This window comes from Halictus rubicundus, chromosome 17 (assembly GCF_050948215.1).
Source record: "Halictus rubicundus isolate RS-2024b chromosome 17, iyHalRubi1_principal, whole genome shotgun sequence".
Taxonomy (NCBI): Eukaryota; Metazoa; Arthropoda; class Insecta; order Hymenoptera; family Halictidae; genus Halictus; species Halictus rubicundus.
This window is the reverse complement of record NC_135165.1, coordinates 2,331,820-2,475,998: the sequence shown is the minus strand read 5'-3', so window position 1 is coordinate 2,475,998 and position 144,179 is coordinate 2,331,820. Positions and strand designations below refer to the sequence as shown.

At 44.3% G+C, this 144,179-nt stretch overlaps 2 protein-coding genes across 2 annotated transcripts; one reads left to right on the top strand and one right to left on the bottom strand.

The window, feature by feature from the left end:
* Positions 1–38,123: 38,123 nt before the first annotated feature.
* On the bottom strand, positions 38,124–136,713 carry LOC143362657 (uncharacterized). The gene is made up of 4 exons (XM_076803013.1): positions 136,343–136,713; positions 70,884–70,921; positions 64,128–65,166; positions 38,124–38,133 (listed from the first exon to the last, which is right to left on the bottom strand). Exons 1-3 carry the CDS (start codon positions 136,431–136,433, stop codon positions 64,231–64,233), a joined length of 1,065 nt encoding a protein of 354 aa, XP_076659128.1. The 5' UTR covers positions 136,434–136,713; the 3' UTR covers positions 38,124–38,133; positions 64,128–64,230.
* Positions 42,912–61,417, top strand: LOC143362626 (ES1 protein homolog, mitochondrial). The gene is made up of 7 exons (XM_076802968.1): positions 42,912–42,944; positions 43,065–43,193; positions 44,963–45,079; positions 46,848–47,018; positions 60,371–60,660; positions 60,942–61,105; positions 61,206–61,417. The coding sequence occupies exons 1-7, from the start codon at positions 42,912–42,914 to the stop codon at positions 61,415–61,417; spliced, it is 1,116 nt and encodes a 371-aa protein (XP_076659083.1).
* Positions 136,714–144,179: the final 7,466 nt, after the last annotated feature.

Sequence of the window (144,179 nt, the reverse complement as noted above, 5' to 3'; positions counted from 1 at the left end):
CATGATCGGAGGAAGAGCGAACAAATAAATCTCATCGTGATCTTGACTTTTAGCATATTTTGCCAATTAAACTGCCCGGCGACGTTTTACGAGCGCCAGTCAGTTATTCCAACACTTCCCCCGCGTTCCCAACGGTGTCTTTGTTTCGTTCTACTCGAGGTGAATTTACCTCGTTCAAAATGCAAATCTCGGCATCGGTAACCGCCTTTAGAAACCGTACTGTTGTCCGCATTGAAATGATTCTGAGATGATCGAGATGTCTGCTTGATCGAGAGATCGACGGATCAACGTCGACGCTCCTGCACCAGGTCTGGTAAATCATCACTTCTGAACTGGTCATAGTAAAAATTAAAAAAAGAATCATACGTACAATTGAAGTATAACTATGCGTAGTACACATTTGCACTGATAAGGTGCTAATACGTACAATTTCAGTATAATTATGCATAGTACATATTTGCACTGATAAGGTGCTAATACGTCAATTGCAGTATAACTATGCATAGTACACATTTGCACTGATAAGGTGCTAATACGTACAATTGCAGTATAACTATGCATAGTACACATAAGGTCGCGATAAGGTCGTATTGCTTCCAATTATTGCTCACGCTTTAAGAATCTTCTGGCATTTCGGGTTTTCCCAGCGAGAGAAAAAATAACTCCCGTGTTTTCAATTTATCAAAAATTAAAAATTGTTACTATTTCGGGTTATTCTTTGTCTTTTCGGTTTGGTATTTTCAGTTTGTTCGGAACGGGGGATGAGGGGGATACAAAATTAAGGTCCCCTTGATCACAAGGAATGTTGAAGTGAGCTAGGTAAAATCGAGAAATTGTGCGAAAGATCGATAATTGATGTTCGGCAACTCGTGGAAAAAAGGCAAATGAAGGGGAAGAGGGAAGCGGGAAGCGCGTCTTCGGGAGTTGGGTCCAAGCCACCAGCGATCTGCTGGTTGGAGGACGAAGAGAAGCTTCTAGAACGTGGTTTAGGGTAGATAGGGGCGAAAGTCAGTGCACAGCCCCTGTGGGGGCCACTAGCTGGCTTCGTGCCTCCGTCACGACTTCAGGAACTCCTGCTGCCGACTCTGCTGAAAGCTGTACAACCTGAGTATCAAGGGGTGACAGGGGTGGGGGGAGGACTGGGGAACTGGTCACCTCCGCACCACGATGGAACAATTCGTTGTCACCGCGAAACTGAGATTTGTTTGCTGAAACTTTGCCCGAGGTTTCGAGGAAGTGTAATGGATCGATAACAAGGTTCATTTCGTCGACAATTGCATTCGAGTCCGACACCGTTCGTCATTTCTTCAGGATGGTCGCCACGAGCAGGCTTCCATTTATTAATAATTTCGAGGCCAGGAAGTACGCACTTGCAATTGCTTCTTGTCACTTTCTCTTCCTTCCTTGCACGCAATAGTTCCTACAATGCACCCTACGTTTATTAAATTACCATGTGAGTCACCATTACTCCCAAATTTTTAACCCTTAGCACTCGTGTGGTGACTCCGAAGCACCACCAGAAATTGTTGTGGCATTATTTCAAAGAAATTACAAAAAATATTACGAAATATTTGATACATTACAAAATTTGTATTCGATAGATTGCTAAACATTTAAACATTACATGTGGAAATCGGATCAGTTTCGTATGAATAAAATGAAAATATTCTAAGACGGAAGAGAAATTGAGTTTTAGAATGAAAATAGCGCCGAGTGCAAAGGGTTAATTTCACAAATTTTCCTCGAGCATCTAGCTTTCTATTACAGAATCGTAGACACTACTTATACTTTCTTATATTGTTCTTATCTATGTTCATCACAGAGTCTTTTTCGCTTCCCATCGCTGCACATTTCCTCTAAAATTATTTACCCGAAGAACAGAAGAGGGGACATTGAAGTACTGCAGAAATAAACATGTAGTTGCCTTGTTAAGGTAAGAAAATACACAGCAAATATCCTGTCGATAATAATCAACATTAGGTTGGTTAAGAAATATTCATTTTACAACTGCACTCATAAATTCTTCAGCAATACAAGCAGATGTTCTAAAATCTATGAAGAACGGTGTACATATATACTTTTGTGGGTAATATAATTTTTCGAAAAATTGAGGAATGTTATAAACGTGCGATGATGCCAGTTCGACATTGTAGATCAGGGGGGATGGATTATTTTTGAGCTTAGACCGGCGAACGAAGGGGTTGCTCTCACGGTTCGGTCGTGTTATTAGCTGCCGGTATGGGCATTAAACTTTATTAATATCCTTATCAAAAACAGCAACGCGGCTAACTACCGTAGTTGCAGTTCGCGGGATTCGGAAGTTCCTTCGCTCCTCTGTTCGAGGATAGTTGTCGGGGTTTCTCCCGTGGGCGCCGTGGCTAGCCGTTGGGTTTGCGAGCCCTGAAGGACTAGTCTGTATCTCTGGCAAACTATCGTTCAGAACGTGTACAAGGGGCAGGATAGCGGTCCACGTAGATAGTTGTGTCTTTCCACGTGCGGTTGTGCACACGTCGACACCGGAAACGAATTAAATTTCCCAAAATTGCACCTCGACGAACTTTCTGAAACCTCGAGAAAAGGATAATTTTTCAATCGGTGTACACAACAATATGGAGAAGCTGGGGACCGTGTTGAGCAAAAATGGCAATTTTCTGGAAATATTGGTGCAGCAATGCAGTCGTTCGGATCTAGGAGGGACGTGCCATAAAATGGTCGGCTACCACGTTCGCGCGGAGGTTGCCGCTTTTGGAAACTTACAGTCCCGATAGTTAAACGTTCGCGAACTTTGGCGGCTATCCTAATGACTCATTTCTAGTGAAAGGTTCGCTAGAAATGGTGTGTCCCCGAAATGGAAGGGAGGGACGTGTCCCGTAACCCACGCGAGCAAAGTTATGATGGTTTATGAATACCCCCGTAACGAATGCCACGCTAGCCCTACGAGCCCCGATGAATGCCGCGCCGTTATGCTATAATACGAAAGTATAACGCGTGATTTTCTATGCTGAAAATTGTTTTACGCCTATAAACACAACCTGCTGTGCAGTGACAGTTGGCGCATAAATGCTTAATCACTGTCGCCTTCACGGGGCCGTATATCGATCGTCCTCTTCTTCTTGAACGATGGCTCGCAGAAAGAGAGACGGATATCAGACAAAAAGATTATGTCAATAAAAATGTGAGAAGATTGCAAACGACTTCTGGTAAAATCTTCCCTTCCGGGGGAACAGTTGCTTTTTCCGGTGACACACGTCACAGTGAAATTATGCACTTATGCAGGTACGTATAATACGTTCTAACGTCGAATTCGCCAATTCAGGGTGTCATGACGTATCGTTGACATAACTGCGGGGGGCGCGATAGGTAGCAATTTGTAGAAGGAACCCCTGCGGAGAGCGGACGGCGTAGAATCGCATTTAGCTCGAGGCACAATATGCTACGGCACTTGATTAAAACACCGTACTGCATTCTCCGTCGCATAAAACACTCTTACACGACGATGCAAAGGGATTGCTCCGCCGAGGCTAATTTAGCTGACGAACCAAGGACGCTGTGTGCAACGAGTGCCATACTGCATCCTACGATTAGTATTTCTGCCACCGTTCCTCCGAACGTGCCGAATCGACTAAATACAGACACTTCAATTTTATAGAAACCTTTCGAATTAAATTAAACCTTGATTATTTTATCGAGAAAACCTGTTTCAGTAACGAATCTAAACGAACAAGCTCAGGCCGTTAATTTGTTTAATATTCAGGATCAGAGAGAGAGAGATTCGACGAGTTGTGTTTTATTGTTTGCAAATAGAAAACTGAAACAGTGATGCTCGGACTCATCGCGATACGTGGCATGATGCGGAGGCTCATTGTTAACAGTCGACGGGTGGAGGGCTCCGAGAAGATATACCGACAGATGGAGGTGTTAATAATTGATAGTCGTGCCCCCTCGCTGGTACTTGGGGGTGAGCTGCTAAGGGTTGATGGATATTTTTTTCAGGGTGAAGGAAGAATTGCGTACGATGCACTTAATTATTTTGACGAAGCCCCATTGTTGTTTCCTCGCACGCTTGCTGGGGTTCGCCGAGGAAATTTGATGCCCCGGAATCGTTTATGAAATTGTTGACTCCGCGACGGAATCGTACAGAAACATTTTCCTAAAAATGCTATAGTACCTCGGTGATAGTTCCAGGGACACGCACCGTTCTTCTCCGTGATATTCATTTAAATGAGACTAGACGTTTGCGAATATCACTCTTGAGGGTAGGTGCGCGATAGCTATTGGAGAGTTACGCTGCCAGCTCTGTGTCCAGCGGAGTTCTCTGCTCCCGAGGGCCACTGCCGGGAGTAAAACTCTGAACTCGATATGTAGCGTTAGTTATAGCTACTGCGACACAAAACAATGCTTCGTAGAGCATTTTTGCTGGTTCCCTATACAGGTATCGACTTTGTAACACTTATTTTGCCATCCGAGCGAAGTTACAGTTCCGCCGAACATATTATTTGTGAAATCCCTCTTGAACCTCCACCATTTTCTGGTCCATTTTTACCATTTTTATTGAACTCCTGATCGTTGCAATTAATGCAGAAAATTTGCATTTTGTATCAAGACGGATAGCCTGCCGGTGAGACAAGAAGCTGAGTTCCGGGGGTAATAATACGTTATTGATCGATTCCTTTTGATATTGAATTCTGTATGGCAAATGCACGATATGGTCTGATTTTTGGCCAACTAAGAGGAAGTCTTAGCCTAACTGATGAATCGATAACCTCGTGGACTGCAAGTTTGATAATCATTTCTGCTGACAGAAAATGTCGGATGAAAATGAAACAGCTGACGAGACAAGAATTATATTAGCAGCTCAAAGAGAAGTGCAGTGTTTGCTCGATATATGTCAAAAACACAGGTCTAGCCAGGGACATATATCGGCCAGGAGATTCTTTGATCCGAACGTAAAAGAGGACAGGTCTTTCGAGCTTCACGAGGTATACCTCTTTGAGTATAGTTCTGATAGTGGGGATAGTTCTCGGACTTTTATCGCCGAGGAATTTCCGACATATATAGAGTAAACACCGTAGTTCGCCAGGAGCGCAGCACGACAACGTAGAGAGATAAGTTCTCAACAATATGCTCGACCATAAGTTTACTGGAAAATCCCCGAAGCCGATGACACAAGGAGCTGAGGAGAGGGGCGGGGGTTGCATCGAACGATTGCTCGTTGATAATGAATTCCGTTTGGCGGTTGTACAGCGAGCGATTCATGAATATTGCACGTTAGAGTGCAGAGTATTATTCGGTTACGAGGCGTGATTAGCGTCTCCGTCAACTCGCATCAAACTTTCCCGATTAATCAAGCCCGACCTGGCCCTGCGGGTGCGCGTCGTGCGCACCGTTCCTCTCTCTCTCTCCGCCTTCCGGCTTCTGATACCTGCCCCTCTTTCCCTTTCCGGTCCGCGGGCCTTCCCTTTCGCGGTGGTGACGATGCGACCGTAATGTAAACTAATTAAACTGGAGGCCAAGCACTAATGTGTCCATTATGCCGTTCTGCCCTCGGCCGAGCTTCGCACACCGGACCCTCAAAACCCGCACCCTGCCGGCTTCGCTCCTTCGCTGTCTCTCGCGGTTCGTTCACTCTGTGACCCTGATTCGACCGCCGGCCACGCTGACTATCGATACTGTCTTAACCCTCTTCGCCGCCGTTCGCCTAAACCGGCCAATGGACCGGGTACAAGTACTTCAGGTTCGAATTTTCTTCCCCCGCTTCAATTTTTACATATTCTGTAGATTCTTAATGTTTTATTATTTTTATACTAATTTTTAAACCAGTTTATCCTAGCTCAGAGGTGGAGCTGTCAGTGGCAGATCAAAATCTGGGGTCATAGGGCCATACGGGGTCTGGGACGATAACAATAACCAATTGGACTACGGGACTACCAGATCGTATTTATTACTTGATACTTTCGGCGATCAAGAGACTGCGTAAAATATGCGAGGCAATCAAAACTCTGGAATAATTTCAAAAAATATTGTTACATCCTCTGTAACTCGCAGAAATTTCTATTCGACCCCTGTTCCTGGCAAGTGCCTAACGGCGAGTTTAACAGAATAATGAACACAGCCGTGGTCCCAGAAATGTAAATGATTGTTAACTGGATGTAAGAAAATTGAGACTTAGGGTTGCAGAAAATGGGGAATCGACGACGTTGACCCAGATTGCGCGAGACGACCGGCATCTAAGACGCGAAGGGTTGAGATTTGATGAATCGAAGACTGAAAGGGTACGGTTAGGAGGGTGCGCGCGGCTCGCGAACGAGACGGGTCGAGGCGCGGCATAGCTCATTTAATTACAAATTCCATTAAAATGAATGCCAGTTCAGAAACAAACTCCACATATCTGCATTAAGCCGCGGGACGACACGTCTTAATCAGGTTAATATAAATATGAAATATGCAGCGGGGTGTTAGTCCTCCCCCCCCCCCTCTCTCTCTCTCCGGTTGCTCGCGGGTGTAAAGGGTGGCATGGACGTATCCAGCATACGTGCTGCTACCACCTTACGACTCCTGGGGGGCGCCTTCATATTAACCCTTGCATATTAAGCACGCGATAAGCGGATTCTCAAATATTAACGTTGTCACCGGGTGCCCGACCAGGCGACAGCTTGCTCGGCCTGGTCCTTACCACTTGCTGTTTGCCCAAAGACGGATCCATCTCACTGCCGGGAATAATACACGAGAACGCGTACTGTTACGCATCAACCGGAAAATCCTGACGCCCCCCCGGAGGATTGCTATGCGTACACGCTCTTCTTCGGGCTGCCTGGACTCCAATGACATATCCCGTTCATGCCTCCATTCAGTCGAACTACTGTTTTCGAGATCCTCCGCGAAACAGAAACAAAGCTAGGTTAATACTAATTATCTTTAAGACGCACACTCGACAAAGATAGCAGACCAGAAAAGTTTCAGAACAGTCGCGCTAGCCAGACTTACCAAGAAGTCGTAAATCAATTTGTCCAGAGAGAATAATTGAGAAAATTGAGAACCTCCATACTGGAAAGTACAAGTATAATCCGAGTAATCTGTATAAAAATGTATAGATTATTTTTGTGACAAAAGCGACCAAAAAAAAAATACGAAAAGGTATTGGAACAATTTAAGGGCGACAAGTTTACCGAAAGGGGAAACGCATTTTCGGAACGTTTTTCAGGAGAATCCGGCGAGATAAAAAATGGCGGAATTGCGATAATCGTGGGCCGGATTCCCGAATTGACGGCTCCGAAGAAACGATTTCATCTGGCCGCGCTGCGAAACTAGTTTAAACGACATATTTGCCGACCTCGCGGCAAGTAAACTTTAATCAAGCTGTACCTTGGTCAGAGGTCGAAAAAAATTCCGCAGAGGAAGGGTGGTGTTCGGAAACGGAAGAGAGAGAGAGAGAGAGAGAGGGAGGGAGGAGAAAGAGAGACAGAGAGAACAGGGAAAAAAGGAAGGGAAGGTAAAGGACGTGCAAACATTTTGACGGCTCGATATTTTTCAATATAACCGCGGCGCCGTAACTCCGGTCACCAGGGGAAATCTGGCTAGGTTCCCGGAGACTGGACGATATTATAAATATTAGATCAATTAAGAATTAACACACGGTCAGTATCCAAGTATTCCCCTGTCTGTTCTTTCTCATTCACGGCGTTCGAGGCTCCGCAAGGGCTAACGACTTTATAAGTCGAGACCGACGATTCTTCCGTGTCTCTGTGTGCGCGTGTACGTGTGCACGCGTGTACGTGTGTCGGAGTCAAATATCGCGGCACGTACATACAGAAGCGAGAGATCGAGGAAACGAGAAAAAGAGGTGAAACGCGGAAGACCGAGAGACGACACGAGAGAAAGAGAGAGAGGGAATGCGAGAAACGAGAGAAGGAATACCCGTGCGTGGTCCCAGAGTCCCAGAGCCGATCCTGCCAAGTTATTTAAATTCAAATTCGAAATATCGTCGAGGGTTGCTAACATATTGTTTGTTTCGTTTGGGCCGTGGCGATAGTGAGAGAGGGTGAAGGCTATCTCGCGGTTGAAAACGTTCTCCTCCTCGATTCCTCTTCGTCAATTGCCGTGCAACTTCGAACCAGCGCAAAAATACCTCCGAGCACTGGATTCTAATTTTCCGATCCGACCACCACCGTCTGTCCTTCCTTCGATCATTCTCCATCGCTATAATTGCTATGGACACTGTGTACGCACAATCGACCAACCACGCTGCACCGTTCCATCGAGCGACCGTGTTTTTTATTTTTCTCCCATTTGTTCGGTTACTCGCCGAAAAACCGGACAAGAATTTCATTTTGCCAAACAGAAATTTACATCCTTCGTGATCCTGAATTTTGAACGTTCGCTGTGAACGATATTAAATTTATTGCTGTTGTATGCTGCGTTCGAGAAAGGCACGGAAAAATTGCTGTTTTTCCTTTAACACTGGGTTTACGGGACTCGTCGAAATGACGGGTTCTAATATTTTTAATTTACGATTATTGCGAAGATCTATCTACGTGGACTTACTCAACAAACTTATTTCCTTAAAACTTGGATAGACGCATTCTTCTTATTTTTATAAAGTAATGTAAAATACTCAATTTCAATGCTCCGTAAACCTACTGTTAATGTTATCAATATTAATATTGAAATGAGCGTGGCCAAAATTCGTCAAAAAGTAATTTCATATGCACCTACCTTAAATGTATGATTCAATTTAGAATTATGTTATTAAAATAGGGATTGCCACCCTTCCGACAATATTTTCTACAGCCGCAGAGAACTCTATAATCTACTAATTATTTTCTGTCTATTCCCGTTTTTCACAAATGACTTCACGCGTAATGAATTATGGGGGATAGTATTAAAATAATAATTGATTTAGTTTCGTTTCTATTTTTCAGAGTCTCCACACGATTGGGTTGGGCTGTAAAGAAGATTGGAAGATCAGTCGAGCGTTTTGAGCCGGTGTATCGAAAATCACTTGTCCTTATTACGTTTCACATTCGGCGAGGTTCTTCAACCCGGCCTGGAACTTATTTGCATACGTGAGTGAAGGCAATATGTACGCTACCGTAGTTCCAGCACGGCTCAGATGTCATGTTCACGTACGTAGTATTCCCTATCCCTTAACAATTTGCCGCTAACACGCCGAGGAAACTCACTTGCGACCATTCTGCGACCCGGCTCGGTCGTACGAGCCTCCTCTAAATTTCAAATGTTCCGTGGCTGTGCTCCGCAGCTCGCACACGTCTTCTGTAATCGAGTCGTCGAAATCACGGCGTATCAGTTATGCCAGCCGGTAATCGCTGTTTCACCGGGTCAAAAGTATTTTCAATAATTACGTCCCTTCCCGCAATTCACACCTGAACTTTCCATTCGAAAATCTTGAAACTCCTCGATTCAGGAAATTAATCTCCTTTTCACTCGATTCTCCGATTTTCAATCGTCTCGCCCTTTAAGAGATCCTAACAAAGTTGATTCTGCAATAAAATTAGCACGAAATTTAATTTTTGGAAGTAAAAATGTACGTAGTATGGCCACAGACTTTTTAGAAAAATCACTGGCCGGTAGATGGTGGACATATCGAAAGAATTTAACAACCAGGTTCACATTATTTAGCGTTTTCTTAATAATATATTCCCGAAGAAATAAGTTTGTCGAGCACAGTCACGCTACAGTCACGATAATAATAGAATTAAAATATTAGGGCCGGTATTGGTTTGCCGTGAACCTAGTGTTAAAGGTTAAGAGAAAAATTAACTTCAATTAAAAATCTTAAGAATCTTAAAAATCTTTTTGTTGAAATCTGTTGGTATTTCTTGAGGGGTAAATTTTCTAGAAATTCTCCTAAAAATTCCGGTTGAATTGACCGAGGAACGAATCGAGGGATTCGATAAGGGTCCACTCGAAGAAGAGAACAAACATAACCGGCATAATATGTTCGAGACGGTTGGACAAAGGAAGACGCGACCCGGCGTGGGTCTGGTGCAGGCGATGGAGGCCCGGTTGCTTTTTAAGCTTTCGTTGCCACTTGTGCGGGTCAGTCTGCAAAAAGACTTAATTAATGAGCTGCTTCTCCCCGAGGACGTCCACGGGACAGTACGGGGAAGGTGAGGTTGAGCGAGAAGCAGTGAGATGACGGAGTGCCCTCCGAGGAATGACCCTCGATGCAAACTCCACGTATGAATATGTCTCTGCTAATTCAAAGTTCGTTCTGGAGGCGGATGGTGCCTGTTTACGGGGAATATTAAAAACTTCAACGTCGTTTGTTTTCGCGTGACCGGTTACCGGGAAAGGGGTGCACACAATACCCGCGGAACCTCCTCGTTTGTTCCGCGAGGATCTCGGAAATATTTTATCATTTGCGGCGATAATGCGGTCGTTTGTTTCCGCGGCGAAAATTGTTCTCCGCCGAGAACTTTTCACTTAATTCTAAAATCGGAAATATTTTTAAAATTAGCGACACTTTCCTGGCGTGAACCTCGAGTGCTTAAAATTTTCGTAGATCTGAGTTTCAATAGTAACCGGGGTGCTCACAGCGTAAGAGAATTAGATATCGCGAGCGCGGTTTTAAATATTTGTCTTTATCGGCAGCGAGATAAATATTTCGGGCGTCGATTCCGTAATTTATTATCGGCGGTTGTTCGCGTTTATTACTGTCCGATAATTTTACGAGCTGCGTGGCCCGTTTCCCTTCCTTCGGAGTGGCGGGGCCCTATAAAAGTACCGTCGAGGCATGTACAATTCAGTTAGAGGACGCCGTGAGGGAAGTTTTACGTCATATCGTGCGCCGCCCTGCTTTTCCTTTCCATCGTTCCTCGCCCGTGCGATATTTTATTTAAGCGATAATTGAAAATTCTACGGAATACGACCAATGGATTTGTCACCAAGGAAGGTTTTACGCTTTCTTTGAATTTCCCATCGCGCGTTCCCACACCCCGAGCGGCGGGCGCGAGCGAGCGCGCGAGGGTATACGACTGACAACACGCGCCGATCTCCTTCTCCACGATCGCAGTCGTAACGTTAGAGGCCGAGGGAGGATCGCCGGGCACAGGCAGCAGTAGTATCACAGCTTTATTGACTATGTTACGACGATGTTTTAGTAATCGCATTGTCGCTGCTGAAAATCGCACGCGCCTCGTCCCGCCCGCCGTGATAACGCTGCTCTCGATCGTAAACCAATCATCAAACTTCACTGACTCGTTCCACTAGTTCGAAGTTGAAACCGAGAAGCCCCTGTTCGTAGAATTTGACAAATTAGACGATCCCTCCTTCGCGGATAATTTTGCTGAAGGGAAAATTTCTCTGTATTTTTCCTGCGGAAACGACTCGTTTCAGGAAATTTGCTACACTGAGGTTTCCGACGTAGCGTTATTTTACAGTTGTGGAAAACGTGTAGTTTGCGCAGTTTACCGGTGGCGCGAAAAAAAATATTCGCAGTTTTCTGTTTGACGCGGGATAGAAATTGAAGGAATCCGAAAAATAGGGCGGGACCGTCGACCGTGGAAAAGGTGTTCGGCGTTGCAGGCGACGCGATTGCCGCGTCAAAGAGATCGAAATTGAAAATTTGAATGACAACCGTGCACTCTCGCCCGGACGTGCGCGTCGCAGGGAGGTGCTCGCGTAGGTGAGACCTAGAAAAAGAGAGAGCGAGAGAGAGAGAGAGTGGGTACTACGCGCGGAATGAACAAAAAAGTCAGAAGGGATGGAAAAGGGATGCCGCGTTCTCAAAGGGGACATACCGTGGATGATATTTTATTCGTGGCCCTCCACACCCCCTCCGTCCGATACCCCCGACATCTTCCAGGTCTTCTCAGAGTCCCGTTGATGCCGTTCTCGCCGCACCACCGTAAGTAGCGCTGGCAAACGGGGCTCGAGGCCTGGTCTGATGGATTTCACGACTCCATGGGGTCCCCTCAATCTACACTCACCCCCGTCACCCCTGACCTCACTGTCGCTCCGACCTCTCTGTGCGTTTCTCTACACACGTTTTCACACGTACGCGCGGCTAGGTGGCCGCGCGTAAGTGCCACGCATCCCGGCGACAACACCCCGCGTCGAGAATCGACGACCGTCGGCCGCAGAACGTTTTGGTCTCTCGATTTCGAAGATGGACGTCGGCCATCGTGCGTGATCTGTCACCTGGACGCTCGCTTTAACGCCCCAACTGCCGCTTATCAACTCCAAAACGTTCCGCGAAATCAAACTGGAAAGTCGAATTATATCACAGGGGTTGCTACTTTCACCCCTTCACTCGCTCAACCGTATCGGCTCATCGGAGAGACATTATTCCGACGTGACTGACGAGTATCGATTGTTTAACACTTTGAACGCCAAGCTAGAAACCCCAAAAATTCCATAAAATCAAAGTACGTTATTTAACCCTTAAGTGCATAGGTAAACTAAATATTAGGAATATGAATGCATACATGGGGTCCATTGAGGACACCCCGCTTACCTAATTCCTTGCTAACTTTGATTACAGCAACAATTCATTTCTGTAAACACATTGAACATAACCTGAATATTGACAGAACCAAATAGTTGAACTCTCAGTTCGCAAATGGCGCGGCTAAAAATGTCAACACAAAATCCAACACTGGGGTCCTTTGCAGACCCCACTCGTGCATTTAAAAATTGCAAAAAATTAAATGTACGATACCGAGTAATCCTGCAACTTTCTTGCACGTTACAGATCCTAATTAAGTCTAGTACAATGAATGTATCAACGTAAAAATTCATTTGAAATGATGTGGCTGACGTGGCGTTCAACCTGTTAATATTCGTTCGTTGATACACGAATAGTCACACTGCCGAAGGAAATTTTCGGGAATTTTTCATGTACAGACGCAGTCGGTTTGTGTGTTTGTGGTTTAATAGTAACTAACGAAACGGGGAATCACGCGCAGGGGATAGAGGTTCCGGAGGGTCCTTCAGGAGCGCCAACGGACAATCCAAAATCCATAAACTCTCGTAGCCGGTGTGCACGGCGGAAAATATTTGGCGCGGGGCCCCGGCGCGAAGACGCGGACGAGGGAGAATAGGCGGTTCTTAAATCTGAAAAATTAAATTATATCGCCGTAAAGAACGATGCCCGGGGGTTTAGCGTCTCGCGGATGGGGCCGGGCCGGTGTAGAAGGCTCGGAGACCGTTGAATAAAAACAGCATTAGTCCGTACATAATGTATGGATGATGGCGACGTGTCTTCAGCTCTATCGTATACAAGAGATGCGCGGCGGAGGAGGCGGTGGAAGGATCCGCTCTCGGTAACAGCGGACGAGAGAGGACGAAGCGGGCGAAGGGAGAGGCTATACGAGAATGCTGGGAGTCGTAAAGCATGCTGCTCGCTCGCATCTCGACCGTTATAATAATTTAGTTCATAAAATTTCTGTCGAAACCCGACCGGAACGGCCTGCCATGGGATTTCGCGGACAGCTCGAACACAGGAGGTCACTTGCCCCCGGGCTACTTTGATTCGCAGAACAGCGTGGCTAACCTCGTTAGCCGCTTCTTCGCAAAACTGCATCCGCCAAAGGGACACCCTTCCGCGCCTCTCGAACCGAACAGACGAATTTGTTTAGAACCGCCGAGTAACAAATACGACCGATTTTCAGAGTTGTCAAAATAGGACTGTAGATCTATCACGGGTTGCTACATATTTTCTTCCTGATTTTACAAGTCAGTGGAGTATCGCCATTTTATCGTACAGCCGCACAGGGTGTAGGAATTGTTGAAATTTATTTCTGAAAAATTACGAATCCGTCGAGAGAAAAGTTTGGATGCGCCTTCAGATTACTTTCTCCGGGGTTATGTTAAATCGTAGGTTCTCAAGAATCCCAAAGGCTGACATTCCAAACCAAAAAATATGAAAGAATTTTTATTTCAATTTTACTGTAGCTCTTATTTGACGCGATCTTTTGTAAACACGGTGCAGATGTAACTGTTCTCGACAGAATGATGGACTGTTGAGCAATGGACGCAGTTTCTCTTTAAATTCGTTGGCTCTCGTCGAAGTCATTGGAGTCATCGAGATGGTCCAGCGAAGAATGGCCAGTCGTTCGGACCGCTCGGAGACCGATTTCCCATGCGTCGTATGGTAATTCGCGCAATTTCCTCGTTGGCCCTTGTCGGGCGCGGGTAAAGCAACATTTTCGTAATTAAAGTCGCGGCGTATCAAAAGAGACGAGAGGCGAAGAACCGGCAGAAGGAAGAGGACCTAGGCGGATCCATCATGGGCGGCGGTAACGAAGGAAGGCATCAACTGATGACACATTTTAATATCTTAAAACAAGCAGCTGGTGGAAGCCGAAGAATTTCTGTTGCTCGTCTCCTCGCCTCTCTGTCGCCACGAGCAACAAGAGACCCGGCGCGCGTCATGCATTATCCTTCTGGTTTTTCCAGCTTCCCGTCGAAAAACGGGAAGAAAGAGAAAAGACGGGCAACAGAGAGAGAGGAGAGAGAGAGAGAGGAGAGAGGGCCCTGTGTTAGGGCTTCGCGGGAGCGGAGAGAGAGGCGACGACGAGCGAAGTCCCCAGGTGCCGGCAGAGAGCGATGATTAAGCTCGCATTTTAATCAAAGAGCCCGAGTGAAAAGTCTTGTAGTATGGAGATGATAGGATTTCCTGCTTGATAAATCAAATCGGTATTTGCTCCGGTTCGCCACTAATAAATTCTTTTATCTCCGGCTCATCCCGCGAACGCGAACGCGCGCGCGCGCGCTCGGCGGCCCTTCTTCTCGCCGATTCCATATCTCGATCCAATCATCCCCGGATGCGTATTGTGATCTTTCCCGGCGACGTCTCACTTTGCCCCGGGCTCCCCGCTCTGCCCCCGGGGCATTCCTCTTGAACGTTCGCGAGAAACACGCGAATATTACTAATATCTCGTTGGGGCGCGCTGAACCGCGGTTCCGAAACGATTTTACGGTCTACAGGTGCAAATAAATCGGTAGACTGCGGATCTTTAGGCAAACTAAAAATTGTTATCATTAATTTGTGGAAACAGTAATCGCAAATTCTTTTCTTCTTTAACAATCTCAACCCCCCGTCTGCAACCGCATTTTTAACGATGCCTAGGTGGTTTTGTGTTGACGGCTAATTTGTTTACTGTTCCAGATTTTTGAAAGGTCTAAAAAAATTCTGGAACACGTACTGAGGTCCCTATTTTGATATAATCGTTGGTACGTCAAATTTTGAAAGCATTAATGGGGACAATTAAAATATTGAAAAGTGTGAAATTTCGATTCAGACGTAAACGACCCAGGTTGCAGACGAGGGGTTAATAAGTTTGTTGAATACTCCGGCTGTGTGATTGTGGGAACGGAAGTTGGTTTCCCAAGCGAGTTAGGGAAATGTGTGGATCGATGAGGTGGTGAGAGAAATATGTAAAGAGAGGTGGAACTACGGCAAAATAAATATATTGATAATGACAGGTAGGAAAGACTAGCAAATTGAAACGAGACGATGGAACTAAATTAAATTAATTAACGCTCGATGGACGGTGAAACTAAATTAGAATTCGAGGTTGGATCTTGAAAATCAGCTTCGCGCCTCCGAGTGATTAGACGTACTATCGAGTACACTTTCAGACGTCATATTACAGAACCTAACCAAATACGACACACCGAACATGTTAGCACAGAAATTTATTTTTAAAGAGATGCGGAAATTGAAATATTAAAGACCTAGTTCGAATAAGTTATTGATCTTGCTTTGGATGTTAAAAGTGGAGCACGTATAATCCTTGCGTGCACCGTGTCTAATTTTTTGATTACGTTCGGCATACGCTCGCAGGCAGTTGATCCAATTTCGCGAGCGTAAAAACTCGCGTGGCGCTCGTTAAATCATTTAGAGTATAGTTTACACCGCGTTAAAAGCCTCAGATGCCGTGATTGTTGGTATGTCGCTTCCGCAACGATTCCACACCCTTCTGCTTCCCCTTTCGAGGTTACACGCCGGGAAAGTTTTGACTGCGTTCGCTTGGAATAGAATTTTTACCTGAATCGAGGTAATTAAGCCTGTCGAGCAACCTTTACCGCCGGAAAACGACGTTCCACCGCTCCGATGCTACTCTATAATACTAAACAACGGGGAAGACGTTTCGGCATCAGACATCATTGACTTGCACTACTTGCGCATTAACCGGCTCGTATACCTCGACGCTTAACTACTGATTAAAAACGAATAAAATTGTACTTCGCCTAAAAAGAGAGCATGGTTAGACACTGACAAACTTTGTTAGACGCTGAAAATCTTGAGCACGAGTCTGACTCGTTGTACTACGAAAAGACGTTAATTGGTTTCCGGTAAAGCGTTAACAGTCGGAAGAAACGTGTGTCGAGCACCAGACAGGTGAAAATATTCGTTTCCACACGCTCGAAGGGAAGTTTGGGGGTGGGGGGGAGTGGAAGGGAGTGGCTGACGATCGACAATCGTCAGGTTTCCAATTTTCGATAAATCATTTCGAGTCGAGTGCGCGGAGCGTCAATAGATCCGCCGCGGTATCGGAGACGTAAGGCGTCGGCGAAAAGTTAGGGTGAAACCAGGGGCGGATACAGGCCGGGAGGGAGACGGGGTGGTTGCGGGGTTCGAGCGTGGAAGAAAGAGAGAAGAAAAGGGGTAGCTCCTCTCCGTTGAGAGAGAGAGGATGGTGGGGGGGGAGGGGTAGGGGGAAGGAGAAGTAGTAAGGGAAAGGGGATGGGGGGTGCAATTTCCGCGGCTCGTGATTGGGGCAGCCTCCTCGGGGAGCAAAAACTCCATCTACAAATGAACAGCCGTGACAAGAGCCATAATTTCTCGGGGCTGAGCTGCAGCCACCGTGGCTTCTACCAGCCCGCAACCTTCCTTTTCGCTTTTGATACGATCTTGTGTATGGAAGATGGCACGGCCGCGTCGAAGAATTCAGATGCCGAGGAACATGCTATCGGCGACGCTTTTCCCTGACACTTTCCGATCACCTCCTCGCCGTCGGAGGTCGCATCGGGTCAATTTTTCGGAGACTATCGAAATTCGGTAATTATCATTATGTACGCTGTTGCGAATTGTTGACCTCTTTTCTTGCAGAATAGTAAAAGATCGAGGTGCACGAAATGTCGCCTAAAATCTGAGGCCCACCGACATCTGAGAAATTTCTCCAAAAGGACATTCAAAGAATTGGCAACTCCGGTCGACGACCCTCGAAAAATAAGGGACGCCAGTTGACCTTTTTGGTCAACAATTTTCATCGTCGCCGTCCATTTACTTGGCCCCCTAACTCCGTGCGAACGATGATTCCTCCTACTACGTTTACTCAGGAATTTTCTATTTTGCATAAAGAAGGCCTCTCCTCGAGTACAGGAAGAGAATTTCTGCATTTCGTTGGATGACAACCCCCGGTGTTCCGCTTTAATTCGGAAGACCAGCTGTTTACCGGAAAAAAAACAGTGTCGGCGCGATCGGTCGGAAAATTTTTATTCGCTAGTCCGCGCTAAAAGGTTTTAATGATTTACGGAAAGTGTGATCAAACGAACGCGATCTGCCGCACGGAACCATCGAGAGCAGGTCGATCCCGTGGGACAGTGAATTTCGGAGGAAAACCGAAAGGTACGATAGCTCGCGTTACCACTATAGCAGCCGACTACGGCAATGTTACCGGTGGCGCGGGTCTAACCGACCTTTTTACCCTCCCTGGTTCCCTCCACGGACACAGTCACTGCCGCCAACTCTATTTATCAAATGTACGTTTAATTTTTTCGCGGGCACAATCATACATCATCCTCGAGGCGTGATCCGGTTAGGGTCCGGGCTTCCGTAGACGTGGCAGGATTACCAACCGAGAAATTCACCGGAAAATGGAACCCCCCATCCACCATCGTTTTCTTCCCGCGAGCAACTCAACGTGTTCAACGGCGGCGGCGGCGGTTGCACCATGGAATTGTTACTGATAGATTGACCGGAGCTCGACGAAAGTGTATACCCGGTTCGCGAGAAACCGTGGGCGGAAACAATCGGCCTCGAATCCCATCGACACGAGAGAGAGAGAGAGAGAGAGAGAGAGAGACGTGCTTCGTCGGTTGACGGCTGCATCGACACGTCGGAACCGACACGGGAAACCGTTTCCTATCGGAGTTCACACTTTACGTCAAGATATCGATGCTCCTTAAGCGGAGTCAGCTTTCCACCTTTCCCGAGAAACCACGTGAAAAATGAACGATCTCTGACGACTGCTCGATAGACAGGAAGTGCTTCGACGAGCACGATTTTCCTCTGAAAGTCCACTTCTGACGCCACCTTTACAGGCACGTAAAACGCAAATGTATTAACGAGTTCGTTAAAAGCACTTAGTCAAGTGTAAAGTGTCTCTGTAAACGTAAGTCATCTCCTTTGTGAAGTATGAAATGAATCTGGTGGAAGAACGCCATGGATTCTCCGAATATTGGCTTTAAATAACACTGAGAAAAGAAAACAATTTCACAATTAATTCGATCGACCGTAAGAAAAGTGCGGGGTTGTGGGCGACACTTATCCGTGGCGTACGTTTTTGGCCTCGGTTACTTGTGGACCTCTAAAGACGATTTTCTTTGGTATGTGCAGACAGTAACGGAGATGATCACATTGATCCATTGATTAAAAATCCTGTCGAATGTCGTCCAATTATAACTTCTCTTTACGTTCACCAAAAAAGAGAATAACGTTAGAACGGAAATTCAGAATAGTTTTCTAAAAAAGGAAATGGTCACGAACAGATGATTTCGTCGTTCGAGTATGGTCGTTCGCACCGCATTCGGGACAAGCTGACAGCGTTGTCGGGAGGAAGAATGACGGTAGAGTGTCGAGGTTCCGTTTGAAAGAGGTCGCGGGTAATTCAATTGAACTGATTAGAGGTTCGGATTGTTCGGTGACGGGAATCAAAGTGACAGTTGAGACTGAAACGATTGCAATTCGGTTCGGTTTCGTCGAGGAGGGTAGGACTGGCAAGTCCGAGTTTCATCCCCGAAGGAGCTGACCTCCATTACGCGAGGTTAATCGCTCTGCCTTCTCACTTCCGGCAGACTTTGATTAGTCCTGCGATTCTTTTGCCCGGGGACAGGTCCCTTATAGTAGTGCTGTTTCTCCGTTGTTCGTTGTTTCCTCGAAATCCACCGTCCAATTCCAACTTCCTGAAGACGTCGCTTGCGTTTTCGAAACGCTTTAACGTCGTTTCACAATAATATTCCCTCATTTTTATGAAACAAATTCCTCTTTATCATCGCCAGTTAATTTAGAATCGAACGTGAAGCACACATTGCATATCAAATTTTAAGATTCCCGTTGAAATTCGCATAAATAAAGTAAAGAAACGAAGCGAGAGTAATATTTCCAAGGACGATTTCTAATTTTTGTTTCGGAATTCCGTGAATCTGTTTGCAAATTTGGAACGCGTCTGCGAGGAAATTTGAATTTTGCAATTCGCGAGAAAGGGTTAAATTGTAAAAGTATTTCGAGGGATTTCCAGGGACGCGACAAGACATTTCGTTTTTCGACTGGATGTTCTTGTTTAGATGTTTTCCAAGCTGGGAGGAATATAGATCAAATCTACATGGAGAGGCATCTTCTTCGTGCATTCGACGTTTCAAAGCATATGCAGATGGATAGATGGAAACCTGTGACGTCCGTAGCGCCTCGTCTCCGAGTCTCCGGAGACGCCGTGCGTCGCGACCCTAAATAATGCACAAACATATTTTTCTATCGCGTACGAGCGGTGTCGTTGCCACCGCTGCGAACACGCGATTGTCACCGTTGCAATTTATTTTCGGCCCCGCGGAACGCCGCCGGTATTTTCGAAATGACACGGGAAACCCTTCGGACAATCCTACTCTTGGAGAACTATTTCGAAACATTTTTAATAATACTGAATTGTGCGAGTTCTTGCCGAGAGGACTGCGAATCTGTTTGCGGATGCTTAAAATACTTGAAATCGTTCGTCATCGTTTGTCCAACTTTCCATTTTGAAAGAAATTTAGCTCAGTTTAGCTCAAATTTGGCTCGATTTAGCTCCTGTTTTTATAAAGCTTTGTAAGGAATTAGATTGTTAGAAAGGAGAAATGGACTGCAGTTTTTTGAGATACTAAGGAACGTGTTTATCCAATAAAAATTAGTAACATCTTGATTTTACCAGGATTTTATCTGTCAGGTATTAATGAAGTTACCACGAATTAACGAGTTAATATCGCACGCTTTTCGCTTGCAAGTTGCGAGGATAAACACTGTTGAACGATGCTCGCATGAATATCGAAGTGAAATTCGAAGAGGAACGAGTATAAATCTGCAGATTTCTCTTTTAACAAAGTGACAATCAAAGTTTACTGCGCGTGTCGACAGACGCATCAAATCCGTCGACCCTCGCACACTTTCCAGCTGGGAAATTATGTGAAGTAGACAGTGTCAAGCAAAGTTCACGGTGAGGTGGTAATATCGAAGCGAAACTTTCTCTCGATGAGCCGTCTAGCATGTGGCACGAGGGTTGAAGCGGCGACGGGGAGGATCTCGGGCGCGCGGTTATAAGAAATAGCCATAAACAGCGAACAGCCTTTTTCTGGCGATATTAAAACAGTATGAAGATAAATATCGTCTGCTGGGGGGGCAGGCAAGTTGAAGAACATCCGGGCGAAAGGTGATGAATCGTGAAAGATGCACAGTTTCCAGTCGGCTTCGCGAGATCTTTATATTTTCATTGACCGCGCGCGTTTCAATCTAACACTCGCTCAAAAAACAACAACAATTCTCGCGAATCTTCTACCGAAACATTCACCAAATGTTCTTCTTCTGTTATCTTTAATTTCCCCGTAACAAACTTCCATCGTTCACTGTTACGATTAAAAAATCTTTGCTACAGCAATCGGAATTATTTCTAGAACAATTCGAAACAATGCGGTACTTCAAAGAACCGACTTTGGGTGCATCATTCTCCCCCCAAAAAAACGCGTATATAACGAATACGTGAAGAATGAAATGAAGTGCACAGTTTTCCTGAAACCTGGAAAAATGTCGAAGTCTGTCGCGAGTAATTCGATCGTGCACGATAGATTGAAATAATTTTATTCGCGATACGGGACAGGAGGAGCATCCGGCGTAGAAAATGAATCCAAAGGTGATCACAATTTGCAACGAGGCATCGTGAAGTCGACGGGGTGCGGTGGATGGCTGCGGCGGCGGCGGCGGCGCGGCGGACACAGGTACTGCGCCCGTGGATCGCGCAGGTGCGCAAGGGGGACGGAGCCGACCGGTGCACAATTAAGAGCGAGGTCTCGCGAAATTAAGAGTTAAGGTGCATAGGTGGCCTCCGCCGGTTAGGGGGCCTGGGGGTTGGTGGATTTCGCAGGGGCTGACGGCTACGAAGGCGGCACCGGACACGCCCCTGGTGGCCTTGCGCACAACCACCGTGCGCCTTTCCTTGCGATATTCCACCTATATAGCACGTCTGAAAACCTATATAGCCGAGCCCCGGCTGTCTCTTTATTCTTGCTCTCTCCACCCCTTTTGCACTCGCTGGGACGAGCTGACTATGCACGCATCGGCGCAAACAGCCGCGGACCCGTTGCACCGACCTCTCAGCGCAGAGCCCCAGGCTCTCTTACTCTTACTCGTACTCTTCGTCTGCTCGCGAGCCATGCAGGCTTCGTTTTCCTCCGGCTTGCCTTGCTTCTTCGCCTCGAAACTGGCTCTTCATGGCCGAAAGTCCGTTTCTCAAGCTCGATATTTTGGAAACGTACACTTTTCACACGGTAGTGATCATTCAGAGCCTCAAATTCCTGTTTCTGGTATCACTTTCTCGACTTTTTTGAGTTACCTTGCTCGCGAATCGTGCTGATCTCAAACTAGCTTCCTGAGGTCAATAGTTCACTTTGGGGGGTTCGATACTTTCATAACCTTCTCCTTTCACGCGGTGCTAATCATTCAGAGTCACAAATTCCCATTTCTGGTAGTCATACTGATCTGAAACTAGCTTCCCGAGGTCAATAGTTCACTTTGGGGCTCAATACTTTCACAACCTTCTCCTTTCACGCGGTGCTAATCATTCAGAGTCACAAATGTGCACTTCTGGTAGTCATACTGATCTGAAACTAGCTTCCCGAGGTCAATAGTTCACTTTGGGGCTCAATACTTTCACAACCTTCTCCTTTCACACGGTGCTAATCATTCAGAGCCCCAAATTCCCATTTCTGGTAATCATACTGATCTAAAACTAGCTTCCCGAGGTCAATAGTTCACTTTGGGGCTCAATACTTTCATAACCTTCTCCTTTCACGCGGTGCTAATCATTCAGAGTCACAAATTCCCATTTCTGGTAGTCATACTGATCTGAAACTGGCTTCCCGAGGTCAATAGTTCACTTTGGGGCTCAATACTTTCACAACCTTCTCCTTTCACGCGGTGCTAATCATTCAGAGTCACAAATTCCCATTCCTGGTAGTTATACCGATCTGAAACCAACTTTCTCAGGTCAACAGTTTCAAGTTGAATATTTTGGAAATCGTTCTTTTTCCTAGCTAATATCAGAATACTAATATCAAAATATATTTTAATAAATATATTTTATACCGCGTGCACTTGTTGTATGAAAATTCCGTCACGCGACCGGATTGGTCGGCCAATTTTTCGATTCCGCCGTCGATACGTGGTGTTATGATTCGGTATCGAAAGTGATCGCACGTGTCCACGCGGGACTAGTATACGGCCTCCCATACTTCTGGGACGAGTTCATGAGGGCAGGAGCCCAGAACGGTAATTACGCGAGTCGGAAAGTCGTCAGGCTCGGTCATAACTTCGTGGATCCCCAGGAGGACGCGGTCGCAATTTGTCGGTAGGCGCACGAGCAGGAGAAAAGGACCGGGCTCCGATTATTTGGGGTGCAGGATGCACGGTGCAAACAACGGCCGGGGGACGTTCAACAAATGATGCGCGTCTATTTGTGCATTCGTCTTCTCTCCGTCGATCCTGTATATTCCTACTTTGCAGAATCCGTGCACGGAACACGGCCGTATCTCGAACGCGGACCCCTCGTTCGCAGAACAATCCCTATAACGATCTGCAATACGTACTCGATGGGGGTGGCTTTCTCTCAACTCTTTTGCCCCGTAATATCCGGCGTAAGTCGCCGGAAAAATTTGCTCCTCGTGATGTCGCAATAACTTCTAGACTGATTGCTATGCTATATGAAGGTGGATTTTTGCGGAGAAATTATGTATGGATATTTTTATTAATAAGGCTTTGGTTACTGGAGGCTTTGGTTATTGGAGGCTTTGGTTACTGGAGGCTTTGGTTATTGGAGGCTTTGTTTACTGGAGGCTTTGGTTACTGGAGGCTTTGGTTACTGGAGGCTTTGGTTACTGGAGGCTTTGGTTACTGGAGGCTTTGGTTACTGGAGGCTTTGGTTATTGGAGGCTTTGATTATTGGAGGCTTTGGTTATTGGAGGCTTTAGTTACTGGAGGCTTTGGTTACTAGAGGCATTGGTTACTGGAGGCTTTGGTTACTGGAGGCTTTGATTACTGGAGGCTTTGGTTACTGGAGGCTTTTCAAAGACTTGTTATAGACAGCAGTCATTATCCTGTTAACTAGCTCTTTGTTTAAACTCGAATAAAAGAGTCAGTTCAATTTAATTTTCTGACAATTTCCTAAGCTGACTGAGAAAAATATACCAAAATTAAAAGTTTCGAACGGTGTTAAGCATCTATACGTATAAAAACCGTTAATATTCAGCACAAAATTGTGCCTAAAATAAATTTCTGAAAGTGTTGCCACCGAAATTCCTGGTTTCGCTGGGAAATCAGCATATAGCGCGCACGGCTTTTTCTCTTTCCGTGTTCTCGTTGGAGGCAGGCATTACACGTACAGGACAGCGTGATACATGCAGAAACATTCCTCGGGGTTCTTGCCGGGCGGGAAACAAAAGGGAACAGAGGAAGGCTGCGGAGGGAGGAGTCGGGGAGGAAGCAGGGAACGGTAGGAAAAAGTTGTGTTTTTCAAGAAAGTTCTCGTGCTGGCCCGGTGATGCGGGAAGTCGCGGGATTACCGATGGTAGGGGATGATACTTTCGTGAGTCGGACATAAGTAAATGATGAATCGTTCCTCGTCCTGCCGTGGAATGTAAAACTCGCGTAAATCTCGACCTCGTGCGGTATTCTGACACCGAGTCTGGCTTCGGGGCACGACTGATCTTGATTTCGCGAAGTTCCTTGCCTCGCGCGTTGATAGCCTGATCAACCCCCCGGACGTTCCATTCCCTGATGTTTCCTTCCCCTGCAATATATTTATTGTCTTGATCTATTCGAATATTTATTACGATTCAAAATCGAAGGGAATCCAGTCGGGTGAAAATAAAATATTTTAACAGTACGGTGACTTCTCGATATATGTCAACGACACGGGTCTTGCCGGCGTCAAGTATCGTCCAGGAGACCTACTCGAGTTACGTTTACAATCCTCGAGGCCTCTCAAGCTTCGTGGACCCCCACGGGGTATACCTCGCGGTAGTGGGGATAATCCCGCGACGTTTATCGGCCAGGCCTTGGCGGCATGTATGAAGAAATCACTGCGTAAGGGTTGAAATGAATTATTCTGAGTTATTGGAAGTTCTGAAGCGTTAAACTCTGTTATGAAACATAAAATAAATGGGCAAATTAATAAATTGTTGAAGTGTTGGTTCGAGGAACTGTGATCATTGTTTGCCAAGCTTTTCCACTACACCTGGTTTTCTCTCTGTGGCGAAGGCAAAGGGGTTAAGAGACGATTCCGCGGAAAAGTGGGTCGCGAGCCTAACATTTGCATAGGGTGGGAAACTGGGGCGCTGTTGGTGGCGACGGTTATTCTTGCGAATTTCCATAAACAGCGGCCGGGTGTACCTGAGGATCGGAATCCAAGGCGACGCTCCTTGAGGGGTTTGCCGAAAGTTAAATATTTGGACGGATCGTCGAGTCATCGCGTGCGCGCGACCGCGTCCTGCGCGGTTTCTCCATAGAAAAGTCGGCAGTTTTCACGAGATTCGTCGCCGACCACAGAGCGACGGAAGAAAGGAAACATTGTGCAAGCCCCCCGGTCTGCTACCCTCTGGGACATGCTCTCTCCTCCGCCTCGCCAACAGCTGATTAATCGTCCCCGGATCTTCCCCGGAGACCACGGAGACGCATCGAACGGCTTCTTTGTCGTTGTGAACGCCGTTCCGCGCGGCGACCACCTATTTTTCGTTTACCGTTGCAACGAATCAACTCTCGCACAATCCGGCGGGGCTTGCAGCCTCTCATAATCCGCCTCTTATTATCCGTCGCCTTGCTCTTCCCGCCTCCTTCAGCCGACCCGGTGTTAATTGCTTTCGACGCGGCTCACGATGCGATCGCAGCCGACTGAATTGCGACCCGCATCCGCGACACCGGATTCTGATCATTCGGTAAAAAATATTTCACCGTGACATCCTTCGTGACAGCATATAGAAAAATCTTATTGAATTTTTCACTTCAGTGAAATCAAGTGAGATCGATTTCTTTGGAACTTTGACTTGCACCACTTTCGTAATCACTGGCACAATTATTAACACTAAACCTACCGAACCTTAAAAGTAACTGATACACATGTCGTCTTGTAAAAATGAAGAGATTAAATTTCTTTGGATTTTGTGCGGTTCGTGTTATGATACAGGCTCTGCTAAGTACGTTTATTTAATCATTTCCCACGAAAGCATCTTTATAATTTCAGTAATTGTAAAATAAAAAATCTGGAACCGGTCATTTTGACCGGCGATGGTAGGTTCAGTATTAACCCTTAAACGCATGAGTGGGTTTTTCAGTGTTGGATTTTGTGTTAACATTTTTAGCCGCGCCATTTTTAGTTTGCAGAAATTTTACAGAAATAAATTGTTGCTGTAATCAAAGTTAGCAAGGAATTAGGTAAGTGGGGTCCTCAATGGACCCCATGTATGCATTCATGTTCCTAATATTTAGTTTACCTATGCACTTAAGGGTTAAGAAAAGAGGTGTATGTCGAAATTAATACAATTTTCATAAATGCACGATATGCGAATTCTATATTGTAGCGGATTTGTATCCTATGAATTTTAATTAAAGACAGTTTGGTTTTCAATGGATTGAGAGGCAGGGACGCGTTGTCTATTGCAGAAACGGAGCGCAATTTTTCGGCGCAGCGTGTTCTATAAATCGCGTGAAAAGTTGGAGCGAGAGGCTGCTCCGAAGAATAAACGCGAGCGTTACGAAGAGCAGACGTAGGACAGTTTGTTAAGCGTTGAAGTTGCCCCTGCAGTGCGGCACATTCGTTGCAGCTTAATTTGTTTATTTGTAGGAAACGATGGTCGGAGGTAGGGAGGAGGTAGCACGGGATAGTGGTAGGGTAAATTGCAGTGCGATACAATGTTTTATTTAAATACGTCGCTGCGATCTCACTCGCGCCCCATGGGTGTCCTGGACGTAGCTGCCTACACTTAATATGGGGAGCGACAGACTCATTTTTATTTCTCAGTCCCATGGAAACCGACCTGGCAGCTCTCCTTTTCGTTCTCTTACCGTCGCGATTTTATGTCTTCTGCATATATTGAAATTTTAACAATTGATACTCTCCTGACGCGCCGCTTCTTCGTTTATTGCTCCCACAAAATTTGCCAACAACTGGACCTCCTTTTCTATCTATGGTTGAACACCTTCTACGTTAAATTCAATTTTAACGCAGGATACGATTCATGGATCAAGCGTTCTGGATTTTTCTCAAAATTCTCTTCGGAGGACTGGAAATTAACCCTTAGCACTCGAAAGGCGCCACTAAAAATTTCTGTATCATTATTCAAAATATTTTTTACATTATTAAATGTGCTTGTATTTAATAAATTCCTAAACACTTCGGTATTGTACGAGTAAATTGCACCATTTTCGTATGTATAACATGAGAAAAAAATATATAGAAGGGAAATATTCTAGGTCAGAAAAAATGTTTCGTTTTGGAGTGATAATAGCTTCGAGTGCAAAGGGTTAACAATAGGTTTACGGGTTCTAATATTTTTAAGTTACGATTATTGTGAAGATCTATCTACGTGGAATCACTCAACAAACTTATTTCCTTAGGTATACATTATTCAAAAAATGGCTGAAAACATGGATAGACTCATTCTTCTTATTTTTACAAAGTAATGTAAAATACTCACTTTTGATGCTCCGCAAACCTAGTGTTGATTAAAAAGGAATTAAGTGAACAGAAATAATTTGTACAGAAACTTCCAATCGACGAGTAGACCGTACAGCGTATTTAACAAATTCCCCCGTTTCGGAATGCAATTTTTGGCCGGAAATTACGGCAGAAAAACGAAATTGGTCGCAGCACCGTCGCCGGCGTGCCTAATTGAACGGTTCCGCGGAAAGTTCTCCGAACGGTAATAATTCAACAGAAGCAAGAAGCGGCTTTTGAACGACGTGTGATCATGTCATGCTTGTTATCGGCCGTTTCTCCTGCGGCCCGGCACAATGGAGATTTTCAAAAGACTGCATGAATTCTGGATCCACGCTGGGAATATGGCCCAGCGCGGCATAATTTGAGTTAATTCCGCTGCAGGGAACAAGAGACTTGATTAAAAATCTTGACTCATTGTCTTCTGTTTGCTCTGGGTGCATACTGGACCCGGGCCAATTTTCTCGGACGGTTGGCCGGGAATGTGTTCATTAAAATTCATAAAAATATGCATTTAGTTAGCTCTGCCGGGGCCGGTGTTAATTCGCGTTCGTTAACCACCCCCCACCATCCGCCCCCCACCCCCTTGCACATCGAATATCCCGGACAATTGATATCTTTTGTTGCCGTCGGTCCCATCGGGGACGCGGACGTTGTCGAGAAAGATTCGTGTGCTGTCATTGTCAACGACTTCCTGCATAATAATCACGGGCGCTGTCTTTTCGACCGACAGTGGACAAACCGTGTGTACGTCATTCTGTTCGAAGTCGCCGAGGAAAACGAGCACACGGAATCGCCCAGCGTCGGGATAATTATAAATTCCGTTTCCTGATTACATCGAAGTCCCAGCGGAGCGGCACCGAACTTAACTCCGAGCCACGTCAAGCAACCATACCGGGAGACAGAGAAGTTTTGTCCGACAGTGCCCGAAGACGGTCCGCTTGGGTCCCGGAGTTGTTGCTCGATCTCGATCGGGCGCGATCGATAAAAATCGTGGACACCGCGTGAGAGGCGAAAGAGGCGAGCGGCGGCGTTTCTTCGGGCCAGGAATGGAAAATTTAACGTCTTCCGGCGAACAAGCAGAGACATTAGATCGGCGAGGACGTAAGCAAATACCGTTAACGCTGTTTGCTCTGGTTTGAATAGGAATCACATGTGTGGGCGGCCGAAGTCCTCTCTCCCGGCTCTGTAACCTTCTCCACCTCGGTGCGCGCCACCGGTTCCTCAAGTTAAATAGTATAATGGCCAATTTAAAATGTCCCGGAGTATCTAAGATCCGTGTTTGCACGTGGTCGAGATGTGTTTGAACGGCATCTCTCCTTCCTGAACACCGGGAACAGAGAAAGGAGCTGGTTACCGCGATGACAAACCCCATGGGCCCTCGATCGCCGAGTATCTTGAACTTTCAGACCCGTGGATCCTACGCGCCATGTATATTCCGATGGCGATCCCGAAATAGAACGGCTACCGACGCCCCTTTCCCCAAAAAATTAGTATGCTCAATTTTCTGAACGTCCAGCTGCGACAATTTCTCAAGTATTCCAGCTTTTGCTAAATACTCCTGCTTGGAACTCCCATACTCTGTTCATAAAAGTACATCTAGCTTTTCAACTATTAGCACGTTGACTGGAAACGTTAAGCGGAACAGTTTATTTAATAATAATTTGGTTGTGACATACAATGATAATTTGGTTGTGACATACAACGATAATTTGGTTGTGACATACAACGATAATTTGGTTGTTAATACAGTATAGAATTATGTCGAACCAACTGTACAATTTCTGACCACGGGTGGCTTCTTTTCTAGCACAATTGTGTACGTTTACAATGCAGTGTGTGCAATAATTTTGTGCATTTGTGACAAAGATGTGCAGATCGAGTAGAAAATCTTTGGGAAAACATTCGCGAAATTTGTTTTGCAAGGGGAACGTTTCGCACGATAGAATTAGGTACACCCTGTATATTTTGCAGACTCCGGTCTTCGTCAACCCCTAAAATCGGTTCTTTCAGGGCACGACACAACCACCGAAAGACGGACGTTGATTTATATACGTGGAAAATCAAGTTTGCGGGTTACGGTCAGCATTTGAATATTGCGTTTGAATATCTTATCGAAGCGTTCGACCCTTTACGACGCGATGCGAAACAGCCACATCCCTCAAAATTAATGTTTAGTTCAATACTTTTCCCTGGCTCGCGAGGAACCGCTGGCCGTATGAAAAATTTAGACTCCTAAAAAATTCTATGCAATCTAAATTATTTGCCGATCTAAAAAGCCTAGAATTGAGTTGTTCAATTTTGGGAGAGCACCGAGACTGTTGCTACGAATTTGCGAATTATTGTTCGCCTAAAAGAGAGCGATTTTGAGCGAGCAATGAACAGCTCAAATTGAAAAACGTATTTCCGTCTCGCTCGGGGAGAATATTCCGTGTTGCACCGAATTTATGTTAGCACGGACTGTCGATCGAAGTCCAAATTGTCTAAATTGTGTCGTCATTTGTCTCTTCGGAATATTCGCGAACGGGATGAGTAACACGCGAGCAGAGATAGATATATTTTTTTCTTCTTCCCCGGAGTTAAAGTAAGTTCGCCGGGCGTCTTCTCTTCCGGCGGAGTATAGCTCGGTTCATCCCATACGTTGGTGCTGCAAATTGAATCTTCCCGGACGACAGGATGCTTCATTATTTAGCAGCGGCTTCCGCCGGCTATTTGCAAAATTATTGTTGCGGAATTGGGACGAGGGTGTTCGAGGTTGGCAAAGAAAGAAGTTCATGCTCCTCGCCCGACTACCATTTAGCTTCCCTCGTAAAGAACCAGGGTATACTGTGCTCTGGCCATTTACTTTCTTGCGGACAAGCGATGCTCGAGCTTTAAACGTGTATTCTTCTACACAAAAAGGAAAAATAAAACACGTGAAACAACAATTAATAAAAATGCCTGAAGGTGCAGAAAAATTCGGGGTTTCGTCCGAACGAGCAAGTGACTCGAGTCAATAATTACACGTACTCGTTGCAGGACTTTTACAATTTTATCATTTACCGTTACCCATTTCTACAATTACTTTTCATTATCTTATTTTATTCTCGTACGTCTTAAGAAATTGATTTTCGTATGTCTTAGGAACGTTTCGTCGGTCCGGAAAATTCCGTGGAAGGGTCCAGGGCGTGGGGGCATTTGTTCGCAAAGCGTTATCGATAAGTCTGGGCGTTAGGCGAACGCCGCTTTCGGGCACAAAGAAACGATTGCGAGGGACTCGGCGCGAGACGGAAGAAGCCGGACGAGATGTGTTCGAGTGTCGACCCTGTCGACCAGAGGAGAATAAAACATTGCGGCCCGCCCCCCGCGAGACATCGGCGGATGATTTGTGAGTGGAAACAATAAGCGCCCCCTGCAATATTCATCACGGTAAACCCCTCTCACGGATGCCGGCGAAGCCGGGCTTCTGGCACGTTCTCCACCGAAAGAAGAAGAATAGCGCGAAGGAGGATTGGGTGGGGAATGTCCGGCTAAAAGTTTGATGGGTTACCATGTGCCCTGGGGAAAATGGCCGCAACGCGCATTGCTAGGCACCTCGCGTGGCCCCGTCGCAGGACCTGAAGGATTTTCGGATTCTATCAAACTGGACAATGCAATAATGCGCAACCCCTGCCAGATGCCAGTGGCTGCGCGAAAAATTGGACCGCTTAATGTTCACTCCACTTCCGAGGGTCCTCGACGACCCCTCTACCGCCGAGTAAAATCTACGGCCCTGCCCGTCTATTCTCGCTAAAACTCTGAGCTGAATATTACGGGTTCCAATATTTTTAATTTTTACCATGAGGACTTATTCGTCAAACTTATTTCTTTGCCATTTTCTGTTCGACAATAGAGATGCCTGGAGTTCAGCGATCCCCTAATTCGGCACGTTGATGTGTGTAGACTGTAAACTGTATCGACAGCGCTCATACATAAATGCAATGGCGTTCGGGAGGGGGGGGCTGTTAAATCAGTAGGATGTAAAGCAGGAGGATGCGGGGCCTCCTTCGGCCCAGAGAAGCATCGCTTAGGTGCCCATCCTTTTTCCACGAGGTCGACTAAATTCTTTCACGGCTCCAGACACTAGGATGTAGAGCGTAATTTGTAGAAGAAAACCCGACAAAAAGGGTTGGCTACCCCTTGGGTGCGGGGATAATGCGACCCTTGAGATGCCAGACCACAGAGTGATCTACGGTGGTCTATCGCGATCTCCGTGTACTTATATGTATGCGCGATATAAAGGTCTACCACGGGACAGTCGAATGTCATTCACGAACCTGGAAATAAAAAACACAAAAAAGCGAGGGAGAGAGAGAGAGAGGGGGAGAGGGAAAGAGTACGATTTTTCAGACCCCAGGAATTAACCTGCCACGAGAAGTATGCAAATTCAGGCAAAAACCAAACGGGCACACTCCGCTTACCCGCCTGACCATTCGCATGTTCTAGCATCCCCGCCCCTTTTTGCTCGTCCCAACCTCGTTACCTCCCTGGCTCGGACTGCCAGACCGAAAACTCATTAACGAATGCAAACGAGCTAACGTTGTGGACAAATTTAATAAAATCGTGCACGCGCAATTAGTTTCGCCGGGAGTAAACACGTTCCACCGAATCTCTTCGCCCCGCCCCCGCGTCCCCGGAAATCCGCAACTTCTCACCCTCCTCGCTAACTAGAGGAGCACCCCAGCACTTCTGGAACTCGTCTGACAGCGACCAACGTCGTCTCTCTATTAGGTCAAACTGCTATCCCAACGAACGGAACGTCGAGCGTCGAATAATCCCGGAAATGACGACTTTCAACCTTCGCGCGAGTCCCTGATCATATTCCTGTCACAAAATTATGGCACTTCCGCGAACGCTGTAAACTTGAGCAAAAATCAGCAATATCTGCGTTGCTTCGCATCAGCATCTCGCGAAGCACACAAATTTTTCGAAATATTGTGAAGCATGCATAAAATTCGGGAGATTGTAAAATATTTAACACTAGATTTACGGGACCCGTCAAAATGACTGGTTCTAATATTTTTAATTAAATATTATTGCGATTCTATGGATGCATACATAAGAAATTATTTAGCAAATTTATTTCTTTGGGTATGTATTATTTTAAAAATATTACTCAAAATGTGGGTAGCACGTTCTTGTTATTTTTATGAAGTAATGCAAAATAGTCACTTTTAGTGCTACGTGAACCTAGTGTCAAGAATTTTTCCGCGGTATTTAGATCACCTTCACTCTGTCTTTGAATGGAACGTCTAAAGTGATTGGTAGATGATAAAGGAGTGTGAAGCATGCTCGTATCGATTTTAAGGGAAGGTTAGAGCTCGTTCCGTATTTACGATTATAACACTTCCATCGCGATTGTTCCGAAATCGTTTTAATCGGCCCGCGCTCTGATACATAACGCATAGAATTTTTACAAATTTTACGAAGCATGCGTGATACATAAAATTCGAGAGATGGTAAAATATTTAAGAATTTTTCCGCGGTATTTAAACCACCTCTGTCACTAAATTAAACGTCTGAACATCCGAGGTGATTGGTAGATGATAAAGGAGTGCGAAGCATGCTCGTATCGATTTTAAGGGAAGATTAGAATTCGTTCCGAAAACTCTTTAATCGGCCCGCGCTCTGATACATAACGCATAGAATTTTTACAAATTTTACGAAGCATGCATGATACATAAAATTCGAGAGATGGTAAAATATTTAATAATTTTTCCGCGGTATTTAAACCACCTCTGTCACTAAATTAAACGTCTGAACATCCGAGGTGATTGGTAGATGATAAAGGAGTGCGAAGCATGCTCGTATCGATTTTAAGGGAAGGTTAGAGTTCGTTTCGTATTTACGATTATAACACTTCCATCGCGATTGTTCCGAAAACTTTTTAATCGTCCCGCGCTCTGATACATAACGAAATCTCGAGGAAAACACACTCCTCTTAATGTCGAGACTTCTACAACGATACGGTGTCCCGCGGGAGGGAAACCACTTGGAATATTTACGATAAATACCCGCGCAAACCTTCTTGTCTGCCAAGCGGATAAGACGGGGCTCGATAAAAGACATTATTCAAATTTGCTTTCCATATAATCGAGAAGCAGAAAGCAGTAGAGGAGACTGCGAAGGGAACGGTGCTGAAAAAAAGAACGAGATTAACAAGTGTTTCCTCGCGTTCTACGGAGAATTATATTTTCCCCGATGATTCTTTTTCGATTTTTCAATCTTGCACCGTCTCTGCGCGTTGCGCGATCAATGTGCTAGATTATGCGTCTTCTTTCGTGACCGCTATTTTCGGGAAAACGCAGAAGATGTGGAAAAGCAGAAAACGGTAATACAGAACCGTATCTATGGTAAACGTTGTCTCAACAATTTGGAACTTTATGCCATTTTATATTTAGCGAAACAGCAATCTAATCAGACCTGTACAACTTGAGTTAATTATAAATTGAGAGTAAATTTTCCCCAAAATGAATTTTTCCAGTACCACGTAGGAATGGTTCTACCATAATTTTTGATAAAGATTATTTCAAGCGTGATCCGATAAGTTTGAGGGAAAACTAAGTGGCGGGGGTACTGATCACGGAGCTGAACAATTAGTTTATCTTCTGCGGGGTGTACGCATCGCATAATCTGGCTTCTCCTAAAAACTTGGCGAACCAAGTGAGCAGCGTGATGTAGGTATAGCGATAGCTTGATGTCTGAGCAATATCACGGGGACGTGGTCATCTTAATGGAGTCGTCGGACGGCAGCACGAAGCTCGGAATCCGAAAAGCACGCACCAATGACTTTAATGAGATTCGCAAGTCGCGAACCTCCTCTGAAGCGATGACACGCCGCCATTGCCGGACGCTGTAAGTCCTGAGGATCCTCGTGTCCCCGTTCCCTTCACTCAATATGCGTTTTCGATTGCTATAGATCCCGGGTATCGAACCTCGAAGCCTCCATCTCAGCTATTTTCACCGGACAAAACGAAAATACAAAGAAAAAGTATCATAATCCAAAGTAACACCTAGATTGCTAATTCCAAATGTTGTATTAGATTACGTGGTAAGCTAGATTCGAAATTTACAATCAATGAATAATCAGGCCGTGAGATTCGATCCGGAAGCAGATCCAAACTCGCCTAGGATCCCCTATCAGCACATGAAAATGAATTTCTAAAGCTGACAGGATAATTGCATCGCGTCGGTGATTGTGTGCTAAGCGCCTAATTCGAACCTGGCAAGATAATTGCATCGCCTGTACGTTGGTGATTATGCACTCAAGATCTAACCCAGACATAATGCGGTCCTGGCAGAACAATTGCATTACCTACGGGCGTCGATGATTATCATCATACCGCGGGTTTTATGAGAACGTGAAATTTCAAATGATTTCTATTAAAGGTCTTTCCTGCGAATATTTCGACGGCCATAAACGTTGCGCGAAAGTTTCGCTCAGCGTCGGGTTTACCGGGCGAATCAGGCCCGTGTGTGTGCCGCAGTTAACCGCGTTTCAAGATTACAGAGGAGTTTATTGGCCTGATTGGTTTCCAAGTGTTCCACCCTCAGTTACACAGGCACCGCACGATAAAAACAAAGTGGAAGAGGTTGGAATTTCAGTTTCGCTCTGGCGGCCGGCTCCGCTCCGCTCTGCTCCGCTCCGCTCGGCTCTCGAGCATCCGGGAGTAATTGGAGAGAGACGGGGAACAGGGGATGAGGAGGTGGGAGGATGAGAGAGAGAGAGAGAGAGAGAGAGAGAGAGAGAGAGAGAGAGAGGATCGCGTCCGTGTGTTGGTCATGAGTTTCGGACTTGGGAATTTTGGCCGGTGGCTCGTTCGCGGGGCACAAAGCGGTCTGCCAGACTTAACGTGATTAGCAGAGATACCCCGGCAGCTTCCTATTATCCGCGGTCCAGACGCCGCCGCACAACCGATCTCTTCCTACTCCTCTTCCCTCCTCCCTCCTCCCCCCGCCGCCCCTCCATTTCGACCCCCGTCAACCGTACAAATGGATAACGCTGACTATCAATGTCTTCGGTAAACTGTTGTCCTTACTTACGCCTCGACGCGTCGCCTGCATCATACTCTTCGATTCACAAGACGTATTTCGGTTCGATGGGTTCTTTCAACTTCCGTGAATTCTGTGAGTATTGTTCATTCGATTTGATAAAGAGGTTGGTACAGTTCACTCTTTGCGCAGAATACAAATTACCCCTGTCGATTGTGGGGAACAGATTTTGTGGAGTCCTTCAAATCGGAGATCGTCGTCTCAATAAATTGTTCAGAAATGCAATTTTGGCAATTTTAGTTGCAGTTCAACTGATTTTTAGATTCGATGCAACGCAACAACTGAGATTATTATTCAAATGGAAATCACTGTGCTCGTGTCACATTCAGCTCAGTTATTAACACTAGGTTTACGGGACCCGTAAATTAATAATATTCTTAATTTCCGATCATTGAGATTGTGAAGATCCGTCTACGTGGAATTATTCAACACATACAATCTTGTACAGAAGCATTCTTCTTATTTTTACAAAGTAATGTAAAATACTCACTTTTAGCGCTCCGTGAACCTAGTGTTAAAATACCTAAATGCTATTGCAAAGGAGTCGGCCGCGGCGCGTCTGATCATGACCGACCGAATCTACTTCTCGCGACGGCTGCGACACAGAAGCGTCAACCGAGAGAACGTTACTCGTTTCTTCTCGATTATTTCTGCAAATATAATTATGTAATACCAGGGAAGACTGTACAATTTCGAAAAGGGTGACTACTATACCGAATAAGGCTCTACCTCCCTAAATCCGGAAAGCTAACCTCGTTATACGGGGATGAAAACAGAAAGGTCTCCTCAATTGCCAGTTCAAGGACAACATTGGAGGTTCTACTTAGGTGGAATGAGTAAAGTTAAAAAATCGATGCAGATGACCAGAATTAGAGCTGAAGAGAGCCAACGGATGTTAAAATCGGGGAGCAAATCGCCAGTTCAAGGACAACGTTGGAGGTTCTGCTCGGTTGGAATGAGCAACGTTAAAAAATCGATGACCAGGATTAGAGCTGAAGAGAGCCAACGGATGTTAAAATCGGGGAGCAAATCGCCAGTTCAAGGACAACGTTGGAGGTTCTACTTAGGTGGAATGAGTAAAGTTAAAAAATCGATGCCAAGGATTAGAGCTGAAGAGAGCCAACGGATGTTAAAATCGGGGAGCAAATCGCCAGTTCAAGGACAACGTTGGAGGTTCTGCTCGGTTGGAATGAGTAAAGTTAAAAAATCGATGCCAAGGATTAGAGCTGAAGAGAGCCAATGTAAAATCGGGGAGCAAATTGCCAGTTCAAGATAGCAGGCTCCAGGAGTCCTAGGTGGCCATGTAGCTAGGAGCTAGCGTTTGAAGATCGATGCAGATGACCGGGATTAGAGCCGATGTTGAAATCGTGGAAGCAGAGCAATACTGGAATGCACGAGCTTACGGACAGTACACAGGGTGAGAGTCCCTGCGAGTATGAAACTCAATTTGATTCCTGCTTCCAGCCGACCCCCGTCGTCGGAACCGGAGGTGGGTGGCTGGGGTGGGAAGAGTGGCGGACCGCTGCCACCCCAGAAAAGGGGGTGCTCCCAGGGGCGTGCGACTGACCCGACATCCTGCAGGATCCAGCCACTCATATTGCCAATTACCAACTCTACGACCCTCTCGCTCTTCGCTCGCTTTGGACTTCGGATGATTCCGACCACTTCTAGGCTGTTCCAGTTACGTCGCCGATGTTCTCTTCATCACGCCACGAAGAAACGTCAACAGCAAGAGCCTCTGTGTACCGGGTTCCCGACCACTGGGATCCTCCGACGTCTGACGAGGAGTTAGGGTATGTATCCCTGCTGCTTTGCATGTCACGACTTCGGTACAAAAGTGACGAAACTCGAAAAACTCGACTTTTTAAAAAATTGTCCAAGGAGACTCTCTGATCGATCAGGAAAATCTTGTTGGTTCATTTTCATCGCGGTAGAGGATAGTTGTGTCACTGGACCCTTAATTACCAAAATTTTCTACGATATTCGATGATGCTGCACTTTGTAATTCCAAACATAAATAATTGATCTGCAATTACCCAGAAATATATACTTCGCCATTTGCCGACAAAAATATCAAAGAATTTACGAAAAGAAATTGAACGCCTTATCGACATAAGGGTTAAAGAAGACAACTGGAAATTGATTTTCGTTTCTAAGAATTCTAGTTACAGTTGTTAGTAAAATTGAAGTAAAAAATGCGATAATAATGTCCCAAATTCTACCGACATATTTACAATCTTTTGTGCCACATTTGGTACTATTTTTGTACAGAGTTTTCTTTATGATAAAATCAATATAGTGAAAATTAAAAATCGCCCTTCGAGCACTCCCAGCTCCTTGAGCGAAGAAAAAGAGTGGGAGATGAAAAATAATCGAGGGAATATATGAAAATGGTGAATTATTTCAAATCGTAGCAGAACAATAGAGATTGCAACGCAACAGCGAAAAGGAATTACGTGTCGGCGGTTACGCGGCGTGAAACAAGGGGCAAAGAATATGAAAAATAGATTGGAAAATATTAAAAAGAAAGTGGGCGAGAATGTCCCTTTGAAAGGGCGAAAGCTAGGGCGGAGACGGCGTCGGACCGTGGCGGAGAGGAGTTAAGGCGGGTCTCGCGGAAAATATCGTGGCGAGGGAAAAGTATAAACATTTAGACAAGTTTAAACTCCGAACTTTCGTACCGTGCCGCGCGACGAAGGAAGGCGCAGGATGAGTTGACGTTTCCGAGTCTTCAATATTTGTTAAACTCACCTCCACCTTCTTTTACTTTTCTGACATTCCTTCTGGCTTCTCTCTCCTCTCACTCTCTCTCTCTCTCTCTCTCTCTCTCTCTCTTTTCCTCTGGTATCGGCACCGGCATCGGGCGACCCTCTTTTATAACGCATAAACTTCACGGTATAGGTCCGTATACGGGTGACATATAGATTTTATATACGATTACCTCGGCAAATGCACCGCCGTTTCTTTTCCGGTCCAATAAACCTAAGTGATTTTGCGACCGTATTTTCGTGGTTTCATTTCGATTGTGTTGTACTTTGACGCCCCCGGGCAACCCTTGCACATTTGCCCCGAGACGGTTATAGATTTATACCGATCCCGTGCATTCTTCCTCCGGCAGTACGTTCTCCCACTTAGAACAATTATCTCAACCCCCCGAGCATGAAAAAAAAAACTACCTGTTCAATTATAAAAATAATAACACGCGCTTAAACTCCACGGAATTTTCTTTACAGCAGCAAACTGAGAACGCCAGAATTTCTCTCGCCCTCAGAAAATTAATGGGGGCAATTCTAATCGTGCAGGGTCAATGTGCATAAAGACCTGCAGTCTCCCGATTGCATTCTCCCATGCACCCCGAGACAGTCGAGGTTTTCGGCATCGCGCTGATCGACGACCGATCCTGGCCGATTACAAACCCGTCGATGCAACGGTTGCACGTAGTCGTTGCGCTCCGGAGGGGTGGGGGGCGTAGGGGTGCAGTTGATTCGTTGAAGAGTTGCGGGGGTGGTTCACGGCAGAGTAAGATGTAATTTTCAATACTCGGTGGCGGAGTCTCTGGAGGCGCAAGGGGAGCCACAATTCCGGGGGTTTACCGTGCACTGTCGACGTAAACTCTCCTCAGTCGCACCCCCATCGGCCGAAGTCAGCCACGGAGAATACCACTTATTCGAACCCCCAGTGACTGTCAATACAGGCTCCCATAGTGTCTCGAGGAGCATATCAGACGGATGAATAAATCTCGTTATACGGCCGATCCGATGGAACTCGCGACGTGTTAAATCGCCGATCAAGAAGCTTGTACTTCCGGTTGCCCCGCGTTGCGATTTATTAGAAACACAATTTCTGTGGGAAAGCCTTCCCCTACCCCTGTGGTGGTTTTGAGCTTGTCAACCATGTTGCCACAGTGTCTCTCCAGCTCGCTCTTCTTGACACGCGGGAGAAGAATAGTTCGCGCAGGCTATAAAAATCTGGGGTGCTGTTCAGGGTATAGTATTCCCTGTAAATTTTTTAGAAAATTTTGATACAAGAGGGTAGTTGTTAATTTCGATTTCTGTTGCTAGTTTTTAATTTTCTTTTCTTTTTTCTCGTTTTACTTCTTCCAGAAGTTGATGTGAAAAGGCTTGCACAAATTCATTCAATGGAATTGAATTTATCAGTGGTCAAATAAATTGATTTAACCAACATTTCAGTCGATATTATACTAACGAAAATTTCTGTTAAAATTCAAATTTATTAAATCGTAAATCGACTGATTTAGCGGATCTTTTATTTGAAACCGAATTTATTAACACTAGGTTTACGGGACCCGTCAAAATGACGGATTCTAGTATTTTTAATTTAATATTATTATTATTATTTAAATTTATTTCCTTGAGTATATATTATTTTTAAAGTATTGCTAAAAATGTGGCTAGCACGTTCTTGTTATTTTTATAAAGTAATGCAAAATAGTCACTTTTAGTGCTCCGTAAACCTAGCATTAAGGATTGAATATATTAGTGTGATATTTTATTCGAAACAAGATTCGTTGAAGCCTGAATAAATTTTATATAAATTAAAATTAGCTTGATAGTGACCATTATTTAGTACACAGTAAAAACTGAAGGAACGTACTGTACGCGAATGTCCTTTGATTACAAATGGCCAGCGATTATTCAGAGTCTCTGTTAGTTTCGATTATGTTTCGAGAAGGGCGCAAGCATGAGCACCGCGGCTGCGGAATGCGTGAATTTTCCATTTCGGCGTCGTGGAACGCGCGACAGTAGTCGATTAGATAGGCCGATGTGTAAATATATGGGAAAGTAGTTCGGGATCGATTTTATTTTTTTGTTTTTGTTTTTGTGAGAACCTTGTTTGAAAGTTGCATGTATGCCATTTGCCCGTAGTAAGGTGAGAACCATGTGGGAGCGTCGTTCAGAGCCCAGGGGAGGGCTGAGAGTCACACTGATCTCGCTCTTTGTCGCTGGGCCCATTGGAGTGCATCCTTCGGCTCCGTGGCATCCATAGCGTCTACCACCAGTTCCCAGTGCTGCATCCACGATCTTCCCGGCATCCTCTCCGGTGTACCTTCCTTCCTTCCTTCCTTCCTTCCGGAGTCGCGGGCTACATATCGTGGCTTTCGAAACCTCCTGAGAGCCTGCGCTCTGACTTTGATATTCTGTGTCGAATTACGCTCGTTTCGTGTACCAAACAGATCACAGCCACGGGGGCGTAAACCAGTGCATGAGCAGCATCCGAAAACACCCCCGGTTCGGCCAATCGGTGCTCACCGTGTCTTCTTCAACCCTTTTTCCCTCGATCTGTCGCACACCATCGTCCATCCACACTTGGACGCGGCCAGCTGCCTCAAACGAATCGCTTATTAACACCTCTGTCGGAGAAATCCGAGGACACCTTTTACAATTTTCAGTAAAAATTAATTGAGAGAGAAGCTGAGGAATTCCGAATATTTTAAATTTTTCTCGTTCCAGTTTCATTCCTGCTCCAATTTAACTCGTTTCAAGATTTATATTTTTAGAAAAACATTTCCAATTTTCCTTAGCGTACCGAACAGTGCTCGCAAAATTAGGTGAGAACAACTAAATAAATTGTAGCAATTTCAGCATTCCAAAAGCATTTAAGGGGAAATTTCATTCCAGTTTCATTCCTGTTCCAATTTAACCCTTTTCAAGATTACTATTTTTAGAAAAACAGTCATTCCCAATTCTTCTTAGCGTACCGCACAGTGCTCACAAAATTAGGTGAGAACAACTAAATAAATTGTAACAATTTCAGCATTCCAAAAGCATTTAAGGGGAAATTTCATTCCAGTTTCATTCCTGTTCCAATCTAACCCTTTTCAAGATTACTATTTCTAGAAAAACATTTCCAATTTTCCTTAGCGTACCTAACAATGCTCGCAAAATTAGGTGAGAATAACTAAACAAATTGCAGCAATCTTAACATCCCAGAAGCATTAGAGGGGAAAATCTCGAGTCGAAAGAATCACCGAAAATTCGGTCGGCCCCGTCCCGTAATTAGACAGCAACACGCGAAACCACGGGTCAGCCGTTCCTGAGGTGGGCGCGAGGGTTAATTAGGTAATTAACGAGGTACCGGCGGCCGGACTTAACGATTCGCTGACGGGGACATGCTCGTGACACTCTCTCGATTCCACGGGCATTCATCATTCCGACGCCTGTTAGCGGCGTGAAACGTTCTACGTGGTCTAATCTCGTGCCCATAAATAAGATAACAATTTTTCATCCCCCCATGCGAGAACCACCCAACCCAACCCCCTCTGGCCGCCCCCGTAGCGACGTCTTAACTCGAGGGGTCGCGCCCACCAGAACCCAACCTCGTGGAACACAACCCCTTGGTGGAGGCGGGGGCGGGTGTGTGCGCGGGGGTGGCTGAGGCAGACAGAAAACGGAAAAGTTTGTAACCCTCGTTACCGGGTATCGAATTCCAATTAGATGACGATCGCATTTCCACCGCCCCGGCCGGAAGACGTTTTTGCGTGTAGTACCCGAGACGAACGGCCGAGATCGCCTAGTTACCTTACACTCCCATGGGCAAATCAAACGGATACTAATTTGCGGCGTTCGGGGAGAGCCGCCTTGATTAGGGCACAGCATCTCTTGATCGCGACCGACGATTGTCCTGACCGACCCCGTTGTTTTATCGCAATCTTTCGAACGTCGCGCTTCTTTCAACCCTTTGCACACCACTGGCGACTCCTGCAGTAGCATAACTCATTTTTTTCAAGCTGTTCGACGATGTTCCGATCATCTTGTAACATTTACAATAATCTCGCTTCGAGGGTCGTTTGGGAAACAGGCGAAATATATCATTTTCTCAGCCCTCAATAACTGATTGAAAAGTTCGGAAAAAATCTCCCGAGTAAAGGAGAATACTTTTATCCACATTTTCACTTTTACTTCAGTTATCTCGAGCAACCACTGGAAAAATATTTAACCACTCGCGATTTATATTAGATTGGGGAGAAAGAAATCCATCATTTTTACGGTGAACTTCAAGACTTTATTTAACATGTTTCGGATTGTCCGATTAGGGTCAAATACGCACCGTTTTGTTCTATAATTTGTTGCCACTTTAAAGGTAGCTTCATAAAAGTCTTCTCACCTTATTTTGACTTCTTCAAAAGTCCTCTCTCATAGAAGTCTTGGTCCCTATTGGCGAAAAACTCTAGCGATCGATTTTCACAATTTTCTCTTGATGCCAATTTCTTATCACTAAGGAAGTTTTGCAATGCAAGAAAAACATGGTAATCGCTTGGTGCCAGGTCGGGACTATGATAAGAAATTGGCATCAAGAGAAGATTTTGAAAATCGATTACTCTTTTTCGCCAATAGGGACACCAAAGACTTCTACGAGAGAGGCTTTATGAAGCTACCATTAAAATGGCAACAAATTATAGAACAAAACGGTGCATATTTCACCCAAATCGGACAATCCGAAACATGTTAAATAAAGTCTTGAAGTTCACCGTAAAAATGATGGATTTCTTTCTCCCCAACCTTACGATTTCAGTGATCATAAAATCTTCGTGCTTGCTAATTTCTCGGAAGAATGGAGGTCACATCGATTGTATCTCATTACGTTTCAGGGGAAGAACATTGCTCGGGAGTAAAACAAAATGAAAAAATGGCGTTGTCCTGCTGGATGGAGGAGGAGGAGGTAGATAACGATCGCGGTAAACGCACGCAGAGAAATAAGGGAGTCGTGTCCGGGGCGCGAGAGGATATCGGGAACGGGTAAGCTTCTGGTGCGCCATTACGAGCTGCGGTTCGTTTGCAGAACGCCTCGGCGCTGCAGACGGTGCATTCTACTGCAACCGGCCACGGGTCCCCAGGAGGGTTGCAATACCGGCTTACCTACGCGCCAGTTTGGAAATCTCAGTACGGAGAGATGCGTTACGTCTGGAGAGTAGGTTGTGCAGACGTCACGTGAGGAGAGAGAGAGAGAGAGAGAGAGAGAGAGAGAGAGAGAGAGAGAGAGAGATGAAGCGAGAGAGAATGACATCGGCTCCGGCGAATGGCTGGTGTGGTACGGGGGTGGAGTGAGAGGAGAGGAGAGAGGAGAGAGAAGGGGCGAACGGGTCGAAGGTGGAGAACGGAAAGGACGGAAGAGGGAGGGGAGGGTAAGGTCGCTTCAACCTCTCAGCATCCCACGAGGCCTCCGGTGTAATTAAGCGAGTGCACCCTCACATGTCTACGTACGTTCGCATCGTGTCTATCCATCTAACCGTGGCAGGGTTGTTCTCTTCATCGAGAGACACCCGTGCCTTCTCTGGCAACGGGTCGGGAGATAAGGCCGCAAAAACCTTTGAAACCTCGGCGTCGTACACCTTGTCGACTCGCGGCCCCGGAATCTCGCGAAATGTGCGTGATACAAAAAACAGGTCCCCCAGGAGACGACCACACGGCGTGTGCTGCCCACTCCCATTAATGAAACGATAGGTTTGCTACTTTTTAAGCCGGCGACCCCGCTCCGATTATGGCCGACGGCCCTTCTTCGCTCGCCACCTCGTCCGGACCCTTCCGGACCTTCTTCGACTGTGCTCTCGTGTCACATTCAGCTGAGTTATTAACACTAGTTTTACGGGACCCGTGAAAATGACGGGTTCTAATATTTTTAATTTACGATCATTGAGATTCTGAAGATCCGTCTACGTGGAATTATTCAACACATTTATTCCTTTAGGTACATATTATTTAAAAGAATGGCTACGATCTCGTACAGAAGCATTCTTCTTATTTTTACAAAGCAATGTAAAATACTCACTTTTAGTGCTCCTTGAACCTAGTGTTAAAATACCTAAATGCTATTGCAAAGGAGTCGGCCGCGGCGCGTCTGATCATGACCGACCGAATCTACTTCTCGCGACGGCTGCGACACAGAAGCGTCAACCGGGAGAACGTTACTCGTTTCTTCTCGATTATTTCTGCAAATATAATTATGTAATACCAGGGAAGACTGTACAATTTCGAAAAGAGCGACTACTATACCGAATAAGGCTCCACCTCCCTAAATCCGGAAAGCTAACCTCGTTATAGGGGGATGAAAACAGAAAGGTTCTTTGACGCTGAGCTGGTGGAACGCATTTGTTTAACCGTTTTCTAAAATCCATGCGAGAGTTTTCGAACTGGAGGGGCGACCAAGCAGGCTTAGGATCGATCGGGAGACCGTTTCGCCGAGGGCTCGGGGATCGAGGAAATCGAAGCGCATCGAAAGATGGTGCAGGAATATCGCGGGGAACCGCATGCACGTTAGTGCGCACGTTATATGGTAATGGAAGGCCAATCATGCGGTAACTAGCCACCCTGGGGAGACGGTCAGGGCTGCCAACCGGCGGTCAGCTCCCGTCAATGTGTCACTTACGTAGCTAGAATACCAGCGAACCCTCCCGACAGAATGTTACTGCTGAACGCGTTTCCCCCCGATTGCAAGTCCCGTCAGTCTCCTGTCCCGGAACGTTTCTGTCTGCGAGAATCAAAATTCTTCCGGATTTCCTTGACCTATAATAACCTCCGCCGAGATTCCCCAATTACAAACCGCCGGGGGCGATGTAACGTCGCAATTAGCGGGGACACAAACACACGCGACACTTTTACGGGGACGGTGGGTTAGCGAGAACTACCCCTCTCGGGGTGGCACGTTTGTGTATCGATCCGCGATTGTTTCATAATTTTTAGTTGTTCCAGGAGCGTTGCGGAGCAATTTTGTGGTTTTCGGAGGAACATGGAGGTGTCTGGTCTTCTTCAGGTATCTGGTTGCCTACGCGAGGTACTCTTCAAGGTACTTCCCAGAGAGTGAGAATCCATTTTCACGATCTTTTTAGAAGAATATTAAAAATAGGTAATAAATTAGTACCAGGCCGCCTATAGGAGGTTCGATGTGAATCATATTTAATATATTTCTTAATTCTAATAGGTGTATGGAAAAACTGGACGAAAAATTGAAGAGTCTTCGATGGGACTGTTATAGAGATGCATATAGGAGGGTCGAAATGAATTTTCCTGGTGGTATTTGGGCAAGATCAGCAGCCAAAGAGCGCAGTGGCCGGTTCGAGAGAGAGGATATGTGTTAAGGGATGGAAAAACTGGACGAAAAATTGAAGAGTCTTCGATGGGACTGTTATAGAGATGCATATAGGAGGGTCAAAATGAATTTTCCTGGTGGTATTTGGGCAAGATCAGCAGCCAAAGAGCGCAGTGGCCGGTTCGAGAGAGAGGATATGTGTTAAGGGATGGAAAAACTGGACGAAAAATTGAAGAGTCTTCGATGGGACTGTTATAGAGATGCATATAGGAGGGTCAAAATGAATTTTCCTGGTGGTATTTGGGCAAGATCAGCAGCCAAAGAGCGCAGTGGCCGGTTCGAGAGAGAGGATATGTGTTAAGGGATGGAAAAACTGGACCAAAAATTGAAGAGTCTTCGATGGGACTGTTACAGAGATGCATAGGAGGGTGAAAATGAATTTTCCTGGTGGTATTTGGGCAAGATCAGCAGCCAAAGAGCGCAGTGGCCGGTTCGAGAGAGAGGATATGTGTTAAGGGATGGAAAAACTGGACGAAAAATTGAAGAGTCTTCGATGGGACTGTTATAGAGATGCATATAGGAGGGTCAAAATGAATTTTCCTGGTGGTATTTGGGCAAGATCAGCAGCCAAAGAGCGCAGTGGCCGGTTCGAGAGAGAGGATATGTGTTAAGGGATGGAAAAACTGGACGAAAAATTGAAGAGTCTTCGATGGGACTGTTATAGAGATGCATATAGGAGGGTCAAAATGAATTTTCCTGGTGGTATTTGGGCAAGATCAGCAGCCAAAGAGCGCAGTGGCCGGTTCGAGAGAGAGGATATGTGTTAAGGGATGGAAAAACTGGACGAAAAATTGAAGAGTCTTCGATGGGACTGTTATAGAGATGCATATAGGAGGGTCAAAATGAATTTTCCTGGTGGTATTTGGGCAAGATCAGCAGCCAAAGAGCGCAGTGGCCGGTTCGAGAGAGAGGATATGTGTTAAGGGATGGAAAAACTGGACCAAAAATTGAAGAGTCTTCGATGGGACTGTTACAGAGATGCATAGGAGGGTGAAAATGAATTTTCCTGGTGGTATTTGGGCAAGATCAGCAGCCAAAGAGCGCAGTGGCCGGTTCGAGAGAGAGGATATGTGTTAAGGGATGGAAAAACTGGACGAAAAATTGAAGAGTCTTCGATGGGACTGTTATAGAGATGCATATAGGAGGGTCAAAATGAATTTTCCTGGTGGTATTTGGGCAAGATCAGCAGCCAAAGAGCGCAGTGGCCGGTTCGAGAGAGAGGATATGTGTTAAGGGATGGAAAAACTGGACGAAAAATTGAAGAGTCTTCGATGGGACTGTTATAGAGATGCATATAGGAGGGTCAAAATGAATTTTCCTGGTGGTATTTGGGCAAGATCAGCAGCCAAAGAGCGCAGTGGCCGGTTCGAGAGAGAGGATATGTGTTAAGGGATGGAAAAACTGGACCAAAAATTGAAGAGTCTTCGATGGGACTGTTACAGAGATGCATAGGAGGGTGAAAATGAATTTTCCTGGTAGAATTTCGGCAAAAGCAGCAGCCAAAAAGCGCAGTGGCCGGTTCGAGAGAGGGGATACGTGAAAAGGGATGATTCTCCGGAAGGTTTGAACGTGCGAACGACGTTCAAAGAGTTCGCGATCCTCGGGACAGCGTTAAATCTCGCGTTAAAGTCCGCTGATGGCGAGATAAGGGTGAGATGGATAGGGTGGGGGCGAAAGAAGGAGAGGGGAGAGGGGCGGGAGCGTTGGTAAAATGAAACACGCCGAGCAATTCTTGAATCGAGGGTCATGAACGACTTGACGAAGGTCGAAGCAAAACTACTACCAGAGCGGGGAAACACAAACGTGTATCGCGTTCTATCACCGATGCTGCCGGCTCTGCCGGGGCTCTCTCCACCACCTTCGCCGCTGGTCAAGCCAAGGGTGTATATAGAGCCGTGAGAGAGCGAGAGAGACCGGGGAACAGGGCGATAAATAACTACAGGATGAAAAAGGGGGCGCGGTACCCTCCCGGGGCCCCTAAACCTAGACTACATACCCCTCGCCATCCCTTGCCACCCCTCATCGCGAACCGGCACCGTATAAACCGCGCACGGGCCGACCCCGACAATTATACCCTCGCACGCGAAATGTTTTATTACCCTGACGTAGAATGCTCGCGCGTACAAACGGCGAACGTGTGCGTGCACGTGAACGCACGATGCGTTTCGATGCACCCCACGATTGCCGGACGATGGCCCACATCGCCTGACACTTTTGCCGAACCGATCCTGCCTCCGACGCGAACCTAATCTGCTTGCTCCTCGGAGAATGAAGACGCCCGAGGCGAATGATCAATCATCCCACCGCCGAGCACGTAAAATTATTAGCACCGTTGCAACAAAACCAATAAAATTAATTTCAGCTTGATCACCCGTAGAACTTCCGTATGCAAGCCTAAATAAATGCATTCGAAGGATTCTTCGCTTTAGAACAGTTTCTCACCCCTGCACAAACGGTGCAAAATTCACCTGTAGCAACGAGAGCTTTCTGGGCGTTTTCAAAAATATATTCAGAGGTATCAAGCATGACAGGATTGTGGAAAGTCCTTCGGAAGATTCAAGTGTCGGCACGGGCAAACTATTGGACAGAAAAATTTGTAATCAATCTTTAATCTTTTCGACGAATTTCATGTCTAGTCGCGCGTTTTAATCAAGGGTGTGAAGGATTTTAATCGCGGACCGAATCGAAGTGCCGGCACATTATTTTCGACGATATTGGGCGCGCGCGAAGCAGGCACAGCGATATTATGGTCGAAATCTTAAGGGATTCCGGAGGAACCTTTGAGATTCAAAGTGGCTAATTACGAGGCAAGCACCCGATAAAGTCCTTTGCGTTGGACTACGGTCTTGGAGGGATGTACGAGCGCAGGCAGCACTTGAGGGGAACCTGTACTCCCAAAACGTGCACCGGATGACGCTCGGTGTGTCGCCTAATTTTGCAATCTAGGCTTTACACTGCCTGCTAACTGCTCGCTAAATGGGGGACCCAATCTTCGGGGCTGTGGCCTAACTTTTCCGTAAAGATTACGCGCCCCGAGGAGCTCGATTGATCTTCGTACGAGAGTCACCGATTTTCTGAGAAGGCGACATAACGGAGGCTGCCATAAGTGCAACGAACAATGAGACCAGACGCATGTTTCATAGTAAAAATGCTGGGGGAAGATAACTTGGTTTGACTTTATTGTAAAAAAGACTGTGAGTCTCCTATTAGTATGGTCCTCTCTTATTAACAATTCTATTATTGGTCTTTATGAAAGAAAATGGAAGAATTCGTCGATTCGCGGAACGGAAATAAATGGAGGCGATGCGTGGCATGATTGATCATGCCCGGATTCGAACGATTGCTCCGCGGAAGTGCCGGAAGTGCATCAGTCTTAATTATTCGCCCTCGTAACACTTATTTCGCAACGTTCCGTTCTGCCCGGCGACGCGGGATCGCGCGTTCAACTTTCGCAAGCACATTTTGCGTGCAAATTGATCGTTAATTAATTAAAAATGTAGAGACCGAGAGCAGAGGTATTTACCTCCGCTGTCGCGCACCCGCCCCTCTAACTAAGTCAGCTCTTAGGCTTCAGTTAATTAAGTTAAATTAACTTGGTTAGCGAACGACGACGGGTTGTTGCTGTGCCCCCCCCTGTAGTTAGCGACTCGTTGCACGGAATCAAACTTCTCATGAAAAACTCATCGCATGGAAGCACCGGCTGACATTTATTGTTCGTGCGGGGTGCACGTGTTAGTTAACGCACGACTATTAGTTAACGCGCCTCCGTTGCTCGAGCGCAATTTTTTAATCTGAAATTACAGTTTTGTTGCGTACCATATCGTTTCAACGATCCGTTCTCCGTTTTGCAAATTGAATGTCGTAATTTAACTGAAAAGCGTCTCCGGTTGGATACTTTACAATGGCGAATTGAAATCTGAACATTCCCTGCGTGGGCTTTTGTTTCACTTTGATTGAGAAATATTTCTTGCAGTAATCTTTAACGTTGCTACTTTTTCTTTATTACACCAAAGTATATTGTAACAAATAAATATAGTATATACCGGTACCTGAATTAGAAGAGGCGCCTTTTAACGAGGTGAAATAGAAGTTTAAAATAATGTCGAATAAATGGTTAACAAATGATTATTTTGGCCTTAAATTGCGTTCGAAGTGTCATTAAAACACAACGTTGTGATCAGACAAATAGGAAGTATACTGTTGTAGAGGATAAAACGATGCGTGACAAATACAGAGGTGGACAGATGCGTGCGACAAATATAGGTTAACAAACGCGGGATATGTTTTGGATTTAAGACGCGCCCGAAGCTCTCGAGCAGGCCTTTATTGCTTGCTATCGATTTTTAAATTGCGTAATAAATAAAATTAGCAGCGAGGGTGACTTCGGTAGCCGTCCGAGGGGTCGAGTTGTAACTTAATCAGGGCAGCTTCCCTCGACTTAATAAAGCTGTCTCAATTTTCGCCTCATTACCGAAATACGTACGAAGATTTTTTTATTCGATTTGCGTGCACTCAGCTGGTTAAGGAATCTCGTAGCCGACCAATTACTCGCGGCTAAATTAACCCTCACACCTGCGCGAGACCGTGTCCGTTTAATCGGCGCGATTAAAATCATTCCTGATACAACCACTTTTTGAAATTCCGAGTCAGAATATTTATTTAGTTCGAAGAGGACTATAATTTGTTAGCCACACCGCCGCGTGGAAGAACGTATCGCACTGTCCGCGCGGATCGCAGCGTGTCTTGCAGCAAACTCGATTGCACAGTATCGAGCAAGGTAAACGTCATGCATAATGTAACATGATTGAGCCATGTACATTTCGATGTAGGCATTGCTATGACGATTGATGTATGGATCGCACCGACGCGACGCGACGCGGACGGTATGCAGTCCGAGGTAAACGTGTCCTCGTCGAAAAGCGGTCAGAACGACTGCACATTGCTTCCTACAAGCAATCAACCGACTGTCCGAATCAACCCCTGTTGTCGCGCAATACTCGTAAAAGGCTAAACCCAATTTTTTCGAATCACTATTGTTCCCCTACTTTCTCTCGTGACAAGTTCAAAATAACGAATCCATACATTACCCGGAAAATAACGAATCCATACCTCATCCCAGAAATTAGTTCCCACTCTCATTCCCTATTCTCTCTATTCGCTGTTCCCACGAAAACATTGTTCACCGAGCCGGGAAAAATTTTTCAAGCCTTCTCTCAGCTTCGTGCAAATAATTATTAACTATTCCAGACATTAGGTAAAATTATTCTGAGCTGAAATAGAAGATTATATTATTGGGGGTGAGTTGTGGGTTCTCTGTCGATTGCTATTGCAGAAGCAATTAAAAAATCCTTAGGCATGGATCGTAGATTTTAAAAAATTAGGAAACACTTGCCAATTTGTTAGGATTGTTAAGGAAGGTCTATCTGGTTAGGGTAAGGGACGCAATCACTGTGGGGGTAGCAATTGCTGTGCCCCTGTATTGATTATACTTTTGTTTAAAGCGTGACGGTTTAGAAATGATATAGGGGCACGGTAATCGGTATCCCCACAGTATTTGGGTCCCTCAGTGTACTGCTTTTGATATAATAATCGACGCCGACCATTTTTATTTCGGACACAGACAATTCTAAAGGTATACTCATCGATTGCATTAGACCTAATCGGCGTCGATTCCGGGAGTTTACGGCCGCGTGAAGTGAAAGTTTAAGCAAGATCGTCCGCGATCGATGCGGCGCGATCGTGACGCAATTTGCCGCGTGCGATTCGTGAATCGTGTAGAAGGGAGGGGGTTGGGGGTGAGAGGGGAGGGGAAGGAGGCGGCTCTCTCTCCGGTGTCGGGATTGCTAGGGTTCCGGTCGATTGCGATGTCGCGAAAGTAAAAGAGAAAGAAAATAAAAGAATTGTGCCGAACAAAGTAATTATAGAGTGCTGGCGTAGCGAGAAGAAACGGTTCGTCGAGTTGCCGGAGCATTCCGTGAGGCGGGCTGCGGGAGCCAGGGGTCGGAGTTGATAAAGAAATAAAGAATCGTGAAAGTTCGCGTCGAACCCCGCGCTCCCGTGGGGCCTTATGACTTAAAGTCTCCTTACTCCGTTAATTCCGAACATTAACAAAAGTCTCGCTAAAACTCACCGCCAACTTTTCCGCCCTCCTGGGGACCGCCTGGACTTGTTAATGAAAAAAATACAATAAAACTCCCTCACGACGAAACTCGTCTCGAATTCTCGAGACTCGCCTAGTTGTTCCTGCGCTCTGCAGCCGCCGCCACCCCCCCCCCTCTCTCTCGAGCCTGAAATTTTCGCGAAAAATAATAGCCCGGGACCTGTACGATCTCCGGTAATTATCGCGTTAGTTGGAAAAATTCTTTTCGATTCTCTGACCGAGCGAAAAATTTCATCGAGCAGATCTTGACGGAAAATAAAAATTGTCCAAGCGAAGATTGCAGGAAGTGCATTTTAATTTTAACGAGCCGAGAACAATATATTCCCCGAGAAAATCCGCAGTCTAGTCGCTTCCTAACGTTCCGTACACACTTTTCGATTACTAATTAACCTCCAGATGTCAAACAAGCGGCGAATGTAAAAGAACAAATATTCCCGCCCGTGGTTCGAGAGCCCGGAAAGTAATACAGAGAGCATGCAGACGACCCGTTGTTCTCTTTCGTTGCCGTCTCTCCTCCCGTCAAGATTGCTGAGAGTAAATTTCAATCCCGTATTCTTTTGGTTGGGGCGTGAGACTTAATACTGAAGCAGCGGTGCAAACCGCTTTACGCTTCCGCTTTATGCCGGCCGACCCCTTCTTTTCATCGCGAACGAGATCTCCTAGTTATTCATTTATTCCGGCGAGATGAAGTTTACGGAGATTTTAATGGCACCCCGAACCTTTTGGATTTCAGAACGCCGCGTGATCCGCCGGTAACGCGGAACGAATCCTCCGCGGAAAACGCTTGCGGAACGCGCATAGACAGTGGCGGTAACTCGCGAGGGTCTCCGAGGACGAGACGCGCTCGCCAATTAATTACTCGAAGCCACGAAACAAAGCGAGCCTCGTGATTGTAGCGCGCGAAGAGGAACGTCCTAATCATGTGCGCGACGCTTTCGATCGGGGAAGAACTATACTACTCCGACAATGAGAAATGTTGCGCGCGTTTGTTGCTAGACTGAATCAAAATTACGTCAATTTCGAGGAACCAGAAATTTCATTCTTGGGATCGAGGAACAACCCTTAATCGTTCTGAGGTTCAGAGGGTTGCTGATGGAGTAGAAAATGGGATCAGTCGTTTGGCAGGAATCTCGACGGTGTGAGCAACGCTAAATAATTGTATAACCATTTTTTAACACTAGGTTTGCGGAGCACTAAAAGCGACTATTTTGCATTACTTCTTAAAAACAACAAGAACGTGCTAGCCACATTTTTAGCAATATTTTTAAAATAATATGTACCCAAAGAAATAAATTTGCTAAATAATTTCTTATGTGTGCATCCTTGGAATCTTAATAATATTAAATTCAAAATATTAGAACCCGTCATTTTGACGGGTCCCGTAAATCTAGTGTTACGTAAGAAAAATAATGGTTTTTGATATTTTCTGTTCGATGGGTTCGAGGAGCTGATTACTGGAACAGAGGGTAAATATTGTTATAAAATTTTCTGTGACACTTTCCACCCAGTTCGAGGAGCCCTCAGTCATTCTAAGGTTCAGAAAATTATTAGTAATTCAGTGAAGTAAAAAATTTTTTTAATTCAGATAAATATTGTTGTTTTTGTATTTTCCAGCTGGCGAGCGCGAAGGGCGTTTCTCGGGCGGTTCCAGGGCTGGAAGTTGGTTATCGAACATTGGGAATGGTAAAGTGCGTGAACTTAGCCAGCTACAAGACCCCGTAAATTGGTCCTCGGGAGCTTTCGGCGAACCTGCCAACTTCGCTTACCGATTGAGATTCGATCTTTTCCCATCGGGACGCGGAACGTGGTCTCGTTGCGCGAAGATGGAGCCGGCCCAGGGGTGATGGCACACCTAGTTTTGATTCATCTCATGGCATCCTACCGGTCACGGGGCTGACGGCGCGTAATTGTTCTCTTGTCTGGTTCTCGCACGGCATCCAACCCCTGCCAACATTCGCCATCCCCGCGATTGCCTTCGCGCCAAGAATGCATAAGCAGCCGGCTGCTTTACCAATCCGCAATGCTGCAAACTCGCGTACGCTTACTCACCCCTGATTCTCCGATCATGTTTTCTGAAACGCGCGTGAACGGTCACCGGATTTCCAAAACCTTCGCGCTCCTCGCCGCCGCTTCCGCTTCCGCTGCCATCGCAAAATCTGTTGCCCGGGAACCCGCTATGTCAGGTATGTGTAAATAAACAAATCAAAATGCTGATAAATTTCCATATTTAATAATACAATGTGATTTCTCCATACATGTCGCCAAGGCCTGGATGATAAGCGTCACGGATTGTCGAAAATCTGTTGCCCGAGAGCCCGCTATGTCAGGTATGTGTAAATAAACAAATCAAAATGCTGATAAATTTCCATATTTAATAATACAATGTGATTTCTCCATATATGTCGCCAAGGCCTGGATGATAAGCGTCACGGATTGTCGAAAATCTGTCGCCCGAGAACCCGCTATGTGAGGTATGTGTAAATAAACAAATCAAAATGCTGATAAATTTCCATATTTAATAATACAATGTGATTTCTCCATATATGTCGCCAAGGCCTGGATGATAAGCGTCACGGATTGTCGAAAATCTGTCGCCCGAGAACCCGCTATGTGAGGTATGTGTAAATAAACAAATCAAAATGCTGATAAATTTCCATATTTAATAATACAATGTGATTTCTCCATATATGTCGCCAAGGCCTGGATGATAAGCGTCACGGATTGTCGAAAATCTGTTGCCCGAGAGCCCGCTATGTCAGGTATGTGTAAATAAACAAATCAAAATGCTGATAAATTTCCATATTTAATAATACAATGTGATTTCTCCATATATGTCGCCAAGGCCTGGATGATAAGCGTCACGGATTGTCGAAAATCTGTTGCCCGAGAGCCCGCTATGTGAGGTATGTGTAAATAAACAAATCAAAAGGCTGATGAATGTCCATATTTAATAATACAATGGTAACACGATGTCTTGTGCTTGCAGGGATGATTGCTGAAATATGGTACAGTAATTTCTCCATATATGTCGTCAAGGCCTCGATGATAAGCGTCACGGATTGTCGAAAATCTGTCGCTCGAGAACCCGCTATGTGAGGTATGTGTAAATAAACAAATCAAAATGCTGATAAATGTCCTAATTTAATAATACAATGGTAACACAAAGTAATAGATGTCTTGTGCTTGCAGGGGTGATTGCTGAAATACGGTACAGTGATTTCTCCATATTTGTCGCCAAGGCCTGGATGATAAGCGTCACGGATTGTCCCCACTACCGCAGGGTATACTCCGCGAGGGCCCCGAAGCTCGGGCGGCCTTGAACGCCGAGGAGTGTAAACATAACACAACTTAGGTATGTCTCCTGGACGATACAGGACGCTGTCAAGACCCGTGTTGCTGACATATATCGAGAATTCGCTGTGTTTCTCTCTAAAATATCACAGAGTGAGTTCCAATTAGCCAAAATGTCTAAAAAAAAATTCGTCTGAGAGTGGTGAAATTTTGAACGAGCATTTCACCGGTTCCCTTCCCTTCGGACAGCGAAAAGCGCCGAAAAGGAAAAGGGCTCAGCAGCCTTCAGCAAGCCTTCGAGGTCCTGACAAACGATCGTTTCCCCTTTCGCAGCCACCGTTTCGATGATCGTGTATCTGCGGGAGCCGAACTATCGATACGGCTGACGGGTTATTAATGATTGACAGGTGCGTGCGTTCGACCGGTCCCCCCCCCCCTCTACCTTTCTCTGTCTCTCCTCTCCGCCTTCTGTCTATTAACTAACAGAGAAACGACTCGCAGAGATTGTGTACAGGTTATTCGGATTCGAGCGGTGCGGCGCGGCGCGGCGCGGCGCGCGCGGGTAATTCCACGCTCGCGGTAGGCAATCATATCCGCGGTTTAATAATTGGCAGAGAACCGACAATCGTCGTAATTTCGGGGCTGGCTTCCGGTGCGGAAATTCTGACGTGTGACACGCGACGGATCGTCCTGGGAGGCACTTCATTCAATTAGCCACTCAGTTACTCGCATCACATCGCATTTACCCATCAACCACCAACCCGCCGAGCCGACTCTCTCCGACGACCCTCTGAAATCGGCCATGCCATGCGTACAATCCACCTTCGCCCACGATCTCGTGATTTAGACTTTTCGGAGAGCGAGACAGTCGAGGACAGACCGAGAGAGAGAGAGAGAGAGGAGGAAGAGGAAGAGAGAGAAATAGAGAGAGATGGTCGACGATGACGCCATCCTACCGAAACGCGTGCCCTGACTGAGCATCACCACGCTGTCATTCGATAAAACGGCACTAGTACGCCTCTCCACCCACACCATCATCCACCCCCCGATGTCACCGGGGATATTGCTCTACGAGCAAACGCCGTTCCCCGTATCTTCCTACAAGTTTGTTTCCGCTTCTGCCACCTGAATGAGGAAAACTTTCCTGACGGCCAAGAAATGGCAGTGACGATTATCCGCGAGACAGCCGCCCTACAGTCGCTGAAATATTAAATTGTCTATCCTTCTGCTTTGGATCTTCCCGATGAAATCGCCCATCGACGACGAGGCTGCGTGTCTCCGCTTTCCTTGTTTCAACCCTTCGTTGCAACCGTTTCTTCACACCTAGCCGTGTTGTTCTCTTCGCGGTAAGTTCTTCTTTCTCCTGAACAGTTCACAGAGTCGATGCTGTTCAGACTGTGAATTAACGTTAGATCTACAGAGAATCAAAAATAAATACTCTGCGTTACTTTTTCGAAGTAATAAGAACGTTTTCGTTCGGACTTTCTGCTATTTTTATCATAATATAGGGGGTGCAACCGGAAGGGCGGTACGACCGAAAAGGGGATGATTCTATGTGTGAAAACAAGCCTATAAAATGCAATAACATTTTTTCGTTCGAGGTCTCGTTTCCGAGGAAATCGAACTTGAAGATCCGTCGGATTAGAGGAAGTAGAATTGGTCGGTCATGACCAGACAGGTCGATTGCTACTCGATTTTCTCGGAAACGAAGAGTCACACAGGAAAGTTGTATTCTTCACTTTCGACTTATGTTTTTACGTAGAATAATCCATAAATAATAATAATAATAAATTATTATAATAAATAACAATAAATAATAAAAGTATTAAAAAGAAAAAACAAATTTATTGGATTAATTCCCAGAAACGTTTACAATCGCGATAATCGTGAATCCAAGGAACCTTTATATCGATCCTTTATTTTTGTTTTGTATCTTTTTGCCGTTCGTAGTAATACCCCGAACTTAAATAATAGAAAACTTCCGGTTACTGTTTCAGTCGAAAAAATTTCCAGCTGTTATTGTCCCTGCGAGAACTATGTCACAGTCCGTGCGAAGGCCTCGCAGAATCAACTTGGCAGCTGCGAATTCTACATTTTCCACCGTTCTCGTCGATTTTGGGTGAAAGAAAAATATTAAAAAATGGCGGAGGAGTCGGTGAAGGTATATGGTGATCGTATCTGACCCAATAAGGGCGCATTATTAATATTAAGATGCAGGCTTGAAAGCAGAAGTCGACGCTGGCCGGACTATAGAAGTTCCTACGAATTCGCGGCTGGCTGGAAACTCGCCGAAGGGCCGAAACCACCAGCACAGTGGAATTACTCGACGGGTGCCTCCCACGGGGCCGAACTTGTCCGCGACAATTTCAAACTTATTTTAACATTCATATAAGCCCCGCGCCCTAGCCCGTGCAACACCGTTGAACCGTCGCCTAAGCATCCCTTTCCATGTGTAACCCGAGAACCGACTCGCGTAAGTTGCTCCTCCTATATGGGGAGGGCGTACAGGCATAAGGGTAGCTCGGGATTTACATAAGATTATACGTAAGCCCTTCGTGCATCTCATAGCGAAGGGAGCAACGAGAGGCGACGGCGACGGCGGACGAAACGACACTCCGGGGTGCGTTCGTCTTCGGTCGATAATTAGGATCGACTGTGATTCCGGCGATTCCTGATCCTCGTGCTAATTGAAATCGCCGCTCGCGCCAGCAACTTCCGTTTATTTACCCGGAACGAGAGATTATGAACATTTAACCGGCACTTGGAAAATGTTTGAAGTCAGCAAAACACCCCTGATGAACTTTCTCGGATTTTTGATAGGTATGTCTTTAGACAAGATTATAAACAGTGTCTAAAGAATTTTTCGCGAGTACCGTTTTCTTTTTTTGTCCGGTACGAGGATTATAACTGTTTCGCAAAACGTGTGTCTCATAAATCTGAGCGTAGCCTCAATTTCCCGAACGGTTTGGGGCTCATTGTATATTTCAATGAGCCGGGGGAAGATTTATTAATGCGCGCGGTATCCTTTTTCACGGTTTTGTGAAATCTCTCCGCCGTTCCCCATTATGTGTTTCGTATTCATAGTCTGTGCGAAAATTGCTCCGAGAGCACGGCGAAGTTTATATGAGCCCGTAAACTAAATTCAGCCTACTTTTTCGGTGTTCGTTCTATCTTTATCTTATCATTGACATCTTCTTGTTGCCTCCGACACAATAATTATTGCAACTCCGTTTCAATTATAGTGTAACAATCGCCTTTAAAATGTATCCCAACGACGTCGGGCAGCAAAACGATTTTACCGATTGAGCAAGTACCGCTTAAAGGTAATAGCACTAACTATTCGCAATAAAAATCACTCTTCAACACTGCACATGGTAACAGGAACAATCACCTATGCACCAGCGCTCACATGCATCTGAAACGGCCATACTGCGCTACATTTTTCTCGCTTTTGTTGTATTTTATATATGTACATGTTTAACACTGTATTTATTTGGTGAAAAATAAAGAATATTAGTTACAACTGTCAATGTGTTCTTCTTTCTCTACCTTGCACACGAATATTCGAAATTTCTTGCCACCTCTTTTGCTATCATGTTCTCCTAGTAGAAATCCAAAAATTGCGAAAAATTTCGAAAATTCCGAAAATCCAACTTTGTATTAGGAGAACATAATATCAAAGGAGGTGGCACGAAAATTCAGTAGTATAAGTCAACGCCAAGCCAGAAGGCCGAAATTCGGAAAAATTCCGAAAATCGAACTTTGTATTAGGAGAACATAATAACCGAGGAGGTGGCACGAAAATTCAGTAGTATAAGTCAACGACAGGCCAGACGGCCGAAATGCCGAAAATTTCGAAAATTTTCGAAAATTTTAACTTTTGTATTAGGAGAACATGATATCGAAGGAGGTATCCGAATTTCAGTAGTACAAGTCAACGTCAAGTCAGACGCTCGAAAATTCTCGGAAATTAAGTGGTTCAAGTCAACGACAAGTCAGACGGCCGAAATTCGGGAAAATTTCGAAAATTTTCGGAAATTTGAACTTTTGTATTAGGAGAACATGATATCAAAGGAGGTATCCTAATTTCAGTAGTACAAGTCAACGTCAAGTCAGACGCTCGAAAATTCTTGGAAATTAAGTGGTACGAGTCAACGACAAGTCAGACGGTCGAAATTTCGAAAAATTTCGAAAATTGTCGGAAATTTGAACTTTTGTATTAGGAGAACATGATATCAAAGGAGGTATCCTAATTTCAGTAGTACAAGTCAACGTCAAGTCAGACGGTCGAAAATTCTCGGAAATTAAGTGGTACAAGTCAACGACAAGTCAGCCGGCCGAAATTCGGGAAAATTTCGAAAATTTTCGGAAATTTGAACTTTTGTATTAGGAGAACATGATATCAAAGGAGGTATCCGAATTTCAGTAGTACAAGTCAACGTCAAGTCAGACGCTCGAAATTCTCGGAAATTAAGTGGTACAAGTCAACGACAAGTCAGACGGTCGAAATTTCGAAAATTTTCGAAAATTTTCGGGCAATTCGGAATTTTGTATTAGGAGAACATGATATCGAAGGAGGTGGCACGAAATTCAGTAGTGCAAGTCAACGGCAAGTCAGACGGTCGAAATTTTCCCAAATTTTTCCAAATTTTTCGAAGTTGAGAAATAGGAAGTTCGGGAAAAATTGAGGGTTCCTTAATTAAATACGCAGATACGTCTTTTCATTACATTTACTTTATTTATTCATTCTCGACTTTTACATAAAATAATAGTGTTACAATACAATACAAATGTAGCGCCTTTAAAGAATATTAGTTCCACAATACTCGGTCGATAAGATAAGATGTGACATCGAAATGTGGGTACCGTCAGTCGATAAAATTAGGGTATCACCTACTTCCGACAGGTTCTGCCATCTGTGTCGACGAGAGGAATTTGCGGACCAGTTTCAGAGACTGCCATACCTACATTATCAACAATTCGATTATAAATGTGCAAAAAGAAAAGAACAACTGACTAATATGAAATTGTAATATGGAAAAGGCTTCCGTTTCAAATTATTCGTCAAATGCATTTCCAGTCGAAATATATATTGTCAACGGTGTCTTAGTTTAAACCTCGCACACTTTTGCACTATGCTACGTAATCGCTTTATAAAATTATTGCAAAATGACCACCCTGTTCTCGCACCCGGTTTATTGGCCAGTATCAGCACAACTAAAGCAATTAACAGAAGAGACCGAGACAGATCCTGCGAACCGATTCCCGTGGCCGTTGTAAGTACACGGCAGGACGTTTGGCATCGTTTTTAAATAGATAAAATGAAATATACAAAATTTATAACCTACCTGTTACACCTACAAAATTGTTTAAACGTCACCAGTCACGCCAATCGTTACTGACAGAGAAGAAGAACACAATTCACGTTGTTAAGGTTCATTTAGACTCTTATCCTTCAATTTTATAACTCTGGCAGTAACTATACGGTCCCTTGCAAAATCCTACGTATCTTGAAATTAATTATTTAATACGTACGGATGACGTCACGCAGGTTTTAAGCGGTTGCGGTTACCTGGACGGTACCGAAATTTCAGAGGCAATATCGGCGACGATACATTTGTGCCAGAAAGACCTGAAACCGGTGTTCTACGCGCCGGAAGTAGATATTTGCGACACGATGGATCACTATACGAAAGAAGTAGATAAAGATGCTTCGCCTAGAAACGCGCTCGTCGAAGCTGCCAGGTTGGCCAGGTCGGAAATCAAACCATTGTTCAAATGTGAGTCCTGCAGACACGGTGCACTTATTATTCCTGGAGGCTTCGGTGCTGCTAAAACACTGTTAGTATGCCTACTGCTAACTTCCAACAGTATTTTGAGAATTAATTCGGCCACGTCGAAACTCGAATTACTGTTTAAGACTTGCTCTTGTATTTTATTTATACACTAGTACAAAGAGGAAAGAGAAAGGATCTAGGGAAACAGTCTAGGAAGTAGTCTACAGAGTAATGGTCTAAAGAAAGAGTTTCTCAAGCCTAACGATGTAAAGGGTTAAAAAGGATTGCGAAACTCCGATCTTAGACCGCGAATAGAATTCTTATACGTTCGATATCTTTTCGAAGGAGCGATTTCGCGACGAGAGGGGCCGATTGCAAGCTGAATCCTGATGTAGAGAAAGTCATCGAAGATTTTTCTTGCGACAAGAAGCCAATTGGAACGATCTGCATCGCAGGCGTTCTTGTAGCGAGAGTGATACAAGGCGTTAAAATCACGCTCGGCAAGAAATGTGAGTTGCTCGACTAATTCCGATCTTGGACATTGTTCTACGATTTCCTTCAACTTCGCTAATTGCGCGCTTTAATTACCTGCTCCGGTATTTTTATCAGCGCCACCCGAAGAATGGCCGCACGCGGACGCCATTCAGAAAGCCACGTGCATGGGAGCAAAAGTTGAAATGAGAGACGTCCGTGGTGTCACCAGAGATAAAAAGAACAATGTTTTCAGCACGCCAGCCTGGATGTACAAATGTGGAACTTACGAGGACGTGCACGCTGGCATCGGAAAGTTAATTGCCATGATGAAGAAATGTATTCATTAAATTGTCCTTTACCACGGCGACGACTAGACTGCGGATCGTTGTGCGACAACATAATGCTTCTGCTATTTTAAGAAATATTCCAGCGGAATACGTGTTTTGCGCAATGATCTGCAATCTAACGAGGACGCATCGTACGTTTGTACAATTTTTGTAATATTTTATCTGATTTTTTTAAATGAATAATTGACTTACCTTCGCGCGTAGTATAATTTATTTAAATCGTAGGTAAAGATCGTTGGTATTGTCGAGGTTTGTGGAAAAATAACTTTATTTCGATATAGTCAACTGTGTCCGCCCGCAGTGGTGAGACACAATGATGATGCTTCTGCTCTCGTAATCTCTACTTGAAACGCTTAAACTAACCAACAACAACTGTAACAACAATAGCCCCAAGCTCTCGAACGAGGAAATGTCTTTTTCTTTTCTCTGTTCGTTTCTTTTTCTTTTTCTTTCTCTTTTCTTTCGTTTTCTCTTTCCAGAACGGTTCGAAGCGAAAAGGGAGAACACATTTATAGGACATTTGTGCAGAAGTCTGTGAATATATATACGTATGTTTAATTTACATGAATAAAATGAACAGTGCCGCGAAACGGTTAAGCCGACGAACGACGGTGGACAGCGTTTCGCGAATTCGACGGAGGAATTCGCGTCGATCTTAACACGTTTTTACAGCCTACCAACTAGAGACGGGGATGAGAGGTCCACGAACGAATACGCATGCACGTCGAATGAAGGTGGAACTGTTCAGGCCGGTTCCGCTTTAGTTAAAACACTAAAGTAAACGCGAGGCAGAGCGTTATCAATTTATTTACAACATCGGGGCACGCGAATCGACGCTCTGCGAAATTTTGCTCCGGGCAATGGCGAATCATTGGGGGCCCCATCGACGCAAATTACCCTCTTACTTACATGTAACCGCGTTACATTTTATCGTTAACGTTAGAACTACGTCCGTAGACGACGAGCATCAATTTATTTTTCAATTTTTACCCCCGTCGAAATCGTGCTTTTACTCCTCTTTCGAACACGCATTATTTCCTTTTGGGTAGTTCCAGCGTTAACGAAATTCAGATGTAGCTAACAAATTGTTTAATTGCTTCCTTACGCGCTTAACACTTCAGTTACCGGAAGCTTATCGACCCGCATACCGCTCCTCGAAAATTATGGAAATTAACGCATTTTAGTTCAGATTTTCATGAAGCGTGTATTTTTTGAAACAGAAAGTTGTTCGATTTTCACCCCGAGGAGCTTCCGTGGGTTAATAGTCTTCTTAATTACTACGATCTACCTAAAGGAAGTTAAATCATTTTCTTTTAATCTCGGAACAAGTTGTTGGATGCTTATTTTTATCGCTTGGAATCATTTTGTCGACTACGAATGGTAATTTAACACTGTACCAACGCGTTGCAACGCTGAAATGTATCAAATTACAAAGTTTCACTAAAAATTATTGAGAACATACAATTTAATCTCGCCAGTTGTTATTAAAATTGCTGAAGACGTGTAAACGCATTTGCTCTTACAATATTTTGACAAGGCGACGAGTACTTTCAGCGTTAATTCTCTGCCGTCAATCTTCGACTTTTGCGACGCCGTTGGTCAACTTTGCAAAGTGTTAATTTGAGAAAATAGAAAATTTCCCGGAAATTCGAGTCTGCACGATTCACCGCTGTCCTTTAACGGCGCGCGCAGCGGATGCTCTCTCCGTATCGTCGCGCGCGAAACGATCACGTTAACGAGGGATCGCGTGCAGGCAGGCGTGCGCAGCCTGCGAGACGGAGATTAACGTTAGTTTACACTTGTGAGTCACTTGCGCGTCTGGCCAGGACTCGGTCTAGCATAACGAGAGTGCGCACGCGATGCATTCGATCAATTTGAAATGTGTCCCTGAACATTGATTAACGAGTTTCTCATAATCCTCCGACGTCGGGCCGGTGACGTTCGGAGCTTGATAATTAATCGATCGGTAACAACGATCGTGAACTTTCCTCCGGCGACCGGGATTTTCGACTCGGGGCGACCATGATCGTTCACGAGTCCTTCTCGGATCGATACCGTTCAATTGCGATCTTACACAGTGCACGATAAATCATCAAACTCTCGATCATGATCATGAATCACGATGTCTCGTTTCGAGAACGCGAAACTGCTCGACTCGTTTGGTATGTACCAGTTCCGCCAGCGGCGCCTAATTTCAGCTTATACGTATGTCTTCATTTCGATCCGGTATCTCGAGGATATCGAGTCACGGCAGCTGTCGTCGGTTGATTTAAATCGAAGGCTGTTTAATTGCCATGCGAAACATAATTTAGTTAGCTGGCGCGCCTTTCAACATTTCTTGCGAATCGCAATTATTAAAAGCATCCACTTTCCATGAATTTAACCGTACAATCGTTATTTCCGTCGAACGACGATTAACAAAGCTTGCACCATGGATGAAACAAAAACTCAAATTCAGCGCGTGCTTCTTAAAAATTAAACGTACAGGGTGGCCAAAGAGTTTCTCACTTTTCCGTGACAAAGCAACGAAAATTGTACCAAACGAGTCGGCAGGTTTGAAGGACGAAGAGAACGATCGTGTCCCTCGATCGAGCCCAGCCCGAAGGTCGTTTCAACGATCATGATGCCGGACAGGTATCCGCGAAGCTTGAACGTCTTCGTCGCAGCCCCGTTGAGGATAATCTCCTCGGATGAAATAGGACACGACGACGCTTCGCGGGACTTCGATTCTGATCATGTGGCCAGATTCCCCGCGCGTGGGAGAAATCCCGAGGTCCGCGTCCACACTACCACGCAACAGTTCCCGAAGACGTTCAGCTGAGCGCCAGCAAAGGCTCCACGCTCATGCGAGACCTCCTGGCCTTGTCCTCCTCGTACTGTTTCATCTTCGTCAGTTTCCTCTTGCCTTTGCTCAGCTTTTTCCTGGGCACCTCGGTCGTGGTGGTCGCCTCGGCGTTCGTCTGGCCCTCCTCCTCCAACATCTTCAGCGTCTCGATGATGTTCCTCGGCTCGGAGATGCGACCGGTCGCGCTGCCGTTCTTGTTCGCGTACACCACCGACAGATGCGAGAAGCTGGACTTCGGCGGAGCGGTTATGTCGGCGAAGTCCCGGAAGTTCGCGAAGAAATCGCCGCCCCTGATCGGCTGCGGTTTAGGGTTCCTATAGTAGTTCGCTCTGCCGCGATAGTACGGATTGTAACCGGAATCGTCGGCGGAGTACTCGTCGTTCTCCTTCTCCTCGGGATAGTACGTGCCTCCTCGGATGACACCGAAGTTCCCGGAGCCTAACAGCGGATGTTGAACGTCCTTCGTGGTCGCCGCTGCCGTCTGGTACCCGCTGCGATCCCGCTGGAAATAGCCTAAGAACCTGTTAGGTCTGTAGCGCTGCTCGTTGAACGAGAGCCTGTGATTCGCGAACAATTCCGCGAACGAGGGAAAGAAGTTTTGACTCTCCGTTTCCAGGCTTTTGTTCTCCAGCTCCGACTCCTCGTCCGTTCCTCCCGCGTTCGCCGTGTTCTCCGCGCTCTGATCGGCAGCAAGCGTCTTCGTTGTCACGGTCAACGCCGGTTTCTCCGTCTTCTCGATCGCCTCCGCAGCTGCATCGTCCGGTGCTTTCTCCTGCTGGCTTTCTTCTATCTCCTTCCTCTCCTTCTCTTCCTCCTTGCTCCCGTGATCCGTCGCGTCCGGCTCCATGTAAATGTCCCAGTCGTCGTACTCCTCGTCCACGTTCGTCGCGGACGCCACTGAGTCCTGGAACAGGACATCACGAGCGAGCATTAGAAAAGTTAATTAGCAAGCGAGACGAAGTTAGTAAGCGATACGAAGAAATTTATCTTCTTTCTAGACCCTCGGAGGTCGACAACAGATTCTTTCCAGCATTCGATAATGTTGCAGTTTGCAGTTTGGCAGTATGAATTAACCCTTTGCACTCGAAGCTACTTTCAATCTGAAATTTTTCTTCCGTTGTACAGTATTTTTGTTTTATTCGTACGAAACTGATCCGATTTCTACGTTCAATATTTAAATGTTTGGTAATCTATTAGATACAAATTTTGTAATGTTACACGAATATTTTGTAATGTTTTTCTGATTTCTTTGAAATAATGCCACAACAATTTCTAATGGTGCCTTCAGAGTCAGAAGCTATTTCTTCCGACCCAGAATATTTCCCTTCTGTACTAAACTCGATTTTAATTGGAAAATGATGTTATTCTTCACATCTTTAGATAATTGCTTCATGATGTTATATTGACGCGTGTTGACGCATGAACAACGATAAACCAATAACTACTGCACTCCTGGTCGTGGCATTGACCGTGATGGACTACCAAGTTGTTTGCAAAATCTGTGTTTACAGTTCCTAATCCCGAGAATCTTAGTGCGGTGCAAAACCGACTAAACGAAAAAAAATTGTATGAAGCGAAATAATAACAATATCACAAATGTTAAGTTTGTTTCGAAAAGCCAAAAGATTGTAGATAATACCAAGTATTTTGTTTCTTTTGTATTCTACATGCAAGTATTGAAGAAAAAATTATTTTTGTTAAAATGTAGTATGTGTGTTCAGTTTTGCTCCTTGCTGTATTTTTTGTTTTCATGCTATACGCACGAAAATGGCGCAACTTACTCGTACAATACTGAAGTGTTTAGTAATTTACTGAATACAAAAAATATTTACTAATGTGAAAAATATTTTGAACAATGATAGAGCAATTTTTAGTGGCACCTTACAGTCGCCGCTCGAGTGCTAATGGTTAATTTGTGGTCACCCGAGAATCTACAATCTTGCTATTTGTCAACAGTGTCTCCTCTGCGCGGATTTGTGATAATTAGGTTGAGAAGACAGAGCCCAGTGTGAGATCCTTACATAATTGCAAGTCCTGCAAAGTCCGACGATGAATAGACCCGGACGAGACCGTCTGCGGTTATCGGAGGCATCAGGATTGCGAAGGTTAAACAATAGTGAGCTTTCTAGACCGGCGAGATTGCTCTTCATTTTGTAACAGCGGGGCCGCGGCGGGATTTTTTCGTTGTTTCAACCGTTCCTGTTTCGCCACGGACTTTCTCGGGCCGCTGATGGTGGTCAGCATTTTCAAACGCAACATGTAAATCCGTCGTTTCGAAACGGAGTCTGTGACATACTTCCTTGTTTCTGCCGGAATGTACATTATTTAACCCTCGCGTGTTTCTCGATTGACTAATACTTTACCGAGTAATTCATATCTTCGTTGAAACCGGCCCCCAGAGTTTTATGAATTTTGAAAAGATCAATTCTGTGGACCTCTAGAGAAAATAGCAATCTCGCTGAGTTTTGCTGAACGAAGTATAGTCCTAGGGGCAAGTTTCGCGTATCCGGGTGTCGGTGATTCTTCGGGTGAGCTAACCGGATGGCAGCGGGGCCGTCCATTGTTCTGTGGGGGCTTGCTAAAGGTGGAATAACGCGCGTGGAAGTTCCTTTCGCGTCGCTCATTGACTGATCGCATAAAAGGCTAGGGGGTCGTATCTAGTAGGACAACTTCGCCGTGTCCTCGCCTTGACATTTAAGACATCTTCGTGTCGACGACCGGCTGCGAAACTCGTTATATGGCTCTCGTATCGTACATATATATGACGTGTGCAGGAGAGGCTGCGCGGCTGCAGATATCGGCGCTGCGGTGCGGTATTACGCGTGCACCGTTATCTGCTTAAGGAACGCGCACGTGCAGACGCGAGTGCAACACTCGCGCGCGTCAATGTTAATACGGTGGATAATCGGTGGGATCGGTTGCGACACGCCGGCAACGCACGCCTAGCATTGTTGCAAATATCTCGGGTCAACGCGGCCCGCGAGCCTAACCGCTATAATTCACCGCGGAACTATATCGTCTCGCCCGTTGACTATTCGGCACTTCGACCCAAATCCTGTGATATTAACCCTTCGCACTCGACGCTATTTTCAATCCGAAACTAAATTTTTCTTCGGTCTTACGATATTTTAATTTTACTTATATGAAACCGATCCGATTTCTACGTATGTTATTTAAACGTTTAGTAATCTATTAAATACGAATTTTGTAATGCAACAAATATTTCGTAATATTTTTTGTAATTTCTTTGAAATAATGCCAGAACAATTTCTGGTGGTGCTTCGGAGTCGCCGCTCGAGTGCAAAGGGTTAATCGACGAAGATTGAACAGAGTTTGCACGAATAACGTGGGATATTTTGAGGATCTAGAGACGCGCGATTCTCCTCGGAAATAAATATGCGAGTCGCTTCCCCCGATGAAATTTGTATTGCAAATTACGGGCTACAAATTGCAAGTGGGACAGCGCACCTCGCAATCAAACCGTACACGTGCTGTTGCGTATTCGTTTGGCTCTTTGATCCTGTAATCATTCGTACACATTTTTCGACCCACCCAACGGTAACGACAGATTAGTATCGAGCGTTCGATTATTGCTTATTTACTGGGAGGCAGAGAATGCAGGGCTCTACAATTGTATGGTAATTTCCTCGTTGCACACATGCGTAATAGTGGGCTGCGATAGGCTCCGTTTTTCTATACTACGAATAATATTAACACTCTGAAACGTGACGATCGAGGTCACGGGGAACTCTTTGATAATCTTAATAATCTGAGAATAATCCTAAACAGGAAGGTACAGAGTCGCGATTATACTATGGTTCTTTGTGGAGAATAAAAATGCTTCGCATCGTTCGTAACAAATTCGTTTCTGTAACAAAGCGGGGACCGCGTTGTTGGCACCGATTTATGATTGGGAACGAGAATTTATGGTTGCCGCGACGACGCTGCGCACAGGGAAGAACGTGCTTAGGTAGCGTACGGATGTAGAAACGGTTGTAAATCAATGGGACGCGTAACATTTTCCGGCAAACGGACGCCAACATTAATGTATTCGTGTGTTCTCCCGCGAATGACCTATGAGAGAGCGTTGTTGCCGGGAGATCTGTAGACAACGCCGAACGTCCGTCTCCCGTGCTCTGCTAAATGAACCTGATGGATGAGTCGTTGCGCCGTGTAATAAGAGACGTTCACGGGATCTCGTTTCAACGATTCTGACCGTGATCACGATAGCGGAAAATGTCGCCGTAAATTATTCGCGCATCCTCCGTCGTCCTTTTCAATTACCGCGCGCTTTTCCCTGCTCGCCCGGCGAATTTCTTGTGCCAATTATGGCGCAGAAACCGTGCTGATGGCGGATCGATCGGAATCCGTAATCTACGAGCGAAAATCCCACGTTAATTCGGACTTTCGGAGAATTTTCTTCGTCTTCCTCGGAAATGATTCTTTTAAAAAAAAGTACAGAGGAAATACGTTTAACCCTTTGCACTCGAAGCTCACATTTCTTCAGACCTAGAATAGTTCCCTTCTATATATTCTGTTTTCAAGTTATACCATACGAAAATCGTGCAATTTACTCGTACAATACCGATGTTTAGTAATTGATTAAATGCGAACGAATTGAGTAATGTGAAAAATATTTTGAATAATGATATAGCAATTTTTAGTGGTGCCTTTAGTGATGCCTAACGGTTAAACATTCTGCTCGGAAAGCTCGAGGAGATTCGCGGTTTGGGGTCTGACATAACGCGAAACAATTTGCTTGATCGGCTCTCGCGAGATGCCCCGAGGACATTTTTCGCCTAAACATCGGTCGAAAGGCGGTGAAGTAACAAGTGAAGGGGTCGTTCTCGCTCGAACGAGATCAAAATCACGACAAATCTCCCGGCATCCTTCGCGGCCGAGCGTAATGCAGGACACAAGAAGATGGATCATGGGCACCGTCGAGATCGCGGTACGAAAGAAAAGGAGTTGTTATTAGCGCGCGATTACAGAACGCAAATTAATCTTGCCGGTCTGCTCGAGCGAGCCGTACGAACGCGCGCCGATGATTATTATATTAACTCAACATTTGTATGCAGGGAATCCAATTAGCTGCAACGCACTATTCTCTCCCCTCCCCTCTCCCTCCCTCCTGCCGTATAAATTATATCTGTATTAAGGGCAATCAGTCTAGCAACCTGCGCGCGATATAGGGTACAACGCCGAGATACCGCGACGAATTATTATACTGAAACGATGACGCGTCGTGAAACACGCTCGGGCTTTATTGCAAACGATAGGACGCGAAAGTATCGAGTGAATCCTCGGGCGAAGCGTGCTCAGACGTTTCGAATTATCGTGGGATATCGACCTATTCTATAACACATTAGTTTCTCGCACGCAATCGGAACTATCGTCGTACCGTAACAATGATTGATAGCCTGCTAATCAATTTTTCCGACTGCAAAAACGCGCGAAATAAATTAGCACAACGTATACGTATCACAATCCTGTTTTACAACACTGCCCCGGACAGAAATCGAATCACACGAATCGAGTCTTTGTCATTGTTACCGTTCAGATTTTCCATGCGGAACATCTACCCATTAACTACAAAAACTAAGCTATCAATATAAAAATTAATACGTTTATACTTTCGTACAGAGCAAATTGGACACTGGTTTAAGAAGGGGTTTGAATTGAAATATTTCCTAAAAAATTATGAAAGCGTCAAAAGCGGATAAAAAATCGGATCTTTGAGTGTTTCTGGTACGAGTGTGCCATTCGATATTATTAAGCATGCCGTTAAATTATAACGTGCACAAAGTCAAGATTTTCTTTTCTTGACGTTTCGCGCGGACGTGCTCGACCGGCTCGCGTAACGACGCTTGTTGGTCTCTTAGTTTTCTGTATCGTTCTTAACGATAATTACTTTTGTGATGGTTTCGAACATTACGTGGCAGATTACCTCATCGTTTTCTGAAAGGATTTATTCAATATCAATGCTCCTTTCTGCATAGCGAAGCAGTTCTACGCTTACTTTACTTTGACAGGAAACCATTACGCCGGAATAACCTAAACCGTGTCTGCCGCCGTTACATAAAGAGTTAATGAGCGGGTTTTTAATAGATGTCGTTATCTTCTTTCATAATGAGCGTCCCCTTAAATATAGGCGAAAGAAAAAGGTCGATGCACCGAGCAGACGCGACGATGAAATATGAAATCGCGTCGCGAGAACCTGTTGGTGCAAAATATTGTTTGTTACTCGATTTGTTCGTTTCGAAATTGCCGTCGTTAGCGGACAATAGATTGAACAAGAAAGCACAAACTAAAGTGCTAATTGCAAGTTAAGGATCCGCACCGGATAAAAATGACTTTTACTGCAGCCAGAGTAACAAACGGTTCTTCTACGATATATCACGGGGATAATAATGATCATAACAATGGTGTACTTTGTAACAATTTCTGTTATCGCCGCGGCATCGAGGAGAATGTAAATACATTTTCGCCTACAGAGAATAATAATATAGTGCTCGGTTCCTTGATATAAATCACGAGCACTGGACACACTCGTTGCAACGATAGACATTTAGGATCAGCACGCCATCATTCATTCGCTTTTGTTCATTTTCTTCTCCTTACCTCGTGTTGAACAGCGTCCGCCGGTACTGGCGCACCATCTGAAACAACAAAGGGATCTTTTGTTAGAAGAGAAATTTTTACACCGCCGCAATCTCAACAATCAATTCTAAACATCACAAAAATTAATGGTGTTCTCGTTTTATTTTTACCTCGAGGGATCTTTTATCATACTACTCATTATAGTCTCTACTAAGTTCCCCACGATAATTTGCAGGAAAATCTAATGTTCAACTTAATTCGCCATATAAAGTCTACGACTATGCTAATTTACTACAATTTATTTGATTTGCGCACAATTCGCAGAACGCAATCCACATAACTAGCCTTGATCGTGCCAAGCATCAGCACAATTGCTCGCGCATTATCATCGTATGCAGTACTATAAATTGCCCGCGTATTACTTCATCCTGCACCTGACACACGATGTGACGCATCGCAAGTAAAAAAAACACCGTGGGAAGAAATAATAAAACGATTAGACTCGGATCTTATGGTTTTCAAGAGGATTCAAACGAATGAAACGTCTGTTAATTGAGAAAATCGTGTAACGTCGTATTATTTAACCTTTCGCTTGCAACTTTAATTTCCGAACTTGTTGCCACATCGGACAATTCAATTATGTTCCCGCGTTAGCCTAACTTTTAGAACCGTTTCCATGGATTAACCATTTACATTATCGCTGTTTTATTGGGAATTGCTAACACACATTTAGCAATATTACAGATAATACGGTGATTTCTCTGACATATGTCGCGAAGAGCTGCATGATAAATGTCGCGGAATTATCCCCACTATTTCGGGGATCACTGGTTCATCTGGAACAGTGAAGAAATGGATGTCACGCGCTATGTGGAATTATTTGATGGAATTAAAAGATGCAAAATCATCGAAGGGCTATCGGTACAGTTTATCAAATGCGGAAACGATTAGAGAAGGTAATCGCGTGATTAGAGGGTAATAATACCGAATTAAAACTTTCTCGAAAAGTCGATGTTTTTCGCCCGACTGCAGACCGAACCTCCCGAGACGGTGCATTAATTAAAGCAATCCATCCAACTATAAAGCGAGTGCGTGGTTCCCTATCGCGACTGTCAGAGGAGAAAGTCAATTACCGCGATGACAGGCCACAAACGTTTACGGGCGACATCTCCGTAGATCTTTGAGGAACGTGTTTCAAAGTTAAAGCGTTCGTACGGGTCGTTCCCTTGGCACCGGCTGTCGAGTGTAGTTTGAGAGACAACCCATTCGGCCGAGATCGCCTCTCGCATTTCCTCCTCGCGTATTCGCCTCTTTTTACCGGCGAGTCTTCAAGGCAAATTAGCCACGCCTCGCGCTCGATCTAGATCGATAAACGGAAGAAAGTACCTGCAGCCCTGATAACATCGGATCGGCACTAGTCTACTCATTGACTACGCTGAGTACTATTTTTTGACCATTGCCTTTTACGGAATTTTTAGTTGCCAGTTGTTCGAGATACTTGTTCATCGAATCTTAACATTTCTTTAACCCTTTGCACTCGAAGCTATTTTAACTCCAAAACGAAACATTTCCTCCGACCTAGAATATTTCTCTTCATTTTCATACGAAAATGGTGCAATTTACTTGTACAATGCTGAAGTGTTTGGTAATTCGTTAAATACAAACAAATTTAATAATGTAAAAAAGATTTGGAGTATTGATACAGTAATTTTTCGTGGCGCCTTACAGTCGCCATTCGAGTGCTAAGGGTTAAAGTTCCCTGAATCAATTCAATGCTGCACATTAAAATCCAATTTAGAAGATGCCATTGCGGCTCAGAAATATCGATTTTATAAATGGTCCTTTAAGAAATTGACAGAAATACAGTGCCTCCTCGATACTTGTCCAAAACACGGGTCCGGCCAGGGACACTTATCGTGAAGAAACTACTACAGTGAATTCCCGATATATGTCAACAACACGGGTCATGTTTTTCACTCTTCGTGGCCCCTCAGGGGGTACATCCCCTAGTGGGGATAGTTCCGCGACGTTTATCGTCCAGGCGTTGGCGACATATATAATAATTAGTGTATATTTTTTGGTCTCGATTTTTCCCGGGCATGTGTATCGATCATCGATCCCGTCAATATTCTCCTCCTCACTTTCTAAAGATGCGTTACAGCTGTTACAAACAAGCACGGTCCGCGCAAGAGAACAATCAGCGATGTCGAAAGCTACGCTAAGTATACCGTCGTATACTTGAGTAATAAGGTACCGGTGACGCGTCGCCTCTTCGACCGTGCACACACAACCATGCTGCTTCTTCCACTCGGCGACAGTAGTCGTCGTCGTCGTCGTCGTCGTTCAATGATACCTTCCGAAGTCAACAACAATGAGGATCATCCTAATGGAAACGCTCGCCGCGCTCCCAACATTGTTTACGCCATTGTTCTTGCGGCCGACCGGAGATGAGGTTTTATTATTGTCTCTGTCCTCGGTTCACGGTAAAAATCCGACGCTCGGCGTGCAATTATAATGACTTAATAAGACGCGCGCACTTACCGGCGCGGAAAGTTGCGTGTCGCCCCTGGGATCATTGTTCGTTTATTCGCATGGTGATCGATTAAGCTCTAACAATCCCGGGAAGATTCTGAGGAATCTTTGAAAATTGTCCAAGCTGTGGTTTCTCCCGATAGCGACGCCATTGAAATTTTAAAGACTTTGATTATTTTTTGTATTTAATTTAGAGGTTGGAATTGGAATTGCGAAATTTTTGTTCGATTCCGGAGGCTTGTAGTTAACGGAGAAAATTTTTCTCTTGCGTAAAGATCGTTCTGTTGTTGGGAATTTTTTGAAAGAAATGTTAAAAGTTCCGAATCGAATGGGCACGTAACCTCGCGTGCCGGATGCGGGCTCAGAAAAGGCAGCTTTCCACCGAGCAAGCTAACGGGAAGCGTATTAATTAAACAGGCGACAAGAGCATTATCCGTGGATGGTGATTTTCAACGTTCGACCGTGGTTCGCCGTTCACCTGTTAATAAAATACCGGCGAGGTATCGTTCGCAAGAAGGTCTCACAAACATCTCGTTAAACGCGTGGAGATACACACACACACGTGAACGCCTGCGGTTTCCACGGGAATTTTTCGAAAAGATCTGAAAGTAGGAAGCGCCGCCTAATCCACGATTTCAATCGTCCACACGCACAAATTTTCCCTCCCCGCCTCCGCGGCGGGTACGTAACATCGGAGTCCTTTCCCGCGGCAACCCAGGGCGAAAGAAAAGGAACGAGAGAGTTTCGTATTTCGAACGATGGTAATCACTTCCTCGTCGGTGTGCAGAAACGCTCATAAGAATCCGGTTTGATTTGCGATTTGATTATGTCGTTCGCGGGCCCATTACAATTTCAAAGCAGCTGCCAATTGGAGAACGACACGGTTTGTCTTTCTGATGTACCGCGAACATACACGCCTTTTTCTACGATTACCTTCTGTCACGAGCTTGAACAAATTTCTACACGACTGTCTTTACTACATCCTACTCTCTCTCACTCTCTCTCTCCCTCTCTCTCTCTCTCTCTCTCTCTCTCTCTCTCTCTCTCTCTATGGGTACTTGTGTATCCCGCCTGCAGTTCTGCCGATTTTGAATTCTTTCCCCATCTATCGAGAAACCGTTCTAGCATCTGGAAGCTCAAGTCGACTTTGAAAATTTATCCTAATGTCAGCTATGGAATTAGGAAGTTAAATTTTTCTGGGCTTGTTGTCGCATCTATGAGGAGTATGTGCAAATTTTTTTATTAGTTTTCAACGATCGTTTCGACGAGTTATTATACAATGAACATGACTCGATATCATCATCTACCTGCAGTTCTGTCGATTTTTAATTCTTTCCCAATCTATCTAGAAATCGTTCTAGCATCTGGAAGCTCAAGTCGACTTTGAAAATTTATCCTAACGTCAGCAATGGAATTAGGAAGTTAAACTTTTCCGTGTTTGTTGTCGCATCTATGAAGAGTATGTGCAAATTTTTTCATTAATTTTCAAAGATCGTTTCGACGAGTTATTATACAATGAACATGACTCGATATCATCATCTACCTGCAGTTCTGTCGATTTTTAATTCTTCCTCAATCTATCGAGAAACCGTTCTAGCATCTGGAAGCTCAAGTCGACTTTGAAAATTTATCCTAACGTCAGCAATGGAATTAGGAAGTTAAACTTTTCTGTGCTTATTATCGCATCTATGAAGAGTATGTGCAAATTTTTTCATTAATTCTCAACGATCGTTTCGACGAGTTATTATACAATGAACATGACTCGATATCGCCATCAAGACTGTTCAACTGTTTTATCTGCTCCACTGTTTCATTTATGTAAAATATACAGGGTGGTTGCTAACTGGTGGTACAAGCGGAAAGGGGGTGATTCTACGCGAACAAAGAAGTCGAAAATATAGAATAAAAATTTTTCGTTTGAGGTTCTGTTTTCGAGAAAATCGAATTTAAAAATCCGTCGGATTCGCGTGCTTTAGTATGCGCAGGAAGTAGAATCGGTAGGTCATGATCAGACGCAGCAGACAATTCCTATCGAACAACACCCGCATTGGCTGCATTTTCAAACTCAATGTTCTCGAAAACGAAGCTTCGGATGAAAACATTTTATTCTATATTTTCCGCTTGTACCACCAGTTACCAACCACCCTGTATATGTGTCCCGTTTTCGTTATCGGAGATTCCGTAAGTTTAGACAACGGAGTGCACATTTCGGGTGCACAATTTCCGCGACAGTGGCGTAACAAATTGGCGCCACGAGAAGAAGCAGAGGTTTAGGTTTTCCTAACGGATAAACGTTAATGAGACGAGCAGCGCCCCATCGAGGCAATATGTTTCCCGAATCCCGCGATGTCGAAACGTAATTTAGCCGGGCTCGGTTGCATCTCGAGTGCCGAACACGGCGTGTTCCAGGAACTAACGTTGCAGACGCGATACCACCTCGTTAATTCCAATCATCGTGATCGCAAAGTTCGCGCTGGCATTGCTATACCCGGTATCAGGAATCAGCGACACACCGACGGCGGGGACCAACGTAAATTGAAAGTACACCGACGACGACGGAAGACGCGCATAACCGCGACGATAATACGCGATTATTCGTCGAATCGTGGCCGTCGCCGCGCGATTTAATTGAACGCGATTTCATTAATCTTCGGAGCCCGGTAGCCGAGCATCTCGTCGCTGTGAATCGATGTGTTTCAGAGCACTTTCTCAGAGCGTCGTTCTTCTTGCCGTGCTTGGGTCGCGGCGAGACAAATTATGCGAGATCAATTATTCAATCCGCGTAATCTGCGCGATTCGTACGGACCTAACTGAATTATCAAAATGCCTTGTAGTACAATGTTTCGCATGTATGTATTTCTCTGACACGAAATGGCTCCAGTACGAAATCTAAAAATTATTTCAAAATTGCCTACATTAAATTTGTGCTTGAAGATTAATTTTACAGCTTTCATGTGAACGGTCCATGAAACATTTTTAAGTCAGATTTTTGGCAAGCCTCCAAAATCCTCAAGATTCCAAGGTTTATTCAGCGACACGATAAGTCACCTCAAAAAATGGCAAAAACTGATAGGACAGCTTGGAAATTATGTGACCGAGTATGAATCTTAATTTTATCTCTGAATTTCAATTTGAAGACGCCAGGAACGTTCGTCCGAACCGAATATGAAGAACAAGACGTTCTTGTTAAGATTGTAAAAATGGAAATGTGAGTAGGTCGAAAAAGGTGGCAAGACCGGCCGCAGGTATTAAAGATCGTGAATGCACAATTGACCTACGCGGCGCACGAAACAACCAGCGGATCGAGGTGAACAATGTTGACCGCGAATCGCGGAAAGGGGAAGGCGCATCGATGCGCAACACTAACGGGCCTGAGTATCATGGGAATCACTCGGCGAAGGAACGTGGGAGTCTGCGGCCACACCTTCATCGCATCGAAAAGGACGTTTCGCGTGGGGCACCGAGCAAAGAGAGAAACAGAGAGAAAGCTAAGAGAGAGAGAGACACAGAGAGAGAGAGAGAGAGAGAGAGAGAGAGAGAGAGAGAGAGAGAGAGAGGGAAGGAGGATCTCGTCCCTCGAAAATATTTCTCGAGAGTGAAAGCATCCGGCTTCACTATACCTGCAGCGAGCGCTGCTCGTTTTAAACCGCTGCAGGCTGCGCGGTTAGCGTCGCGGAATTAGGGGAGAAAATACCCCAAAATTTCAGGTAAGACGGTACAGTAATTAGCTAGTGTACAAGGTGGGCAGACAAATTATTCGTAACTGGAATGTTGTCCCGTTCCATTATTTTTTAAAATTACTCTCTTTCTTTCTCAATTTCGTTTTGCTCAGCATCAAATCGAAACAATATTTCCTCAACTAAATAAAACCCCCCGGTGAAATGAAGCAAGTTTAAAACAATATTATTCGAGTCCCTAGCGATTAATAAAGCGTAACTCACACCGCGTTCAAAATCGGTAGAAAATTATGTCAAATCGACGCAAAGCGGATTAATTGATCAGCATGGCCGATCTCAACATTTCTTCGTTGTAGCGTCTCGATTTCGATTTAGAATGAAACGGTAGATGAAACATAGTAATTCGTTGAATAGAATTAGGGTATTTTTCTCCTGGTAATGGCGCGATCGAAACCACCGTCAGCCTCGATGTTTTAAAGCTTCCGATTCTACGTCGTGCCACACGAGGCGGCAGCGATCGTCGTCCTAGGGATCGTGACGACTTAAACTTTCGTTTAATTTATCATGGCGTGCGCGAGGGTCCAATCACAAACTTTCACTCGAAGGGAAAAATCCCGGCGATCGACTCTTTCGCTCGCCGCTTCTTCTCTCCGTCGTTCGTTCGCTTTCATCCGGAAACATTTTAAAACGTTATTAACGATGTTTGGAAAGCCCGGAGATAGAGTGCCTGACTGTCAATATCATAATTTAGACCACAAGTGGCCGTTAATTGAGCCGTTTGATACCGGAACCGCGAAAACCCTTGATTACCCAATGAATCACAAATTTTTCCGTGTCCTTTCACGCCCACCAATCTTACGAAATTAACTACACCCACACGTTTATTCTTCCTTCAATCGCAAACGCTCTGCGAACGACCCTCGCACGGAATTATTCTTTGGAATCTGCCAAACACCATATTTTTTTAAATATGTTTAACACTATGTTTACGGAGCACTGAAAACGACTATTTCGCATTACTTTATGAAAATAACAAGAACGACACACATTTTTAAAATACTTATACACCCAAGGAAATAAATTTACATGAATTCCTTCCTTAGAATCTTAAAAATTTTGAATTAAGATACAAATATGTATAATATACTGTAAGAAAATGTACCGCGTTGCTAATGACCTTTGATGTTGAAGCAACATTGAACAATTAAATTAAATAAATATTAGAACCCGCCATCTTGACAGGTAACGTAAACCTAGTGTTAGACAATATCCGAAGAGAAACAAATGGGACACCCCGTGTGCAGCAGTGTTTTGTAAAAGTGGAATAGCACTTCGCCCAGGCTGTTGGTATAACAAATGGACAGAAGTTGCTCGCTTGCGCAATAGTTTGTCGGCGCTTAGGCTCCGCGGAGTTTGTGAAAATCGCGGAGAATGAGTATGTATCTAGATAAAGCTAATCGACAGCTCTCGGCCGGTTAATAACCGTACGGTTCAATAGTTTAACACATTTCGTTTCAGCATAAAGCAACGAAACCCGGGTAAAAGGTGCGCGCTCGCGGGTCTCGTTGTTTTACAATAATAATCGCAAAGGGGAACCCGCGTGAGTCATACTTTCTAATTACCCCGGCGCGACTTTCTCGGATGGAGTCGAATTTGAGGCACGATAAATCAGGTGAACCGTATCGGCGCTGAAGCGACCATAACTCTCCCGATGGTCACCGGATAGCATTGTCTGTTATCGTACGATCGGATGCACACGCACACGTACACGGCTTCCGTGTACTGGCGCACAGAAGTCTCGCGGATCACGATCGATACCGTTCGACTCGAACGATCAAGATTTGCCGGTTCTCGCGAAATTGATTTGCTGGTAAATAAATCGAACATCGAATTGCGGAAACAGCTTGTCCAAGCCGAGAAATGTTTAAGACGCCGTTCACAACTAATCTTATGGACTTCTTAATTAATACTCCCGGCCGTTCGAAAATATTCGGTTACTTTTTTTCCCCGTTTTTCTCTCCGGCGGCCGTACGTTTAACAAAATTGAGTACTTCCGTTTGTTTCTTCCTGCGTCAATTATGGACTAGGTTAGGTCTGGGTTAGCGGAATGATTTAATTAGAGTCGGACGGGATAGATTTTAATTAAAAGTGGCGGCCGGGGGACTCGTATATTATTCATTTCTTATGTAAAATTGAAAGTTTGTGGTTAACTTGTCTAACGTTGACTGGTTCCTAATGTGACAGCCACAGTAAACGTCAATCTTCATTACAAGGAAAAGAAACCGTCCCCGTGTTAGTATACTTCGGACTGCTGTGGGTTTAGTCGACTGAAAATTACTATTCCAGGTTATTCTATAAAAATAATTTCTCTATCGAAATTCCCAGCTATTCCTTTTTACCCAAAGAAGTGTTAAATAATTTCTCAATGCATCTTTACGATCTAGGTAATTAAAAATATCAGTCATTTTGACGGGTCCCGTAAAGTTAATGGAGAACATGTTCTGTGTTATTGAATAATATAGAATGATCCGGTACGGCGCGATTATAGCGAATCGACGAGATGAAAGTAACGCACGGTTCGATTGTACGGTGTCGATATCAGGTTCGGTTGCCATTGACGCGTTTTATTTGTCCTGTTTGTCGCCCGGTGAGATTGGCCTTGGCAATGCGGTTAGGCCGCGCCCGCCACCTGGTTCGGCATACGTTTCGACATCAAAAGTATGCGTTCGATGTTACTTTCGCTATCACCGGTACACATCTCAATTCCGCGTGTACGACCTCCACTTTCGATCCGGGCACGGTCCACAGATTTTTCTAAGATATTCGCGACAACCTCATCGGAATCCCAAACATCCCAAGGTCAATTCGAAAGTCCCCTAAAACCACCAACACAGCCGAACCCGGACCAACTCTTCTCCGACTCGCATCTCCTTTTTGCCTCGCGCTGAATAAAAATGCTCTCCGTGGATCGAGAGCTAAACTAAAAATTGATTTCTTGATTCCTGGATTTTTCTGATCATTCACTATTTTATTTTTTTTTTACACGAATGGAACGTAATTTGTATCATAGATTCGAGGAAAAGTAAAAAATGCATGATTATCCTGGGATCCTGGGATCCTGGGATCTTCCAAGGGCCCTGCGAAGGTTAATTAAATAAAATCAAGCGAATTTAAGGTCTCCCGCACCGTGTGCTATATTTAATTTAATTGTCCTTTAATTGTATTCTTAATTTAATTGTGCCCAAGCTGTATCCTGCAATTTAATAATACAGTAATAATATTTTGCATACTAGGTATAGAATTCACTTAAGAACAAGTGGATTCGAACGGTCCCGTAACCCGCAAATAAACAATTTAATTGAATAAGCTGAATTGAATAGATTGCAATTTACTCTGCACTCGGCGATTTAACGATTCAATAACAGAACTTCATTTCGCTTATTAATTACGCGTACAACTCAACGCGAATTAGAAGGAGAATTACGGAGATGCGTCACCTCCCCCGGAAAAGTGGGAACGACGAAGTATAATAAGTATAAATTGCCCAGCATGACAGCAGACGTCCGACGATGAGTTCGAAGCGTTTCCATCGAATCGAACCGGCGGAGACACGGAAACGCGGTGTCGTTTCATAGTTTTTCCGTTAGGCTAATGAAATACGAGGATCCGGCGACACTTTCTCCTTAATTAAGCAGTTAACAACCAACCAGTCCGCGCGAGCTATTAATTGCTTTTCAACTTGTTTTCGGGGAATTTACGAGCGGGCACCGTCATCAAATAACACCTTATCGAAGCGAAACACTTTTCACCCGATCGTTGCCGATTTTAATAACAATCTTTCCCGACATTATATGCAAACGTACTTCATTAGGGGGCTTAATTAGATATTAGATAACTAAACCATAACTAAATACGCCGCACATTTCATCATTACATAATCGACGAAAGCGTTAGACACATTCCCCTATGATTCATGAAAATCGTAGCGGCTCGCGCGGCGCGTGTTATTTTTTAATCGACCGGGTAAATAAATTGAAAAATTAATTCGTAAAGATTGGAGAAACATTTATTTCGTTGCGTAAGCCGTATGCCCCTAGTGTTCAAACTTTATTGGCTCTTGGCAAACTCGCTGACCGGCCGTATTTCACGCGGTGACCGGTGATCGGTAATGCAACATTTTTTTACAGATCTGCAAAAATAACGCAGACACCTTTGCAGACGCTCCTTCTTTCCTATTTATCAACGCAGGGACGAGCAAACTAATTTCCGAGTCGCTTAATTTTTCAAAAATATTCAGGCGTGTCCAACAAGAACTTAAACGTTAGATTATTGAAACGCAAGCTGGAGGTATAATAATATTTTTAAAAAATTCCCTTGCAACACAAATATTTTCAGAGCATTTTTAAAATAAAAATAGAAACCGCCGGACAACTAGTAACAATTATCTCCACGTTGTGGAGATCGGCGATCTCCAGGACGATCTGTATCAAGATCGAGTGAAAGATCGCTTTCATTGTTTCAAAACGCGAGGCGGTAAAGGTTCGTTCCCATTTTTTAACCGGTGTTTACACAAGTGAAAACGATTCCCCGTTGCTCGACCAAAGACGGATCGGTTATAGTAATACCGATCTCGCCTATGTATGTATGTACACGGAGAGGATCTCCAGATCTGACGTTCGTTCAGGCGACCGCGATTTATCACCGGACAGCGGACTCGCTCGCTCGGAGAGCTCGTAAAAGATCGGCTCTCGAGGCATCGGTCACAGACACGGAACGATCGGTATAATTTCCACGGAGAACAGTAGAATCTTACAAGAGCCCCATGATGTTCGGTATGACTTTCTCTCCTCGCCGTGAGGCGACCGGCCGACTTCCTGGTGGCGGACGAGACCGGCTTATGACGGACGTATCAAATACGATCACGAAGATTCTTAATCTCCCCGAGCGGTTTTCCACTCTCGGCGTCCCCGGGAACACGATCCGGAATTTAAACTTCAAATTATCATGATCGCCCCGGGGTACAGTCATTACCGGCGAATTCGAAAGCACCTCGCCGAACGTGCAACAATAGGTGTAATATCCGTTACGTGCTGCCACGGGAATTTCTGCGCGTTTAGGCGAAGATTGCCGATATTTGCGCACTTAACTCTGTCGACATGCGCGCAGACAGAAACACATTTCGAACGTGCGAGTGTGCGGAAAATCTGATCGATCGGCTGCGGATCTGCGTGCAAAATAAAAAAAGTCCCGGGTCGGTTCTGGCAAACAGAACTCGAATAAAAATGTGTTTCTCCGTTTAATGATTCTAGCGGGTCAAAATTAATGTAACAAGATCATGGGCTGCGGATCTGAGTGCAAATTTAAAAAGTCCCGAGTCGATCCTGGCAAACAGAACTCGAATAAAAATGTGTTTCTCCGATTGATAATTTTAAATGGTCAGAAATAATAATGTAACACGCACATGATTTACCGGTTTTTTGCTCCTGCAACCAAAGAAGAACGTGAATCCTAATAAAAAGAACGAAACAAATTTTCTGAAAGAAAGAATTTGCTAAAAGGGAGAATTTCCTAAACGGAAGAATTTCCTAAAAGAAAGAATTTCCTAAAAGAAAGAATTTCCTAAAAGAAGGAATTTCCTAAAAGAAAGAATTTCCTAAAAGAAACAATTTCCTAAAAGAAACAATTTCCTAAAAGAAACAATTTCCTAAAAGAAACAATTTCCTAAAGAATATATTACTCTGAAAAATGACCCCGGTGCAAACATAAATCTTCAGAATAAAATGAAGCTCAGTTTTCGAAACAGAGCTTCGAGAGTCTGGTAAAGCAAACTCGGAGCTCTGGTGACAAATATACAAAATTATGGATTATACACTATCCAAAGACTGTCTACAGTATTAACTAACCGAGGAACGCGATGTTTAATGAACAAGCGTGGCGTGAAGTGCCATTTCCCGAGTAAGTACGCAAGCTGCGTTTAGGATCGCGCGTTAGAGCAAAAAGAGCAGTTCGCGAGCAACGCGGGGCAGTTCGTCACTGTCAAAATAAACCGTCCGAAGTCTCGTTTAAACAAAACTATTCCTCAACAACTCCCGACAGGCTTTTTCCTCGAACCGCACGCGCGGTCGCACCGGCTCGTTCCCGACAGCCTAATCGCGCAGCGCGAATCTTCTCGCGATCGCGAGCATCTGTAACACAATGTCAAGAGGTGTTCGTTAAGTGTCCAGTTGAGATTTCCACGAGCTATACTATAACGACGTATACTTTCGACGTTCGGCGCGGATTATTTATGAGTTGCCGGCGCGTATTTCCTCGACCGATTTACAACGCGCGCGACAGGCCTGTTTTACAAGCTAGCAGGAAGCGAAAGAAGCTTGACTGACATCTTGTTCCAGAGAGCTGGAACGATCTTCTTTCAAAAAATCGGCGAACGCCCAGGGTGTCCAATTCTTCGCCCGATATCAACGAGCGAGGTATATTAAATACGGTCTAACGGTAGCGGAGTGATTCGGTTATTTGTCATGCCTGCCGGCTTCGTTCTAACAGCCTGTAGTCAGCCAGTCGGCTGACTGGCAGCAGAGTGGACGACCGCGGGCCGATACTGGTTCTGCCATCAGAAGTTCAATGGTCAGGCGGCGACCATTACCGATCGCGTCGGGTACGCGAGATTCGCGTGTGCTAATGCTTTAGGCTACGCTGGACAAGGATACATCCCACGCGAATCGAAAGGCGATCTCATTCGGTTCGCAAATGTCACATCAACGAGCCTGACAACAATGCTTCGCAAAATATTCCTCTGATTAATCTTCAAGTGTTGGTGAAATTATCGGACGAATACAGGGGGAAGTTTTGGACGAATAAAGGGGAGAAACTGGGAGAAACCAGGGGGTGACTTTGGGGGGAAACCAGGGAGAAATCAGGGGGAGACTTTGGGGAGAAACTGTGAGAGACTTTGGGGAGAAACTGGGGGAAACCAGGCAGAAACTTTGGGGAGAAACTGGGAGAAACTGGGAGAAACTGGGAGAAACCAGGGAGAGACTTTGGGGAGAAACTGGGAGAAACCAGGCAGAGACTTTGGGGAGAAACCAGGGAGAAACCAGGGGGAGACTTTGGGGAGAAACTGGGAGAAACCAGGGAGAGACTTTGGGGAGAGACTGGGAGAAACCAGGGAGAGACTTTGGGGAGAAACTGGAAGAAACCAGGGAGAGACTTTGGGGAGAGACTTTGGGGAGAGACTTTGGGGAGGAACTGGGGGAAACCAGGCAGAAACTTTGGGGAGAAACTGGGAGAAACTGGGAGAAGCCAGGGAGAGACTTTGGGGAGAAACTGGGAGAAACCAGGCAGAGACTTTGGGGAGAAACTGGTAGAAACCAGGGAGAGACTTTGGGGAGAAACTGGGTGAGACTTTGAGGAGAAACTGGGAGAGACTTTGGGGAGAAACTTTTGGAATAGATTCCTAATGCTTAGAAGACAACGCAGAGCCGGAAATGATTAATTTCCGAGTCATTAACCCCTTGCACTCGAAGCTGTTTTACTCCAAAACGATTTCTTCCGACCTAGAATATTTCCCTTGTATATGTATATTTCTTGTTCATGTTATACATACGAAAACTGTGCGATTTGCTCTTACAATGCTGAAGTATTAAGTAATTCATTAAATACAAACGAATTTGATAAAATATTTTGAATAACGATACAGCAATTTTTAGTGGAGCCTTACAGTCGCCATTCGACTGCTAAGGGTTGAAATTTTTGTCCCACAAAAAGGACCAACTTTTGACACAGCTTTTTCGTCTTCTCTAAGCATTGGGATTCCTGCAGTTTTGCCCACCATTTCCAGAGCACCCTGTATATCAACCCTGCAAGTACACGGGGGGTCAGTCCCGGAATTTTTCGTCGAGTTTCTCTCACGGTTTCGTTCCGATCGCGTGATTTACGGGTGAAATTCGTCAAAGGAGCCGCGAGGCGCAAGATTGTAACAAAGAAGGCTGTTTAATCGGGAGAGAACGATGATTTATGGAATATTTTCCGTCGTAAAACGAAATAATTTATGCCCGTAGGCGGCGGCGCAAAGTTGAGGCTCTCTTGCGGAGAAGGAGAGCCAGCGTTCTCAAAATAAAAAACCCCGTGACTGGGCTGTCGCGAAAAGAAATACGACACGTTGTCTCGTGTCAACAAGTGGGTGCAGCTGACAGACAACGTTACACGGACGTTGAAGTTGAATGATCGACGTAGGTGGCGTATTGTGGCTACCTGATAGGTGGGCGCCGGGGAATGCTGCGAGAGACCGTGCGCGCAAGAAACGCCCGTGCGTTTTCTATCCGATTGTTACGTACCGGGCGCAATGCATGCCTGTGACGCATGCCAACGCTCGCGAGTCACGCTTGATCCTGAGGATCACGTGATGGGTTGCCCCCCTCGATAACTGACCACAATTTCATGTTTCACCATGTTCCCGAGCGTCATTCATGTGTTCCGCTTTGCGCTCGCCGATTTCATCAGCGTCGGGTCGCTCGATCGAAGGACACGCGACATCCAACGTTCAGGATTCCCCATTAACCCCTTGCCCCCTACCGTGACATCTTCTGCAACCCGCTATTTTATAACCGTAGAATGCTAATTATTAATTTACAATCGACCATAAAGTCCGGGAATCCCGTGGCCGTTGCGCGCTGTCCGTATCTCGAGGGAGATCCGAACTGATGGCAATAAACTTTTGCGAAAAATCGCCTGATGTGAAACGGACACCTATGCTACTACTATGTTAATAAGACGCTCGGCCGTCATTGTTCGTAGCCAGGCCTCTACGATGCGTTTTCGATTAATTGCACGGCATTCCCTGGATAAAGCCTGTCAAGGTTTCTTGACTAATGGCGATGAAAAATTGAAAAATCAGCGACGTGGCTAACATACTACACTACGACTTTGTTAGGGTGCCATCTTCATGATTTCTGATTGATCTCCTGAGACACGTTTCTCGTTGATTTTACGGCGCCCTCTGGGGTAGGGACTGTCGTGAAAGTGAAACTGATAAAGAAAAATGGTAGAAATTTCTAGACACCGAGCATAATTTCAATGTTTCGCCAAAATGTAACGATTTCAATTATTTGTGTTAATAGCGCCACCGGAACAAAGCGTTTTCCGCAACGGCTTCGGTATGCAACGGGTATGTAATTTCGCGAGTGTTAAAGTTTCAAGCACCGGCCATCGTGGACCCTGGTGCACAATATATATGCAAATTTCCAGAGAGAGAGAACCGGTCGTTGTTTACGGCCTGGCGAGGTTGCCATTATTTAAGAAACAAGCCAATAACAAAGGCGTCCGTTAGGATTCCTGTTTCCCCTTTTGTGCTGCACTGCCATTTTTTCCCTTGGTACCAAGTTGCGAAAACGGGTTCGCCGGGCACATGTTCGCAAAAACTTGGCAAATATTTGTTCCGCTGGCCGGAAACTGTTCCGGAAAATAAACCGAGCCGTGGTTATTGCCGTTGTATGTGGCCGATTTTTATTGTTCCCAAAGATCCGCGGGCCTGGTGATCAATGGAAATGGAAATTCGAACAAAGATCGGCAGTCCGGCGATTATGCGGATAAGTTGCTTAATGCCGGGGCTGGTTTTGCCGGAGGATTAATGCGACGCTACCGTGGAATCGACTGTAAAAGGCGAACAATCGCGGCGGCCGATGAAAACCAACGAGTCGTATCGAAGAAAACGTTCGCACAATAAACCGGAACGGGGAAAGTTCACGGTTCATAGGCAACGGATATATATCTTGTTAAAGGGGATCGGGATCGCAGATAGAGACCCGGAAAGATGTGCTAATAAGAGCTGATTAAAATCGGCCGCGCTATTTGTTGCCCCCCCCCCCCGACCCTAGGAAGCAAGGCTACTTTACGCCGCTATCACGTAATTGAGTGTACGGGACACGCATGCACCTTGGCGAGAACCTACACAACGTAACAAAGGAAAGTCTTCGCGATCGATCTCCCTCGCCGGATAATCAGATCATCTTTCGGTCGCTTTCACCGGATCCGCTCCGAATATTCATGCATTTCGAGAAACGCTGCTCCGATCTCCGAGCTCGTTAATTCGGTCAATTAACCATTCGGACCCACCTAGCACCAAAAGCATTTTAACACGTTCGTCGCCGCGTCACCCATATGTGGGTGACAGAATTATTTATGCAGGTTTTAAAAGGAATTTGTACGTTGATATGTTCATTGTACTGAACTTGATCAGGAGCTGTAACATGCAAGAAAGTTGGAGGATTACTCAGTATCGTACATTTAATTTTTTGCAATTTTTATTTCGTTAAATAACTTACTCTGATTTTATGGAATTCTTCGGGTTTCTGGTTGGGCGTTCAAAGTGTTAAACTATTTTTAATATTTTACATCCAACAAGGTGGCAATGGATTTCCATTTTCTACACTCTATACTATTCTGACAAAAATGTAACGTTTTCCATGAATTTCTGGCCACCATTTTCCATGAATACATTGTTACAATTTGAACAATCGTGGAATATAAAACCGGTCGTGTTCGCAGGAACATTCTGCCGGAATTGATTCGTTGGCATTGATTTAACGGGCCATTCAATTTGATCGAATATTTTTAACGACCCAGTTTATTGTACATTCGAGTTTACTTATTGCACTTGCATATTTTTACAGCCGGTTTAATAAACTCCTTAGCAGCCATTTCGTTGCTGTCCGACAGTTTAGAAGATTAATTCGTCCACGAGATATTACGATCTATCGCCTTTCAGTCTCGCTCGAGATGTGGCTTTATTATACTTTCACGTGTCCGCGGATCTGAAATATTTTAACCCGAGACTGCCCGGATTGATTTAACTAATTATTTCACTCAAGCCTTTTCCCTTCGGTCGTTTGTAAAACTCGAGTGTATTATAGTCACTGGGTGTTGTATTTCCTTGGAAGGGGTGATTCCTGGCGCAATTTTAAATAACTTTTTCCTTTGCGAAAATGTTCTCCGTGGCTTCGTTAAGGAGTTATTAATGAAAAACCCCGGACCAATCATAGCGCTGATACAACGGACGGATTCCCACTCGGCCAATGCCAACGCCGCACTCCGCAGGGCGTGTCTCCTAAGCGGCCTCCCACTGCTACAGCCGCGCTCTGATTGGCCCGCGTTTTTCGCGAATAACTCCTAAACAGAGCCTCGTAGAACATTTTCGCAAAGGAAAAAGTTGCTTCAAACGATCTCAGGAACCATCTCAAGGAAGTACAACATTTTCGGGACACCCTGTATACAGTAGACTCTAAATCTTCCGAGGCGGTAAGTGTACAATCTACTTTTGTACGTTATTATTCCACATCGCCGGCACCGGATTGATTCAACAATCCATTTAATAGCGTTTCCGAGTATAGTAAATACCGTCGGGTTAAAGACTAAATCCACCGGCTGCAACTAATTTGTCTGCATAGTTTCGTTGGCGAATGCAAGCTGTACGATAGCTTATCTCGCGAGTATTTTTCCGGGAAATGCGTCGGTGTAACTGGAGCCCAATTTCATTCGCGAATCGGTTTCCAGCCCGTAATGGACGCGATCTTATCGGCCCGTAAAGAGTATAGTAAATGCGCGTGCCAACGTTTGACGTCGTTTGACGAATTCCCCGCGCGAGGCAGGTTCGCCTTCGCTATTAGCAGGTACGAGAACACCTCTCTGCTCTTGATTTCGGCTGTGTTTCGTTCGTTCGTCGAATCGGACGTTACATGACGCCGTTAATATCACAGGTATGAGCGTTTCGAGCGATCGCGGACTTTCTATTTCACGCAGAAAGCTCGCGCCAACGGACGCGACGCCGTGAAAGTGCATTAATTCGTGTTTGTTTCGCGATCCCGCGATAAGACGGACAACCTCGCGCCAGGCCTATTGTTTAATTAGGTTACGGAAGACAAATTAACGCGGCCTCTTTACCCGCGGCTTCGATCGGATCTGTTCCGCCGAGATCTAGATGGAAGTCCGTAGCATTCGGTCGAATGGAAAGTTCATTCGGTTTCTTTTCCGCCAGCCTGATTACGCAGCCCGATTCCACTCGAATTTCCGTTTTCTTTCGGAAGCTGTAAAATTCTACAATTCTTCTCTACAATTCGCCTAATTAACAACTCTACAACTCTACAACTCTACAACTCTACAACTCTACAACTCTACAACTCTACAACTCTACAACTCTACAACTCTACAACTCTACAACTCTACAACTCTACAACTCTACAACTCTACAACTCTACAACTCTACAACTCTACAACTCTACAACTCTACAACTCTACAACTCTACAACTCTACAACTCTACAACTCTACAACTCTACAACTCTACAACTCTACAACTCTACAACTCTACAACTCTACAACTCTACAACTCTACAACTCTACAACTCTACAACTCTACAACTCTACAACTCTACAACTCTACAACTCTACAACTCTACAACTCTACAACTCTACAACTCTACAACTCTACAACTCTACAACTCTACAACTCTACAACTCTACAACTCTACAACTCTACAACTCTACAACTCTACAACTCTACAACTCTACAACTCTACAACTCTACAACTCTACAACTCTACAACTTTTACAACTTTTACAACTTATTTTCTTCTCAACAAATTTCGGGCAAAAATTCGATTTCCAGTTAACCCGATTTTATGGACTTGTTTGCCGGTGAATTTCTTTGATTAATTTTTCTCAATTTATTTCGATGGAGAACAGGTATGTCCTCTTGTGGCGACCCCGGGAGGAGACCACGGTGATAAATATTAGCCTTTTCATGCGACCCGGTGGGTACAATGATTCACCAGGCGGTACCGGGAATAGATTACGGAGCCGGGAGTTGGCATTGGTCGCGACGTAACGAATTCCTGAGGGTCCACGACCCGGGGTAGACCTGTTGTGCATCTCTTTCATGGCCAAGGTGGCCAGTGTCGTGGTCAGTTGAACGACTGTGATCCCATCCGAGGAGAAACACCGAGGAGAGAACCGTCGTCGAGTATGCGATCGCTTACCGGTTGCAATAAGACAGCCGAATTACTTTCACAATTTTACAAGGCCCCCGCCGCGCCGGTTCTCGCGCGAGTAAGTGCGCGCAGCTCTCGCCTAAAGACCCGGCAACGCGAAATTGGTGGAAACGGGCCCGAAAGGCGAGCAAAGTACTTCCCGATTGCTATAACGCGCTTCCACGGGTCTATCTTCGCTGGGATTCCTCGCGCTCGCCTAACTACTTCCTTGTAACGCTCTGCTTCGAATAGAAAATCACAAAAAAAATAAGGAGAGAAAAAGAGAACCATCGGCTCATTTAGTTTTTGCATAATAATGCCGGTATTGCACAATTTTGGACTTCAACCAGTTAAGCGTGTTTGACGTGTACACACGTCACATTCAAAATTCTAGTGCGGTGCGCGGTTAACGTTAACGAATTGTTAATTTCTTATCGAATAAAAATTGAATTCTTTCTCATTTAGCTTTACAAGGGCTTTGGCTTTTATAACAGCCGCATTAGGCCTGCGTTCGACGTGTATATTCGTCATTGCTCGATTTTAATTCCCCGCCGTGAGGGATTTTTCAAATTAAACTCCACGCTTAACTGGTTAATGTAGATAATGTATCGGCTCGTGTGTAGGCTTTATGTAATATTTAAGATAAAATGTAGCACACTAGGTATTAGGTAAGCGAGATTTTTTTTTTAGCAGTTTAATACCGGGTGCATGGAAACCTTTTAGTTTGTAATCATAATGGTTATCATCTTCCGTCTTTTTGCGCAATTGTTTCTAATCGATGTACGACCAACCTCATTATCGACTGGCAACGTACCTCCTATGATTAAAAGAAAATTCAAAGGAAGATTAAAACTTCCTAGTAGTATACCGGTCGGCGAACGTTAATAATTTATCATTAAAGTTGTATAATACATTTAGGAGTGTCACGTTACCGGGAAAATCTACAATAAAGTACCGAGCAAAATGATTGCGTTAATATATGCCACTTTCAAAAGCTGGATCGCCGCAAAAGAAAGCGAATAGGCGTGTATTAATACTTCATCGGTGAATACTCGCGATCAGAAACGGAATAAGCACGGAGTAGAATAACAAATATTGACCTAAAACCTAATCTATCATCGTTCGACACGATTCCTGCGTGGGTGGAAACGGTAGCACAGGTTTCAAGGTGAATTTTGCTATTCCCAACGAGAATAGATCATCGATCTAAGGTACGTGGGTGTTCCAACTTCGTTTAAGGTCGTGTGGGATCATTCGACTATCATCGAGATCCAGCGACATAACATCTTTCTCTCCAATCAATCCTTTCTGCCAAAATAATCGAACTACAGATTTTAACGCAATTTACAATTCTCGAAGACCCTCTTCGAAAATCACTTGAGGATGACAAAAATTCCGACCAATTTTAGGGGATTTAAAACTAGGTTTACGGGACCTTAATATTTTTAATTTAAAATTATTAAGACTCTAAGGATGCATACATGAGAAATTATTTCTTTGGGTATATATTATTTTTAAAATATTGCTAAAAATGTGGGTTGCACGTTCTTGTTATTTTTATAAAGTATTGCAAAATAGTCACTTTTAGTGCTCCGTAAACCTAGTGTTAAATACCCACACTCTCTGGGTCTTCCTTGACCCACCCACATTTTCCTGTGGACAGTGTGCCCGACTATTTTGAAATTGATATTCGCCGCAGCTAAATTACACGGTCAACAACAGCTGGATCAGCACACTGTATCGCAATTATATAAATGCTAATTACATAAATAGGGAAAAACAATTTACCAGATATCAAATACGCACCGTAAACGCGCGATTATGGCCGCGGCAAAGAATCGCGGAAGAGACGCTCGGACATTCCAGATGTCTCGGTATCGACAACACACGGATGCACATTTGTGCAGCTTGCACACGCTGGAGCTTTTTCATAGCGCGAGAGGCACGTACGAAATATTCCCCGGTGAATAACGCGAGCCGAACACGAAACAAATATATTCGGTCTCGCTCGGGCCACCGGGAGAAAGCGGTTCTCGTGTTCGCGATTCACTCGGAGAGCTCATCGAAGTGGTCCGAGAGACCGGTAATCGAGAAACTTATTATCAGCCGCGCGCCGCTGCGATGATCTATGATCGACCGTGTGTGTGCATGAATATTCATCACTCATTCGACCGGATAAATTGCGACGCGATGATCGCCGGGGGTCGTGCACCTGTTAATCTTGGCCCGATCGCTATGAATATCGACACGCGTCGCCAACCAGCGCCGTTAATTATATCGGCTACGCGTAGAATCCGAGTGTGTGCTCTTATCGAGACAGGTGACGTTGTAATTAGCGGACTCTCCAAGATTAGGAAACGGGACTCACTGCTGTTCATTATCGTCCAGGTGGATTACCTGCGAATATGTGGATTACAGCGAACAATCAGTAAGATTTATAGTATTGAACAATGTACAGGGAATTCTCGATATATGTCCACAAGACGGGTCTTGCCAGCGACAAGTATCGTGCAGGAGTAACCGAGGTGGACGGGGTACACCCCGCGGTAGTGGGGATAGTCCCGCGACGATTATCGTCCAGGCGTTCACGACATATATAGAGAAATCGTTTACGGGACGCGTCAAAATGACACGTTCTAATATCTTTAATTTACGATTATTGAGACTATAAGGAAATGAGGAATTATTCAACAAATTTATTTCTTTGGGTATGTGTTATTTTTTAAATGGCTAAAAATTTAGACAGACACATTCTCGTTATTTTGTATAAATCAATGTAAAATAGTCACTTTTAGTGCTCCGTGAACCTAGTGTTAAGTAAAAATGACGGATTTAATAATGCTTTAATAATCGTAAAGGCTTCGTCGTCGGCCCGCGCAGAAAGTATGGATAGAAATTGAATTACGTTAGACTCGCAAGATAACTATGAAAGAGCGAGCATAAAGATTGCATTTCAAGAATGTCCGCCTTTCGAAACCATTCGTGGCTGCAACATTTCTCTCGTAATTGTAACGACGTCGATTAAGATAGCATTATCAGTGGAGAACTGTACGAAAGAGTCTGAATGTGTGAAAGACACGAACAGAATAATTGAATGATTGAACGATTTCAAGTTCCAAGATGAAGAGCACGTCGTAAAGTTCAAAGTGTCTTGAACCGGAGTGGATTTCTGCGCGGGAAAGCGGAAGTTTTGCGGGGTTCAGGTATTTTTTATCTGTTCGACCCTGTCGAAAGATGCAATAATATTTTATAGCGTATACGTCGAGTTGCGGGAGAAGTTGTTTCACTTTTTTCTGCACGGTCGCTCGATAAAACACTCCTTCCGGAGTTCTTCTAGAAGCGCTGCGCGCCGCTCGACGCGTAAGCTGCATTCCCGCGAGAAAAATGCAACGTAACGCAGAACTTGAAGTTTACCGGCGCGCGCTTTCGTCGACTGGTTTTCTCGACTTCCTGCTCGACTTTCTCTTATTACAATAGAAGATTTACGAACGGCCGGTGTCTTCTTAATTTCCGAAACCGATTACCGGCTCGTTGCAACCGTCGATCTCGGTTCGTGCAGTCCGCGGTGCATCGGCCTGCATTTCGCGAGGATTTTCGAACAACGAGCAGGAATCGCGTCGAGCTGTAAAACATTTTCAACTGTTTTTCTGAAACCCACGAACATGACGGAAACCTCTTCCTCTTCCTGCAACCACATCCAGCCGCAAGATTAATTACGTCTTGCGCTGACTATTACAAATCGTTTATCCTTTCGTAGACAGACCGAGACAAAAACTCCGTCTTTTCCGTTTCTACCGCGGTCGGATGCGGTTCGAGAGATGCATTTAAGGACAGCTGTGAGTCACGCGGAAATCTAGACCATCTTTAGGAATTTATTCGAGAAAAAAACCAAACCGCTCAGGGATGAAAGACTTGTTGCAATGCGTTCGAGCATGATTCAGTATAGGCGAATTTTTTGACGAATGCAAAAAGATTTTCAGCCGTACGTCGTTTAGTTTTCCTGTAATAAGTTTCTAAAGATCAGCTCTATTTTTGTACGATTTAATTGGAAGTTGTTCAATTGAAGACTCGATAAGAAACAGTCGGATCGACGAACAATGTTGATTTCCAGGTTGATAATACTAGTTGGGAATTTTTCTTGACTTCTTGCTTGCCCTGTGCATTTACCGTGTGCTCGATACATCGTCCAGTTTAGTACACACATACACACATACAATGACGCAGACTCTAATAGAAAAGTAATTTAACTTAATCGCGTCTTAATATCACGCTTGTTAACGCGCTTCAGCTGAAAGTCGATCGTAAAATTGATTATTCTATTCTGAGCTGAACCGCAATTGAATTTCGACAGAGAGAAGGTATAACGATTAATCAAAAACGTTCGAGAATTCTGTTTCTTTTACAACATTCTCGCAATTGTCTGTTGCTCACGGGCTTCGAAACCGCCGATTCATTCCGGGACGAATATTCAATTTAGCAATTAGAGAAACCACATTTTCTTACTGTGAAAACTTTTTCCTCCGTGAACAGCCAAAAGAAAACTTCTGCACAACAGTAGGCACGCAATAAATATTAATTTTCTCTTCTATGAAATTATTCAGACGGATCTACCGGCAATTGTTAGGTTTCTCCGAGCGCGATTTATCAGGTTAAATAACGCTAATTAACGGTGAACCGTTGACTTGTTAACTCGGGTCAACTGTTCGATAACGTTCCGGTGATTTCCAAGCTTGTCTTTACATAACAATTTGCTTTCTAAAAAAAAACTAGGTTAAATTTGCATTGCACGCGTCCGTCGAAACCGAAATCAACTTTCGGGACAATAGTTCAGCGCCGTATTCGTGGCAGAGTTTTAGCGTTCGACGAGGCTGTTTCGCTTCGAAAGATGGCGAACCGGAAGGATGCGGCGAAGGAAACGCGGCACCCGGAAAATTCTGTGTCGGATCTCGACGTTGTCAGGTGACAGATCGAGAAAGGTGACTGGCGCGGATTGACAAAGTAGCCGTTACAAATAGCGCCTCCTTATTTACGCGAGTTGACCAGCGGGAGAATGTCTCACCTGCCATTTTGGTCGGGCCTCGTGAACGTCCATCTGATCCTGACATAAGCCGCGCAAGGAGGTCGACGAAAGAGACACCAGGCGTCGACGTTATTTCACCAGATCGGATCGCTTAAAAGGTGAGAGATATGAGGAACTCGCTTTACCCGGCATCCGTAGAAACCTCGGCGCTCGTCATTCTTCCCTACCCCTTTTCACCTGTTCCTACTTCTTTCCGCCGTTCTCGTCAGGGACCGTTTTGCCACAACCGGGTCCCGCAAACGCGTTTTCCCTTATCCATTTGCATCCGTGTGCGCTGCGCACCGGTCGCCCCGCTGTCCTCGATTGCCTGCCCGCGCGCGCGACATTTTCTGTCGTATTATCCTATTTCGCGATCCACCCAAAATCACGCTACAGGACGACAAAAGTTTTCTCGTTTATCGCTCCCCGTTCCACCAGACTCTGAGATACCAATTCTATTAATTTTTTAAATGCTCATTCTAGAATCAAAGTGACCCACTTCTATTTTCTCGCGCGGTGACTATTAACTTGACACGTTCGTCGCCGCGTCACCCATATGTGGGTGACGGAATTATTTGTGCAGGTTTTAAAATGAATTTTTACGTTGATTTATTCATTGTACTAAACTTGATTAGGATCTGTAACATGCAAGAAAGTTGGAGGATTACTCGGTATCACATACATTTAATTTTTTGCCATTTTTATTTCATTAAATAACTTACTTCGATTTTATGGCATTTTTCGGGTTTCTAGTTGGGCGTTCAAAGTGTTGATTCACAATTTTAACACTAGAACTACCGAGCAATTAACGCGACTGACGTGTATTGCTTTGTAACAGTGACAAGACTACGCCCATTCGGGCTTCATACAACTTTTATTGTAACATGTGCTTCGATGAAGAGGTTCATTAAAACATTTTTACAATTTCAGTAATTGCAAAAGACAAAATTAGGAACCAGTCATTTTGACTGGTCCGGCAGTTCTAGTGTTAATTTTCACTCAATTCACAAATTTATCTCTGGGTGAACTCGAGATATACAGTAACGAGCAAAACTGAGTCTACACTATTCGAAGCAACATAACTTTTGAAAAATTAGATCAAATGACTTGAATTTTATTGAGAAGTTAGAAGGATCAGTTTATCAGACGAGGTGTAAAAAATTTTTGGAAAAAGTTTGAATTCGTCGGAATCGCAAAAGAAATAGTAAAAGTTGGTTTTTTCAGCTTTTTTATCCGAGCCTTTATTGAAAATTTAAAAAATGTGTTTGAATTCGCTCGAATAAATTATATCCATGCTGAACATTTCAGCGATATTGGTTAATTCGTTTACCAGTCATAAACGCTTAAAAGTGGAAAAATTGCCATTTTTCACGATTTTCGACTTCAAATAGTGTAGCGTGTAGTGTAGTGTTTTGCTCGTTAGTGTATGTCATCGACACGGGTCCTGCAAACGCTATGATTACACTCCTCAGAGGCCTCCCGGAGCTCCTTCGCCCCTCCCTGGGTAGGCCTCGCGGTGGGGATAACTCCGCGACGTTTATCATCCGGGCCTCGGCGACATATATAGAGAAATCACTGTATATTGAAAAAGAAATGGCTAAGAATTTGGGTAGATACTTTTACCGTTTCCCACGACGTCGATCAGACCATTCGTCCTATCTAAAGTACTAATTGAGTAAAAAATTCGATTTTCTTTATTCAGAAGCGTTACTGTCTAACCTTTGAAATTCGAGTCGCGACAACTCTAACGGGAAAGGCAATCTCAAAATGAAATCGAACGTCTCCTCTCTCTCTCTTTCTCTCTCTCTCTCTCGGTCTCCCTTGCCACACACGGCTGCAGTTTAGAATAGAGGTCAACCAGAGTGCACGGCAAAGATTTACAACCGCTGTTGGCCGACTGTGGTCGCGATTCCAGCGAATATCCACCGAAGTTTTGATACGCCTGATTTTTACGGGGAACACACCGGCAAGAAATTTCTAATGAGGCAATTTGCGAAGGAAAGGCGGAACGAATTATTTACATCTACATACGTTGCATTTATAACTGACACTGTTGAGCTTGCCCCGCTCGAACCACACGTAACTCTCGCAGCAGCGGTCTGTTTTTCACTTCGTTTTGTTGTTTATTATCTCGATTGAACTGGTGCTCCGCAGTTTATGCGGCCCGCGTTTTCATTGAAAACTCGAGAAAAACGATCGCGCGCCGCTCGTAATTGCCTTATTGTGCGCGCATAATAGTTACTACATGTTTACCGCTCCTGTAGAACCGTGACCGAACGGAACAAATTAGCGGAAAATTTATTATCGACGCGTTCCGTCGCGAGACGATTTTACTCGAAAATTTCAAACGCTCCGGAGAAAAGGAGAAAATTAATGGAGTTGCTGCCTCCATGAATCGAGCGAATTCGCGGATGCTCGCGTGGAAATAAAAAATTGTCGCCGGAGACGGAGTATCGGCGGATTTTCATTCGGGGAGCGTGCTGGGATTAAAATTGCACTTGAATGCAGTCGGAATGGAAAGGAAACGAGAAGCGGAGTCGAGTTGGGGAAACGTTGCGAGTGATTTTGCAAAACGGTGGTACGGCTGAAACGTGCGTCGAATGCTTGTTGTACGGACTCACCCACGATTGGCATACGTTTAAGCTCGTTAGCCTGGTATTCGGCAGGTTCGTCGAAATTGCCGATACAGGCAATTATCAGGTGTGACTTTCGAAAGTATGCGCTCGGTTGGGCGGAAAAGGGAGAGGACATATATCCAAAGCCCAGGGGAATCTCGGGTATTCGGTCGAGAAGTCACGTTTGCAAATTAGTTCCTGACCGGCGAAGGAAGTGCTGCTCCCTGCTAACGAGCATTCTCCGCGCTTTCCGATTTCTTTTCACGGTTATACCAATTATCCTGCGTTCGCGTACCAACTCAATCTCACCTCGTGTTTCAAGATCAACGATGCTTTTAACCGTTGCGCAACGCTGTTCGTGTGCGACTCTCGATTAAACCGCGGATTATATGTATCGTTGATTCGCGCGATATTAGACAAAACCTCGAAAACCTCGAGGTTCGTTTATTAGAAAATTCTTCGGCGAACGAGCACGTTCGTTTCGCCTTTTACGAATCGAGCGAGCCTCTACAGGGAAAACCGGAAAAGCGAAAGGAACCGTTACAACGGTGCGAAAGTATTTCTGGCATTTAATTAGGAATCATTTCGCGGATACCTGGTTAGGAAGAACTTAAGTAGGAAGCTTTCCAACCGCTCACGTTCGAACGCCTTTTTAGGGGAGGAAGCGATCGAGCAACCTTGCGACCGTAAAGCAGCCATTTTGTCGGAGGAGTTCGTGCATAAACAAGCCACAACAACACTGTCGGTGGAATTATCCCGACCACTTTCCAATTTTCAAACGAACTACATTTTTTTCGTACGATCTTGATTTCAGTATGCAATTCTTTTTAGAAGACAGTTTCAACATCGAGCTACGCGGCAGAAAAATATTCAACAACATTGTTCCGTTGACAGTGTTTTTAAAAAATTGTACAATTCAATTTCATCGGGTTTTCGGCTTTAATCATTTTTTTCGATCGAAACTTTTTTATACGATAGCTGTGACATCGAACTATGTGTAAAAAAATTTTCATTAATATTCTGTGTTTAATAGTGTGTCCAGAAACTATACAATTCGTCCCTGTTTTGGACTCTCGATTTTCAGTAAACGGATAGTAGATAAAAAAGAGCTCAAAGATGAATTAAAATATTAATTGAACGTGAGTCGCGGGGGTTAATCTAATTGGGAGAATGTTCAACATGATACCGGGTGTACCTCTCGATTCCCCGATGATGTATTCAGTTGTAAACATCGTCGATTACCAACAGCATGAACTGAATTCCAGTATAACAACCTTGCTCCCGCGTGTCGACTCCATTTTCTTCCCGCCGTCTTTCTTATTTTACATATTAACGCGTCCGAGAGAGCGACATCCAATTACGCGCTCAATAATCCGCGAATCACTTAATCAGGCATTAGGGCAGTTTACATCGCTTCGTCGTGTAACGATACCATCGAGACCTTCCGATACGCAACAGGAGGCTCACAGAAAAAGAGGAATGCGCTCGAATGCATTTTCCCTGCTTCGCTTAGGGAAACCTGCATTAACGCTCGATTAGATTGCACCGAATCGCATTCCTATCTTCATTGCACCGTCCACGCTATTAATAAATGAATGAAAATCGGTGCTCGAGATTGTAGGTACAACTTGCACGTATTTCAAAACAGAGAAGAGTATCAACAAAATTTTCTTTTTGTTCTCTTTCAATGATATTCGGATCGAAACGAATTCGCAAATTGAAAATTAAAATGAATATGACGCGACGACACGGTCACGAGAAAATGGTAGTCCTACACGATCTATGTCACAGCACGAGGATTCGACTTAGATCAAGACTTTACCACTGACAATCCCAATTTTATTTATTAACACTTTGAACGGCAAACTAGAAACCCCAAAAATTCCATAAAATCAGAAATTAGTTATCAGTTATTTAATGAAATAAAAATTGCAAAAAATTAAATGTACGATACCGAGTAATCCTCCAACTTTCTTGCATGTTACAGATCTTAATTAAGTTTGGTACAATGAATATATCAACGTAAAAATTCATTTTAAAACCTGCACAAATAATTCCGTCAGCCACATATGGCTGACGCGGCGCGTTCAACGTGTTAACTAAAATTACCTTTGATAACTGAACAGAATCCTCAAGGACGGCAAACGCTCGCGCGTCTTTTCACTTTCTTTAGGCACAATCGTTCGCGCAAAAGTGACGAAACCCGTGCAGGCTGTATCACCGCGATCGAGAGATCGGCTCGGAGAGGGAAATAAACCGCGGGAGAGCACGGTCGTAGAGCAATTTCATCGAAAGTTGATTCCCATTAATATCCACATCATTAATTAAAGCGTGGAGTGTATCGCAACCAGGCTACGAACCAGCCGATGAATAACGACGCGAATAGAGGAGATCAGCTCCGCGATCGCGGAGCTTCGTAGTTTTCACGGGGAAAAACTCGAGCGATTACTACCGAGCGTCATACTCTGATTAGCTTCGTGTCGAACGGTGCCTCTGGAGCACCGGTTGTGAATCGCATGAGCTCCCGACAGTGGCGTATGCCGCGAGCTTGTAAACCGTGTATCGGGATCACGGGTGTAAACACGGAGCGGATGCGTGCGTGCGTGCGCGCGCTCGTTCGTGGACGAGCGCGTAAACGGCCACCAGTTGCACCAGGCCAGAATAATATTATAAAGTCGACGTGTAACATGTGGAGAGAGCGATGAGCGGGCACGTAATCGCGTTAAGCGAATTGAAATGGTATTCCGCGGAGCGGTGGTTGCGTGCGCCGCGGTTCGCCGGGCCCGCTAATCGTCAGAAATTGCGCAAACATTTTTCAGAGAGCCCGCCGACCTCTATCAAACGTTTCATCCCTTCGAAATTTCCACCGCTCATGCTTCACAAATTCACCTCGAACGCGTTCCTACTCTCGACAATATCCATCTACTCGATGTATGTCCAAAGCACGGGTCTAGCCAGGGACACATATCGGAGATAATGAGATACTACTTCACAGTGGAGCTCTAGAGGTCTCTGCTCATGGCCCCGCAAGAGGTATACCCCGCGCAAGTGGGGATAGTACTGGGACTTTTATCCGCTAGGCATTCCCGACATATACAGAGTAGACGCTGTAGCCCCCAGCAATTTCTGCACGGTCTTTCAATTTTGCATGTAATCAGCGGTTCTCTGAAGAGACGTGACAATTTTGATTTAACCAGATCGACGATGCAAACATTTTTTGGAAAATCGTCCCACCGTGCCCTGTGAACTGCTTTTTATTAAATTTCACAGAGGCTTCCATTAATGCATCAGCCATACGAATTCGTCCCCGCTCACATTAATAACATTCTGAACCTATAATAGCGCAGAGGGTTAATTGTTTCATTGGTTTCCAATTTGAATTTTCAGCGGCCGACAGAAGGTATCTGGAAGAGCATTCTCACGCGTCGCCGATTGAATTCAAGGTACATTCGACAGAAATGTACCACGAAGACGGACACAGGTGGTTCTCCTAGATCCTGCACATTTCTCCGGCTCGTTCGCCGTTCAGATTTGTCGGGTTAACCAGCCACGATTTGCATATACAAGTGGCAATGTCGGAGCGGAGCGTTTTCCACGGTCGTTACACCACAGAGTCCCAGGACCGAGTAGGACGATCGACGACGTGGCTGCTCACGACGGCAAGTCCTGTGCAATTGTATGCAACAACCGGCGCAACAGGCGACACTCTTCTGCGTTGTGTCTGTGCCACGAAAGGGGAGCTCTTATCGAGACGCGGCGCTCGGTTTCGCAACCGACCGTTGGCCCAGCGCATGCTGCTGCTGCTGTTGCTGTTGCTCGCTTTCGATTTGACGATCGGTTTTATCCTGGAATTTTATGCCTGGAATTCTAATACATTCACAGTCCACCGGGATTCCAGCTTCCTTCAAAATCGCTGGACCATTTCGTCACCGCCGGAACCAATTTGGGCATTATCTGCGATTTTTTTTTTTTTGGCCAAATGCTGCGAATCGCGAACCTCCAGCGACGTTTATGGTCGAATAATGTTCGCAACAGTGAGTATCCGTTACTGATCGTTCTACTGTTACCTTTGACCCTTTGCACTCAAAGCTGTTTTAACTCCGAAACATTTCTTCCGATCTAGAATTTTTTCCTTCTATGTATACTTTTTCATTTTGAATAATGATACAGCCATTTTTAGCGGCGCCCTACAGTCGCCATTCGAGTGCTAAGGGTTAATTTGATTCTTTAATCTTTTACCGATCAATTGTAGATACTAAAATTGTTGGATTTGTACTTTGAGAAGTTTCAGGAATCTTTCAATTCAAACTATAAATAAATGCTGGAGGTTTCTAATGAACCTCGTTCTCTTTAGGTAAAGTGATTGCTCCGTATATGTCGCCAAGGCCTGGGTGATAAACGTCGCGGAATTATCTCCACTAATTTTACTCGTTCTACTTTGGACATGAATCCTTCCAGAGTTCTTCCAGAAGATCCTTCCACAATCTTTTCAGAATCCTTCCGGAATCCTTCCAGGATCCTTCCAGAAAATCCTTTCAGAAGATCCTGCCAGAAGATCCTTCCAGTAGATCCTTCCAGTAGATCCTTCCAGAATCCTTCCAGAATCCTTCCGGAATCTTTCCAGGATCCTTCCGGAATCCTTCCAGGATCCTTCCAGAAAATCCTTTCAGAAGATCCTTTCAGAAGATCCTTTCAGAAGATCCTTCCAGAAGATCCTTCCGGAATCCTTCCAGAAGATCCTTCCAAGATCCTTCCAGAAGATCCTTCCAGAAGATCCTTCCAGAAGATTCTTCCAGAATCCTTCCAGGACCCTTCCGGAATCTTTCCAGGATCCTTCCGGAATCCTTCCAGGATCCTTCCAGAAAATCCTTTCAGAAGATCCTTCCAGAAGATCCTTCCAGAAGATTCTTCCAGAATCCTTCCAGGACCCTTCCAGGATCCTTCCAGAAGATCCTCGGAAAAAACGTTCTCGCGAATGTAACAAATAAAAGAAGTGTTGATGGTAAAGCTTGTTGATCGTGGAGAACATGTTGCCGGTGTTTTGCGAAACGCACGGTTGGCTGCGCTTCGCGAAGTGCAATTTGCAACCGAAAACACGAAGCCACCGCGAAGCGCGCGCACGATCTGTCGCAACAAGACAATTGCATTAAAGGCGAATCTAAAACGACTCCGGTAAACCGGGTTTTAAAGGTTGTTCACAAGGAAACAATAAGGTGTCTCTAGCCGATTTGCGAAACTTCTTCGCAATCAAGTGTGCTCGAACACCGTTTATTTAGTTGCCGGACAATTATTTCAGAGTAACGAGGCCACCCACGAGCCCGACCTGCCGTGTGTATCCTGGGCAACGTTAATGCAATAATCGTGTAGAACCACCGATTGCACGGAAAAGAAGCGAACGCATCAGAGTGCCGGCGATCATCCGTCCGCTTGTAACAATCAGGATAAAACTAGGAAGTTGCTTAATTGCGTCACGAACAGCCTCGGTACGCTTAATCGGTGTTACGATGTTATTATGTCACTTCGCGGCCCGTATTATATTGTACCCAAACTGCAGATTTGTACACGCTTATGGTACCCCGTAGTTGTTCAACACACACACACACACACACACGCAGGCGAATTCACGGATTTCGTTATCTTTTACTGTGAAGAAATTTTTGTGATACAGGACGCTTTTCGTGATTAATTTTTTAAAAAAGCTGTAAGCTCAAAATGCAGATTGTTTCATTGCTTCGTTTTAAATTCTAATAACGCGAAACGTTCGGAGGTGTTCTAACACTCTCTACTATTAACAATTCCGTTCCCATCGCGTGTCGAATATTTTAGTTTGTCGTCGAGTACTCTGCCGATCGGCAACCATGACCTGCCACACTTCCATCGGGACACAATAAGCACGAGCATACGCAAGATGAAGTCTCCGCCGATCGCTATCGACGACCTCGCGCGAAACCTGCGCGCACGCAACGATTCTTAATTAAAGAAACATATTCGACCTGAAATTCCGCTTTATAGCTTCCGTTGTGTTTCGCAACCGGTGACCCGAAAAACCCGAGCGCAAACCGGTTGATCAAAATCGATTTCGCATAAGTCACCGGGACTATGAAAGCGTCCATCTTGACAGCAGGAACTTCGGCACGGTAATTGCCGAATTTAACAATCATTTAAATTTATATCGTGTCATTCTTAATTGGGAGAAAAATTCGTTCACTTTTCGCGAACAAGTTGCAGCCATTTTTAGGGTAATGCGTGTTCCATCTTGGAGGAGAATGATCACTGTTTCGCGAAAATAAAGGCTTCGAGTCAGGGCCGCCGAAATTGTTCGCTGTGCAACCAAAATGGCGGCTCGCGAAGCAAAACGCGCGCGAAACGATCCCGCGGCAGTTTCGCAATAATCGATTCGCAATAATTTGGTCATCGGCTCGCATTTAGAAGACTCGCATGCACTTCTGCTCGGCCAACGGTAGACCCGTTCACTAACGGGCTTAATTACATTCAATTCTCTGATACGACACGGTCGAGATTGATATTAATTAGACGGGAGCCGCTGCTGGATGCTCAGCGCGTATCGTAATTATGGATATCAGGTTTGAACGAGTTGCGCCGGGGCCCGCGCGTGACGTAATTTTATCACGGCAAATCATGTTGATTCTGGAACGGCCTGGACAGGTTCATGATTCTATTAGGTTCCTAACACGAGAAATTACATCTTCCCGCGGGGCTCCGGTTTTATTGCACGACAATGGCCAGAACTGTGTAATACTTAATAACACCTGTTCTACATTATATCCGGGGGGGAGGGGAAATCCGCGTACTGGAAAAATCACACGGCGATATTAATGACTTCGCATTCTGACGAAACTCGGTCTGGTCATTATGCCGAATAAAAATGTTTTACATCGATTGCGAGAAACGGGCGTCAAACATAAATCGAATCGTTTCTGCGCCGGCTGATATTACAGATTTTGCCATACCATTTATTGTGCTTCTTGCGCTCCGATTCTAGCTCTAATGAATTCACATATCCTGCTTCTCCCATTAATTTTTGTCGCGAAATAATATAAAAAGGGGGGACACCTCTTCACTCCGAAATTTTTATAAAATGAGAAAGTAGCACTTTCTGATTGAAATACGGAAATAACGGTCGAATAATAAAAATCGGCAGGAATTCGCAGGAATTGAGCCAACAGGATACGCGCGAAGTGTATCGTCGATACTCCGGTTCGATTTGCTTCCTTTTTATGCTCATAACCGAGTTATAAATACGTGGCTGCGCGAACGCGCCAACGTAACGCGCGGCGGCAACAAAAACCGCCGGTAAATACGAATCGTTTACGGAACGATGTTAACGATTTTGTAATCTTCGGACGGCAGAGAACCGTAATAGAAAAAAAAAACTCGGGGAGGAATTCGCGGGAGAGCATTTGATAAATTGTTCTGGAGTAAAGACTCAATATGAAGTTCGGTGTCGGTGCGCTGCAACGCGCGTTGAGCGCTGTCGTTAAAACTAATTTTCAATGTTGCAATTCGACAACTATACGCACCGCGAGGAAACCATACTTTTCACGGTGCAAGGACGACGACGCTAGTGGAGGGATTTGCCGCCGCGATCGACAAACTTTGAGAATTGCTTGCGTCACACACTACTCTGAAAGAAATTGCACCGCTTTTTGCCTAATTTGCGAACTCAAGCGACTATCTCTGTCGGCTATAATCACCGCTCATTACGGGGAATTCGTACTCGAAAGAAAACACAATTAATTAGGTAATGTTGGTCAATTATTGAAATGGACGCTGAAATCGCGTTGCCTGCGCGAACTGCGTTCTTTTATGTACTGCGCGGAGTAATTGTATTATGAATTAGTGCAACAGTTACGCGTGTGTAATTAAGATATTCGATGTATGCGTGACGACTCTCTCCAAATTCATGAACGTTTACCTGAAGAGCGCTTCTGGAGGTGTAAAATGATTTTGTGTATCTCAAGGTACAAAAAATTCGGGAAATTTAATTATGAAATTGGAATTGCTTAATTATGCACGTAACCATTGCATCAAATTCTAGTGTACTCTGGTTCGCGGGCGAGCATCGGGAAAAAGTCGCTTCGAGTTACTACAGTTTCAGGGTTTATTACGCGAATCGACCCAGATTGGTTTTATTAATTGTGAAAATTGGTACGGGCACAGCAAATATATAAAAAGGGGTGCTTATGAGTCATTAATATCGCTCGGCTTTCCACGTGTTTCACAATTCGACCGTTCGATCGGAAAGAATCGGCGAAGAATCAAACACCGAGCATTTTCCGATTGTTTCCCGAGATGACGACACAGCACGCGCGTGTATACGTGCGTGCGTGTGTGTATGTCCGTCGAGGGAATGCGAAAGAGTGCACATACGCGTCTAGCACGCGATATAATGGTCCGTCGATTTCAAAAGAAGATTATTCGAAGGGAAGAGAGGTTGCGCGATAATAACGAGACCCCCCCCGGTAATTACATTAATTTTCGTAGACAACTGGAACGCGTTACCGTTTCTGTTACCGATCTGATTTGTACCCTCGTGCATCGGCCGGCTTATTAGAGCCCGGGGAAACCGAGCCGGGGATTCCAAACGGAGAAAATTGAATCGATTACGGGGTAATCAGTTCGAAAATAACTGATCAAGGCGAAAGTATCGCCGAGATATAGTTCCTCTTTTTGTTCGGCTCGAAATAGTTAATTTAGAACGGGCTCGGTCCGGCTAATCGTACCCCGGTCTGTACCAATCGAATTCCCATTGGATTCTCTACCGTTTTATGAACTGTCAATCGTGTCTCATAACCGGCCACCACAGAGAAAGTTATCAGATATATATATATGTATTTCTTCCAGCGAAAAATTCCACGTTTCGCAAAAATAATACCGTACACAATTAATTGATTCCCGACTTTTTTGCTCTACTGTTCACGAGAGCCTAACGCTCGACCGGTATGCTGCGAGTATTGTTTCGATAATTGCAAATAGCAAGCTTCTACGACCTCTTTAAGAATATTTCGATTATTTAGTGTTAAATTGTATACTCGAACTGAATAGAATAACTGTCCCATGGAAATGTGTCCGTTTGAACCTAACCTTATCAATGTGTCATCGACAGCCACCCGATCTTATGCATTTATGACAGTTTAGAAATACTATTGTACTACCTCGAACTCGTTAAAATGATTAAGAGAGTGAATAAATCTATCTGACTAAAAAATTTTTATTTTGCACACAAATCTAACAATCTAGAAAGTTAATTCTTGAGTCCAACGTGCACAGAATTGATAAATAAGGATCCGAGCAGATCTCCGATCGCATTTATGACAATTTAGAAATACTACTGTACTACCTCGAACTCGTTAAAATTATTAACAGAGTGAATAACTCTATCCAACTAACAAATTGTTATTTTGCACACAAATCTAACAGTCTAGAAAATTAATTCTTAAGTCCAACGTGCACAGAATCGATAAATAAGGATCCGAGCGGATCTACGCGAATCGAGATCCCAAAAAGATAGAGACGAATAATTGAATAACGCAGAAAATTGGAAAAATTAATGAACGTGTCACGTATAAATGACGCGGCGCTCGGCGTGACGTCTGAAAGAGACTTTTCTCGATTTATTGACTCGAGTGTTAGGCACGCTAATAGTACCTTTTTTTTTTCTTCTTCTTGAATATTGTGACATTTATAGCGAGTCGAGCCGTTCGCGGGGAAAACGTGACTTCGGATTCGCGAGCGAGACGAGAACATTGAATCGGCAAAGACGGACGAGCAGATTCATTACGTGTCGGCAGGGTCGATATCGCGCAAACGAGCCTAACGTACAACGCGAGCTTCCAAGCCGGTAATTATACAGTTGTCAATCAACTGGCGTGAAAACACGTTCGCGATTGAGAGATCAGATGACGTGCGGAGATCTTCTTCGACGTGCACATCGATCGGCTGACACGTGAGATCGACGTAAACGGTTTAACGCGTTTCATCTCGACGTTTTCACCACCGACAGAAAATTTGACCTGAAAAAAACAGCTGAATTTTCAAACGATTTCTTCCTGTCGCTTTCTATCGATTTTTCTTGTCAAAATTGGAAAGATTAGAACGCTATAGGTCACTGCAACGGTGATCCAGAATGAACAAAATATTCTTGGTTAACGGCAGTAAAATATTTCCGCAAAAGTCGTTGTTGCCGCAACGGCAGAATTAATTTCGTTCGATTGCTGGTATCAGTAAATTAATAGCTGGCCGCCGTTTTCCCGCTCGCAAATCAGTTTCGAGCTCAAAATCATTTACCGGGAATGTGATCATTGGTATCAGCGAATTGACTGATAGCGGCCGTCGCCGCGAGACAGGCCTAATTCCGTTTGTTTCCTCGTGCGCGAATCAATTTGGCGCTGCGCGGTTCAAAATTGCAGCCGTCAGTTTATGTAAGACCCGATTATTCGTATCTTGCAAATTAGCCGAGAGGCTAAAATCATGAGTTCTGTGCTCGCCACCAGGGATAATGTCTGACAAATTGATCTAAGTTTGAACGGTCGGACACAGGCGGTGCGCGCGCTCGTCGGTGCGCGCGCGGCCCGCGTTAATGCCGGACAGAATTTCACAAAAGCTGGTTTACCCCGTTCCTTTCCTAATGTTTGCCCGCTCAAACTGCCGCGGAATGATTTATTCGTAAAAAATTAGCTTTCACCAAGAACCGCGATCGAACTGCAGACCGGTGCAATCGCAAATCAGTCGCAACGAATGGGCGATCAATAATGACACTGCGGAGAGCATTTCAAGCCCTCGAGTACGCGCGCCGGCAACCATAAACGCGGCGCACCGCGCGATATGACGAAACCGTCCGCGAACCTAACAATAAAACGATGGGAAAAAACGAAAAAAATTTAACTAGATCGCTGCCACCGAACGAAGACTTACCCCGTTTACCCGTTTCATTTGCGCGATTTCAACGGAAAATCCATTAGTTATGTAACATCGTCTCTGCCGGGCTTAGAACAAATATTTAATCCGCTCGCAACGCTCTGTTCGCCGGCAAATCGTTCGCTTGGAGCAGAACGAATCGCGGTTGTTAATGTCGAGGTACAACTATTTTACAACAAATTATCTCTCACTCGTACCGAACGATGAGGCATTTTTATTAAACAATCAACCAATCGAGTTGATACTCGGCACACGAACCGCCCAGGGCTCGGTCCGATCGTCGCCGATCTAATAAGCGATTATGCTCGGCGAGCCACGTTCCATTGTGCCCACGGCTCCCGACCGGGTGGCGACGAACTTTTAATTAATTTTCGCAGGGGCAACAAATCGACGTCTAATTGAGCCTCCGATAACGCCGAGAGACTCGTTTCAACCAGTTTTCAAAGCGGCCGCGTGACGCGCACAATTTCCGCCCACCTGTTTTCGCGAACAAACGTGGCGACCTTCTGACACCGCGAGAACGAAGAAAAAAACACACAGAAATTAAATAAAAATCGCGGGGGGGAGGGGGGGGGGGAATGAGACGGAGAAGGCGAATTACGGGCGGTTAGCGAACCGCGACACCGAACGAAAGAGCAACCTTCCAGAAACAGTTTACGCTCACTGGACCACGTCGATTATCGCATTAATATCGGTGAATTCTTCCGTTTCCTCGATTATCTGTGGCCGCCCGGCCATTATATGGTTCCTAGTTTATGGCGCTCGGCGAAAATGTTCTGCGGCGGCGAACCAACTCGGAGATTAACAGTCCGATCGTAATTGGTAGCATTCTGCGCTCGCCGAGAAGGAAATCGTGTTCGCTTCTAATTGCATCAACCATTGTTGGCTATCGATAATAATTTTGTGCGAGCGCGCGCACGGTGCGCGGTGCGCGGTGCGCGGTGTCGCAACGCGCTGACATTACCGAGAGGTTATAACCGAGCCTGTTATTAAACACCGACGTCATTTAGTAAAGCACGAAGCAACCTGCTGTTTACGCCCCGAGCTTGTAATTGGATCGAGCGATCGAGCGTTGTCCGGAGGGCTGCCATTTAGATCCTTCGCTCCCAGCGAAAAGTTCAGAGCTGCTCTGCATTGCGAATAAAATGATCCGCGGTATCGCGGCCGTTCCGTTATGGTCGCCAATATTTCGCGCCATGATTCCAGACGATTCTTCTAGGCGAAAATCAGCCAAATCCCAGAAGCTCTTGCGCAACCGTCTCTCCGAGGAGCACACTCGAAGGAAAGTTGGAAAATGATTAAGGAATAATACCGTGTCGTAACGTGAAAATGTTAAGCTACGTTCGATATCTCTTTTCATTGATTAGGGGCTTTTTTCTGATTCGAAGCAAAATTCTATTGCGGTGCGGTTAACGTTAACGAACTGTCAATTTCTTATCGAATAAAAATGTAATTCTTTCTCATTTTGCTTTCCTTTTTTCGTAAAATTTATAATAGCGGCATTCGGCCTGCATTCGACGCATATATTCGTCATTGCTCGATTTCAATTCCGCGCGGTGAGAGATTTTTAAAATTAAATTTTCCCACAGTTAACTGGTTAAACGCATCGATTTTCTAATTCAATGAATACACACTAATGTTTGCAGCGTCACAACGCGAATTAAAATTGTTGCCTGGCAGAGGAAGTTCGGCAACGAGAAAAAATGTCGGCACAGTTTTGCAAGATTGAACAGGTAAATCGGTGTCTGTCCGTGCGTGTGAAATAAATTACAGTAGATCTGTGCGCTCCTGTCTCGTAACCTAACAACCAGGAAGACGGCAGATGGACGGAAGAATTATTATTAGAGTTTTATTCGCCGGGAAGAGAAAACCGTCCGGCAACGTCGAGACGAGACAAGGAAGAATCTTGATTAGAGCGCAATTAATGGAAAACGGGTAAATAACAGTGCGCGGCAGATCGAATTTGTTTAATCGACCGTTCGGAATCAAGGAGAAACTCGATTTCGTTCAACGCTTCACTCTGCCGGGATAATCGGTGTAATTATCGTACGGAGTCATTGGCACGTACCGATCCTTCCAAGTGAGAAACTTCTGTTCCCGTAAGACGGACACACAATCGCACCTTCGAGTCTGTGTGTCTATTACACTTGCGCAGGGATTTCTTTTATTTTTTTTTTTTTTTTTTTTTCGATGCGGATGCAATCTGGGATTTGCGCAGCGGCGCACGGAGACGTTGAGATCCATGCGGACCGCGCACTGTTGCGCGCAATTGTCGTTTCTACGCTTTTGTGATCTAAGTGGAGTGGGTACAATTCAGAGCAGTAGGCAGGATAAAAATATTTAATGAAATTATTAACACTAGGTTTACGGGACCCGTGAAGATGACGGGTTCTAATATTTTTAATTTACTATTATTGTGAGGTCTATCTACGTGGAATTACTCGACAAACTTATTTCCTTAGGTATACATTATTTGAAAAATAGCTGAGAACTTGGACAGACACATTCTTCTTATTTTTATAAAGTAATGTAAAATACTCACTATTAATGCTCCGTAAACCTAGTGTTAACCCTTAGCACTCGAACGGCGACTAAAAATTTCTATATCATTATTCGCAATATTTTTTACATTATTAAATCTGTTTATATTCAATAAATTACGAAACATACAAATTTCTATATCATTGTTCGCAATATTTTTTACATTATTAAATCTGTTTATATTCAATAAATTACGAAACATACAAATTTCTATATCATTGTTCGCAATATTTTTTACATTATTAAATCTGTTTATATTCAATAAATTACGAAGCATTTCAGTATTGTACGAGTAAGTTCCACCATTTTCGCATGTATAACATGAAAAATTATATATACGAGGGAAATATTCTGGGTAGGAAGAAATGTTTCGTTTTGGAGTTAAAATACCTTCGAGTGCAAAGGGTTAAAGGAGGAAAGAAATTTCTATTCGGCTCCCGTGCATTATGATCAAATAATTTTTTGGTTTTGTCAAATGACTGTTCTCAACTTTATGATAGCTGCATCCGAGCAGAAAATGGTTAAATTAAATTGTTGTGCGTGCAACGTTCGATTTTATCACGCTGATTCTATGAGATACAAGAGAGTCTTTGTCCGGGACACGGTGTTTCGAATTTGCAATTCCGATTAGCGTGACCGGTAGACTGCAGAGTTTATGCAAATATTACGAGTACGTTTCAAAGGAGCTGAAACTCATATAAAACGTTTATAAATACTCCTTCAAATTTCACACCTTTCCAAAATTTGTGCAAAAGCTGTGCAGATTTTAGCACAATTTCGCGTCCGTCAATTAATCACCGACGAAACGATGAAAGGTTAAAACCATCGAGGCGAACTGTACAATTTGCGTATCGTCGTCCAGAGGTTTTATTAATCATCGGCCGGATAAACGAGCCGCCCGTCGAATTCCGATAATTGAAATTATCGGACGAAATATGATTTATGAATCGCGGGGTTCGATCGATTGGGATTTTTCGAAAGGTGTTCTTTTTCGAAAGTAATGAAATTCGATGATCGATGGGGATTCGGACTCGCTCGCCGTCGAGGGAAATACTTTCGGAAACAAGTGAGGCCGAGTGACACGTGCTCCCGGCGTCACGTGCACGCCATGCTTCAACTTCGGTGAAGGGTTTTCCGGCGAGAACATGAGCGGACGCAGACCAATGATGTCCTCGTGCTGGAAATATAATCGCGACGCGACGCGACGCTACGCGGCGCGGCTCGGCGCGACGTCTAATGTAATTTTCGCTGTCAGCCGCCGCGAACCGACCTGACCGGGGCCAGTAATTAGGTAACGGTCGCGCGCACTGCGCACGAGATCGAAATAATTGCGCACACGCGAAAATCGCACGCGCGCACCTGATCTTAAAACGATAGCATCGCGCCTTATTTGCATGAACGGCCACTTCGTATACACTTTGCTACTTGTCCCCGCGAATAATGTTTTCGAGAGAAAAAAAAATATGGTCGCGGATACGATCGATCGCCGGCACGCGATAAAACCGTGTGCCACGTGGCCGCGCTTTTATGCTACTCGTTATAATAGTCTCTCTCTCGACCGTTTATTGAGTCGTTGAACTTCGACCACCGCGAAACAAGCGAAACGACTGCCGCTCGATCGACACGGAAAAATGATACAATTTTTTCACACGTTCGGCAATTCTTCGGCAATTACACCGCCTCGGGAGAATTTCATTTTAATCAGACAGGTGGTTCGCTGTTATTGCAATTCATTATCTCCAACGTTCTAAACGCCCGGCTCGGTATCAAACGTGTTTCACGTGGTGCAACACCGAATGCGCTGGCATTAACCGACGAACAAAAACATTTAATTATAAGACTCGAACGGAATCTACGCCCGTAGATAGATATATCTCGTGCGGTTTGTAAAATGCTATTTTTAAACATTTTATTCTTTCGAGTTTGCCGAGTTTTCGTTTCTGTTGGAGAATGTTGACTCTAACTGCGCGCAAAAAAGACGTCATTAAAATATCATTTTAGTCTCGATCACTGTGATTATTGGACTGTGGAGTTTCGTGCAAAAATTGCCTGTATTAATTGCAAAATGCAGGGTCTACGAAGACGTTGACTTCTTTCCCTCAAAATTTCAAACAGTTGAAAATCGGATAATATTCTTACACTGTCACAAATTTTTCTAACCAGAAAATAATACGATCGGATGTTCCTACTACTTCATGATTAATTTAACAAATTTCATGACGTACCTAAGACAGAATCTCAAAAATTGGGGACTTTACCGACGCCATAAATTCGCCAGAAAATGAGAAAGCGATTCGCGGATCGAGACGGGGCTCGATGATCGTGAACGGCGGCGGTCTTCGCGCGGGAATGTTGATTAGGGGATCCTAATCGATCCGGAAATGAGCTGGAAATTTATCTGGAGAAACCCAGCAACGCTCGCCTATTCTTCCTAGCCGGGTTTCGAAAGCGATTCGAGCGTAGGAATGCAAATCTGCGTGGAATCGGGTGGTCGGCACAACAAGTGGCCACGGAAAATAATCGGTGATCCAGATTCGAATCCGTGTCCGGTCGATACGTCGGCTCGAACGATAAAATATTGCCTCGAACGAAATCACAGTCGAATTAAACGTAGCCCGAGGTGCAATCGCGTCAGCCGATCGTACCGAGCGAAAAGCGCTTTATACACGCGAGAGACAAATCCGAGAGGCCGCGTGCAGAACGCTAAAACCAACGATTTATTTTCCTAGCGATTTCATAAGAGGCCACCGATCGCGAAAAACTGCATCGTCGATCGACCAACGGTGGACACAAACGACACACCCCACGCGCAATTACATTTTTGTCTTCGGCCCCGGCAAAACACCGGTCGCGTTCCTCTTGCCGATTGCCAATAAGACTTTTTCATCAAATTCGCCGCTGCTCAACACAAAAATTTAATGTCTCTAACGATCGCCGCTACGGCTCGAACTGTGCACAATACCGTTTCGTCAGAGGTTTCTTCGAGGTGACCGAAAATCTCATTTCGAGGCCGCAAAATCTCTCCGAGCACGCTAAACCGATTCGTCGCTTTTGCATGAGAAAGCAATTTATTTTTTATATTAAATAATGTAGAATGAAAAGATTAAGGGCGCGCGTTCTGTGGTCCCTTAGCCGTCGATTCGAGGATTTTTTCGATTCGAGAGAAGCACAGGGGAACGCCATTTTTGCAGGGGAACGCGATTTTTACAGGGGAACGCGATTTTTTCAGGGAAACGCGATTATTTAAGGGAAACGCGATTTTTTCAGGGAAACGCGATTTTTTCAGGGAAACGCGATTTTTTCAGGGAAACGCGATTTTTACAGGGGAAACGCGATTTTTACAGAGGAATGCGATTTTTACAGAGGAACGCGATTTTTACAGAGGAACGCGATTTTTTTGCAGGAGAACGCGATTTTTGCAGGAGAACGCGATTTTTTAAGAGGAATGCGATTTTTGGAGACGAATGCGATTTTTGAAGGGAAATGCGACTATTGCAGGGAAATGCGACTTTTGCAGGGGAATGCGATTTTTGCAGGGGAACGCGATTTTTGCAGGGGAATCCCATTTTTGCAGGGAAACGCGATTTTTGCAGGAGAACACGATTTTTGCAGGAGAACACGATTTTTGTAGGGAAACGCGATTTTTGAAGAGGAATGCGATTTTTGCAGGGGAATGCGATTTTTGCAGGGAAATGCGACTTTTGCAGGGGAATGCGATTTTTGCAGGGAAATGCGACTTTTGCAGGGGAATGCGATTTTTGCAGGGGAATGCCATTTTCGAAGAGGAACGCGATTTTTGCAGGAGAACACGATTTTTGAAGAGGAATGCGATTTTTGCAGACGAATGCCATTTTTGCGGGGGAATGCCATTTTTTCAGGGGAATGCCATTTTCGAAGAGGAACGCGATTTTTGCAGGAGAACGCGTTTTTTGTAGGGGAACGCGATTTTTGCAGGGGAATCCCATTTTTGCAGGGAAACGCGATTTTTGCAGGAGAACACGATTTTTGCAGGAGAACACGATTTTTGCAGGAGAACACGATTTTTGTAGGGAAACGCGATTTTTGAAGAGGAATGGGATTTTTGCAGACGAATGCGATTTTTGCAGGGAAATGCGATTTTTGTAGGGAAATGCGATTTTTGCAGGGAAACGCGATTTTTGCAGGGGAACGCGATTTTTGAAGAGGAACGCGATTTTTGCAGGGGAACGCGATTTTTGCAGGGGAATCCCATTTTTGCAGGGGAACGCGATTTTTGCAGGTGAATGCCATTTTCGAAGAGGAACGCGATTTTTGAAGGGGAACGCGATTTTTTCAGGGGAATGCGATTTTTGCAGGGAAATGCGATTTTGGCAGGAGAACACGATTTTTGAAGAGGAATGCGATTTTTGCAGACGAATGCGATTTTTGTAGGGAAATGTGATTTTTGCAGGAGAATGTGATTTTTGCAGGAGAATGCCATTTTTGCAGGCAAATGCGACTTTTGCAGGCAAATGCGACTTTTGCAGGCAAATGCGACTTTTGCAGGGGAATGCGATTTTTGCAGGGGAATGCCATTTTCGAAGAGGAACGCGATTTTTGCAGGGAAACGCGATTTTTGAAGAGGAACGCGATTTTTGAAGAGGAACGCGATTTTTGGAGAGGAATGCGATTTCTGCAGACGAATGCGATTTTTGTAGGGAAACGCGATTTTTGCAGAGGAACGCGATTTTTGCGAGACGCATTGTTCGCGGCGGTTTTCTAAAAATTCGCGGGTGACTCACGAGCGAGCCGGCAAGAAGTCGCAGTGAAATTCGCCGGTTGGCCAAACTGTGGTTGAATTTGTGAAACGGTCGTGCTCACGTCGACGAGCACAGGCGAAACCCGAAGCGGTTTTACGAGTTATTTCGGATACCTTCGATTCTGGTCTACCGCGGAACGCTTCTTGCCTTCAGGTGCGGCGACTGTTTGCAGCCGATGAACTCTGCGGGACGCAACCGCGTGCAGCGACTGTCGGAAGCGTTTACAGAAAGAAAAAGTCGGCTGATTCTGTCGTCGCAGACTGCTTTCGAAATAATGGGCACCGCGTTTCTGGAATGAAGAACCGCGAGACTCGATCGTCGACGAATTAAAAAACCAACTACCATCGTAATCGACGAGATCTGAGGGGAAAAAATGGATTTTGCGGACAGGTTCAGTCTACGGGAACAATTTTTTAACGCTGGGTTTACTGGACCCGTCAAAATGGCGGGTTCTGTTATGTTTAATTCACTATTATGGAGATTATAAAGATGCGTCCATGGGGAATTCTTCGACTTTATTTCCTTTGGCATATACTATTCAAAAATGGTCAAAAAATTGGATAGATTCGTCTCTGTTATTCTTACAAAATAATGTGAAATGTCATCATTCTTATGACTATATAATTGGTGGTTTTTAGGACCATTCGCTGGTTTATTTAGCAATTTTTTGAATAATATTTTTGGTGGTGCTTCTCGTAGACGCGTAAATCTTCCGTGAACAAAAAGTCGAGTTGTGGCACCCGTGCACGGAACAGGTGTAACCGGTATGAAACGAACCTAAACAGGTGCTACCGGGCAGCCTATTGGTAATTGCATGCGCGGTGACATAGACATGGCACCCTATGGCGTTATAATGTCATTACTTTAATTCTATGTCGCAGTAAATTCGATTAAATACTGTCTGAATTCGCGTTCGCGATCCGATCTTGTAAACATTCCCCATTCGACGGTCGCCGATCGTTTTCACGATTGCGCTTTTTTCTTCATATCGATTTGACCACTCGAAAAGGTCCTATCCCGATCATGGCAACTTCCACTATCGCCGCCGGTTTTGTTTAATTAACTTTTTTTCCATTTCCAGCGTGTAATGAAACGCTCCTCGTATACGTGTCGTTACTTTCGCTCTTCCGCGGCCGCACTTCTTGTCACGGTTTTGTTCAAGTATCGTTTTATGACGTTTCTTGTGCCGGAGAAGGTTCATCGTATCGGATTTCGTTTAGTACGATGTTTAAATTATCCTTTCCAATAGAAAGTTGTTCTATTTCCTTCAACTTTGCGTTTGATTTCAATTTTACGGAAACGCCACAGATCCCAACGAATATTGCTCTTGTTCGCAGATTAACAAATACGATCTTTACGCGAATTCCTCTTTTTACCGTTTGCGAATTTTTCTGTAAAATTTTCTGCACCGATTGCGCGACACCACATTTAGCGATCTTAACGAACAGTGCCGATTCGTTAACGAAGCTGGACATCGTAAAAACCAAACGCTAACGAGGAAACGATCGGGATACATTAATTACGGTTTGTTTGGCGGCGAGGGGAGTTATGGTTGGTCGGCGAGGGGTCGAACCACGAGAACCAGAACGAAATTGTTCGTCAAGCATAAATCTTTTTACGCAGAGTCTCCGACGGCAAAGGCAACAAAGGAAGTGAAGCATTTCGCGCGAGGTGTCGAAAAAAATACACGCGTTCCCCGAAAACAAGAAAGCCGAACGAATTCCGCGAAACAGATTTGAAATGCAGTGCGCAAGACGCCGGCAAAAAGGCTCGTCATTAAACTGTTTCGTTAACCTTCCGTGAACCGGTTAATTTTGTCGCTTGTTAATTGTATCGCTCGAACGACGCCCCGCTTGAACGTCGCCATTTTTTCAAGAGAGATACAGAAAGATCAGAAAAATTGCGAAACTCCTCGTTACTGAACGCACGCGAATAATGGCTATTGTGCCATGCTCGCAACTATGTCATATCTCAAGCGACACACGAGACTTACGATAAGAGCACGGCATTCTCGCAGTGTCGCGGAAATTAATCGTTTTCCTCCATTTTCCATTAAGCCGTTTAGCAATAGTTACGCGCTGAACCCCCGCTGAAACGGAGCGAATCAATCGAGTATATGTTTAAACAAAGCTCGGTACGGTACGAGTTACGAACAATGCTCGGTAAATTGCATTCCAGTCGGCTCTGTACTCAAGGTCTGCCGCGCAAAAGTGCAAGGCACTTTTAAATGCAGTCTCGTGACCCCGTCTATCTCGTATCGCGTGGCATGTGATCAACGGATGGTATATACAGGGTGTCACTAAAGTGTACGACTAGATACCGGATGTAGACGCGCGAGTAATGTTCAAATTGCAGTCAGCTGGTCCATAGGGCTGCCTCTTTGGAAAATCAGCTGGTCCATAGGGCTGCCTCTTTGGGCAAGCAGCTGGTCCATAGGGCTGCCTCTTTGGGCAAGCAGCTGATCACTAGGGCTGTCTCTTTAGGCAATCAGCTGGTAGATAGGGGTGCCTCTTTGGGCAATTAGATTATCCCTAGGGCTGCCTCTTTGGGCAATCAGATGATTCCTAGGGCTGCCTCTTTGGGCAATCAACTAGTTGGTAGGGCTGCCACTTTGGACAATCAGCTGGTAGATAGGGCTGTCTCTTTGGGCAATTAGATGATCCCTAGGGCTGCCTCTTTGGGCAATTAGATGATCCCTAGGGCTGCCTCTTTGGGCAATCAACTAGTTGGTAGGGCTGCCTCTTTGGGCAATCAACTAGTTGGTAGGGCTGCCACTTTGGACAATCAGCTGGTAGATAGGGCTGTCTCTTTGGGCAATTAGATGATCCCTAGGGCTGCCTCTTTGGGCAATTAGATGATCCCTAGGGCTGCCTCTTTGGGCAATTAGATGATCCCTAGGGCTGCCTCTTTGGGCAATCAACTAGTTGGTAGGGCTGCCTCTTTGGGCAATCAACTAGTTGGTAGGGCTGCCACTTTGGACAATCAGCTGGTAGATAGGGCTGTCTCTTTGGGCAATTAGATGATCCCTAGGGCTGCCTCTTTGGGCAATCAACTAGTTGGTAGGGCTGCCTCTTTGGGCAATCAACTAGTTGGTAGAGCTGCCTCTTTGGGCAATCAGCTGGTAGATAGGGCTGCCTCTTTGGGCAATCAGCTGGTAGGTAGGACTGCCTCTTTAGGCAATCAGATGATCCCTAGGGCTGTCTCTTTGGGCACTCAGCTGATCGATAGGCCTGCCTCTTTGGGCAGTCTTTATTAAGGGTAGGCTTTCACTCGCTGCGCACTTTGTGTGGACACAAATCACGTTTCACTCGTACCGTCGCATTTCGAAGATATACAATGTCTTACAACACGAAAGAAATCGAACGGTGTCCAAAGAAAGAGACGCGTATAATTTATGCAACTGTCTCGGGTAATTCATTCGCTGCATTTTCCACGTTCGAACAGAGTTCGCCAGGGTAATAGGCGGCTCGAGGGAGGGAGTGACCTATTACAATGACTTTTTCGTCGATGCATCGCGCGCCGCATCTCGCCGTTGGATTCAAGGACCGAGTCCTGCGTCTAAAGATCACCGCAGTCTCGGAGTACCGTACACCGCGCGGCGTGCACGGAATGCACCGCACGTTGCGCCTCGAGTGCAAGCCGACCACAGCGTTACCATCTTCTCACGTGAGCAATACTCGTTACGTGTCGCGTCGTTATTCTCCTGCGAGCCAATTAGAAGCACCTGAGAACCGAGGATAACTGGATTCGAAGCCACTGCTGCACCTACGATCGCTCCGATTCTCTTTTTCTCGACGGCTGTCGCTGCGAGATCGCGAAGGTCGATTCGACCCGCTCCAACGCGACTCTAATTTTCATCAAATGCAACAACAATCGCGACTTTTCCATCGCTGTTCCTGTTTCGAATGGAAACGTCCCTGATCGGCTTCGGAACGTTCCTGAATCGTTACCGACTAGTTTATTAGTCACTGACGCTCCTGAATGGTTAGTTGAGGGTTGCACCAAAAATTAGGGTTGCAGATTCCGGGCAAAGCTATATAAATTAATACGTTGAATATGGACCCAGCAAATTCCAGGAGAGCTAAGGAATTTATTTAACCCTCTAAAATGTTTTTCAGAGTGAAAATTCACTGAGTTTTAGATATCAAATAGCGAGACAGACACGTGTAACGAATCCGTAGAGTATCCGTGTCGTAAAATCGCGAGTATAGTGCCTTTCCACATGATATCTGGCAAGCAGTTCCAACCCCTTTTTCTCTAGCTCTCTTTCCGCGCTGACGTTCCGGTTTTCGGAATAAAAGTTGCTCTTTCGTGACCGCTTTCACGATTAAATTTATATTTACGATCGATCAAACTCGGTCGAACATGCAAGTAACATAGATTTTCCGAGGCCTAAAACGTGACACGTAACCGCTCGTAAATTGCATAAATAATACCAATGAAAAATACATAAATTTCCACCAGAGAGCTCGTAACCATGTCCTCTGAACTCCCGTGCCAATTTGCGCGCGTACGATTACCCCGCGTGTCTCGTTTCACTACGTTTGTCGAAGTTTAATTACGATTCGACCAGGTGGTCGGAAATCTGCAGATCGAGCCGCTCCGTTTTATATTATAATTGAACGATATCTCAGACGTGTTAGGTTTTAACTTTCTAGGTTGTTCGAAGCAGCGCATTCGTTACAGAATAACTACTCTCTGCCACGTGCTTCGAATAACAAATCCAATTTTTGTTTCGCTGCGATTCTTCCTTTTACCGTTCCCATGGGACAGCCGCTAATTTAAATGAATGATAGTAAATTTTCCGTTCCGGTGACACATTCTGCGAAAATGCAGTTCGCTTTGCACGCGATTAAGAACGGTCCGCAACGCGTACGATTATTTCCAAGATTGAGCATTCCCGACAAACGGTTCTTTGTGCAATGTCTTGCATGGCCTGCATAAGAGAGCGAATCGAGCGTTGCACAACTTCTGACAATGCTCCCAGTCAGCGACTCGTCCTGCTTGCACCGAATGATCTTACTCTGCGAGTTTTTATGCAAATCTCGCAAATCCTGAGATTCTACAGTTTATTCGCTTTAACCAATCTCTTAAGATGGAGAATATTGATAGAAAATATTGTCTAACGATTAAAACTGCAATTCGACGGACAGGTAATTGTCACAACCAGTCTGCGAAGTTTATGCAGTTACAGCAACAACGGGTGGGCATAGTTTCGAATAATAAAAATACTACAAGAATTCAAAACTATCGATCTTAAAATTAAAACCACTGGGGAGAGAAACAAATTCCTTCTTGGTTCCCATGTCTTGCAACCAATGCGAGCGATTTTTGATTTGCACGAGTCGTGAATTTATTTTCTCACAAGCAATGGAAATGGGAAGGGTGGTTTTTCTCAAATTTTCGTTCATCGCGATGCTAATTAATGGAAGAATTGCCTGCAACTTTCAACGGTTCTTGGAGTCGATGACGAACGTCGGAGAGACAGTTAGCGTTGCCAGCAACGGTAACTGACAAGTTCCGAACGAAAGGAGCGGCTCGAATGCAACGGCGTGGCTGTGAGCCAATCGTGGGTGTAATGGTATCCGGTAGTAACATAACGGCGATATATGGGAGCGTGCTGATTTTTGTAGTTTCGCGCGTTGCAAAGGTGTCGCTCGCCGCGGAATAATTCAGCCGCGGCGCGCAAGATCAAGGGAATCTGGTTTCCCTCGCGGCGACGGCGACGGTCGATGCAGTTGGATGCAGTTGCAACTCGCAAGTGTATCCGTGATTATCTCGACGCGTTTGCATGGGGGCCGCTTCGTCTCGTGACGAAGATCAGGCTAGAAAGGTCCCAGTTATTGTGCTCGCTTAGGGACACCGCCGTTAGATCTTATCCTTTAATCACGAGCGACTCGCGCATGCGGATTCTTAGATCGCTATCGCCGCGTTCCTTCTCCCATTCTCTCATTATGCGTCCTGAACAATCGTCGAGGTGTCAATGCACGCGGGCCATTAATCGCCAAATGGCGTTTCCATCAGTCGCTAAATCAGATGAGAGGGCCATTTGTTTCCGTAAAAGGAAAAGTTGGATGTCAAGTATAATTAAAGCGATCTGTTTAAAAATTATATTGTTTGACAGAAACCAGCAAAACGATGACTTAAACCCTCCCTAATTTCATGCATTCCACATCATGCAAACCTAGTTCAAATTTTGTACAATTTATTTACCAGAGAAACTATTTTCTCAATAATTCGCCACGTGTCTTCTTAGAAAAATTGGAAGGGCTGTATCTCGTGAACAAATTCGAAGCTAGAAAAACGACGACTTAAACTACCCCTAATTTCATGCCTTCTACATCATGCAAACCTAGTTTACATTTTGTACAATTTATTTACCAAAGAAACTATTTTCCCAAGAATTCACCACGTGTCTTCTTAGAAAAATTGGAGGGGCTGTGTCTCGTAAACAAATTCGAAGCTAGAAGAACGATGACTTAAACTACCCCTAATTTCATGCCTTCTACATCATGCAAACCTAGTTTAAATTTTGTACAATTTATTTACCAAAGAAACTATTTTCCCAAGAATTCACCACGTGTCTTCTTAGAAAAATTGGAAAATTCGAGGGGCCGTATCTCGTAAACAAATTCGAAGCTAGAAAAACGATGACTTAAACTCCCCCTAATTTCATGCCTTCTACATCATGCAAACCTAGTTTAAATTTTGTACAATTTATTTACCAAAGAAACTATTTTCCCAAGAATTCACCACGTGTCTTCTTAGAAAAATTGGAGGGGCTGTATCTCGTAAACAAATTCGAAGCTAGAGAAACGATGACTTAAACTCCCCCTAATTTTGCATATTCTGCACTATACAGGCCCAAACGAGTTTCGCACTTCGCGTATGTCAAAGATACTCAGCTCAGAACAAGCACAAACTTCAAGCGCTCAGGGGAAAAGTTTAAATTCAGCCAAACGGTGACTTAAACCTCCCCTAATTTCCAGTATACCGCGCCCTGCCGGATTTTCCAGAAAAACGTCACAGAGCAGCTGACCTAATTGCAGTTCAATCATGCCGTTATTTTATCTGCGCTCAATTATGCGCCAATTTACCTCGCTACCTTTCTCTGCGGGAGTGCGTGCACCACCGAGCAATAATTCTAAGGAGTTCGCTACCGGCTTGTGTGCTCTACATTGTGCAAAAAGTGTTTACATTCACCTTGATCAGGGAAAAGTCTGTGCGCACACGCGTGCGCGCGGATCAAGTGCCCGGACAGAATCGAATTTATGCTATGTCAACAAATTTATGCGGCCGTTTCGACGAACGGTACGCGCAAGAATGTTTTTTCGTTCTCCGTTCGACTCGGCCCTATCGTTTCGTGGCGCATTCATCACCTCTCACCCGTTTCTTCCACATCCTCTCACTGTCCCAATATCCCAATGCCTTTGCCGGTAAAAAGCGAACAAGCGCGGCGGCGATACAGTTTAAACTGTACCTTTCTTAATTGAGAAATAAGACACAATTTTCCACCGGTTAAGGTATCGGCCAGGGAGCGTTTACCTTCGTTCACCAGGAAGAATGTGTCGCGCGTTGCGTAAAAAAAAATATATATATACGGGGCCGTTTTCTCAGGTCATTTCACTGGCCATGCGAACCGTTCGATGATCATCGACGCGGCCGCTAAGTGCCGACGACACCATTCCTCCTTCCGACCTAACAATCGATTTGCCTCGATACGCCAAATCCCATTGGGATTTCAATTTCTATTTAGAAATTCTTTGTTAACAACTAATTAAACTGCCTTCTTCCAATATGACCGTTTACCTCATCTTCCGCAAATTTTCGGATGCTCCAAACACGCGTCTTGTCGAATTGTCATAACTCCGTGGAAAATGATCGTACAACGACCAACTTGGGCTCACTTGAAAGCGTGGAGTCTCAGCTTTCACGATATTATATTGCATATTTTTGCATCACTTAGGAGATGAGGAATTAAAGATTTCGTGATACCCGGCTTTTCTCGATAATTTTACAATTTCAATCGCCCTTGCAGACATTAAAAAATTTATCCCACGACTAAAATCACAGTGAAATTGAAGAGCGAAGCGTCCCCTTTGCAACGAAATTTTAAAACTTGCTCTACGATTGTTTATCTCCATTTCACAGAAGTTTAAACAATAGGTGTACCTCTGACCGAGCAACGGTACAAAAGTGCCTCTAGAATAACCTCGATGCTACACGATGTAAAAATATCTATTAAAATAATAAACTCAGGATCGTCAAAGCTGAGACTTCGCGCTTTAGAACGCGCCTGATTAGACTCTTCCATCGTTCCTTTTCACAAAGTTACAACAATTTCAGCATCTCCTCTTCGGTAATCCTCCAGCCGGTCGCGCCGTCGCTGCGTATTTCCCATTTATCTTGTCGCTTGTCCCGCGATCGAACCGTTAATTTCCTAATTGGCGAATGGAAGATTGAATCGCGGATTAAGTATTTTGCAACGAAGACTCACTCCCCTCGCGCGGTTGATAACCACCGAAAAAGGTGTAACGATGTATGATACACGAACATCGGAATGTTCGATTTCGCCTAAACGATGGCTCGTTAATGCGTGATTCACCGAGAGCGGTAAGACACATCGCGGTAAATAAAAACCATATAAAGGTGCTCGTTAGATGCCGAAGGTTCATACAGACTCGCCGCGTGTCGCAACTCAGCGACTACGTATAGGTGTATACGTATTTAGCGGGGGGGGGGGAGGGGAATGTTAAAACAAAACAATCGGCGCGACAGAGATAACGGCGAGCGTGGGTGTGAATTTTTCGAATGCCCGAGACGTTGCTCATTGTCTTTGCCTCTTTGTCCGCCTACCGGCCGCGAGCTCGGCGCGACTACATCTCTGCCTTCAAGGATGACTGGAAAACGCGCCTAAGCGGCGATACTTCGATCCGCGGTATCGACGACTGCGTTCGAAATCCGCGTGGATTCTCCGATTGGCTCCAGCTAAATTGCATTTTTCTGCAATTCACGCGTTATTAACTATTTGTATTAAGCTGTGGTAAGAGGATTAATATAAACCTTGAAGACAAAAGCAAGTCTAAGAGAAGAGGTATAGCTCGATACGACACGTCTTCTGATAAGGGACCTCATATCTGTCACAGAACTCTTGGGAAATCATAATTTAATTTTATAACCATCCCTGGCCTATTATAATTCTATATTTAATTCTATTTAATTTTGTAACTAACCATCTAACCATCTCCAATTTTATAACTGACCATCTAACCACCTCCAATTTTATAACTGACCATCTAACCATCTACAATTTTATAACTGACCATCTAACCATTCCCAATTTTATAACTGACCACAATAAAGATTTAAACTTGAATTGTATCCTGAAGAGTGTCGTACGCTAACAATTTTGCCCAGTAAAAGTTGTGTCCCCCCCTTCAAGCATAGTAGTTTCAACAGAAACGATTAAATTACGCTACCAGGGGGTAACTCGTTGCTCCCCGATTGAATTTGCCAACGCTGCCGACCAATTCGGTAACAACTCGACTGCCAATTATAGACTCGAAGACGCTATGAAATAAATATTACCGGACAACTTGGCCAGGATTCCGTTTGGTCACGATTGCTATGAAAATCGTGGTAAGCCCGGGTTGAAGGAAATGCTCGCGACACGGTCGGACGTCGATTAACGGGTTTCGTTTCAACGTTTCCCATTCCTAGCGACGAGACTCTGCAGAAACAGCTCGCTCGGATGAGAAAAAAAGACTGTCGTAAGATAGATTCTATAACGCTTCTGCTCGAGTGAAATTGAGAGATTACGTGCATCTCCTTGTTCGTCCTTGTGCGGCAGAACCGAGTATGGTCTACACGGACTTCCTGCATTCGCACGATTCTTCCTAGTGTTCAGCAACGCGCGGCAACCTGGAACCTGCATTTTTAAACTTGCCTTTAACCGTACCTACTGGCTTGTTGCAATCGCCTTTTACAGTAACTTGAAATAGAAAGGTGATCTTTTTTTTTTCTAGAGGATCTCTCGTGCTTCTCGACGCGTGCAAATATAACCGGGTTTCCAAAAATATTTTGACTCGACGAAATAACCGCGAAATTGGTCTCTTCAACGTTTCCACTGGTCAAATTCAGGCGGATTTTGTTAATTTTAATCATCTTCCTACGAAACCAGACGTAACAGTTTCAGGCGAGAAAAATCGGTTTTATTTGAATTCATTCAACTTCCTTAATTTCACGAATTTTTCGATGAAACTTTCAGCGAATGTACGTGAGAGTGTACACTACAACAGGTGCTAAGTGGTTTTTCGATCAAAACTTTTCTCTCTTCAGGAAAATTGTCAGAATTCGCTCCACTTTTCTTGAGTGTATCCAAACCCTTCGTCGCAAAGGAGGCTCATTTATTAAAGTTTAACTTCCTTAATTTTACGAATTTCTCAATGAAACTTTCAGCGAATGTACGTGAGAGTGTACACTACAACAGGTGCTAAGTGGTTTGTCGATCAAAAATTTTCTCTCTTCAAGAAAATTGTCAGAATTCGCTCCACTTTCCTCGAGTGTATCCAAACCCTTCGTCGCAAAGGAAGCTCATTTATTAAAGTTTAACTTGCTTAATTTTACGAATTTTTCAATGAAACTTTCAGCGAATGTACATGAGAGTGTGCACTACAACACGTGCTAAGTGGTTTTTCGACAAAAAATTTTCTCTCTTCAGGAAAATTGTCAAAGTTCGCTCCACTTTTCTTGAGTGTATCGAAACCCTTCGTTGCAAAGAGGAAGGTCATCTATTGAAATCTAATTGAACTTCCTTAATTTTACGAATTTTTCAATGAAACTTTCAGCGAATGTACATGAGAGTGTACACTACAACAGGTGCTAAGTGGTTTTTCGATCAAAAATTTTCTCTCTTCAGGAAAATTGTCGAAATTCACCCCACTTTCACCGAGTGTATCGAAACCCTCATTTATTGAAATTTACGAATATCTTGTTGAAGATGTTCACTTTTCACTGTTAATTAGAAAAAATCGTACAAAGTGAAAACGTGACAGCTCTTCATGTGAAACGCGAGTGTCAGCAGCAGGCCTCTTATAAATCAAACATGTCGGTCCGCGAGCAGCGGTGGTTGAATTCAAGGTGGCAAAATAGAACTGCATTCCTGGGGTCGAGCGTTCTGTGGTTTATAAGTGGTCAATAAACGTAATTGCTTATTAGATACTGGGTATGGCTGACCTAGAAAATGGTTCGGCCTGACAATATTAACCGATCTAGAACGTCGATGGACCGTGGCGGTTTCGATAAACACACGCGCATTTTATAGACACGTACACCGTCGAAAGATCGGCACGGTTTAAAAAAAAAACGAAACATGCGAGAATTCAACTGTGCCCGTTATACGAACGCGCTCATGCTCTCGCGCCGAGTGTTCGAAAAAGTGTGCGTAATGCCGCATTTATTGCCCGCCGAACGACACGGGGGAACTCGTTCCGGAATATTACGCCTACTCGTATATTTTCATACTCGACTTTCAATTGTGAACGCATGTCTTGCAACAGTGTCTCTCGAATCGAAAACGCGTTGAACGAGAGTTGCGCGAAATTTTATGTGTCGCGAAATTCAAGGTTAAAGTTGCTCGACGATTCCGGTTTTTCCGGTCGACGGCGTCAAGAATGGAGGGAATTTTCAATTTCAAAATGCGCAGCATAATTTTCGAATGTGCACAAAGATGCATCGGTGGGTGTCAGTTAGGATACTTTCTCCGGGGTTTCGGCCGTTTCCGATGAAGACGATCAATTTCACACGCGAATCGATGCACGCGCGATCACATGATTCATGCATATTTCATCGGTGCACGGGGGGATACGCCGACAAATGTTAGGCGTGCATTCCCGAGCCGCAGCGAGACGGAGCACTTTGGCTCGTGCACGTGACCGCGGCCGGCGCAATGCGCCCGCCGTCACGTGCATCGGACAGTGCACCGACTGCCACGCTCTCGTGCACGTGAATTCTGCATAAAGGAGTAACTATCAACGGGTTTATAGCTCGACGGAAATCAGATCTACCTGAGCCCGAGCGGCCCGACAATCGCGACACGGAGCTACGGGGCAAAACCGAGCACGACCGTCCCGCGATTGCTATTGCTGCCATGTGCTGGTCTCGCCCGAAACGGTAGCCAACTTTTTTTGTTGTTGCACCCGATGCCTTCTAGGCGCATTTAACGTCGGACCTCGTACAGGGCGCATTCAACCCAGCTACCGGCTGCGGTCTCTCCGAAAACGGATACGGAATCCATTTCCTTTTTCAACGTTCATCGTCCACCACCGAACCCCAACGCTTTCGATAATTTAACACCCTTTGCACTCGGCGCTATTCTCATTCTAAAACTAAATTTTTCTTCCGGTCTTACAATATTTTCATCCTATTCGATTTCCACATATAATATTTAAATGTTTAGTAATCTACTGAATACAAACTTTGTAATGTAACAAATATTTTGTAATATTTTTTGTAATTTCCTTGAAATATTGCCACAACAATTTCTAGCGGTGCTTCAGAGTCACCACTCGAGTGCTAAGGGTTAATTTTCATATTCTCCGTTCACATTTGCAACATTAACACGTTGAACGCCCCACGTCACCCGTGCGTGGCTGACGGAATTATTTGTGCAGGTTTTAAAACGAATTTTTACGTTGATATATTCATTAGACTTGATTAGAATCTGTAACGTGCAAGAAAGTTGGATGTTTACTCGGTATCATACATTTAATTTTTTGCAATTTTTATTTCATTAACACTAGGTTCACGGAGCACTAAAAGTGACTATTTTACACTACTTTATGAAAATAACATCAACGTATCTATCGAAACTTGTAGCCACTTTTTAAATTATGTATACCGAAAGAAATCAATTTGTTAAATAATTCCTCATGGACGCATCTTTACAATCTCAATATTCGTAAATTAAAAATATTAGAATCCGTCACTTTGACGGGTCCCATCTAGTGTTAAATAACTTTGATTTTATGGAATTTTTCGGGTATCTAGTTGGCCGTTCAAAGTGTTAACCGGTGAATTACTAGTAATTTTATTCATCTTATTTCCGTCCCGGCGAGAAGTGTTTCTCCGATAATTAGCTAGCATAACTTTTGTTCTCGCCGCGATTAAGTGCGCGGCGATTTATGGTTGCGCAATCGAGCCCCGGCTGAGAACGTATTTCTGGAATTATCATCGAGAGAATCTGAAAATAACGCTGAATCTCGGATTAAACGGAAAGATTTGCCAACAGTCCTTCATCTCTTGCTTGTTTAGCATGTGTTAATGAACATCCTTATTCGGGGAGATGCTATCTGGAGTTTCGTGACAGTAACGGGCGCCAAATAGCACTCAGAAATTCAAATGATCAATCAACGCGGTACCTCTGTAAATTTTAATCGCCGTATCAAGTTTCCTGGAGACGTGAGCGAGCTGTTGTAAAATCAGTTCCCGTGTGTTTCTCGGAAAAATTTATCCACACTTGACGCATTCTATTGTCCGAGCAGTCTTTTGTGTCGACGAGAACAAAACGAGCATTTGTTGTTCTTTCATTCTTGAGAATAGTTTCCCTAAATTTTTCTCGGAAAAAAGCAACTCCTCCGACGAATTCGCCACGCCGTAGAAAGTTAATGTTTAAATCAACACACACACACACACCGGTTCCATTGCTGCGTGCTCGAAAGATCCCGTGTGTGCAGGAAACAGCGTTCGAGTCACGAAAGCACGAACAGGAAGAATAGCTTTCTTACGACATGAGCGCTCGTGTAATCGTTTTTGGTATTATAACGGGGCCCACTAATTGAACGCTGCGCATGCCCGGCAATTTTGCAATTCTAATTGTTTTCAGCGGTGAGCCAATCGAAAGCATGCACCGGGGAACGCGCGCGAGTTTATGGTGTGCGAATGAAATTTGCAAATGCGAGGGAAACGCGTGCCGAAAATCCGAACGTGCGAACGAGGACTCGACGGATCTATGGAAAGACTCGACGAAAGATCTATGGCGCATTAACTATTGAAGAAAACTGGTCGGAAACATTTCGCCGACAGCATATGCTACACGCACGAGCAGTTCACGCCGTCGATCCACGATAAATTCAACTGTAAACGGCGTTTATCGGATTGGCTTTGGAAAGTTGATAACACGAAGATACTTTCTCAATCAACTTTCTACACAATGTCAAGAACTATGATCGCGGGTGCAAAGCTTCGGAGAAATGGGAAATACGATCTGCTGCGATATGTATAGCACCCGCGACAGATTGCTATGAACACGTCACACAGGACCGAGAACGTTTCAAAACTGTTGCATTGATTTTTCTAAATTGCCTTACGATTCAAAATTGTACATTAAAAACTGACATTAATGCTTCAGAGAAAAATAAATAATTCAATGCCCTGTAGTAAATTTTTGGAAACTAATGTCCGCAACTTTTTGTAATTTATTTCGTTACGTTACCAGAGATACTATGCAATAAATAAAAGCTGTAGACACTTTTGTGTTCTAACGAAATGCTATCAAATCTTGAACTTTGATATAAGAAAACTTCGTAGAACATAAATACGCAGCTATAATAAACTGCTCGATCGGTTCTATCGATATTTGTTCATCCATTAATTTTGCTCGAGTGTGTGTTCATACGTCCGAATGTGTCAGTATCGGAACACTTAGGCTACCGGCAGAAAGCGAACGCGTTGTGTAAGAGACAATCGGTTCGGAACCGGGCGGAAAATAATTAACGGGTCCGGCAGCAATTATTCGAGCTGAAACGCGCAACGGATAAATTAATACTGAAAGATAACCTTGCTGTACTCGTAACCTTGGAGACCTGTGTAGCTGTCGTAAGCGAGCAATAGTAGCAACAGATTTGCATATCCAGAGCGCGTCGAAGGCTCATGTATGGTAAATTCACTTCCGCGCGAGTTTAGTTATGCGTGTAACTTGATTTCACTAATAATTTACTGCACACCGATGCAGCGCGTCCGCGCGCTCTCTTCGACATATTTAGTTCAGTTCCTTGTTCGTGATCGACTACGAATTAGTCGTTTCGATTCGAGTATCGAACTAATGCTGATTTCCATACCCACCGTCCGCTTCTACAGCTTCTGTTTCACGGATGCAGCCATATATAACGCGTGTACCGGAAGCGGTAGAAAGTGCCTAATTGCTTTCTACATTGTACCTAATCGCTTCGATGAAACCCCGGCAATAACTCGAGCAACGATCCAACGCTTCGGTTTTTATTTCTGAACACGATCCTCGGCTAATTTCGGCTATAGCATTCAAATTTTAAAGCCAATTTTTATTCGTTTAATTTCATACAACCTTAAGTGTTTGTAATTAATATACATCTCAAAGTAATGACCAACATTACTAATGACAGTTAACTTATTATTATTGTTTATGTTTAATCGGATTTCTGATGGTACAACTACTTCAAGAAAAATTGCCTGTGTATTTTTGCAGCTCACTGACATTTTTACTGTCCGTGAACGTGTTAAGTTAACACTTTCACTGCCAAACTAGAAGCCTGAAAAATTCCACATAATCGAAGTAAGTTATTCAGTGAAATAAAAATTGATAAAAATTTAATGTACGATATCGAGCAGTCCCCCAACTTTCTTACATTTTACTGGCCCTAGTCAAATTTGTTACAATCAATATATTGACATAAGAATTCATTTTAACCCTTAGCCCTCGAATGGCGACTGTAAGGCGCCACTAAAAATTCCTGTATCATTCTTCAAAATATTTTTAAATTATTAAATTTGTTTGTATACTACTGTAGGAGTAAATTGCACCATTTTCGTATGTACAGCAAGAAAAAATATATGTAGAAAGGAAATATTCTATATTTTCGATATTTAGGCTTCGAGTGCAAAGGGTTAAAAAGCTGGACACAAATAATTCCGTCACCGACATATGGGTGACATGGCAGTCAACATTTTAAAGAAGCAAATATGAATCTTTTCACCAGAAAAGTGTCGCAAATACGCAGATAAAACTTCCATTAAAAAAAAATCGCGAAGAAGGTTTCATTTGTTTCGTTTGCTCTATTCTTTCTCGTAGCAGAGTGATTCGAAACGGGTTTTTCGGTGAATTTTTGAGAAAATCGTGGCGAATCGCGGAAAAGCGGTCGCGTGAATCGAGTCGAGTGACTGACGCATGCACGTGACTCGGTCATGCTTTTCCTTCGACGGTATTCTAACCCGCGCGAGGAAAGGTGTGCGAGAGCCGTGACTCTCTTTTTCCCTCTCGGTCGTTCAGTTAGCACGTGCAAAAGCACGTGGAATCACGTGCCGCGTGCGATCTCGACACGGCAACGCGGCGCGGGTGTTTGCGCGCCCGTCCTGGAATTATTGTTACCCTTCGTTGCCTCACATCATCGCTAGTTTCTCCATCGACACCGGTCGCCGAGCCCGAGCTCGCCTCTGCTCGTCGCCCTTGCTGCAAAAACCATTCTGCACGCCGACAATTCTTTTTCCCTCTGCACCGTGCAACCTGCACTTTCCGAAACCTGCATCCCCCTGCGATCGAGGACGCTTTAACGCTAAAACCAGCGAGTAATAAATGCAATGAATATTGCTTTGCAATAATGACAAGACCACGTCTATTCAAACCTAGTACCATTTTTATTCTAACGTGTGCTTCAATGGAAAAAGTTCGCTCGAAAAATTCTGATGAAAACATTTTTATAATTTCTGTATTTGCGAAAGAAAAAATTAGGAACCAGTCGTTTTGACTGGTACGGTAGTTCTAATGTTAACGCTAAACCCACCGAGTAATAAATAGAATGAATATTGCTTTGCAATAATGACAAGACCACGTCTATTCAAACCTAGTACCATTTTTACTCTAACATGTGCTTCAATGGAAAAAGTTCGTTCGAAAAATTCTGATGAAAACATTTTTGTAATTTCTGTAATTGCGAAAGAAAAAATTAGGAACCAGTCGTTTTGACTGGTACGGTAGTTCTAGTGTTAACGCTCAACCCACCGAGTAATAAATACAATGAATACTGCTTTGCAATAATGACAAGACCACGTCTATTCAAACCTAGTACCATTTTTACTCTAACGTGTGCTTCAATGGAAAAAGTTCGTTCGAAAAATTCTGATGAAAACATTTTTATAATTTCTGTAATTGCGAAAGAAAAAATTAGGAACCAGTCGTTTTGACTGGTACGGTAGTTCTAGTGTTAACGCTCAACCCACCGAGTAATAAATAGAATGAATATTGCTTTGTAATAATGACAAGACTACATCTATTCAAACCTAATAACATTTTTATTCCAACATGTGCTTCAATGGAAAAAGTTCGTTCGAAAAATTCTGATGAAAACATTTTTGTAATTTCTGTAATTGCGAAAGAAAAAATTAGGAACCAGTCGTTTTGACTGGTACGGTAGTTCTAGTGTTAACGCTAAACCCACCGAGTAATAAATACAATGAATATTGCTTTGCAATAATGACAAGACCACGTCTATTCAAACCTAATAACATTTTTATTCCAACGTGTGCTTCAATGGAAAAAGTTCGTTCGAAAAATTCTGATGAAAACATTTTTGTAATTTCTGTAATTGCGAAAGAAAAAATTAGGAACCAGTCGTTTTGACTACCCACCGAGCTTTAAAAATATCTTGTAAAACTGAGATTGAATTTATTTGGGTTTTGTGCGTGTCGTATTATACTTCATGCTCTACTAAATATATTTATTTAACAGTAAACGTACCGGCCAAATGAACGGATCTGGATCTTTCATTTGACAATTTTTGAAATTATAAAGATGCTTTCATCAGCAATGATTCAATATCTTTAGTGAAGCACGCATTGCAATAAGAACCGCGCAAAGTCTAAATAAATTAAATCTTGTCATTTCTATAAGGCAACACGTACCTGTTACATTCATAGCTCGGTACGTTTAGTGTTAATATAACTTCAGTAGTATAGAAAAATATTCTATTTCAATTGCAACGAACTAGACTGAAATAGAAATTTATTGTCTTTCCTAATATATCTAATAGGCCGAAAAATAATGTATTTTTAAATTCCTCTAATGTTTTCACCGTTTTAAACTGCAGTCTAAATTTCAGTAATTGTGAAATAAAAAATCTGGAACCGGCCATTTTGACCGGCGTTGGTAGGTTTAGCCTAACTTTTCAAGGACTCCGAGGGCTTTTCTATGGGAAGCTTTTCTCCGTTCCTCTTTCAACCCTTTGCAACCCTTTTTAAACATGTTTTCCGGCCTGGAATATTTCCACGATTTATTTCCCCTTTTGTTTTCGTAAAAATTCGTACAGCAGTGAACGATCCTAAACGTGTTGGTCACCGCGTACGTGTGGCAACAGTTTATTCAAGGATCACCGCAAAAGAAACGCGACCACGGACAAAAGCATCTGGCAGGATAAATGAACGAATTGTACAGACAATTTTGAATGCTGTCACGTACCGGAGGGACGGTATACTGTGAGATTACCATGATTAGCATCTGTAGAAGGAAGTGTTCTACTTTCGTGTGGGCAAAAGAGAAACGAAGGATGGAAAACCGAGCGGGTTGGGTTCGCGAGCGTCTCGAATAAAAGCAAATGCGACGGCGATGGAACGAAAGGGAAAACGGGAGGTGGAAAATTAGCGAAAATTAAGGCTCCGGCCGAGAGGCATTTGCCGGCAGCTAGAGTGTCAAAGTTTACGGGGTTAGGGACTTTTCTATGGTTGCTCAAGTGCGGCTTTATATGTCAATAATGGTGGGGCACGTGGAACTCGAATTGCTTTCACGGTAATCCAACCAGACCTTGTTATATATATCTTTTCTAATTTTCTGGAAATTTTTCACAAGCCTAATTTGTAAATTATTTTTCTGAGCAGAACGGATTAAATAAATAAATTGAAACCGGACGGATTTGCAATAGAGAAGGGGATGAATTTTGTATCCAGAGCCTGCAGGGATCAAACAAACGAATAGTTGTGATTGTGAGCCACGGTAATTGACAGTGACGTATTTAAATATGCGTGACGATTCCGTGAAACATATTATTTGGAGAACGGTGTGTGTATCGAAGTCGGCTACCACTTCTGACAGCGTTAAGTAGAAAATAATTGACACGTTACTACCGCGTTTTAAATGGGTCGTTCCGACTGTGTAATTGATAGTTTGTTTACTCGTCCAATAAGTCTGTTAACCGAAAGATAATCGTTGAAGTAACAAGATGCACAATAAACCGTTAACGGGCACGATCGATCAGCGAGGAATTTCAATTTCGCCTGACAGGGGTTATTATTTTTCATTTTTGCTACGGTGCTACGCGAAAGGGTACGTTAGTATTAGATCTAAAGAATGACTCCAATTTTTAATGTTCGACCGTAACGACATCCGCCATTAATGTTAACTATATATACAATGCGTCCGGTGGCTGTATGGTTGTTCGAACTCGTTTACGTGCCGCATTATTAATTTCGTTGATTTATAACCTTGTCGCGACTTCTAACGTCATAATGTTTTCCAGTCTCTTACCGACTTAATTATCTCTATTGATTGTTGTCGAAATTCTTACGCACATACGTGTAACACCTGTTTTATTTTTTTTTTTTTTTAAATTGGATAATACACTAATGGAGTGATTTTATAGTAAACTTTGCGTTAATTACTAAGTACAATTTATATAGAAATTTATTTCATCCGTTATTAATGTTAAACGCGTGCAATGAACAATCTAATTAATAAGGCGAACATTGTTTTGAAATTTTGAAATATCTAATAACATCCTTGGCCAACTAAACATTATTATGAAATTGTTGGAAGCACTGCATAAAATTATTTATGATACGTACAAGCACGTGTGCTACTCTGTACACACTTTGCTGAACACTTTAATAATCACCGTAAATAAATAATTGATTCTACAACGTGAACATTCTGTAAAGCGACTGTCTTTTGTTCTTTTGGTACAAAATAAATTCGCGTGCCTGCTGTAAAAAGTTGTGAATCGAATCGTAAGACTATATCTACTATATCTGTCAAAAATCGGTTATAAAAACAATGCTTCTACGAAAAATCACTAAATAAATTTACTCATCAAAAATATAAAGTATAATTAAAATTCCTGAACCAACATATCTCCCGATTATTCTCGTAAGACGAAGCTAGCGCAAGCACAAATTCAAATGCAGCACTGATACAAGAATTGTTTAAAATACAAGAAAACTGTCAATCGAATTGAAAGCAGAGAAAAATAAAAAATTCAAAGCACAAAAGTTCTGAATTGAATTAAGAATAAAATTTCACTGACTTACCAGGCATGAGTCTCTCTTGCGGCGGGTATCCCAACACCTCTGGTCCAATTAACGACAAGACGATCAAAGTTCTGACAAACGTCATCTTCATTATCACTCCTGATTACAGTTATTCGAACCACAATAGCCGGCGAGAGAGAGAGAGAGCGTGACAGAGCTTTCGAACCACAGACGACTAACACGACGAACGGAGAGACTCAACTTTTCTTTTAGTCCATGTGGAGGAAGAGTGAGACGGAGAAGGAAGATCCGCCGTTGTTGTTGTTGTTGTTGTTGTTGTTGATATGGGTTGTTGTTATCGATGGGATGGCAGATAACGGAGGTGTTACTGTTGTGGTACTACGCGATGGTCTGGAAGGCCGGCAGGCGCTTTCACCGGTTTTATACGTGCGCAGGAAAGCACTTCTTCGCGAAGGGGTGGGGGAAAGCCTGCACGACTCTTTGATACGGCATTTATACACAGGTATAGTAATGCCTCTGTCACAGGTCATCAGTACACGCCACGAGATTAACGGATCGCGGTCGAATTGTATACAACCTTTTTTTTCTCTCTGCCTCGATCTCTTCGACTTTCGTCCTGGTGAGTTCAAATATTTAAATACATTATAGACTTTCAATAATTTTCTTAATTGCTTACTCTTCTTTTTATAAAGACAACTCTTTAACCCTTTGCACTCGAAGCCATTTTAACACGTTCGCGGACGCAAATGCTATAGCATTCATTTTCACAGTGATGCAAAATGACGTGTGAATGCTATAGCACTGAAATTTTAAAGCCAACTTTTATTCATTTAATTTTATACAACCTTAAGTTTTTGTAATTAATATACATTTCGAATTGAACTTTGTTTTTGTGATTAATATACGTTTCGAATTGAAATTTGTTTTTATAATTAATATACATTTCGAATTGAAATTTGTTTTTGTAATTAATATACGTTTCGAATTGAAATTTGTTTTTGTAATTAATATACATTTCATTTGTCATTACCAATGACAGTTAACTTATTATTATTGTTTATTTCTAATCAGATTTCGGATAGTACAACTAGTTTCAAGAAAAATTGCCTGTCTATTTTTGCAGCTCACTGAAATTTTTACTGTCCGTGAACGTGTTAATTCTAAAACGAAATGTTTCTTACGACCTAGAATATATATTCTTTTTCATGCTATGCATACGAAAATGGTGCAATTTACTCGTTCACTGAAATTTATTGAACTATTTGGTAATTTATTAAGTACAAACAAACTTAATAATGTAAAAAATATTTTGGATGCAGGAATTTTTAGTGACGCCTTACATTCGAGTGCCAAGGGTTAACATTTCGGTGTGACAAATATTTTTTCCAATGTCTTTTCTTCTTCTCCCTTATTTTATTCGAGTCTGTTCTAACATACTCGTTCCAACACCTTTTTGTTGTTGTTTTCTAGAATGTTATAATGGATTTTCTTGTGAACCGCCAAAGATCTTTTATTACAATTTTATTACAATTTTACGATTGCCAATCATTGACGAACGAGGTTGTTAACGACCACAGCAGGAACATACTATATTATCAACTCGTATTTCAAGACGTTGAGAATGTTAGCAACATTCGCGAGTTAGTACATTGTCGTAAAATAATCTTTTCATTTAGATAATACTGTAATGAACGCGTGTGTAAAACTTCTAATTGGCCGGTTGATTTCACCGAAAAAAAACATAGGAAAATAGAAACTCTAAATATCCGTGGTACCGAAAAGATTTCCAAACAACTTTCTAAAAAGTATAAACACGTAAACAAGATGCCATCCAATCAGTCGGAAGGATTCACAATTATTAAAACTATAAAAATGTTTTTCTCTATCTGACTAGTGCCTATCATTAATTCGCTAATGGAATGTTATTATCTTCATAGCCCAATGAGAACCATCAGTCTCTGTTATTCGATTGTGCCAGCGTTAATGTGATCTCTGCAACTAGCATTTTTAATTGAACCGCTCTATTGGATCGTTAACGCCTCGCAGTCATTACCGAATCAAATCCGTAACGGACTCTATGAAACACGGTTACTACTCCATTTTCTCTTCAACAATTAAAACACTGAATTTTCTTTCGACAGAAAACCGCAATAAATGTAAATTTTGTTTTTTCTTGAAATCATTCAGAGCAAATCGTAACGTATCGATGAAAAAAAAAAAGGTTAACAATCTCTCTCTGGCGATGAATCGATACGTGTCGTTGCCACCGATGCTCGCACGATCTTTGCTATTTTTTTTTTATGCTCGCCGATGCATATGCATGTCTTCATTGAATGTTTACACTTAGCATCTATCATCGTTGCCCCTGTTTCCCAACGGCGAGGCTCTCCCATGCTTCTTGCATTACGTATTACAATGAGATGCAGAATTCCGGTGGATCGTCTCGAGATCCCGTTATTAATCAGCGGGTCTCGCGCTGCGAAACTTTTCTATCGGGGCCTAATGACTCGACAACAAGAGTGCACTCGGTGCATTTGTTCCTGCGTGAAGTTTACTTCGTTCTAAATCCCCGCTGACACTCGCCCGAGCCTCGAATTATAAATCGTAGAACGGCTCGCGTTGCACAAGAAAACCGCGCGGCCGCGCCGGAGGAAATGGCCGATCATAATTAAGATGTGAATCTCCACGAAACCGGTGACCACCGTTTCGCAATTGGCCTAATTTGCATCGGACTATTATGCCGGGATCGGACTATTTCGGAGGACGTGCATCCGGGGAGTGGGGGTGGGGGGGAATTGCCTCATCGAAAATTGTCTCTCGTAATAGGCGATCTCGTTAATATCAACCGATCAATTTGTCATCGTTAATAACGCGGCCGGTATGCCGACAATTTCGCCAAGGAGTATGTATATCATTGCAGTTTATAGGTGACAGAAAGTCGATTACATTGGATATCTGTCGTAACCGGCGAGCCAGCGATGGCAAACATTAAATATACATGGGGAGATGTAAATGAGAGAGCATAATTATAGAAATCCTATTTAGCATTAGCGCCCCCGGAGATCGCGGAGTCTCGAAATGTACTTTTAAACGAGCTGTTCCGCTCCCGTTTCGGCAATCAAACCGATTTTTACAACTCTATTGCCATCGGACACGCTAATTACTTTCGTGCGCCGGTCTCGATCCCGTTTCGGCTCGCACGGCTCTCGCTGTCTTTGTGCGAGCGAACTCGCGTTTTCAAGGCTGTCGAAAATTTTAAGACACGATCCGCAGCATCTCTCTCTCTCTCTCTCTCTCTCTGATTGCCAGTCGGTTCTTTTAATTACTCCTAACCCGTTCCGAGCAGTGAACAATATTTCGAAACGTGATCTACGATTTCTTCGGCTGGTTTGTAAAACAAAAATGAGCTGCAAGTTTCGCCTGTGCTTTATGTTACTGCAAGATTCGCGGCACGTCATTGAAAATTTAATAACTTGGTAGAAAAAAACTCGTACGTCGAGTTTTAAATACTCTTCGTAAAGAGAAAGCTTCAATCTTCAAATCCAGACATTTTTTAACGTTTTCACGGACATGTTCCAATTTGCAACTTTTTTCTGCCGAAAACGTGCCCCCTCAATTCTCCAGTCTACGCATCGCGCAGAAATATTTAAGATAAAAATTAACGCAAAAGTAGAGACTTCAAGCTTCGAAACGAGCCGAAATAGCAGTTTGAACAATTTCTCGGGAATTTGCTATGAATTTTTCAAAAATCTGTTCTCCATTCTGTATTCACAGTTCACGAAGGCTATTTTCTCCGGTCGAAAGGTATAAACTTTTGTCGAGGCGCATTTTTGCGTTGCGCCGCGAAGCTGCGCACGATCGCATAAAGATTCGCTGTCTATTCACGACCGGTGGTTCGAATTAGCTAATCGGCGTCTTGCACATCGTACGAATGCTTTCCGAAAGTAAATGCGGGGCGAGTAATGAAGCAAGCTACGAAATCATTCGAATTTCTCGGCCGCTGATTAATAACAACCATCTCGTGCGAGTGCGCCGGAATACATCATCTGAAAAGCAGCCGGCGCGTTGCGCGCGACGTTCTTGTAAAAATTCGCCGAAGAATCGATTGGCTAATTAAGCGGACAATGATTTATACTTTAACCGCGGTAGGGGGGAGGGGGACAAGAGAATAGAAGAATGAAAAGAGGAGAATGTGTGCGGGTACGCACGAGCGACAATTCAATTCTCTCGTTTCTTTACGCGCGGGATCGATCAATAGCACGTGCGGATTACAATTATTCCTTCGAAAAGGTTCATGGCCGATCTGACTGCGAGATCGACGGATTATTTATTCCCAGATCGCCTCGGGGAAAAATCCGGTGAGAGATAAATATGTCTCCTATTCGGTCACTTCTAGCCCACACAAGCGTGAACTTTCCCTGTACCGCTCCGTTCCACAGTCCTTGCGAATTTTTCGCGTTACTTTGTATACGACCGTGCGATTCCATCGGCTCGATCGAAACAAGAAAAATATACTTTACGATCTGTAAAACTGGCTATTAGCGTTACATGCATGCTTTATCGACAGGGGAGATTTATATATCCGTGCGGGAACGCGTTTTATGCGAAAAGTAAAATGAAGTTTATGCTATTGTGCAACCGATCTCGTCGCACACCGTTTTCCGATTATTGTGCGATTTAAGTACGCGGTTCTCGTCGCGAAAATTTGTGCTTCTGGCTGTTTAAGTGGGAAAAAATTAATTCAATCTCGTCATTTTTATAAGGTAACAGATACATTTCTCTATATATGTCGCCAAGGCCTGGAAGATAAACGTCGCGCGATTCTCCCCACTACCGTGAAGTATACCCCGTGCAAGGCCATGAAGCTCGAGACGCCCCGGACATCAAGGACGGTAAACGTAACACGGCTCAGGCATGTCTCCTGCACGATACGTGACGCTGACGAGACCCGTGTTGTTGACATATATCGAGAATTCACTGTACTTGGTAGGTTCAGTGTTAACACGTTGACTGCCACGTCAGCTATATGTGGGTGACGGAATGATTTGTGCAGGTTTTAAAATGAATTTTTCTACCAAACTCGATTAGGATCTGTAACATGCAAGAAAGTTTGAGGACTACTCGGTATCGTACATTTAATTTTTTCAATTTTTATTCCATTAAATAACTTACTTTGATTTTATGAAATTTCTGGGATTTCTAGTTTGGCGTTTAAAGTGTTAAACGAAATACAAGAAAGTTATAACGCGGCCGTTGAAACCGGCAAATCCATTACTTTTTGCTGGATTCCATCGCATATGGGTATACAAGGCAATGAAAATGCTGATAGAGCAGCCAAATTAGCAGCCTGCAACACAAAAATGAAACAAATCACCCATTATACCAGACTAAACGATCTTAAAAGCCACCTAAATGAAATTTTTAGGAAACAGGTATTTGACAAAATTAAAAGGAATTATATAGAAAAATATCATAACGAAGGAGCGGATTTTGAGTGGCACAAATTTCCAAGTCTAGTAGATCGTCAAATTCAAACTTCAATTTCTAGAATCAGAATTGGGCATTCAGAAATAACTCATTCATTTTTGTTCAATAAGAAAGAAAATACGATCTGCGATATATGTAAAGTACCAATTAACATAAACCACCTAATAATAGAATGCAAAAAATATGAGAATGAAAGGAAAAATGCTAAGTTGCCTAGATCCTTACCCATTCTGTTAAGTTCTAAGGAGTATATCGCCGGTGTTGCCAAGTATATCAAGGATACAAATTTGTATAATATATTGTAAGAAAATGTACCGTGTTGCTAATGACCTTTGATGCTGAAGCAACATTAAATAATTAAATTATATATATACATATAATATTTTCCTTGGAATTTATCGTTCCAGAAAATTCGGGGCGTTCGAGACGATTGCAAATGGCGGACAAGGGGCAGGTATTCGGGACCTAGGCGGTTCCCCGTAAAAATGCGAGATCTTATGGGACTCGGTACGCGATTGTAACCGCAATCCTTGTTACTGCTACCTCTCTCGCGGATTGATCCGTGATAGATATACCACCGGCGTGTTTCCACCGTGCTCGAAGATTGACATTCCGCGCGCTCGATCTACCGTGATCGATCATTACTTCACCTATTAATCCTCCGTGTGATGCAGGTCCCGATTTCGTTCTCCCGAAGGGGAAAACGGCAACCGTAACGGACTAATGAATTTTGATATCGGTGCCCGCAGACCGATTCAACTTTGCCGCCCGCAAATGCATTCTATGCGGTTACCTTAAGGGGGCTTTTCGCCGAGCTCGGTTGTTCGCTTGACAATTTTTTTCGTTTTTCTTTTCCAGGGAAAGCAGCACCGATCGCGACTTGAACCGGCACGCGGCATCGATGCATCGAAAAAGTATTTTTTCCTTTCTCAAATTCTTCACGAAGCGGGTGTTGAAACTTTGGTTGAAACTTTTGGGACAACCCGGTGCAAGAAAAAGTCGGCCATTTTGAGCAGTTGGCTCCGGTGTTAATATTGCCTTTTTTGGTGTGAATTTTGCCGAGAGAATCAAATTGATCCTTCGCTCCGATTTTCGACGGCCGTGCTATACGGAAATCGGAATTTGCATGAACGCGCGCGCGCGCGCGCGGTCGGCTCTTTACGTAAAACAAGTATGAAAGGTGCTCTTACGTTTTTCGTACTGTAAAAAACGAATGCCACGCGAGTTTCTACTTTTCATCAGATTCGTTCGGCTTGCGCAACCAGTCGTCGACGGTCGGTTAAAATATCTCGAATTTTTCAGAATTCATGCGTTCGCACTTGTTCTCGCGCGAAGGCAACAGGCAATTTGCTCGGCTATGCTTGAGCAAGGAAGAAGATTCTGCGAGACAATGCAATCGGCGGACTCCTCGGTATCAACTGTCCCAGATCTCGGCTCGGCCGTTATAGTCACGAAAATGAGAGTAACAGCGAACCCGGAGCCCGCGAACGCCGAACTGTTGCAATGACAGTTCTATCGTCGCGCGCCGATTTTCTATAAACCACCCGGCGATCGTTCGATCTTCTTTGCCCGCGGACTTTCTAGCGCGAATATTTACGACGGTAATTACCGTTCGCTAAGAGCAACGATGAAACTGGTTGTTAGCGGTCTGCGCCGACTTCGGATGTCTCGAAAATGATTGTCCTGACGTAATTGTTCGCTTTACGACCGCCACGGACAAAAACCGAACGTCTTCTGCGAGCCACATGCACGGCCGATCGGTGAACTATTCGCTTTTCTGATTCCTCGAGAAATTGTCGTTATCTCAACTATTTTTTAACATTTTTTAAGGGATGTTCGAGGGAAGATTGAATCTCCAAAAATGAGGAAGTTCGCACGACACCATTCAAAATTTAATAACTATGACCAGAAAAATCGTAGATCAAGTTTTAAGCATTGTTCGCAAACGGGAAGCTTGGATCTTCAAATCTGTGGTCGGTTTAGTGCCGAGAAAAATTTTTTAATATTTTTACGGACGTTTCGATGCCGGAAATTTTCTAGCAAAAAGGTGTCCTCAGTTTCCCGGTCCCTGTATCGTGCAAAAATATCTCAAGTAAAAATGAAGAATTTGTGACAAAAGTGGAAGCTTCAAGCTTTAAAATGAGTCCAATTATATTGCTGTACTGTAATTTCTAACGTAGTTATCGCAGTTTAAATGTCGATAATTTTGACAAGCGGTATCTTCTTGGTTCCAAATAAGTGGATAATAACATATATTAAAGTGATAATAAACGAATTGAAACAATTAAGAAAGCGAGTGTTAAACCAGCACAACATGCGCAGAAAACAATAATTTCTTAATATTTTTCGGTGAGAACCTCGTATTTACCGCAGACATAATTAAATGTAT

Excerpts from the sequence above, each read along its gene's own strand:
- LOC143362626 (XM_076802968.1), top strand. The coding sequence starts at position 42,912 with ATGGCGTTGTCCTGCTGGATGGAGGAGGAGGAG. Across the intron at positions 45,080-46,847 it reads TTCAAGGTACTTCCCAGAGA|AATTTCGGCAAAAGCAGCAG; the intron begins GTGAGAATCCAT and ends TTTTCCTGGTAG. Across the intron at positions 47,019-60,370 it reads CCGCTGATGGCGAGATAAGG|GTTTTAAGCGGTTGCGGTTA; the intron begins GTGAGATGGATA and ends GACGTCACGCAG.
- LOC143362657 (XM_076803013.1), bottom strand. The coding sequence starts at position 136,433 with ATGAAGATGACGTTTGTCAGAACTTTGATCGTCTTGTCGTTAATTGGA. Across the intron at positions 70,922-136,342 it reads GCAAGAGAGACTCATGCCTG|ATGGTGCGCCAGTACCGGCG; the intron begins GTAAGTCAGTGA and ends TTGTTGTTTCAG. Across the intron at positions 65,167-70,883 it reads CGGACGCTGTTCAACACGAG|GACTCAGTGGCGTCCGCGAC; the intron begins GTAAGGAGAAGA and ends GTCCTGTTCCAG.